At 45.1% G+C, this 121896-nt stretch overlaps 3 protein-coding genes across 3 annotated transcripts; all 3 read right to left on the bottom strand.

Annotated features, from left to right (window-relative positions):
• Window positions 1-541: 541 nt before the first annotated feature.
• Window positions 542-1758, bottom strand: LOC115409707 (zymogen granule membrane protein 16-like). Its single transcript, XM_030120982.1, has 2 exons — window positions 1044-1758; window positions 542-883 (listed from the first exon to the last, which is right to left on the bottom strand). The coding sequence occupies exons 1-2, from the start codon at window positions 1193-1195 to the stop codon at window positions 613-615; spliced, it is 423 nt and encodes a 140-aa protein (XP_029976842.1). The 5' UTR covers window positions 1196-1758; the 3' UTR covers window positions 542-612.
• A 3086-nt stretch (window positions 1759-4844) lies between these two features.
• Window positions 4845-8319, bottom strand: abrab (actin binding Rho activating protein b). The gene is made up of 2 exons (XM_030121014.1): window positions 7521-8319; window positions 4845-5597 (listed from the first exon to the last, which is right to left on the bottom strand). Exons 1-2 carry the CDS (start codon window positions 8219-8221, stop codon window positions 5114-5116), a joined length of 1185 nt encoding a protein of 394 aa, XP_029976874.1. The 5' UTR covers window positions 8222-8319; the 3' UTR covers window positions 4845-5113.
• Window positions 8320-16541: 8222 nt separating this feature from the next.
• angpt1 (angiopoietin 1) lies at window positions 16542-76910 on the bottom strand. Its single transcript, XM_030121200.1, has 9 exons — window positions 75938-76910; window positions 49703-49858; window positions 48975-49096; window positions 47731-47963; window positions 40270-40397; window positions 38459-38560; window positions 34402-34568; window positions 21729-21859; window positions 16542-18409 (listed from the first exon to the last, which is right to left on the bottom strand). Exons 1-9 carry the CDS (start codon window positions 76352-76354, stop codon window positions 18246-18248), a joined length of 1620 nt encoding a protein of 539 aa, XP_029977060.1. The 5' UTR covers window positions 76355-76910; the 3' UTR covers window positions 16542-18245.
• Window positions 76911-121896: the final 44986 nt, after the last annotated feature.

Below are 121896 nucleotides of genomic sequence, written 5' to 3'. Positions count from 1 at the left end.
TGAATATAAAGTAAATGTAATCTAAGACTATTAGTTATATTTACTTAATTTTTTTGAGGCAATCGGTTTCCACAATTTTTTTAAGTAATGCCAACTTGTTAGAGTTTAGAGTGTGTTTATAACTACTTATAGTTTGTCATACCGGGTGCTTCAAGTAAAGTGTTACCGAAACAAGTATCTAACGAAATTCATTAAGAAAGAAATACAAATAATTGAATATTGGTACATTATTTATAGCTAATTATAAAGAGCTGTTCATTGTAAAATGACACTAATGTAGAAAAAAGCAGACCTGGTAATGTTAGACTGTGATGGTACAAGTAGGCAGAGTTCAGTTAATGTGAGTAAATAGAAGTTGTTTGAATTCTTACTGCTGTTCGTCCATGTGTAATTTAGATTTGTGTCATTTTGGTCGTTGTTTTATTCATTTAAATGTGTGTGTGTTTTTTAATGCATCTTCAAACAAACCTCAACAGAAACACAAAACAAGACTTCAGCGTTTTGATTTATTCCGTTTAGTTTTGACGTCACTGATCAACCAACCATCATAACGTTAAAACCAGGAGGAGAAACGGTGATTCCAGCAGTGTAATTCATGTCGGCTTCCTCCCTTCACGCCAACACGTTCCAGAGCGTCCCGGGCGGCGCCGTGCCATTTCCGGTCACGGCCCAGTGCGTCCCGATGGCGGTGGGCGCCGAGCTGACCCGCCCGGCCAGCAGCGAGCGCCGCATGTTGGTGGCGAACACCAGCGACTGCAGGTAGTAGGAGTATTTCCCCGACAGCTGCGTGATGGCCTCGCCGTCGAACAGCGCCATCTCCAGGGCGGCGCCGTACGGCTGACCGGCCACCGCCGACCGCACCGAGCCGTAGCGGAACTGGACGCTGAGGATCGGAGAGTCATGAGCAGGGGTAACATCTTGCATTTCCAGTCAGAGAACTTTCTGTTTGGCTCTGAAGCTTCTTCCCACAGTTCAGAAAACATGACGTTTAAGGCCTGAGGTGCAAATCAAGCAAAACGCAGGAAACAGAAGCAAGTCTTCACCCTGAGATGTAGTTTGAGTATCTCTCCCAAACCCGTACGGCCGTAATCCTCCCTTCCCCGGTGATGCTGTACGCCGAGCCCCTGTGCGCCCCCACCGGAGGGATGAAGGAGTAGCGCTGATTCTCAACGGCTGGAAGAAACACGCAGAGCATCAAAACAGCAGTGCATGAAAGGGAGAAGGCCGCAGAAGAAAGAGCGGCTCACGATAAGCTGCCGAAGCCGCGAGGAGAGCGAAGGCCGCGACCAGAAGCATCCTGGGAAAAGGGAGATGCTGCAGCACGGTTTACCTTATGGAAGAGAAGAGCTGAAGACCTGCTCGGACATGTACGACGGACGGACGGACGGACGGACGGACCGCGTCCTCCACGGCGCCTCAGACAGGAGGAATCGCTCTGGTCCCGCCCGGTGCCAGTTTGAAGCACGTCTGCGTTGTGGGGGGACCTTTTCGGAACGGCACACCAGGATGTTTTCTGCTGTTTGGTTCTCGTCTCCATATCAGGAATGTCAGTTACCACAGAAGAGCAGCCGGCGGTCAGGAAGAGTGAAGAAGACAGGAAGAATGTTGTTTCATGTATTTTTTACAGAACACTGGACCAATAACCTGAACAGGCCGGTCAGGCGGACTGGCTGTGCTGTGTGGAGTTTGCATGTTCTCCCTGTGCAAAGATCAGGACTCGTCTCGCCCTGATCCAGGAGACGGACTGAAGACCCTGATCTTCCTGCAGCAGGAGTTTCAAACACTTTACATTCAGCCGGAGAGAAGCGTTAAAGTTTCACGACACAGTAAATTACATTTTACTGCAGGTTAAGTTTAAAGCTCCAGAAGAAACTTCACCAGTCAAAATCCAGAACAAATCTACATAAAAGAGAAAGCAAAAATAACTCGGAAAGAATAGAATTCTCTATAAAAACCTAAAAAGAGGACTAAATTAACGGAACAGTGCATTTCAGGAACAGTGCAGTTAAGGAACAATCAAAACAATCAAATTCACACTACATTTTAAAAAGTAACTGACTGTTGCAGATATTAAACTCTGCAACTTATTTAACTTTATTCTTCCTTCTGATCCATTTCAATCATAATTTTATTAACCTCTGTTTTGTTTAGTGTTGAATTGTTGAATTTTTTTTCTTTTCTTTTGTCAGTAATAATTAGATAAATGCATGCAGGGGTCACATACAGCTCAATATTCTCTTTAGTAGGCCCAGTAGGTAAAATAGCACCATAATAACCTTTAACTTTAAAGTTTGAAGTTTGTTTAGTTGTTGTTGTTATTTGTGTGAAGAACATGTGATAAAAAAAAGTTGCTTCATTCCCAAATCTGAACAATTAACACCAAAAACGATTGTGATCGCAAAACAAAGCCTATTTGATGTGAAGCGCACCAGGCAGGTCTGCTCTGAGGGGAATCGTCTCCATTTCTTTACTTCCTGAGCTCTGACTTCCTGGAGGAGCTTCTTCAGCCAGGAGTTCCTGAAAACAACTTTAACCAGTAGTGACAGTTTGGTAAAACACAGAAAAGACAAACAATAAGAAACAGGTTGATGGAATTACTTATAATGTTCAAAAGACAATGGAAGGAAACAAAAGGTAAATAAATTTCAGTTTATCAGCAAATCCAGACAGTATCTTATTACATTTCTTTAAAATCAACATTTTTTTTGTGACAAACCACAAACAAAACACTTCCTAAATAACAGTGTCAACACTGTTGAAGTTATATTTCCTCTGAACTGGAATAATTCTTGTTGTTTTGGGCTCATGCCGGAATGATTGAATGAACTCTCAAAAGAGAAGACCGATGCTCGCTTTTCTCCTCGTGCTTTCATTGCTTCCCACACTTGCAGATTTGTGGATCTCCCGTTGGAAGATCCTGATCCTGGTGAAACATGGTGCTTTTCTCAGATTTGGTTCAGGAACCCTTAATAAATTAAACAAATAAAATAAAATAAATCTTTTTAATCACTTAAATCCCAAAAGCACACACAATAAAAAAGTGGGAATAATGAACAATATCAGTGTATCATTACAGAAGCCATGTGGATGTGTGTTCTGTGATGAAGCAGAACATAAGTTTGTTACTGTACTGTATTTAAATTAAAAAACAAACAAACAGAAAAACAACAAATTAAAATATGACAGCAGATTGGTTCTTGGCTCTTTCACAGTGATTAGACAGAGTTTAATGAGTAGAATTCACTCAGGTGAGAAGCCGTATTCTGGAGGAACATGCGGGACCAGATTGACTCGTCTCGGTTCGTTGCGGCGCCTCCTGAAAAATCCCAGATGAACTCATGAAAGACTCTTTAGCAGAGTTCATTCAGTCATTCGACCACAAGCCGAAAATAACACGACTTGTTCCAGTTCAGAGGAAACGTAGTTTCAGTAGTGTCCAGACTGTTCTTTAGGAAGTTTTTTAAATTGTGATTCGTCACAAAAAAAAATAAATTTTAAAGAAATGCAAATGTTATAAACCTAATGGTTTTGTTATTCAGTGTTTCTTTTTTATTCAACATGACTGAGCTTTAATTTAACTCCTCACCGTTTTTATGTTTCATAGAAAAACAATACTTTTCTCTTTCCATGCAACACATGAGAACTTTTCTGGGACTTAGTGTGTGCGGAGCATATCTTCAAACTGATTACATTCATCACAATGTGTCCTCCATTCCTCAAAACAGAAGATTTATTTGAAGTAATGGACTGAAACATCCTCTCAAGATGTTCGGTGTTCATCCAAACACCTTCATCAGCTGTAAAACTGAGAGAGGAGAAGGTTCCAGTGAATGCTGCTCATCAGGAGGTCACTAAACGTAACGTCGCGTGACACGTTACATTTCATCCATTCCTCAAATCAACTTATTCTGACAGCAAATTGGTCAAAATCAGCATTAAGATAGTTTCATCCCTGCTGGAGAACACTGATGCCAAGTGCTCAATGTGCCGTCAGCAGGGAAATCAATATAACAATAACTCCAGTTTACCACTAAACACAAATCAGTTCAACATGAAAGTGTGTCCAGTATTAGATACTGTTTAGCTATCTTGCTAATAGATTATTACCAAATTTAAATTAATTTACCTTTTGTTTCCTTCCATTGTCTTTTGAACATTAAATAATTCCATCAACCTGTTTCTTATTGTTTGTCTTTTCCGTGTTTTACCAAACTGTCACAGCTTAAAGGGGTTTTCAGGAATTTCTGGCTGAAGAATCTCCTCCAGGAAGTCAGTGCTCAGGAAATAAAGGCTGAGCGACAGTAAAGCGCCAACCATTGACTTGAAACGGTCCTGCTGCAGAGACACGCCTAAATAGTTTTGCGTGGATGGACTCTCACGTTTTTTTTTTTTTTATTTTACAGCTGTGAAATCAACATTCTTTAACTCTAGAAAGATCAGAATCCCTCGTCTTCCGTCTGGCTGCCTTGTGCGTAGAGCCTGCTGTGACCTGACTGAACTACTCAGGTGTCTACGCAGTTCGACAGCATTGTTTCAATCATTCCGTAAAGACACACACATTGGAGAAAGACCGAGGTCTCGACCTCGGTGTCCTCGGCGGCAGCTACACCTCGTTTCTTTCCACTGTGCCTTGAGCTCAGTAATGAATGCTGAGCAGAGAATATTCAGGCAGTGAAATCCAATCCTCCCTCGAATCTCTGCGCGCCGGCGTACTGCAAAGCTGCTGGTTCTGTGGTACATTAACACATACTTAAGTGTCTCATTAACATAATCCATAAAGAAAGTGTGGAAGCCACTCTGAATGGAAACTTAGGCGGCAGAAAGCTTTGACTTTTATCTCCCTCTTGATCCTCAACCTCCAGCGTTTGCTATCAAAACAGCGTGCGCGACGGATACAACTCAAACACCCCCGGCGCCGACTGGAGGAGTCACAACAGCAGCCAGAACATTCCTCGTCTAATCCACACTGAGTCATCCGTCCAGGGTTGTCATTCGTCTCCAAATCCCTCTGAAGCTGCTCTGCAGGTGTCCTCCCAGCAGCCCCGGGTCAAACTGCTTCAAACCCTCCTCTTCTGAGGATTTCTCCGGCTCCCCTGTCGGCGGATTGTTGATTCTACACCAGAAGCGTGATGATCACGCCGTCGTCCTGGCCCTGCCACAGCATCTCTCCTTCGAACGCCACCTTCCCGTGCTTCCTGGCTCTCATCAGAATGCCCACCACCTTGTCGGAGATCCGAACGTAGCGGTCGAACAGCTGTCCGAACGTGACCCTGGTCCTCCCGTCGGGGTCCCGGTCGGCCATCGTCCTGATCACGTAGCACATGTCGTCGATCTCGCGGTGGATGTGCTGCTCGGCGCGCTTGGCCCTCTCCGCCGTCTTGGTACCCTCCTTGGGGCGTCCGTAGCCCTCCTGGCCCTTCTGCAGGCGCAGCGACATGGAGTAGTCGTAGTCAAAGTACTCGCTGAAGGGGTTCAGCCTCTGGTTGACCGTGTGCTCCGAGGCCCAGTCCTGCCAGCGACTCTTGAGGTTTCCCACCGCGCTGTATTTCTTGGACAGGGCGTTGATCTTATTGGCGTCTTCAGCTCCCTTTTTGTAGCTGAAAGAGACGTCAGATTACAAAGAATCAATCAAAATGCAGACATACCTCTGAAGGCTGAACATGGCCCTGAGGCTAATGCTAGTCTGCTAGCTTTCGTGGTAGCATCACTCATATCTTAGTCTCAGTGTGAGGTTGTGTCTGCTACTCTTAAGAAATTCATAAAAAAGTAAAAAATTACAAGCCCCGGACATGACATGGTAAAAAAAAAAAATTAAATTGTGGCCATGAATGACTAATTCGTTCCCACGAATTAGTTATATCATTCATATACTGAACATTCCAGTAAAGTTGGCAACATATTGACAGATACGGACCTTCGGTCTCAATACAAAACATCAGTAACATACAAAGGGCGCCTGCATCCCGTCGTTGTGAGGTGGACGATATGCTACAAGCTCATTTTTATTAAAGGTATCAGTCTATCAAGCAGCAGAAACAATATTGATTTCAATCAGCACCTGGTAGTGCTGCAGGGTTAAGGGACCGTCTACAATTTACAAGATGCAGCAACGACAAATAGCTAAAAAAACAACAGCAACAAAAAAACGTAATACCACCACTGGGATTTACTACAGTGTCACCATAATCGCTACAACCTTCATTTGTCTCCTATCAAATTTATTGGATATGGTGTTTGTCTTCACTGTTGCAGCGTCTTGTAAATTGCAGACGGTCCCTGAACCCTGCAGCACTTCCTGCTGCTTGATAGACAGATACTTTTAATAACAATGAGCTTGTAGCATATCGTCCACCTCACAACGATGGGATGCAGGCGCCCTTTGTATGTTACTGACATTTTGTTAAAGAGTTTTTGAGACTGAAAGTCCGTGTCTGTCAATATGCTGCCAACTTTACTGAACTGTTCAGTATATGACTAATTCGTGGGAACGAATTAGTAATTCGTGGCCACAGTTTATTTTATTTTTTTTACCATGTCATGTCCGGGGCTCCGTAAAAAACAAAACAGAAAGCGAACTATTTTCTTTGAAATGTTAACTACTTGTTTGGTGGTTTGGTGGAATGGAGCCTTTTGTATGGTTTTGGCACACGGCTCTGATGTTTTGACACCCTTGATTTAGAAGACAAGACAACACCGTGTGATAACATCCACATTTTTTTAGCGTGTTGCCAAACCGATGCAGTTCCAGTAAGGGAGTTGGCGGGGGAAAGGCCTCTGATGCCCTGGCTTTCTGCCCGAACCTGAGAGTCACCTGGGTTTTGTTTCTGTCCTCACGCTGGTAACCAGGAAAGCTTTGCCTACATAGAGCCCATCAGTTCAAGAGAGTCTGGCTGCAGACCTCACCTCTCAGGCCCCTCCATGCAGACCACTCTCCTCAGGCCCCTCCACCGCTCTCAGGCCCCTTTCTTCTTCTATTTCAGCGACTGGCCACCATCTTGGGCCATTACCGCCATTACCGCCACCTACTGGGCTGTAGTATCATTGAAGACTGATCCACCTATATGTATGCTGCGCACCTAAATACGATAGTACAAGTCAGATTCTCGTAAAAATCTAAATAAAGCACTCTGTGTTTCTCTAGAAAAATCGGCCAGCAGCGTCTCTATTGTATCAGTCTTTTTCTGTTTTGCTATTTTAACACTAAGTATCGGTCGTTGCTCTGCATATTGCTCACATCTACCTTCAGATAATTAAATAACCACAGAGGGTTAGGGTTAGGGTTAGGGTTTTCGCTCGGCTCCGGTCCAAATGTACAGGAAGTTACGTCATTTCCGGGCTGGACTGACGCCACAGGGGCTTGAGAAATGCGGTAGAGGTCTGCAGGACAGGGGCTTGAGAAGTGCGGTGGAGGGGCCTGAGAGGTGCGGTCTGCAGCCAGACCCTTCTCCATCAGTTAGCTTTAAACACTTGCGAGATGTTTCTTAATATTTTGTCGTCCTTCATGATAACATGATACTCACACTGGAACCGGCGGTCTTCTGATCCTCACCGTCGCCTCTGAGTCGTCTTCACGTTTGCTCTGAAGTGTTTCCTCGGTGAAGCTCTGTGTTGGATTGTCCTCCACTCCCAGACTCTCCTGGTCTTTTTCTGGCTGCCGGCTCTCCTCTGTGTTCCCGGAGCTTCCTCCTCCACCTCCCTTCACGTGCTCGTTCTCCACCTGCTTCCAGCTCTTCGTCAGGGACGACACCATGTTGGAGCACTTCCTGCGCCGCGTCGGCGAGCTCCTCTTCCTCAGGAGCTTGTCTATCTCCTCTCCTGCCGGCAGAGACTCCCTCTGGATCTTCTCAGACAGAAACCCGATGCCGGCTCCTTTCTCCTGAGCGCTGCTGGTCACCGTCTTCACCACCTGCACCGTCTTGATGCGGGACGCCTCCGGCGGTTCTTCTGGAGCTTCGACCTCGCGTTGAGACGTCTGAGCCAGGCTGTGGGTTTCGGAAGCTCCCGGTGGCTCTGGAAGCTTTTTAGGGACCCAGGTCTTCCTCGGTTGTTCCTCTGGTCCTCCGAGTGAAGACGGGCACCACCCGGTGGGTTCGCTGGCCAGCTTCCTCTCGTTGTCGGCCACCCACCGCTGCCAGCTGCTCGTCAGGCTGCACACCATGCTGACGGTCCGCAGCTTCTTGATGTTCCTGTTGGTGGACGGTTTCCTTTGCTTGTCCGACATGCTGCTCTTTTACAGTCCGCTCTCACGTTTGCTTCGATCTCCTTCTCTTTTCTGCTGCTTTTCCCCTCCGCCTGCTGCCTCACTCCAACAGCCCCGGATCTGAAACGGGGAGAGCAGACCCGAACATGACGGTGGAAAGTATTCGAGCCATCCCGGGCTGCGGACCCGATCGTCTTTCCCTGACACCGGTCACCCCAACGCGCTCGTGTTTCATCACAGATCGCAGAGCCTGTAACTGGAGGTGAGCGGGGCGAGAGACCAGGAGCTGCGCAGTCAAAACATCAGCGAGGACGGAGCGGCCGAGGTGTATTTACAGCTCTTTATCAACGCTCCCAAACAGTTTATTCCTCAGATATATATATTACAACAGGACTACGGCTGATTGATGTCACTGGTGATAATAGTGGAGGCGTTGAAAGGTTTGGCTTCTGTGACTCATAATGCAAACAAATTAGCACAGCGAGCTTATTTCAGATGACAAATACACCAAATGAAGAGGTTTGTTTACTCTGTAATAATCAAGTCTAATATCAGTCTCTTATGAAACCTGTTTCAAATGGACATGTCTGAAATAACTTCCATGCTTTAGCCACTGTGTCCTGCTGTTTTTAAGCTATTAGGGTTGGAACTTTAAAACTATCTACACTGAAAAAGACAGTTTCCCATTTTCAGAACATCTCATGTAGCAAACATTAAAAATTATGTTCAACTTGACGGAAATGCAGAGTTTAACAGAGGCATGAAGAACCAGAGAGACACCTGATCGAAGCGGTGAGCACAGAGAACGTGACACCTGCTGGAAATCAGGCCGCCCCGCTTACGCACCAGCCGGTTTAGTCTTGCACGGCGGCTGGCTGTGAGACCTCCTGAAGCGAGCTCCACGTCACGGCTTAATGTGAGCAAAGCCGCTCGCCAACAGGAGGCCCGGCTCGCCGTTCAGGGCCCTGCTTCACGTAAAGGCCTGAGATGAGACTGTGTTTATTTCATAAGTCTGCAGAGGGGAGCGGTCTAAAAATAGACACACACACACACACACACACACACACACACATATGAAGCTGCAGCTGTTGGCAGTGCTGAGGTGAGTCACGGAGAATCATCGAGATCAGACTGAAGGCTGCTGCTCCTCCACCCGGCCGGCCGGCCTCATTACGCCGCGGCGGTGAAGCCGAGTCTCAGTCCTGCTGCTCCGTCTGAAGATGTTATCGAAGCTGCAGAAACATTTCCTCGTTTCAGAGATAAAAACGCTTCGTTCTGTCTCCATTAACAGCAACAAATCTCCACGGTGGGAAAATCCTGAGCAGAATGATGAGTGGTCATCGCACTTGACTTATGTTTGTTTTACACACAAACTGCTCTCAATTGTGGAGATTTTACTATTTTATAATTTAAAATGTGAATTTTCTGTGCCATGCTAAATTCTGTTCTTTTCTTAAAATAGAAAACATCAAAAACAGCTGAGCTGTTGCAGCTGAGAGACAGTTTAACAGGATTCTCACATCCTTCGGCTCTAACGCTGCATCCAGACGACAGTCCATAATTCAGGCAGGTCGGAGTTTCAGCGAAGGTCAGGAGGCTGCTGAGAAACTCGACGTCTTCACGAGACAGAAACTGGACATAATTCCTCTCTCCAGACTCCTTTCATTCCCCGGATGTTACAGCTCATCTAAGGTCATGACTTTTTGACCTGTGTCAAAAAAAAAAAATCACATGAAAAAAATCTCGTCTTTGAATTTTAGATTTCCAATTATTTCAATATTTCAGTTCAATTTTTTTACTTGTAGTCTATGTGCAATGAAGGTTGTGAGATTTTACGTTGGGAAGTAAAACAGACCTCCTGTTCTGATCATTGGTTTCAGTGACTGTGAGGTGGAGTATTGACCACTAGAGGTCGCTGTCAGTTCACTGCTGCAGCTGCAATGCAGGTGAAACACAGATGGACCGAATTCTTCATGTTTTGATCTCAAGATAAACCAGAAACACTTCCAGAAATCTGTGAACACAGTTTTTCTGTATCATCAGGCACCAAAAAGAAAAGAATCTCCCGAATCTCTGCTGGAAGCTCACACGTCTGGAGAGGCTCCGTCAATACTAAAAGTACACTGAAGTGTCGAGCAACAGAAGAATATATGAGCTAAAGCTCATCCTGCTCTCAGAGCAGCCCGCACCAGACAAAAACCTGAACCTTTCCTCATTTCCAGGCCCTTAAATCGGACATATTACACAGAATTCCTCAGTTTCATCATCTAATATGCTGTACGTGTTCTGTTAGGAATGAAACAGGAGGTTATGGGATCTTCAAATCACTTCACATTTAACTCAGTGCATCGCGAAACGAAAAGAAATTTCATGTTTCTTTATTAAAAGACAATAACCGAGCACAGAGTAGCAGAAAGTGGTCATGAAGGAGCAATAATCCAGGATTTATGTGACGACCGTGTCATTAAAATGCAGTTTTCCATCTGTGAAAGTCGTTAGAAGCAGCAGCGAAGCCGCCGGTTTCCCCGCCGTCCCGTCCCGCCGCCGGCGGGATGAAGACGACACCTGCGCCTCCTGCCGTCTTTTTCTTCTCAAGAACAAGAACAAAATCACAGAACAAGAGAGAAGCAGAGGCTGCTGCTTCGACTCAACGGCCTGGAAACGCGGTTCCTTCTGAAAGGTTTGAAGATTTTATTACGTTGTAAACTGGTTCACTGAGGAGACATCTGTCAAAACTCCGGAGAGCTCTGCAGTTCCATCATTTATCTTTTTTAGTTCCATAAATCCTTCAGATCCACATCCATCTTTATACTTTAAACAGGGATTTAGTTCTGCTTCCTCTGACTATCGACATGCGCTGACAGCAGTTTGGAGACCCGAGGAGCCGTGCTGGGTTTAAACGTTGAAGAAATCAGATAGAAAAGTTGAATTTTAAGGATTTCAGTGCAGTTTTTTTCCCTGTAAACGAATTCAGAAAAAGGGATTTGAGTCTCTTCAGACTCTCACAGCAAGTGGATGTGTTGTTGACTCCCTTCAAGTGTTTGTTCTGTCCTCTGATGACCTGAATCTCCATAAATTCCTACACTAAACAGAGCAGACGGATGTTAGAATCCATCCTGTCAGCCGCCAAGAAGCAGTTTACTCGATATTACAAGAGGAAAATCAGCATTTTCGAGTTTTAGTTCCAGAAAAGTTTCAGGATTTTTTAAAAAGCTGCGTCCTGGGTGACTCCAAGCGGATCCCAAACCGTCGGTGGAAGGGAAGGCTTGGCGTTGCGTTTCCGTCCACCTGGCCCCCCGCGGAGGGGCCGACAGGATGACGGAGCGCTGCGCTGGAGCCAGACTCACTGACAGGAGGCCGAGGCGGGGTCGGAGGTCGCCGCTGAGGATTTATGTGGCAGCTCCGACGGCGCGGCGGAGACGTGATAAAGGGACCGGACCGGGAGCGCTCGGTCAGTGTTTACAGTCGCTGATAAACGCTAATGGCTCCGAGTCGCATGACGAGTGTCAGGGAGCCACAGGAAGTCCTCACATCGGCCTGGTTAGTGTTCGGTTCTGCTCGGCGACCGTCGTCTCCAACGCCACTCCGTCTGTGAGTCGCGGCAGACGGTCACGCTATGAAGGAGAGTTAAAATGAACGACCTGGGAGTCCGCACGCGAAAACAGGAAAACTCTGTCCTGAGCATTGTCAAATTTTCAGTGGCTCTCAGCACCGTTGTCACGGAAACCGGCCCAAACTGGACCTGTGAGAGCTTCTATTACTTGAGACAGACCGAAGGCTTAAATCCACAGGAGGAGGCCGGACTGACCAGACGCGCCAGACGACCATCAGACAATCAGAGGAGGAGGAAACACAACTCCGTGAGGCGTTCACATGAAAACGCAAAACTTTCATACTGCATTAAGGGTCCGTTTACATGACGACGACGCTCGGAGGGTTTTGAAACCGATTCACAAGGTGGAATAAATAAAGATCATAAACAATGATCTACAAACAAACTATATATTCTGTTTGTGTGCAGAGAGTTTGACTTTCTGCTCATGCTGCGGTTTAATAAAGCAGATTATAAAGATGAGAACGGATCTCCAGAGTTCCTGTGAGCGTTCCAGGGTATTCTTCCGACGTACGGCCTGTTTGTGCTGTGAACGCTCTCGTTAGCACAACGTCTCATAAAAGCCTGTTTCTTTTGGCCGTCAGCATCAGTCGACTCTCACACTTCATTACTTGTGTCAGGACGCACTTCCACTCGCTGCAGCTAGCAAACAATAGCACTTTTACACTCTTTTATGCAACTTATCTGAGTTATTGAAGCCAGAATTTCATATAAATGAGATTTCTTTACTGAGTTTACAGTATAAGTTTCGGACTTCAGCATTTATTGGGCTCAATATTGACATTTTTTGTGGTGAATGTTGTAGTTGGAAAAACCTCCCACTGTGTTTTTCCACTTTGTTTCTCCCACTGAGTGAACCTGATCGATGGATTGATCTGAAAAAATAAGAACTGCTTAAAAACAAACACTGCAAATGATTTAATTCAGAAAATAACATCTTGGACTGTCTATCAGTAATATTCAGTCACCTTTAAAAGCCAATTCAGGCCATTTTTCAAACGGAAATGCTGAAATATACACTATTTTGTAATTATTTTAATCAGGCATGTGACCAGATGTGATATAAAGTGAGAATTAAAAAAAACAAAACAAAACGTTTTTTCATTTTGTTCTCCCAAATTTTCTGTTCCAAAAACTTAAAATACACTCGAGTCCAGTTACATAATGTTTCAAGTGAAAACACTTAATTTTCCCATTTTCATTTCAAGTCCATTCTCTCAGAAATGTTTTTTTTTTTTCAAAGATTGAATCGAATCATCTGCATATTTAGTAATAACTATTTTTTGAAACACAATAAATATTCAAACAGTTTTTGATCAGAACTGGAGTTAAAAACATGAATAAACATGTATACAGTATGTTCTAATTTCAGACCAGCTTTTATCTGCTCTTAGAAAACAAACAAACATATTTTTAGTAACAAATTTGCACCAGAAGTGTGGCTGTTTGGTGTTGAATCCTCGTGAGCCGCGCTGCCGTTATTTCCGGTGTGGTCGGTGGTTTTGGGGCGTCTGCGGCGCTCCTTCCTTCGCTTGACGCCCGGTGTGTGTTCGCTCCCCGTCAGCCTCGCTCTCGCAGACCATCAATCACAGCCGAGTCTTTCTGAGGGAGTGTCGACCTCCAAACATCTCGCCGCGTTTGTTTGCTTAAAGCTCAGGAGTTTCCACTCAAAAGCAGCACAACACAAGCCAGAGCGCTTCGTAATTACTGGGAAAATAATCCTTTCTCGTGTGTGTGCGTGTGTGCGCGTGTGTGTTCATTTGATGAGCCAGAAAAAGTCACGCTGACTTCAGATGTTCACTTTGAGAAAAGCGGGATCAGATAACTCGCTGTAAATGTCGGCTGTTGTCTCATTTTGGTGAAATATTTGCTGGTGGAGACGAACAGAGGGGCTGATTTGTCCTGAATTATCTCCACATTGCTGGTTTAACACGTTTCTCAGCTCATGACGCTTCAGAGGGTCGTCTGGATCATTAAACACGTTCAAGGTCAGATGGTTATTTCCCTTTAAACCTGCTTTCAGCGCCAAAAACCGAGTTTAGGATGCAGAGTTGAGGATGTTAGGATGCAGTTTTCCCAAGACGGGAATGAAGGTTCATTTACAACATTATTAGATTTATCTTTCTAATCAACTTGCACACATTTGATGTATTTTCTTGAAATAAATTCAGTAATTTCAGAGACATTTTAATTGATATTTGGTTATATGTGACAACTTTTCAGTCAAAACGTATCGTTTCTGTGTTTCCGTTTCAGGAAAGTTTCTCTTTTACACAGTAACGTTTTGAAAACGACATCCATGATGAAAACACGAGGTGTGTTTGTTCTTGAAGAGAACAGGGTCTGCGTTCTGATTCATGGTGGAATTTAACACTTCTCTCTTTTATTTTGAACTTTTTTACAAGTTTTTTTAATCATAAAATGAACAAAAGGGGAATTTATGAGGCTTAAATAATAATAATAAAGATTAGTTTTTTATGATGGGTGCTGAGGGAGAAGAAACGCCACCGACTCGGATCCCAGACTCTCCCTCCGTCCCGCTCGGCTCCTCTTCTCTCATGCTAGTCCTAAAATGGACGGGATCGTTTGTCTCTGATTGATTTCTTATTTCTCCTAAGTGGGGATTTAGTGGAGAGGGGTCAGAATCCAGTCATCTCCAAATAAGAAGATGATTTATTTCCGATGAGACGAGGAGGAGAAAACTGTCGTGAGGAGCCAAATCTCCCGGTCGCGGCGAGGTCAGGGACGCTGGATCTCACCCCAACTCAAACCGGAACGCTCCCACAGGACTGGACGTCCAGGTGGGACTCGAACCCGGGGTCCCCTGGCGGAGCGGGTTTCCCCGGCGAGCCGCCCGGCGTTGAGATGAAGGCGTTTCTGCTTTGACGTCCCGGCCTCGTGTTTCACAAGAGCTTCAGAGATAAACAGCTGCTTTAGATCAGTCAGTTAGAAACAATCAGAAGCTTCTGGAAACATCAGAGAGGAGCGGAGCGGAGCAGCACGAGCCTCTTCACTCATTAAACAGTTCTGTTAGCCAACGCTAACGTCCTCATTTCTCTTGTTTAGAGGAGAAAAGCCTCGTAACTCTCCCACTTGCGTAGAAAACGGCAAAATATTTAAACTTCTGACTGAATATTTGTCCATTCGTGGTTTGATTCTTATCTAAATAATATCAACATTTACATTTTAGTACACATTTGTGTTTTTTTTCTTAAAATCATGTTTTTTTTTTAGGTTCTATTTCCTGCTTTTCTGTGTTGGGGTGCAGAATATGCATGATTAAAATGTTGATATTTGGACAAAAACCAAGCAGTTAGTAACGAAAATTTTAACATAAAGCCAATTTTAGTGAAAGTTTCTGATGCAAAATGCAGCAAATTTCCTATAATTTCTCATCAAGCGGTGTTTTCTTTTAAAGCTGTACCTGCTCGGAGCCTCTTGCAGGTCGGTTTTGGCTCACGGACCTTTGTTAATGTTCTGGAAACAAAAAAAACGATGCGTCTTCCTGTGAGACGAGGCCTCAGTGGTGACAGAAACTCTTTAACAGACTCCAAAACATCTTTATCATCAAATCTGAAAAAGCTGTTGTTTTTCCTTAAGCTTCCTGCGTCTTCATGTCGTTTCACTCCAGTGTGTGTGTGTGTGTGTGTGTGTGTGTGAGCAGGTGGTCTCCTCGGGGGGGTCGGACTGTTCATACTGCAGGTTCTGTAGTCCGTCCGATCTGATCTGGTTCGGCTCCAGAAGCGTCCGTCTCCCTCCTCAGAGGACAGGAAGGATCCATTTCAGAGAGCGAGCGACCTGGCCGGGGATGTGAGGCTCCGTGTGTGTGTGTGTGTGTGTGTGTGTGTGTGCGTGTGTGTGTGTGACGGCCCGCTCCGGTGCGGGGTGTTTGCCAGCGTGTGCCGACCCTCTCCACATTCCGGCCGGGTGTCGGGGTCAGAGCAGGCGCTGAAGGACGCCTCCGCCGCCGCTCTCGCCGCTCTAACCTCTGATTAGACGCAGGAATGTCAGCTATGAGGAGACGCTGCAGGTCCTGACGGCGCGGATCGACACGCCGCCGATCTGTCACTGCCATGAGCCGCCGCCGGCGTGTGCAGGCCGGGGACGTAATCTCTGCAGGATCTGGTTCTTAAACACAGCAGGCCTGTTTTCCTCTGCGATTTCTGCGCTAACTCTGCGTCACAGCAGTCGTTTGTGAAGATGTTATCGGCCGGTCGGAGGCAGAGCGTGTCGGCGTGGAGAAAGATGTGAAGAAAGGTCTGATTCTTTACGTTCTTTGCTTTGAATCAGGGTTTTCAAAGTCATTTTAGTTCAGCGACCTCATGGTGAAATAGTACAATGACAACCTTTAGCATGTAAACTCCTGTAAAATGTCAATATTTATCCAAATTTGAGCGATTAGTACCAAAAACGACCACAATCTTCAATTTAAACTGTTGCATTATGCAGCCTTTTGCGTGCACGTTTTTCCAAACTCCCCCCTGACTGCACGGCTCTGAGGCTAGCCTGATAGCATCCAGCTAGCTAGCTGTCATATCAGCATCACTGACGTCTCAGCTCAACTCTGTGATGCGTCTTTAAAAAAAAATTAAAAAGTACCATTTGTTGGGTGATTTGGCCACATTGGAGCCTTGTGCGGTCCGGTTTTGGCCCACGGGCCTTATGTTATGACACTCCTGCTTTCAGTCCTCGTCTATCATCGGGAAAGAAACTCCGCTTCCACTCCGATTGAAAACATTAGTGCATCACATGCTTCTTTATTTAATCTAGCAACACAACATCGACCACATGTTACAAAAGAGGTTTAAATAAATCTGCAAATCTACAATTGAATGAGGTAAAAAGCAGAGTTATCAAAGGCACATTTTTCCAGGGTTATTAGTTTAACTTCTAGATTTCATGCTTGACTTCAGAACATGGAACAAAAAAAAAAAAACAAAACAAAAAAAAAAAAACGGGCAGCTTTCCTCATACACACTCATTCAATTATACAATTTAAGTGTGCTAATAAACATGTCAGCCGTGGTTTTACACGTTCCAGATACGCTCCGTCTTCCTCCAAGTCGTACCTTTCAGGAAAAGGCCCGTTATGAAACGTGTCTTCGCATGGACCCGATTCAGGAACCGTTCATTTCACGCTCCGCGTCCGATCCAGGCCGCTTTTCTTCCCGCGTAGCTGCGCTGATGGGAAACAGAAACTGGCAGCGCTCCGCGGCTGTCGCGCTGATGTGTGTGTGAGAAAAACACTCCGGATCACAATTTACTCAAAAACGATCAAAAAAGAGTTGGGACGGGGTCGAACTGAAGGAGCGAAACCAGCTTAATATAAGCCTTTACATGGCGGGACGCACTGCGTGTGTGTGAGTGTGTGTGTGTGTGTGTGTACTGGCAGCTTCCGCTTGTTTCTCAGCCAGCTTTTCAAGGCGAACTGCTCCAGAGTTTAATCCAATAATAACCTCCCCATGATGAACTCTAAAAATAATTAGTGGGTCAAAAGGTGGAGCGCCGCCGCCAGCGAATACCTGCGAGCGACCTTCGTCATTATCGCCGCCTTGTTTCCGACAGGCGCGGCGATAATGACTGTATTTCTACCCGGGGTGGCGTCGGTGGCGGGGTGGATCCAATCAAAACGCAGGAAAAACAGATAACAGAGAGAGAAAAAAAAAAAAACCTGTTAATTTGTGTGAAACACCGTGAGAGAAATAAATCAAGTGGAACGAGAAGAAACGCCTTCCATCAAGGTCCCGTTTACACGGCGACGTTTTCCGGCGACGCCACAAAACTTCGAGCTTCGTTTAGTGTTTTCAGCTGAGACGTCGCCGTGGAAACGGGGTCGGAGTTCACTCGTCTCCGCACGACGAGGCGATTCAAATCCTCCAGTCACACAGAATAACCGTGGATGGTCCCCCGGGCCGAACCCCGGTTCGATTCCCAGCATTCTGACTGGCTGTGGCCACGACTTTGAATCCAGCTCCTCATTCTGTCTTTGGCTGCTGTGTAAAAATAGGAACAACAACAACGACAACGACAACAACAACAAGAGATAGTAAAAACACAATATATAACACAGTCACAATATCTATGTGTTCTGTTAATAAAAAAGGCCACGTCTCGGGTCCGTCCTCCGTTCAGGCGAGTTCTGTCCTGCAGGTTCAGTCATTAGAAACAGTTCCATCCCTCCTCGTCGATCCAGGAAGACTGACGTCGTGCTTGAGGGATTCAAACCAGGTGACCTCGGGCCGTGCGCCGACGTGTCCCGGGCCGTAAAGAAGGGTCAGGCCTGTGAAGTCTGCGGCGCGGCGCCGCGTCTCGTTTCCAAGTCCGACGAGGCGGGTCGGCCGTCCGCTCGCTCGCTCCGTGACTCCCGGCGACAAATGAGATGAGACGAGAGGAAGAGGAGGAGGAGAGGAAGGAAGGCGGCGAGGAGGAGGCCTAGGAGAAGTCCAGCGGCCGGATCATCATGGCGGTGGCTCGCAGCGAGTAGCTGGGGCCTTTGAAGTAGTGCCACTTGATGCCGTTCAGCTTCCCGATGTGCTGCCCCTGCGTGAAGTACATGCCGTTCAGGTTGGACGGGCCGCAGGCGTCGAACCACCAACCTGGAGGGAGAAGAAGGACCGTCAACCCTTCAGAAAAAGTTCAGCTCGTTCTCCCTGTTCTCAGTTTGAGCCACTCTTCCCTTCGTCCTGCAGGTGTTGGTTAAAGTCACCTTGACTGTGACTCCTGCCCTTTAGGAAAGGCTGAGACTTTCCCATGCCCCCCCCCCCCCCCCCCCCCCCCCCCCCCCCCCCCCCCCCCCCGAGCCTTGGCATCGGCTCAGACCGCCTCTATCTGCTGGATGTGTCGCTGCCAGCGGGATCGCCGGCGAGCCGCTACCTGCCGCTCTGCCTCTTTCTATTTAAAGCTGGGAGCGTGGACGGCGAGCAGCGACGGAATGTGAAGCTTTTATTCCCCCGACGGCGACAAACGGCACGATTCCCCCTCGGCTCAGGCGAGCCGGCTCCACATTGTTTCAGTTTTTAACGTCAAATTAGTTCATTGTTGTGTCGCTAATTCAGAAAGGGTTGAATTAGACTGATTTGCTACAAATGTGTTTGAATACTGGTAAACAAAGTGGAATGCCCTGACTCCGTCTCCATGGAAACACAGACTCTGTGGGAACAGCGAAAGACGCAACTTTCCTGAAATGCTGCGGCTGTGTTTGTGCTTCCATCTGTTCGTTGTGCTAAATGGTGTCGACTGTAGTTAAGCGCCATTACAGGAGCATCCATCAACAACCAGCAAAATCCAGAGTTGTGAGTTCGATTTCTGCCTGGACCGTGCTCCAGTCAGATATAGACTCTATGCCAGGCATGGCATGTGTCAGTCACACACACACACACACACACACTGATTGGACAGACCTGAATACCACATGCTGGACTAAAGGACGGCATCTCACCTGTCCCTGTTGCTTCACACACACACACACACACACACACACACACACACACACACACACACACACACACACACACACACACACACACACACACACACACACACACACACACACAGTATTTAGCCAGTAGCTCACACATTGACCCCCCTGCAGGTCATTTCACCTGCAGGGGGGTTTCAAAGTGACACCTCACATTAAATTTTAGATGTAAATAACCCTCCTCAGTGTTTTTGTGTGTCGTCCTGCAGGATTTACGATCAGGATCCCTTCTCTTTCAATCCCACAGATCTTTACTGACTTATAAACTCGTCTTCCTTTTAGAATCGCTCCAGGACGGCGGTTGACCCTCTGGATAAAAGCGTGACTGCGACTTCCTGCTGTCAGCGCTTCATCTCCACTGTTTCCCAGAGCAAACGCACAACCTGTGTTTGTCCACACTGGACCCTCGTCCAGCCCGCTCGTCCCGCCTGCTGCGGCTGACCTTGTAAAAGCAGATGGGAGGGTTTTTCCCTCTGGTGGATTCCAGACTCTTACGTCACTTCACGTCAGCCCTGCCTTCAGGAACACGGGGAATAAATCAGATGATATACAGCCCTCCGCTCGTCTCGGTTACACTCGCTGTCATGCTCCCCTCCTGCGGCCGGGCGCCGGCGGCCCGTCAATCACTCCCAATCGGGGTGTTGATCGGCGATCGGATGCCAGTTCCACCATAATCGGCTGTGTTCGCCGTGACCTCAGAGCTGAAGCTGATCTGAAAGGTGGATTTAAAGACGCCTGATTAGCGGCGGGTCGGGACTCCGCGGTGACGGCGAGGGTCGGCCCGCTCCACTCGCACAGAGTCACTCTAAATCTCTCTGACACTTGGTGCCGCGCCCAGGGGTTTCGAGAAGGTTTCCAAACGCAGAGCGCCGGAGCGGCGGGCGGGACGGCAGAAAACAGCCTCATAGGTGCAGAGAGACGGCGGAGTGACCAGCGAACGCTGCGGCGGAGGCGCCGCCGCCGCAGGCTGTCGGTGAGCCTCACCGAGACCTGGCGTCTCCATGGCGACAGGGATAAACACATGATCTCAGTGAAAAACCATGCGGGCTTTTTGAATTCTGTGGTGAAATTCAGCGATTTGCTAAGAAGAATGACGGCAGGGAAAAAAAGTCTCACATGAGACTTCATCAGCCAGTCTGTTTCTCTGCTGTTACAAACTAACATTCAGCCACTGAGGCAAGCTGAGAGGAAATCTTTAAAAGACGCCGGTCCCAAGTCCCTCCCAGCAATCCCTACCCCCCCTACCAGAACCAGGGTTTGAGTCCTTCCGGTCAGGTGACATTCATTTGAAATTTGGAAGACCAAATGCATTGTGTTTGTTTTTGTTCCAGGAAAATTTTGCATTTCCGTGTTTTGAACTCGCGCCTGTTCACACAGAAACAGCAGAAACACGGAAAACGAAGCAGTTTTCATTTCGGTTTTCATGCTGTGTTTCGGTCGTTGGCTGTTTTTCTCATGAAACCACAAACACATGCATGGGAAAAACAGTGCACTAAATCACAGGATGCACAGACACATAAGGACAGAGTCGGAGTGTTGGTGAAAAGTTGCGTTTTCCTCTGTTTCCATGGCGACGGAGTCAGAGCGTTTTGAAAGAGTTAGGTTTTCCTCCATTTCCAGGGAGATAGAGCCACTGAAGACGTGAAAACAGGACCTCAGATCGACTCTGCGATTCAGCTGAACTGGCCGCGTGAAGCTGAGATCAGCTGTGGAGCTTTTAGCTCTCCGCCTCGAGCATCTTTGTCATTTTATCTGCTTGGATCGTGTCTGTGGTTTTGTGACTCACTGTAATCCAAATTTGCCTCGGGGAACAATAAATGTAACCCAAACTAATCCTCCCTAATTACATGAAAGAAATCTCTTATTTTTGTTCGGGAGCTCAGAGGTGGTGAAAGCAGGGTTTACTGCTATCCCAAATCTGCGTTTTATCCAGCGCCCAGATGATCACTGAATTACTTGATCATTGAGAGAACAGATGAGGAAACGTTCAGTACGGCTGACGTCAGGAAGGAAGAAAATGATTGGAGAAGCAGACCAGTATTTCCCAGCATGGCTTCTTAAATGTCACTTTTTCGTGAATAAATCAGGGTAAACGGTTGCTGAGTGGCTCAACCTGAACCTGCCTTTGACCATGATAAACCGGAATCCCCTGCAGCACCACGTAACTCTGAACAGGAAGAAGAATTAAAGATGGAGGTGGACGCTGCTTCTGAACCTTGATCTGCTCTAAGAAAAATATTTAAAGCTAAAGATCAGAAGAAAATAAAACACACAGCTTGATTTACCGTGATTACAGTCATGAATATGTAATTTCAGACACGTGTTCCAGAGAATAAACTATCTGATCAATGTTTAATGTGATTCCTTGAATGTGAATAGACTAAAGTAAAGCAAGTAATCCTCAATACTCCAGGGCGAATGCCTGAACGTCCACTTACCGCCGGTGAGCATGAGGGCGCACTTGCACATGCAGTTGTCGTTGTCCATGTCCTTGGTGCTGAAGTCTGCTCCGTGGATCACCAGGCTGCTCTGCCTGCCCGCCGTCCCGCTGTGGCTCTTCAGGAACAGCCTGGAAGACACCGGGGGGAGGGAGACGGGGGGTGAGGCCGTGAACGGACAGACGCGCAGCGCGGGGCGTTGATGTGAGTGGTGGAGGCAATAAAGACAGCGAGAAGACACGCCGTCTCCGGGGGGGATGTTTGGGTTTTGTTGTGATTGACTGCACGTCCTGGAACAGCAGTAACAGCACGGTTAGAGCCCAGCGTCAAACAAAGAGTGGTACGAAGTGTGTATTAAAGAATTACAGACAGGAGGAGTGTGAGGAATGTCTGGGCAGAGCGGTAATTTACGGCACAACAACAGACTGAATCCTGAAATCCAGACCTGCAGCAGCTACGCAGCAGGAAGTCCAATAAACAACCTGTTTAACCCATCATCCATCCACAGCTGGACAGATGTGGCAAACTCTCTGTGGGTCTTTGTTGTCCAAGTATGCAATATTTCTTCTTGTCTTGGCTTATTGGGTTTAACTGCACAGGCTCCTACTGTTCTTCCTCTCTTCACGATCCTCTGTTTTCTTTCTGTCATGAAACCAAATCCAGCTTTAAAAAAAAAAAACCAAAAAAAAAAACCAGGAGTATTTCACAGCAGGCCCCAGTCTGGACGACATTACACGTAAAAAACACGGGAGGCTGTTAAAACAGTGCAGAATCTGATGAGTGCATGCTGTGGAAGCGCCGTGACTCGGTCTGAATCATGTTCCGTCTAACATCGACTCAGAGCGTCTGAAACGGCGTCAGCGCGAAAGGAAATGTAGGAAACAAAGATCAAACGTCAGGCAGGTGAAGGGACGAGAAATCATTCTTGAAACCAGAGGTGTCAAACATAAGGCCTGTGGGCCACAAAAGGTCTGATGGTGGGCCTTATGTAGGACCAGAGCACCACAATAAACGCCCCTCCCCCGGTACAGGAGACCCACATTCCTGCATGTCTTCAACGTCTTCCTCACCCGAGAGGAGTCCTGTCTCTCCTGAAGCTCTCCAGAAAGCCTGATAACACGTCGCTCATTAAAATCAGGTGTTGCGAAGCCATGAGGGACTGCGGCCCTCCAGGAGTGACCACGCTCATCCACCGGACTCAGCTAAAACCGGGCTGTCATCCCTCATCTGAGCTGCTCCTCCTGTCACTGAACAGCAGACGCTTCAACATGGAAACGTCATGCGGCGGAGCAGCAGATTCCTCCGGGGCGTGTCTCTGCTTCCCGTTTGTTCCCTCTCCAAGTCTTTGTTTCTCACGCTCTCTTTCCCGTTTAAATGCATATTTTTGCATTTTTGTTTCAGAAAGAGTTTTGCGTTTCCACAGCGACGTTCTGAAAACTCTCTGATATTTGGTGCCGTCCACTTTCAGAGCAGCGTCCTGTGCTCTGAGGAAGCTTTGAGCGTCCAGTCTGGGTTTTCCAGTGAGAGTGGGTCGAGACGGCGTTTAGCTGCGAGGGATCAGGTTGAACATCTCAGCGACAGGAAAGAAAGTCGTTCAGCGTGAAGGACTTCTGTATTTGGACAGCTGTGCAAATGGCTGATTTGTAAAGCGGAGTACAAAGTGTGACTGCGGGCCGCAGTGGGGAATTCACCCGGCCACTAAACCAGAACGCGTAATCCGACAGCGTAGGAGTGAGTCATGTGTCTAATCAGTGGCACCGAACGACCACGAAACATGGAGGCTTTGGACGGGCGCCCCGGGAGTCCACTGAAAGACTACGTGTCCATGTTCAAATTCCTGGATGTGTGCACACTGTGCTATCTGCCCTCGACAAAGGCAGCAGATGTCCGAGGAGATGCTTCCCAGCTCAGTGTGAACTGGAATCCGAAAAAACACCGCCTCACTTATGGGTAGCGCGACGTCTATCGGGCTAATTCCTGCCTGAGAGGAAGAAAGCATGAAGTGTCAGGGACGAGGTCTGCTACCGCTCTGATAAAGACCAGACTCCACTGCGCATTTACTGCGTTCTCTGAAGCTCTTACCAGCCCTTGTTGCGCTGACGTATCGCCAGGGCCCATCGCGAAGAGGGATTTCCAGCCTGACACTTTGACAGGCGGCTTTAAAGAGTGTGCGGCTGTGTTTACCGGTTGTGCGGAATATTTACCAGACCAACAACCCCCCGACCCGGCTGACATCCGCGGTTTTCTCCCGTCAGGCTCCATTATGCACTCGAATGATAAGTGAGGTAATCAAAAGATGGGCCAAGCAATGAGCTCAAGAGGAAGAGATGCCTGTTTAGAAAGGGAAAGGGGAGAAGACTGATGGAGGGATGACATCTTTCGACTTCTGTTAGAGAAACGGATCGGGCGGCGGATCGCTGGCCAGCTGGACGGAGACGCAAACAAGAGGTGAATACTAATCTGATCCTTTGTGGCGAAGAAACTTAGCAATGCAGCTGGTCAGGGCTCATTAGCAACCAAAATATGGAGCTGCAGGGGGAATTCCTCGCTTTTGCTTGGCGAGGTCTCGGGGGAGGGAGTCTGGTGTCAGGCCACCTCAGTCCTCTGATAATCACTGGACACAGAGGGCTGTTTCTGATCTTCTGACTTATTTAGAAAGTCAAAAGAGCGACCGAGAATGTCACCGAAAAAGGAGCAGCTCACCCAAATTACGAAAGCCCCCACATTTTACCCATTTATCTGACAGAAAACATGATGTAGTATCAATATACTTGGCTTTGTTTGGATATAATGAGCTCAGTAGCCAGTTATTGTCTCCAGATGTGGTCTTTAAAGCGTGGGTTGTTTCTGACCATTAAAATAGTGCCATAACAACCTTTAAGTTGAAACTTTAAACTTTTTCTTTGTAGTGGTGCGGAGTATACGTGAGGAAAATGTCTGCATTTTCACAAAACCAAACAATTGCTACAGAAAATGACCACAACATCAATATAAAGCCAATTTGAATGAAACCTTTTGGTGCAAAAAACTTCACTTCCAGCTGTTGCATTCTGCATGTTTTAATAAACTCACCCTGACAGCTTGGCTTTTAGGCTCAGTGTTGTGCTGTGTCCACTACTGGTTGTTTGGTGGCCGAATTGAAGCCTCTTGAGGGGCCGGTTTTGTTCCACGGGTCTTATGTTTGACCCCCCTGGTTCATCGGCCCACAGGTCAGATAATGTCAGATAACTTCAGCTCTCGTAAACCACTGCATTCAGATTTTAAAGTTTAGACTCTGACCACAGACGGATGGCGGGTTTGATCATGTTCTCTGATTTCCTCCCAGAATAATAATAAAAAAAAAACCCCTAAAAATAAACATGCATGTGAAGTTGATCGACGCTGCCAATGTGAGTGTGCTTGGTTTTGTGTGATGGCCGGTGTTAATTCACGTAAAAAAAGTGAAAACGGTTGCGTCTGCTGACGAGGCCTCTACATGGTAGCTGGACAGGACACAATGTGCCAACGCGTCTTTAGCACCGTCCAACTATATTTACTCTTGATTCCTGCATGAGGCCTGGCTGGAATACCTCTGAGACAAACACATTAGCGTCTGAGCAAACAAAAGCAAAACATTTTGGATGACTAAATACCCAAAAGAGAAATGGGAATTGTGTGTGTGTGTGTGTGTGTGTGTGTGTGTGATTTTAGAGAAGCGATGCATTAAAGCCTCGGAGCAGCCTGAGCTGGGCCCATAATGAGGGTCAGCTCCGGAGCATCGCAGCTGCTAACTGTGTACACATGAAATGAGTTGCAGGTGAACTATCTGATTACAGCAACATGTTTATCCCACCCGCTTCCAAAAGCAACTGGGCTCCGTTAATTGACGGTTTGTCAGACTGTAACATGAAACACGGTTACAAAACACAATGTTTACTGTTGCTCCAAGTTCAGCAGAGCCTCCAACGTTCAGCGCCGACACGGTGGTGCAGTGGTTAGCACTGTCATCTCGCTGTAACCAGAGCCCTCGTCAGTCCTGAGCTTGTTGTGTTTGAGTCTCAGATGTTGCAGCTCCTTCTGATGCTAAGATGAATGGATGAATGGATGGAAGCTGAACGGATGTTTTGGTCTCCAGGTGTAAAGAAGAACCAGGAGTCCTGGAAGCCGTGCTGTGACCCCCCCCCCCACAGAGCTCTGGCCTGAACATAAGCAAGTCAGTCTGGATGTCCATGAGCGGACACAAGGCTCTGATTAGAGCCACATCCACACCCGCGCTGTGATTAGTCTTACGAGATGTTTGAAAACATCTGTGCACATTCATTCACAAACTGAGTGCAAGTGTGGACAGAAGATGGAATAGATTACAACAAATCCCATTTCCTCTCACACTAATCCACTTTGCAGTCTTTATTAAATCTACAAAAGCTTCAACATTTCTTCCAAACCAACGAAAGTGGTTGACAAATTGCTACTTTTAAGGTTCAGGTTAACATTTTTCTATTGAATTAAGCTCACAGTTAGGGCTGGTTTTCACTCTGGACCATTTTCTAATGAAGCTGCTGTACGTTTAGACCACTGGGGCATCGACACTGAGATTGAGATGCATTTTATCTTTGGCAGTAAATGATAAAAAAGTTTAGATTTTTGGCAGTGTTTGTTCCTTTTAGCAGATGTGATTGCACAGAAATGCAAATAGCTTCTGAGTATTTCGACAGAAAAAGAAATCTTGTAGTTTCAACACCCTTGCTCCACACCACACTGAAGTGCTGCAGACTTCATTGAGTTCCAGTCGCTGTCTCTACAAGCCGTATTTCACATTTTCTCTTTGTAATAAGCCACTGAAATAAAGGTGTTTTTTTCAGGAAGAGACTTTTTAAGATTACAGCAGAGCAAACTGGTGAAGGCTCCTAAATCTGCTAACATGTTTCCAGTTAGCAGTCTCTCTTTCAGCTGACACGTTTCATTTCACAGCCCAGTGTGTTACTCTGAGCAGAGGATATTGCTGTCATACTGTAACTTTATAGAAACAGCCCTTTGGGAAGGTGCGGGGCCACTCCTAAAACAATGTGTCTGATGAAATGCACGTTACATTGTTTTAAAGCTCCAACTCCTATTTGAAGAAGATGCCAGAAAGTTAAGAAATGATGTGATCTGCCACTATAAAATGTGCATGAAAACATTAGATTAAATGAAAGTGGAAATGGTTCCACTCCCCCCCCACAAAAAAAGACACTTTTCATCTCTGGGCGGACACGCTGCTCTGAGCATGCTTTCTTTCATCTCCCTGCATGTCGGCGGCAGCCCGGTCAGCTGAGAGTGTGCTGGCTGTCGTGCACCTGGTAGTCATTAGCCCCCCGAACTGCAGTCTGATTGGCCCATTGCAGAGGTTAATCACCCCGACCAATGGCTGGCTTCCTCCCACATGGCAGCGGAGGTGTCTGGCTGGCTGCTCTCTTGACTTTGACCATCATAAAGCTCCAGTTCAAAACACATATCCTGACACATAAGCACACTCTGAGACAAAGATACTCATAGCCACTGAAAATGTGACTTTTTCAAAACAAAAATGGCGGCCTCCAGACTTGATTGACTCCCAGTCCATGTTCTCCTGGTCTAGGTCCTGATCCCAGTGCATACTGTCCGAGGATGTTGGTGGTTTTAGACCTGACAGCCACTGTAATGAGAGTCCAAGTTGGTTTTCTGTCCCTGTTCTCCCACTGTTCATGTTTAGAGTGTATTCTTGTTCTCTGTAGTATCGTAATCAGTTTTCAGTGAAACCGGTGGGTGTGGTTCTCTCTCTCTGTGAGGAGATTTCACACAGACCCATCCATGTCTGCAGACACAGTGCACTTAGTTACAGTCATCCGTTCCCACACACATACACATCTATATTCCTCCCACATAATTGGAAGCAACTTGGGTTTAAGTGTCTTTCACTTTGATAAGAGGGGTGGGGATCGAACCACCTAACTTCGGGAAGGAGCCAGAGCCGCCTCACCCTGTTAGTGTTCGGGCTGAAATGGCCTTTTGCTCATTGTCAGCTGGGATCAGCTTCAGGTTCCTTCGACGGCGACTTGGACGGGGTTGCAGGTTGACTTGATCTACATTAAAAAGTCCATGGTAGGAATTTTCAATGTAGGAATTCCCACAGATCTCTCCAAGTATACGCTGAGCTTAAAACTGTGGTTGAATTTACTTACTAGCCTCTTTCCACTGCATCTTTATCAGCAGCTGGCAGCGGCTCACCAGCAGGAAAATGACCACTGCTATGAGCACTGTGAGAATTACACTGATCCCAGAAATCTGTGGTGATTCAAAGCTATCCAGTTATATTTGTGTTTTGTATCTGACCACAGAACACGGTCTTTATTTCACTTTAAGATTAGGAACCGTTAAGGACTGGAAACCTTTGAACCCGGAGCTCAAAAGGATGAGGTTCAAGTAGACAGAACTTGACGTATCTGAGATTATCTCAGTGTGAGTCTTGGAAAGGAGAGAGGTCACCATGTTTTGAAACCTGAATCCTGCCAATTTCTTTTTAAAATCCTTACAAGAAAAACATCTAAATGAGATCTGTCTTATTCTTGAGGGAGCTCAGGTCATTACCATATGGAGAAATGACTGGATCTAAAAACTTGGCTGTCCACACAAGGAAAGATATTGAATAAAGATGTAATGGCCCGTTACAAGATCAACATATAACTCTTTTCTTCCATTTGAGAGGCTTTGAACATGCATACTTAACATTACTTTCCTTGTAAACCTCAACTTGTGTCCATGCATATATTAAACTACTGTCAGTGTTTCTGTCATCGGGGATTTCGGGGAAAGGTTCTCACGGGTGCCAGAGGTTCTCCCCTTATTTTAATAAGTATGCATTGAGAAGGAACAGGTGATGCTAAGTTTGATCCAGAGGGATATTATGCTTAATATGACCCACACCCCCCCCCACCAAAAAATATTCCAACAAGTCAACAGAGCAATAAGTCTAGTTCTTAACTGATTTTGAACGTCTAAAAAAATAATCTCCTGCCAGAACTTGCAGTTGTAAAATAGTGGCGAGATTTCTGCCATTAAAACATGATCGTGCAGATTTGGTAAAACTTCAGACCGACGTTGGAGGGGTTGTGGTGGTGTGGGGGGCCATACTCATATTTTGGGATTGTCCCAAATTAACAAACTATTGGAAAGACATCCAGGGTGAAATTATAAACTGCTTGGGTGTCAAAATTCCATTAGAACCAAATTTTATAATTCTGGGAATTTTCCCAATTAAATTTTATACCACACTGTAACAGAATTCAATTAAAAATATTACTTTTTATTGCAAAAAAAAAAAAAAAAAAAAAGATTGCTGCCTCCTGGCTTAAACCTCAACCCCCCAGCATTACACAATGGAAGAACAAACTAAACGAAGTGTATCACATGGAGCAGATAACTGCAAGACTGCAAATGAAAACTGACATATTTAAAGATAAATGGTTCACAATTCACAATTATATTTGTAATTGAATTCTTATTTATTAAGAAAAGAGGAAAAAAAATCATTTTTGTTGATGTTTCATTGTAATATGGGAAAAATAGTGTTTGATGGCAACAAGGAGTACTATTGAACCACATTGTATCTGTTAAATTTTGTATTACACAGCTGTATGGTGGAATTTGATTTGCGGATTTTGAATAAAGAATTTGTTAAAAAAAAAAAAAAATCATGCAGAATAATTTTTTAATTGATGATTCGCCTTGTACCAGAGCTTGCCTATAGTAATGCAGCAGATTCCTACTATTAAGCATTTCTGGTTACCATCAGCATTGTGTGCCATTTTGAAACATTTCCACCAGATGTACCAATATGCAGACGACACTGTGTTATACTTGCTGTTTCTGCTCAGACAAAAATAAATCAGATCTTTCCTTCAAAACTTCATACACTGAATCCTTCAATCTTAGCTTCTTAGATTCAGTTCATTGCATCGTACCAGGTTTCTTGTAGGAGGTTCAGGTTGCACGGTGGTGTAGCGGCAAACAAAACATCCCACCTGCTGCTCTGAGCTGAAAACACAGCGGAGAACAGAATAGATGCTACAGGTTCAGCTCTTTTCACTGCATCGAGTGTGTAAAGCCAGCCACTACAAAGATGGGAATAAACTCAACTATTTTCTTCATCAGCTTCAAAACGCCGTTGTGTCATTGTGTCAAAATGAGTCGAGCTTTTCTTATTACATAACTCTCCTGCCCAAACGAAACATTCACATCTCGTTCTGTACTGTTATTGTCTGTCTGACACTGTTTGTTCACTCTCGCTGTATTTTGTGGGATTGTCCTCTGAGCTTTGTTTTGTACTGTTTTCTGTCACACAGAACAGTCGTTTAGTTCTCTTCCATTACAACTGACAAATCAGACAAGGCCATATTTTCACATCAAAGAAGCTTTTGACAAGTGAGAACGAGTCGCCTGAATGTGTTGGTCTGAGGGCTTTCATTGGGAAAATATTTGCAGGTCATGAAATTATGTTTGAGTTTATCGTTTTCTCTTCTGCAGCTCGTGTTGTGTCGAAGCAGCCACATTGTGAATAATGCTAATTTTCTTTTTCTTCACGCGCTGTTTATAAAGTCTGTGACCTCCACAATTTTGGTCTCTGCAGTAACAATGAGTGAAAAAAACAGAAACAGCATATTTCACAACATCATAAGCTGGAGGTTCAGAGGGAAGTTTGGTCAGCTCAGATTACTTGTACTCTGCAGATGAAGCAAACTACAAAAAATGTAATTATCTGTAGAAAGTCTTGGTCACAGAAAAGAAGTAGCAGTAAATTCTGATATGTAAGTTGTCGTTTAATAAAATACGATGATTGGGTTTTACAACTGAAAAAACATGTGACTGGTAGTCTGGAAAATACAGTGCTGACCACACAAATCTGATTTGAGCTGTTCCTCAGTGGAAACTTAACAATTCTTTGTAGGAGCAAAGTTTCTTAACTGAACTTGAAAAGATTTTCACTTGAAAACATATTTTAGGCCTTACATTATATCACACACACCAGCATGTACACACACCCTTACCTGCAACAACAGCTTTGCAGATCTCTGAAATATGAGCAGCTGAAGTGAAATAGTAAGGTTTTCGATGTGCGTCCGTCCGTCCTGCTCCTTGGCAGCTCAGTTCACTCAGCAGCCAAATGAAACTTGGACTGTCAGTGAATTGCAGCCTTGTAATTCATAATATTGATATCATCTGATGGCTGTTAATGGACTGCTTTAAGAGTTTTATTGTGATGGGCAAAGCCAACGGGAATTACATGAGTGAGTGGAGGATAACATCAGCTCCAGCGTTTCAGAGGGCCGGTAATAAATGAGAGTTTGGTCCTGTGTACAAGATTTCATCTCTGAAGGATTAGGAGTCCATATTTCACCGAGGGATAATTGCACACCTCCCTCCTTCTCAGTCCGTTGAGTTATTTCTGTTTCACAGCAGATGAAACCGAGGAGCTGGCAGCGAGACAAACATTTCCTGGCTGGTAACGCTCACTTATTGTTTATGAAAAATGGGGAGCTGTGTGCATTATTGGGCTTACATGGTTTCGGTGGCCGTCTGTTTGTCTTGCTGTTTGATTTTTCATTCTGTGTGTGTGTTTTCTAGCAGAGAGTACGAGGGACAAATGTTTGTGTCGCAGTGACGCAGACTGTTTTCCAGCAAACCGACGCAGATGACAGGAGATCATACAAAGCCAACACTCCCAGCTATCTCTTCAAAACTATGACTGCAATGTGGACAATTTGTCACAATCTGTTTGACATTTTAAAACAGGTTCGGTGCCAAAACGGCACCAACCAAACACTGGAGCACTCTGGTTTGTGTGAGCGTCTGGATATCTGGTGTGTTTTGGCCAATATCTCAGAGGAGCAAACCACAACTATTTTTCAAAAAACAAATGTATTTTTAGAAGTCAGTATCTGAAAAGGGCTTGGACACAATCACAATGAAACTGCAGGCCAAGTTTAGGACGTTAGGCCTTTAAAAACAAGGAGGTAAATGAAAAATAACACAAAACAATACGGGGATCACGCTAAAGTAGCCTGATGTAACACAGCAAATTAATTCTCACGCTACAAATTCAACAAACAAGGAAAAGCTGGTACAAATCTCATTGCAGAGTCATTCTTGAGAAGCGATTTCATGCATGATCCAACAAATATGAAACAAATGAAAGAAGGGAATTCACAGATTCTAAGAATATAAAGTCATTTAATGTTCCAGGAGGGGACTGATTTCACAGGCTTTAGAGGAAAAAGAGTTCAAAACGTAAGAACTGATGCCAAAATGTGAAAGGGGAAAAAGAGGTGAAGAATTTGTGGTTGCTGTAGTTTAGAAAAGCTCAAGTTGTGAACATCTTGAGAAACTGCCTTCATTGAGATGTCTGACCAAACCTGCAGTGCATGCGGTGTTGACGAGCGCCGAGCTCGCGCACTTCAGCTGGAATCAGAAGGAAAAGCATGGCGGTAAGACGAGCTCTGGCGCTGTGGTCACACTAAACCTCCACTCTGCGTTCAGCTCAAAACAAAGAAACAACTGGATGCCTTCCGCACGGCTGAAATCCATTCTCCGGGCCCTTGGAGAACGCCGCAGAGACCTCCAGGTACCGGCTCTTCAGGACGGAAAGCTCGTAAAGCGAAACGCCTGTCATCACGAGACAGCTTTGAAAGTTAGATATGGCAAAAAGCCTGCGGGACTGCTGCGGACGAACACACCAAACCTTTGTTTCTGGAGGAGCTGAGGTAACGGCTCTCCGGCCACAGATCTGAACGCAAGATGTTTCGCAACGGAGGGGACCTCTTATCAGAGCAGGGCGGCAGTGAAAGGACTGGAGACGCCGGACCGTTTTGGCCTCTGAAGCCGGCGATTGCTTAGAAGTCCGGGGAATTCTGCCGTCGTTTATCCACATCTGAGGGGTCGGAGCATCTGACAACGCTTGAAGCCTGTTATCATTAACCCCCAAGAAAGAAAGCAGACACCTCTGCCCAGCAACACACACCCGGACAAAGCCGGAGGGCCTTCAGCGAGGAGACGGTGACTCGCAGTACGTCGGCCTCGGAAGGAATTCTCTCTGAGACAAACTTCAACCACACTTACGTAACAGACAGACATGACAGGAGTGTCTGGAAAGCTCACGGTGACTACAAACATTCACAATCCTCACACTTTCAGACACTTTGTCTTTCCATTGAAGCACCATTCCTTCCCCTACTTTCTGAAACATCTTTCACAGTTGAAATCCATGCATTTTTAAATGCTCCTGATATGCAACGATCCGGCAGAAAGTCTTGGCGGCAGACCACACATTTGTCTTCACAATGTTGTTTTAGCCACATTTCCAGTCCTTTATTTCATGGCTATCTAATGGAACATATAGAAATCAGCTTTCAGACCACAAGGACTGACATACATAAACCGGGTGTGACTGTGTTTTCATGCTTTAAATCAGTTTTCTTCCACTTGACGCACAGAATTGCAGAGATTGTGTGTCCAGGTCTGAACTTTGCCAAAACTTGACTTCAGGCTTCCACAGACTTGGATACAAGCTTCTCTGCACCGTGTTGAACCGGAGTGACGTCCAGGATCCATTGCGTTTGGTTGCTGTCAGTGTGGCGCAGCAGTAACTGGAGAAGTTTCTATACTCTCGACTTTTGCCATCCTTGAAAGCAGCCCAGAAATAAATCATGTGGTGGCTCCAGCGTGACATCGACTGTCCACGACTCACTGCGCTCCACCAGACCACAAATTATAATCATCACGAGGACGGAACATCTTCTCGCCGTCTTTACTCTCACTGCTGTGTTTGGATTGAAGATTCTGCTGCTTTCAGTATTTGGACAACTTTTGGATAAATTGCCGCATTTTTATCAAGATATCAAATATGAATCCACTGAATGAATTCTCAGGTGGAAAACATGGAATCCATGTAGACTGATGACTGAAGAGTGTGTTCTGGTCATGAATTACCTGATTGGCCCAAAAAGTAGGACAACTCTGACAATGAGACCGAACTCTGAATATAAGATGATCCCACTTTTCCAGAACTATTTCACTGAAAATATTCAGACCAAGAAGCTGTGAGGTAGGAAATCTCGGGGTATTTTTTTCATTCCTGAAAATGATCAACACTACCCAATCCTCATTATGAGTGAGATCTAAAACTAAATCACGGACCACAGTTTGGCCACGGATTATAATCTGGACACCCTCATTACATTACCTCGCATTACTGCCTGAAAGATTATCTTCAAATAGGAGCCAAGGCTGTTTCCCTGTGAAATGTCCATGAAGCACATGTAAAACTGATTTTGTGACCCTTCAAGGACTCGATCTCTGGTCCTCTCACTGTGAGGCCAAAGTCAAAACCACCTCTTAACCATGCCACTCTGACAGTCCGCAGGATTTTATTTTGATGATATTGAGTTTTGTGATAACTACAAACACTTACGCCGACGACGTTATAGTTTCTATATCTGAGATTTGTTTTGTGTTTCTACCTTCTGTTCTGTGGCCACCAGAGTTTTCCTCCTCTCCACCCAGAGTTGTGCTGCTTTAACAAGCAATATCAGTATGAAAAGCTCTATTGTACAGACATTTTTCCCCGGGGGTTCTGTTTCCGGGTCTGAGAAAACAATCAGCAGCTGGAGCAGAGCCCACTCACCTGTAGTTCTGCTTCTCGCTGCCGATTTGGAAGCGGTCGTAGAGCGAGAAGGCCTGGTGTCCGTCCCAGTCGGTCAGCTCCACTCGGAGGGCGTACTGCCGCTGGCTGGTCAGCTGGTAAACATACTCGTTTCCCAGCCAGTGCTCGGCGGAAACACTCCCGAAACCCTGCAGAAGAGGAGGCCGAAAGCCACAATCAGGAACCTCTAGACTGGAGAAACAATACGTTTCCTCTTTGTTCCGTCTATTAGAAAAAAATGTAACTATATTGAAAATACTGATAATTAGTTTTTAACATTTGTACCTTATGCCAAATAAGGCTATATGACTTAAAATCCATTTCATAGTGCGAAATTGACCAAAAGTCACTGAAATCATGCATTTTAACATGTTTTTCAAATAGCATCACAGCAGACATATTTAATCCTTTTTATCATGTCTTAAATCAAGTCAGATGCACCGCAGTCAAAGCAAAAAGGACAAAATAAACCTGTAGTGGTCTGATTAAGTGAAATAATAATTAAGTACATTTTCCCCCTTCTTTCAAGTGAAAAAGAATCATTTTTGGATTTTCGTTTCACAGGAGTCTCGTGTTTACTCGGCACCATTTTGAAAATGATGCCTTTTCCCACTGAAATGGACAAAACGCTGAAAATGAGGAAGTTTTCATGTTGTGGTTCTACTGGTTAGTTTCTGCACTGAGAACAATATGCTATAAACATTAATGATTAATGCCGTGCGGTGACTTTGGAAGACGTGAAGAAGTTATGAAATCAAGCTGTTGATAAAAGCGAGAGTTACCTGCTTCAACAGAAGTTCTGTCACTGAAGTCACTCATGTTTAAGTGATTGTTTCTTAAAGGTTTCTGTCTAGTGCACGAACAGACGCTCCGTTAAACCACTTGAGCAGTTTGTATTTGATCGCAGGAAAACTGACAGCGGACGGCAGAGAGCCACGAGGTTGGATGACTTTACAGCTTTGACAGGACAGAATGGAAACCGGGGGGAGGGGGAGTGGATGGGTGGGGTGAGGATGGAGTGGGGGGGGGAAAGTAAATATGGGGCATTCCTCGGACTTGAGCAACGTCCTGCTGAGTGGGTGGAAGAGAAAAGAGATTTGGTCCTTTTTAAGCTTTCTGCTGAAGCTCGCCCGCCTGCCGGGAACGCCGGCGAAACGCTCCGGGTCCAGCTCTCCTGACAGGTTCCCACTTCACAGTCCAGTTCATTTTGTTCTCTCAGTTTGATGTTTGTCTGTTGGAGCTGCCAAACTCTTCCACTCTATTTGACCGCTGTCAGCAGTTATATCTGGTCTTTGTCAACCTTTAACCTTTTATAAATCATTTAACTGTAGATTTAATCTCAAGTCCTTTAAATGTATTCCTTACATACAACTAATGATTTTTTTTTTCAGTTGCTGTTAGATGATTATTTTCTCTGTTATTATACTTATTAATTTGGGTATTTAAAGAAAAAATAGTTATATAATTATTCTTTTTTTGGAAACTCAAATAGTTTTGTGAGTCAGTCATTTTTTGTACTTTACAGCAGACCACAGTTTATTGATCCAGCTTTCCATTTTTGATTGATTTTGTTTTCTATTGCTCTTTAACATCTATTCCAACTGATTATACTTGATTTTATTCCTAAAATGTTTCACAATTTATTTCTGTCAGCTAACCACTTGAGATGTTTATTACATTTAGTTAACAATTGCAACATTTTTCATCGCACACAGCGGTCATGACGCATTTCAAAATCATAATTAAAATGACTTTAAACTATCTCATCATCTCTGTTCTGTTCCCGCTAACATGAGCTCTTTATTTACGTAAAGTGATGCTAACGCGCTAAAAGTGGCCGAGCGATTATTGTGAGAAAAAGTGTGTGGCCGCTCCATAAAGTTTTTCCAAAAATGGTTTCAGGATCACAGTTTAATATGCTTACATGACTGTTGTCAGCATTTCCTACGCGGTCCCATGAAGAAACCGGTTTCGTCTGAAAGATTTACGTTTTCCCTAAAGTCAGCTCAGCTTGTGAGTCCGAGACCCGGAGGAACGGCAACCAGAAATTTAACAACACAATAAAATTCTATCAATCATTCCGCGCTTTTCAAGGAGACTATTAATAACGCTAGGCTGTGTGTGTGTGTGTGTGTGTGTGTGTGTGTGTGTGTGTGTGTGTGTGTGTAAAAACCTGCTTCCACATCTGCCTCACTGTTGCATCTGTTCACTTCACCTTTCTTTACCTCAAAACTTACACATTTCACTTTGACCACAGGAATGTTTAACTGCTCCTAAAAGCTGGTTTCCATGTTTATATTGAGTTTTCTCCAAAGTATCTGCTTGAATCTTTCTGTAAAATCTGATATAAAGCGTCCTCATTAATGTACACACGTAACAAATGAAGCTTTTTTAGTTTCAAGTATGTGACAAAGAGCGCTGTGGGAGTTCTTTGGCCTCCGATGCCTTTGAATTCCTTTTCCATCCACTGATATATCGAGATACGGAGACGAAGTGAGAGCCGAGATTCAACCCGAGTGGATTTCTGGAGGGAGCGGACTGAGCGGACGGCGAGCGGAAGGTATACGCAGCCGCCTTTCACAGCAAACGCCACAGACGCAGCTGCCAGAAATAATAAATCCAATTTACAATGTAAACACAGGCCCGCTTGGAAACGTTAACACCCTCGATGCAAATGCACCTCGATTTCTCCTTGATGACAAACATATGAAACACCTGGCATGAGACTGCGGAGACTAAACAACGGGCCTGTTTCTCGGTTTAGGTAGTCATTTCCTGTTGGAGAAGAGCAAGAATAACACGGAGTCACTGAAGTCTCGGCTAAAGAGCGGCGAAGGCCTCGAGAGGAACAATACGAGGAGGGATGACATCTGGCCAAAGTGCTCCAAATGCTTTTGGATGCTTCCTCTTTGTTTTCAACACGTGGAGCTGAAGCCAGAATGTGCTCAGGATTTGTCATAATCCCGCTGTGAAAGTGTATTTTTTGCAACAGGATGTTTTGTTCATGGCAGAGTTTCGTAATTGATGCTTAATGGATGGGGAGGAGTGTGTTTTCACTCAATGTCACGCTGGAGAACTTAAATCACCGTCTTTTCTTCCATGGATGTAAACTCTGCATCAGAGTTTTAAAAAATGGTTTGGCTGGAATATTTTTTTGTTGACGATAAATCTGATGGGATTCGAAAGTCTGTTTCTTTCCCTCTTAAACAACATTTCGTGGGTGATCTCCAGAGCTGATAACGTCCGCTGCGAAGGTGAAACGTTACAGGAAAGAGTCCCTGTGGAACTCCTCTATGCTGATGACTCCTTGGTTTTTTGAATTGAATGACAGACATCTGAAGAAACAACTTAATAATTGATTGTTTTGACACACAGAAGCCAGAGCATCCTTGTATTTGTTTTAGGTTTTTTCCTCCCCAAAAATCCAAGAGAATGTGTGTCTTATTGCAGGACTTTTGGTCTCCAAGTAGCAAAATAGTTGAGTGGTTTTCATAGCTTCGTTAGCGATCCAGTCACTTTGTATGATCCAGTTTGTTGTCCGGTGAGTGTGGAGCATGGGAATGACCTGATGTGATGAACCTGTCATTTATGTCAGCCTCTTGGTATTCTCTGTGAAGTTCAGCTCGGCTTTCAGAGGAGCTCTCCAGTGGCATTCGTTTTGGTGAAATTTAGCCTGTTCATGGGAAAATATCCCAGCTTCGTCCGGGTCTGGCAGTGGGGCGTGGGCGTGACACTTCTAAACTAACAGAGCCTGACGAGTAACGAAAAATAAAATTCCTGTCATTTCAGATGACCTGGGTCCCATACTGGTCCATGAACCGGTTGGAAACCCAGCAGTGCTGTTAACTCTTTAACCAAATACGACTGATGGAAAAATGCATTGTCTTGGTGTTTGATTGGAGCCTCTTGCGGACTGGTTTCGGCCCACAGGCCTGATGTTTGACACCCCTTTTTCGAAACTATTTAATGTCATTTCTCACTCTCCAAAAGATTTTGTGAAATGTAAACATCTGGCGTGTGTCTGTCTGCCATGTCTCACCATCTTGTACTCCTTCCACGTCCTCTGGAAATCCACGCTGCCGTCTTCCCTGCGCTGGATGACGGTCCATCCCCCGCCGGCCGTTTCCATGTTGCAGTACACCTACGCATCAGAACCAAATAATGAAGACGGAGCGTGGGAAAAAAGACATATGTCCAAAGGTAATGAAACACTGATAGCACCCTGAGGTCTTTACATATTCAGAGAATGTAATTTAACTGGCGAGCTGATGAATTCGACATTCAGCGTGACTCTCAGCGGCATTAGAAAACAATGAAGGGTCATTATTTGCTTTCAGACACTCCTTTTCCCGGCTTTCATGATGAATCATCTCTGGGAATGCGACGTATCTGCGTTCTCCTCCAACTTAATCAGGGTCTCCTTATCCCTCGGCCAGTCCCCGGAGATGTTCCCGGTTCCTGCAGGATCAAAGCGGAGGTCCGGCCCGGACACATACCAGCAGACACCTGGGTGTAATGTGGCCCTTAACCTTGGACCTCACTGTGTGTAAGCTGATAATGCAGCCGCGGCGCTCTCTCGGCGCTCTGTTTAGAGGAGGAGACCCCGGGGCGGGGCCGAGAGGGTCCCTCACCCCGGCCGGCCCACGCAGCTGAACACACACCACCGCGGCCTGGGTATGATTAAAGAAGCAGCCCTGACAGGACCCTCATCCCCGAGACCGCCTCATCACTCATACCGTACATGAACAGAGAGGGCCTGCACACACACACACACACACACACACACACACACACACACACACACACACACACACACACACACACACACAGCGCTGACCTGCACGCCACACTTTCAGCCTCAGCCGAGCAGAAAGAGACTTCAGCCAGATTTCCACTCAGATCTTTTGCTGATGGTGCAACAAAGAGGCTGCTGCGTGCTTCAAGGACCTTTCTCAGATGTCAGAAACGGCTCCTTTAAAAAAAAAAATGGCTGCACACAGAAACTCACCGCTGTTGGAAAATGTGTAAAAATCTTGTTTTGGAAAAAAGGGAAAACAATGTGAAAGGAGACAATGTGCAGTCTCATTACAATAATGAATAAGTTCATGTGAAATCTGTCTGATTTAACTCAGAATAGGATTCTGTAAACACTTCAGATTCAAGTGTTTTGCTATAAAATCAGAGTTATTTAGCAATCTTAGGCCCCATTTATGTGCTTTCAGTTGATGCACTGTCATGTAAATGGGACCTAACAGTTGCTAACAAACATCCAAAATGTGCAAAGTGCAAAGCGTTTTGGGATTTGTCCTTGTCGTGAGTCAGATTATATTCCTGTTGCATGTTTGACTGTTTGACTTTAATATCTGACTGATTATTTGAGCAGTGATGTCCTTCAGTGGGGAGAGGAGAAGCCCACACACACACACACACACACACACACATAAACCTTCTTCCGACTTCCTAACTTGACAAATCATCGCTCCCATCAATCAATAGGCTGCGGTGGAGACGTGAACGCAGCCGCCCGCCCGCTCCACTGTCACCATGCCGATCAGCCCTGCGCTGTTTCACACTTCACCTCCCGGCTAAACCCCCCCCACCCCCCTCCCTCCTCCAAGCTGCCAAACGTATTTTTGGCCTTTAATATTCCTGCAGCGGCGAGGACTCATCACTGGCACTCATCGGCGGCGGCTCCGCTCAGGGTGCGTCGCTCCTGCGGCGAGAGCCGAGCTCCGCTCCAGCTCAAAGAAACTCGGCGAAACGTGCAAATCCGCTGTGTAAGCACTTCTGAGAAGCGATGAAAACCGAGCTGTTTTGGTATTACGGCCGAGCGGCGTTGGGATTTCCCACCTTTTTGGTCTCCTGCGGGCTGATCTGGATGGTGTAGACGCCGTTCTTGTGGAAGCCGGCCTGGAACAGGTCGGCACAGTCGCGGAACCTGGCCTCACCCTCCGCGACCTTCGTGCTGTTTGGAACAACTGTGGATACACAAAACATGGAGGCGGTTACTGTATCACAGCGCTGAATGAGGAGCACACAGACGACGCTGGAACGTTTTTATCTGCCGCAGCTGCGCCTGTCAGGGAAACACTGTTGCTCACACCTCTGCCTGATACGGAGACGCTTCGCGGTGGAGCAGCTCAGGACAGGCTGACGTTCGTGTGGTTAAACGTTAAAGGAGGAAGATACAGGTGTAAAGTGTCTCTATCTGGCTCAGCCTCAGTGCCAGTGTTTCCTATGTGGAGGGTGGGGGGATGACCCCCCCCTCTGCTCTGCATGTCCCTCCTCCTGTCCCACACGGGGAATACATTTATCTCCCCAGCATAGTGTTACAAGCTCCTTCAGCAGCAAACCAATCAAAACATGATAAATAAATCCATCCGTTCGGAGCTCTCACCTCAAATTTACACCACAAACTCTACACTCTGTGTTTGCTGCAAACCATCGTCAAGCAGGAAATCGTCCGTTAACTGACTCACATTGTAAGTGAATCCTCTCATTGTCCTCTGCTGGTCTGTAAAGTCATACAATCTCAAAGCAGCAGCAACTACAGATAAAGAGCTGCATGCTTGCAGTTTATTCAATTAGAAATTATTATCAGTGGTTTGAACATCTGTCCCAGTCAATAGAAACCCCATCGCAATAAAGGATTTCTATTCTTTTCTGAACATATGGATTAAAAGATGTGAAGTTCTTTGAGTTGCCTGACTTCAGATGGCAGGTACCGGTATCTTCATGAAATATTGAATAGTAAAACAAACTGGGTCGAAAACCAAATCAGAGACAAAACTTCCTTTCATCTTTGGTCCAAGAAATCTGCTCAGCTGAACTCGCAGTTCTTTTTCTCTTTCTGCATTATCCAAGAAATAGCACGGTAGCTAAAAAAAACCTTCTGAAAGTTCTACTTTTGTGATCTGCCATCATCCGAGCCTCCGGCCTGAGGACCTTGACCAGAGTTCACTTTACTACGACAGGCGGAGGAAAATATGTTTCTGACCGGGCGCAGAATGGGTCACATGAATAAATGGGAAGCTTTTCTCAATACACGTTTATGTGTCTTTTTTTGACACAAGAATCAAACCAGAGATTGATATCTGACCCATTTAGCTGAACACAGCTTGACGTCTTTGGGACTTTCTCAGTATTACCGTTAAGCTGCGATTAATCACTCAAGAGGCCTTTGATTGTTCTTTTTCCTGGAAGAAGACAAATTTACCTAACTCTTCTCTAAAAATTCCTTGTATCCTTCTAAAATTACTCAACAATCTCTCCAGTGTTAGTGAAGCCTTGTGTTCCCAGAGTTTGGGGTGGAGGGTTTAACTCTGTCGCGTTCACAAAGGTTCCAGAACCTTTTATTATACAAGAGGTCGGACTGTCAAAACACGAGCCGGAAAAGTGAGGATTCGCTCTGACAAGATGTCCAAACTCAGGTGGGGAGCGTTTCAGTCTGTCGTGAATCAGAAACAGGATCAGGGAAACACTTCTGTGATACGAGATATGTCCGATATGGAACACAGCGATCGGTCTCCTCCTGTCCGTGAACCACCAGAGTCCTCTGGGAGGACCAGGCTGCAAACGGCTCCTGCTGGTGTGTGGACAGATTCAGAGGACAGAGACAGAAAGCAACCAGTAAACAGACGTGAAATCCACTGTAACGTCCAACCATTTACACACACGATAAACGGCGGCCGCCGTGCGCGACGCTCAGCCTCCACCGGGAGAGATACGAGATTCAATGTCTTGCTCAAAGACGCTTTGATGCATGAGCAACGTGAGTGAATCCGTGACCTTGCATTTGGAAGACAGCTGAAGAATGAGCAGATCATGTAAAGTACATCGAGCTTCCTGAAGCAGTAAACATCCGTTTGATGAAGGCGCAATAAAGCGACAGACTCAAATTCATTCCCGGCTGAAGACATGTAGCTGCAGAGGATCTGAACGATCGGCCCGCTCTCGCTCCGCGCCAGATAAAAAATGAGCAGCGCTAAGTCATTTGCAAAGTGGTTTGTTGACTCGGGGATTTTGCACTCTGAGAGGAGGCCTCCGACTCTGACAGACCAGCTGCATCCATTTCCATCTGCACATAATTATGGCGGCACTATTTTGAAACCAAGCAAGGGGCTAAGGACAAAATACTACAAGCTATAAATTTCAAGTTCCTGTTATAACAAGTGGTTTGTATTTACCTTCCGAGCCCTTGTTATACTCATGGAAATTCCTTCCGATTTGCTTTTTTTTCTTTTTTTCCACCCGCTCGTCTCTGTCACCGTGTCTCCTCTCGGTTTTCTCTCCTTTGTTTTTGTTATTGGGATTGTTGAGTCAAAGAAGATGTCGAGAAAAGTGAAAAGCGGCGGCCGCTGTGCCCCCCCTCCCCTCCTCCTCCTCCTCCTCCTCCTCACTTTTCTGGGTGGACTCTCCCGGCATTTTGACAAAGTATTGAGTGTCAGTGACAAGAATCTCCCGCTGTGACGGGCTGACAGAGCCGACCTTGGCTGTCCGGACCCGAACGCTACAAAGGGCGGCGCCGTCAGACGGCAATTTACCCCAAGCTGGCAGCCAGCGGGGGCATTTCAGAGGAGGGGAGGATCGCTGTCAGAGGGGAACGGTCTGGTGTTCAATCTTTAACAGAGTGGATAATTACTCCACAATTGCCTTTGAGGGCTCCCTTGGTGGAAGAAGGGCTTTCTTTTTTCTTTCCCTTTTTTGTTTCGCTGATGGACTTTATGCTACGAGCGGCTCGCTTGAACAGCTTGCTGCCCAGTTCTGCAAATATTATTTATGTCCCAATATTTATTTACAGAAAAGTATTTAGTGGACCATCGGGGAGTAGTATTCAGCAGGGGGTTCATGTGAAAAGACCAGCAGGGCCTGGGTGTTTCCGTAAATCAGCGCTGTGGCCAAACGAGCCCGAAGTACAAGAACCAAGCGGAGAGAATAAATGGACTTCCACAGACATCACTGCTCCCGAGCGGCCATAATCAGCCCGCTGAGCGCCACTGACAGTTAAAGTGATTGCATGTGAGATTTAATATGGAAATTCTTAGAAATTATACAATTTTATCCTCAAACTAAGATCAACGTGCTCAACTGGAGAGTTTAATTGAAGCTCAGCGCATTTTAAAAGCTTCGCAGATCATGAAGCTGTCTCAATAACTTCAACCAAACTTGGTTGGTTAAGGTTATTAAATACTAATCCAGGGGTCTGGAAAAGAAAACATCTCCATGAGAGAGACGGACAGGCAGTCAAATACAATCAAAACCACTTTGTGATTACAGCCAAGCAGATCGTTTGACATTAAAGAAATCTTTTTTTTTTTTTTTCATGCATAGAGCTTTTTGTGTTGACGAGAAAAGTTTCACGCTTTTTGAAGCTGCTGTCTGTTTGCACAGAAATGGAAGAAACGCCCAGTTCTGCTTTGTAAAAGTTGCGTTTTCAGTTGCTCCCCTTGGCGTTGACTGAAAATGAAACAGCATCATAAAGTACTGCAGTGCATTTTTACCTCAGGAACATATTAAATGAAAAATGAGTTCTGGAATAAGTGAGGCGGTAACGCTGTTTTTTTAGGAGGGGCATGAAGGTGGTTTGTACCTAAACCAAACTCATTTTTAAAGCCACTGAAGCATAAAAATAATCACTTTGACGAAGGTGCTGGGATGGCCTAATGGAGTGGTTTAACCTCATGTTGGGGCAGCGCAGACAGCAAACGCCATTTGTTTTCAGGCTTTGCGTGGACCCTTAAAGTAATTACAGGCCGTCGGCCTCTGAGTGAGCCGCAGTAAAAATGATGAATATCTTTCATTTAGTTGGATAATAGAACAACTGTAAAACCCAAATCATTGCTAGCAGCCAGGATTCTTTAAAATTCGCTCCAGAGCCGAGGTCAATTACTGTTCGTAAGAGTGTGTGTGGCTCATTACACACTGATGAGGTTTGTTTAATGGCTGCAAGCTAAACACGAGGTAAACAGCAGCGTCAGAATATCGTTCTGCACGCCGGGATATCGAATTTTAGATAAAGCCGTTTATCAAAGCCGAGGGGAAAGTACATTTATGGAGTGTTAAAACTTCTTGAAATACTCACCACCTTCCCCAGAGCAAAGTCAAAGGTGATTCCAGTGCGTGCTTCGGAGGAAATGCTCAGGCTCAGCTTTCAAAACAGAGCTCATTGCAAGCGGACGCCACTTGATGGCACAGAGAGCGAGCCCCTCCCCTCGAATCAAAACACTGATCCGTTACTCAAACAAGCAAAAGCCCTCCCCTGAACGCTGAGAGCGTCTCTGCTTCTTCGTTATAGATGCAGGGGAGAAGCGGGAGCGGCGGGAGCGGCGGGAGCGGCGGGAGCGTCACATGGCCGGCCGGAGCTGCCTCCTCCTCCTCCACCTCCTCGGACAGGCCTTCCCTCAGGAGCTATAACAGCTTGACTTATACGGTCCGGGGTGAGGAAAGGGGGGGGGCGACCTTTGACCTGCAAGCCTGCCTCAACCTTCAACACCACCGTGCAGGAGGAAAGGACCAACCACAGAGCGGCGGCGGCGGCCACGTTCCTGCTCCGTCTCCTCCTGTTAGCGCGGCCGCCGATCACGGGCCGGGGGGGGGGGGCGGTGGGGGGGGGGGGGGGGGGGGGGCGGCGGCGGCGGCGGAACGGTGGAAGCCGGGTCCGCTCACCTTACCGGCACTAAAAACGTCAACCGTGGTGCCAAAATATGGACGACAAGAGAAGCCTTTACTCAGAGATGAATCACCAGAAATGTTAAGATGGGAATAAATCCCAGACAGAGCGGTCGCTCTCAGAAGACTCCTGCTAATCGCACAAATCAAACGTAAACAAACGTGCGAGGAGAGGCCGGCCGTGACCTTCATGGCACGCTACATTAATGCCACAAAAGGCCGCAGCGTGATAAACACAAGGCGTGTGTTAATCATGCGCGGCAGTTATCCACTCATGACTCTGACATCCCGTCGCGCCCCCGCCGCTTCCTGTCTGCTGGGAAACGCTGTGGGGTCTCCGGGCGTCTCCGCAGGAAACCCACAAATGGTAATGAGGTTGCAACGAATCCCCCCGACACACAAATCCAGGTCAAATCTCCTGTGACCAACGCGATTGGGAGTGAAATGTGAGGATCAGGCGGGGGGTGGGGGGGGGGGGGGGGGGGGGGGGGGGTCGGTGTTCAAACGTCCGAGAGAGGGGTGAACGAGTTCACCGCGTTTGACCGGACAGGAAGGCTGGATCACCATCGGGTCAACCTTTGGGGCAAAAAGGGAAATCCCCAGCCTCATATGAGCAGGAGGGCACCCGGAGGAATGGAATAAGCCTCTTACTTCATCAGCAGAATCGTGTCGACATCTTCAGTGAAGCTGTGCACAGAGACTTTATGAAATTAAAGCGTGAAACGCGATTGCTGCGCACCATGCTGCTTTACGAGAGGCGCCGCGGCCCTTCCAGAGGAACACGTCGGGTTACAATAAGAACCGTGTTGCTTTATTCACGCTGCTCTCAGTCATGCAGGCTTCGCTGGCCGGTGCGTCCCTGTGTCTCCCAGCATGGGGCAGGATGAGTGGTTTCCACGTGAGCGCGCAACGACTGTAAAATCCAAACTGCTGTAGCCGTGACATCTGACCAGAGGAAGGAAGTGATCCAAAACAACCCGCCGCCTCCCGGTTCAAACCCAGCCGGAGCCGGGGTTTGCTTTGCATCTTGTGGTCTGGCAAAAAAAGTTGATGTGGATCTTCTTGAGTTAGTGTCACGGCGAGTCGGGGGGTACGCGATGTTTAGATCAGCCAACAGGTGATTGACAAGTATTTTCCATGGAGGCATAAACATAACCTTCCCTCTCCCGGACGACCTGGAGCTCGCTGGATGGCCGTGATTTGTGTTTGGGGTGCAAAGTTGAAAACGCTGCAGGAGCACGGTCACGCCTTTGACTTTCGGTGGATGTATTTCGACACGGCAGACACCAGTGTTTGCTGAAAACTGAAGAAAAGATATTGCAAAATGAAGAGGGAAGAAATGAGAAAAAAAAAAGATTCTTGACGATACCTGCTCTGATGCACTGAGTTTGAAACACCGGCCCATAAAATCTTGCTCCCAAGCCACGGATCCTACTCCTCTGGCTAAACTGCAGTAATTAACCATCAATCCACTGATCCATAAACTATACTTCTTCAACCAGTTGAAGGTAGCAGGGGGCTGGAGCCAATCCCAGCGAACCACGGGTGAAATCAGGCTACACCCCAGATCACTAGTACATGAGAGAACAAACACTGACAGACAGAGGGGCTCACACAAACACACACACACACACGCGCGCACACACACACACTACAGTAACCAATTAACTTCAAACGCATTAAAAGTGACGACCAATGAGAATCCTGAAACAAGACATTTTACAACTTCTTTTTGCTTCTGTGTCAAACTCTTGGCTTCGCAGCAGGTTCTCTATCAGCTTCAGCTAAAAACACTTCACTCCTGTTTCTCCATCAGTCACTCGTCCAGAGTTCGTTGGCCCCGTTAGCAGCTAAACACATGGAGAAACGTGTAGCGAATCACAGCAGTTCAACATCTGGGAGTCGTAAATATGTTCAGATAAAAAGCGAGCCACTGATACAGGGGAAGGTAACAGAGTTGTGGTGTTGGAGCTAATTCCATCGCCATTCGTCCAGCACTTTGCTGAGCCTCGAGACAGATCAGCCGACTGTGCACACAGTCAACCTTTCAAGCAAATGCTATTTTTGAAACATCACATTGCAGCCAACCTATCCGGTGTAACCAGAAACTGAAATGAGGTGAGAAAAAGGCCACGCATTATTCTTCATGAGCAGGTTGTCTTTCATGTCCTGGCTCCCAGTCCGAGTTCAGAGCTCGGACGTCTTTTAATCTGGTATCATCGGAAGCAATGGGGAATCAAACCTGGAACCTTACGATGAAGGGACGGCTTTTCTTTGGATTATTGATAAGATTAGAAAGAAATAAGTCGATGTATTTATCTAAGTATGTAGAAAACATGACAGAGACACATTTGAAACAGAATAAATAACATAAATTCCTTATAAAATAAAAACGGAGTGTCGTCAGCGTAAAGATCAACCACACTGTAAATGAAAGGCCTTTAACCAGCTTCAGTAAAGTTCTGCATTTTACCGCCTATAAAAATCCAAACACCTGTAGACGATTATATTTTATAATGTGAGGGACATAAAGGAATCTGGCGTTCAACCATAAAAAAACCACTTGGTGTGAGACGAGGTGTTGGAGTGCTGGAGGGCACGGCGAGCCGGCGCTCGGCGTGCGTTCGGCGCTCGCTCGCTCACCTCCGTCCTTGGAGCAGAGGTTGAGCAGGTTGTGCACGGTGTCCATCATCTCCTGCTGCTGCCTCTGCAGCGCCGTGCTGTTGCCGGTGGCGCGGCTCAGCTGCGCCTCCAGCTCCCGGATGACGCCGCTCTGCCGCCCCACCAGCGTCTGCAGGCTGCCCTTCTCCTGCCTCAGCGTCTCCAGCTCCTCCTGGTGCCGCTGCTCCATGTCCAGCATCTTCTGCTCCAGCAGGCTGAGGACAGAGGCGCAGAGGTCGAGGGGAGTTCGTTATGCAAGAAGCACAACACGGTAATTGCTCTTCTCCTGCAGGGCAAATCCTCTGGAATGACGTTTGTTTTTCTTTGACTTTAAAAGATTGGAAATTGTTTTATATTTTTTCTTAGCATATTATGAGTGATTTAGTTATTATGAAATGCTTATTGCTTTCATTCCTTTTCCCTTATGAATAAGAAGAATTCATAAAATTCTTTACAAGCCGCTTTTTAGTGACAGACACGCTGAATAACTACAATTTAAATAGGGGGAAAAATTGTCTTTTTGTGGTGAGTGACTTAAAAAGATGAACTCTGGAACTTTCCACGTGGACGGAGACGAACTCATGATGTCTGTGAACTTAGTTGCCATGCATTTCTAGAAAAGAACAAACACAAATGTCCTCATGCACTGTGCAGCCTGGAGGCAGAGGAATAAGCCCTGCGAGCGTCTGAGCTGCGCCGTTATACAGTCTAATACCTGAAAGATGATATAAGCTGCTCATTAACTCTCCATGTGTTTTCTCTCTCTGTTCGACGACGGAAAAAGACAAGACGACACATCCAGGACGGAATAATATCATAATTGCTGAAACTCAGGGAAATGGCCCTCAGAAATCTTTACTGAGAACAGAGTCAGCCGGGATTTTCCTTTTTAACGCTATTCCCTGTTTTCCTGCTAAATGATTAGGAAGCTGTCATGAGCGATGTGGGCCAAACCCTTTTAAGCGGCCCATCATCTGAGACGATCCCAGCAGACTCATCACTGCGAAGAGGAAGATCCCGGACGGGAAAACGGATCCCGAGTGACACAGTGTGAAACGGCTGTTTCAGCAGGACCCGAGTCTGGGGCTTTGGGAGAATTAACGCTGTTTATGGAAGTCGGTGAGGCAGCCAGAGAGCTGGGAGCGAAGCGTTTCATTGGGTTTGTTGGTCTCTGTAATGACTGAGCGGCTTTCAGAGGCCGGCGTGACTGAAAAGCAGTGACGTACCTGTTCTTGTCGTGCAGCTTGCTGATCTCATTGGTCTGAACCAGCAGCTGTTTCTCCAACTTGTTGGTGGAAAGAGAGTTTTCCAGCAGCTGGATCTCCAGTCTGGACGTTTGATTCAGAACCTGCCGCGACAACAAGCTCAAACTCAACAACTTCACAATGCTAATAATGATCGTTTAAAAAGTAAACCCACTGTGACTCATCCACGTTCTTTATGTTGGCCGTACTTCTAGTTTTTGCACATCTAAACCCCAAAGAGCCAAAAATGTTGTATTTGAGGCTTTTTACACACAGCAGGAAAAAATAAATAGAATGAAAGCACCCTGCACATTTGAGCCACATATAAACCATCAGCTTTGTTTTCATTTGTCAAGTGTTCACCCAACACATGGTAATACTTAGGAGATATTCATCTCTGGTATGATTATCTTTTCTTTTTTTCCTTTTTTTAACTTTGCAAACAGTTAACATCTTTAGTGCTTTTTGCAAAAAAATTACCCAGCACTAACTTTACAACTTTCCATCACCTCCTACTCAACCGCCTCCGTCTCACCCTAAAGCCAAATAAATCAATGCAGAGATAAGCCTTTATATGGCATCAGTGTTGTCTTTGGCCGCTTCTCTCTCAGTGTTTTCATGACGTTCTATGTGTAGCAGTTTGGTTAAAAGGAAAAACAGGCAGGAGATTTGAAAGAACGAGCACGCTCGGCGCTTCCTGACCCCCTTACCTGTGTCTCCACGTCGGTCAGTTTCCGCGTTTGCTCGGCCGTTTGGGAGAGGAGGTTGGTTCCCATTTCCAACATGGCGGCGGTGTGGTTGTGGACGGCGCTCTGCTGCAGCTGAGCCATCTCGGTCTTCATGCTCTCTTTGATGTAGTTCTCAATCTGGAAAGAAACAGATGAAACCTTTACTAGAAGTCTTTATCAGAGCTGAGTGACGAGTGACACATCCAGATGTGGGTGGTTAGCCTGGGATGGAGGAGATGGAGATCTACAGATCTGGAGCTCATCAGGAACGACTTCTTTCACCCTTCTCTCCACTGGTGTCTTCAGACTGTCCCTACATGTAGAAGTGAGTGTGTCTCGCTGTGAAAACCCCATGAGAGACGCCCTCACCTGCAGCTCCAGCACCCCGTGACTCTATAATCTGGATAAAGTGGTGCAGAAGACGAATGAACGGATCGTAAAACTGATGTTCAAGGCGTCGACTTGTTAATCTGGCTGCAAGCACATTCAACAGTCAGACACCGGGGACATTTTCAGCCACTTGATCTGTGAAAGACGTCTTCTAAGTACTTCCCTGGCTTATCAGCGGGCTGTAACAGCCATCTTTTGGGAACACGTCAGCCAAGACAAATCAGCGTCACATGTGTCGTTAGTGAGACTTTTCACATTGCAGCCGTTCGGTTTCACATCTGAGCTCCGCTGCGCTCAGTCCGCGTCGTTTCTCCGCACTCCAACGTCATCGTTTTTCTTCCAAGTACCAGCATGCTGAATAATTCCTGCTAATTCTTTCTCAGTAGGGGAGAAACTGCACTCGGAACTGATGAAAAACCAAACTCACTTCCTGTCACAATGTCTTTGATAGAACAACGAGCAAAGCACTGTGTAATTTAATGAATGTGATGACGAAGTCAGAGTTATTTCATACATGTTCTCACAGTGGACAAAATTAGAGCTGAATGCATCTTTTTTGGTGAAAAATCGGCAAAACGCAGGATTGAAACTTGAAGCTGAAGTGGACCCGGACAACTAAACACCCTGAGATGGAGTGTGAACCCAGAGAGTTTAGGAAGTCATTCCTAAAGAATATAACAAAGAACCTAGTTCACAAAAAGTTTGTGCAGAGGATCATTACACTTTTTTTTGTGACTGTATAGGTTTACCAATAATAACATTTCAGTTGCTCAAACAGAAAAATGTGCTGGGAATCAGAGTTTGACACAATGACAGCTTGGACCTTCTTCAACCTCCTGTGACCTCTGGGATCAGCCACGTCCAAAGGATTAAGATGGATGTAACAATCAGCACATATCGTTTAACGGGATCTAGAACTGGGCAGACGTAAGGCATCAACTCTCAGCATAATATCCACTCTTCATCTGTCCAGGGATCTCTGAGAGGGCCTCGTTCATCATTTATCATCTCTCTCTCATTCCCAGATGGATATCTACTGTCTTTATGTGTATCTAATCATATGATGGGGAAAAAAAATAAAAAAAAATCTATTCAGGCCGTCCACACCAGAAGTTAAAGTCTTCAGTGTCAGAATCAGATTGGATGGATCAGTGTTTCTACTTCTGGACCCCTGCTCTGATGTTCTGATCTCAGATTGTTTCTTTACAGTGAAGCCAAACAACAGGAGACACAGAAAGCTGGTGTCTTTAAAAGCAGTGGGTATTTTTCCAGATCTGTTTTCTGATCATTTCAATCAGAAACATCTGACTCGTCTCTTTGTTTGGTCTATCATTCCTCTCTTGTTGCAATGCTTCCTAGTTTGAAACCTTTACCCTTGAAAAGCCTGATTAGTTATTTTAATTGGTGCCTCATTCGTGGGATGAGCAGCAGAGTTTAAAAAACAAAAACACCATCTTCTGACTCTTATTTTAATGGATTAGGTGATTTAAGTATGAAGAATCGAGACATCCTCGTGAAAACACACACCAAATGCATACAGACTATACGTGGGAGACCATATAAAGTCCTTGGCAGAAGGAATGTGAAGAAAGCACTTACTATTCATTAACCTCTGATGGTTGCCTTCATTTCAAATGAATTTATATTCTAAACGGTCCGATCGGACCATTACCCCTTTCAGCACTCTCCACCTCAGCCTCCTGCTGACAGCTGCATACTGGAGTCCACTCAACTCGCATTTTGATCTAATCATTATCACAGTAAACGACTTTACCCCACAAGACAAAGAAAGCTGAATTACAGTTCAATGGCATGTTGGTTTATGGGTGTGTTTTGGCCGGCGGCTTCGGGGTTTGTTCGAATTAACACAAACATCAATCCGTACGTATGTGTTGGCACAATGAAACCTTGACGATGTTTATCTTGTTGAGGTTTGCAGCTAACCATATTCCCAGCTTCCACAAAGAATAACTGAATCATAACAATCCAATTGAGATTTCAATCAATCCCAGACTGACAGGAGCAGAGGTGGATCCCTCTGCTCATCAGCGAGAACGGCCCGGTTTCAGCACGTCGCACATGTCTGCCAAGTCCAATTAACTTTTCAATGTAATATCCTTTTCTTGGCTGCAATATTAAAGTGAAATATAACATTTTTTTGGGCCGGATTTCAGACATAATACAGCTTCCCCCGGCTGTGAACTACATGAGGCCGATATAAGTGTCACTTTGCATGTAACCTCCAAAGGTCTAGCCTCAGGAATTGGAAAGAAAACAGGGAGTCTGGAATTCTCATAGATCAAGTAATGATGGATCACTCAGACTGATAATGAGCCACGGCGTTGGGCTGTGTGTGGAAAGCTTGCTCTCATTACCTCCAGATATCTCTTAGCTCAGTGGAAGGTGGAGGTTATTTTTACACTCATGTAGGTCAGGGTTTAAAACCTCGCTGTGCGGAGCTGCGGAGCCAGACAGCGCTCTGTCCGAGGGCAGCGAGCGGGTTCCAGCAGCTGGAGTCACCTTGAGAGTAAAGGTGTGGGAGGGACAGGCGGCCGACAGAAACTTAAGCCCTGCAATCACTTCACGGTCCATCTCATTGGGAATGCGGCTGACTCAGAGCTGGGTCGTAAAAGGAAAGGGCCAAGGAGAGGCGAGATTACACAAACACGCCCAATCATCTAGTATCACCGCCTGGGAAGTGGTAAAATAGGCTTATATAGCTGAAGGCTTATTTGGATGGTCTTTAACCTCGACTCCGGTTAAGTACTTTGCTTTTCCAGCTATTGACGACCAACAAAAACTTTTGTTAACTCGATTCCAAAACCAGAGCTGAAACGCAAGTCAGCATCGACTGTGTAATGAGAACGGTAATGTTGTGGAGAGTCATTTCATGGAATCTCACCCGTCTGCGAACCAAATCCTCTTCAAATTCACTCAGCTGTTTTAAAATCACGAGGTGAGACCCGAGGCTGTAATCAGCTCCACTGCCTCTCATTACTGAGGCTCCATTTCCAAAACGATGTTTTCAAGTGAAAACAGGCAACTTTGGTTGTGTTAATTTGAGCGTTACGACAGTGGTGCTCAGAGGAAAACAGAAGGTTTGGGAAAGACGTACTCTACAAATGCCAATTAGACAACTGAGAACAAGCAGCTGCAGATGTAGTTGTGTGGTGGAGCAGGTCATGAAAACATCACTTCAGATCTAATCCTAAAATGTGAAGTTGTACCTGTTGATACCATCCTGTTGAGCAGTTTAACTTAACTGCATCTTTTGCAGAATCCATCTTTGGGAATATTATCAGTAAGACTTAAATAATCTCCTGAACACTCACTAAAAGTCACATTATTATTATTCACTCGGTTGAAACTTAAGCCGATCGGCTCTTTTGGCAACAGTAACACACACACACAAAAAAAGAAAACTCACCTGACTCAGTAATGCCTGCTCTACGCTGTTTATCCACTTCATCCACACACATTAGCCACTATAAGCTACTGATCATACCACACCAAATAAGGATACGGCTGCAAAACCCCTGAGTGTATTAAAGTAAGCAAGCGTGTGTTTTACTGTTCCTCATTTCAGCTCGCATAGCTCAAATTTTCAAGATAACCTAAATTCTGCTCGCACAAGCCGGCAGGAAGTCAGAAAGGGAATAGATGCAGCTTGCTGTGTGAGTTTTCACTCCAGATGGTGTGATAGTACTCTCGTTCTATTTCAGAAACTGCTAAATCCACCCTCTGGTTTCCACAAAAACACTGTCTGCTAAGTGGGAGTTTATGTTCCCCGAACTGCCACTTTACACACAGACGCCGAGCTTTAAGATGCTGTGTTTGGCGAGATGCGGCATTCGGCGAGTGCAGACGGGCCCGTTAGGACGCTTTATGAGGCGCTACTGCCTGCTGATCGCGAGGACTTCAGGCTGTCCGGAGCATGGATGTAGCAGGATGGAGACTGCAGGAAAAGGTCTGAGTTACTGAAGGAACTACACTCTGCAAACAACCCCAAACAGATCAGCTGTGTTTTGTTGCGTTTTGGGTGATTGGTAACGGTGCTCGGAGGTGATGAGAAGGCAACTTTTTGAAAACGTCCTAGAGTTGACGGTCACCGTCATAACAATCCGACTCGGTCTTTCTGACACTAAAACCCAAAACCAATGAGTTTTCACTGCAAACGTCACGTAAGCACAGTGTGAGATCTCCACGTACTCTGATTTATCACGGTGAATCTGCTGAGCTGCCGAGGCCTGAGGGCAAATAACAGGACCCATCCTGAAGACAACAGCCTCAGCTGTCACTGGTTACATGGACCATGACTGACCAGATGAAAGGATGTGGTTAGAAACACTGACACCGGATCAGATTGACCCGATCTGACTGAAACTATTGGCTCAAAGACTGTTCTGTAACCTTGTCCGTGTTCCGGCGCTGGTGTGTGTTTTATCACCAAATGACACTTCAGAGAGGCTGCAAAGCACAAGATTTTCCTCTGGGTCTCCGCAAGAAATTTAATTAGTCTGGTTGCAAAATCAATACGCTCGTCCCAAACGGCTAAAATTAAAGTGCAAAGCATTTTGGGATGGATCCACTGACTGAATCGGATGATATTTGTTGCGGATATGAACCCACACGTCAGTCGGGACACTTTATTTAGCGTCTGTGGAAAACAGGAGAACCTGATCACTCCACTGGAAAGAATTCAATCACCTCGTACACACTTAAAGTCACGTCCGCTCTGAGCTCACTATGGACGTGGTTTGTCTGCACAGAAGCAGCGTTTCAGAAAAATGTTGTTTTCCACCCATTCCCGAAACGTTTTCAAAATGTTTCAATGAAAAAACAAAACGAGGCAAGACCAGAAACTTCTGGTTCTGTAAAGCGTCTTCTGTTCTTCAGCTGAAATCATGCTGATGTTCTGAGGAACGGTAATAGAATTTACATTCTCATAATCTTTGGAGTCTCGGCTTTCATTTCTTGTAAAGTTTGTGAGTTTTGGTGAAGCGTCAGCATCAAAATGTGACGAGTGAGTTTACGATAAATGGTGCTGGGCATTTGGTTTTTCATTCGGTTGGTCTTGGACTTGGTACATTAAGAAAATGTTCTATAAATCCTTGTAGCCGTGTAAATCCCCCATTCCTCCCTCACTGGAAACATCCCTCCTTCTGCTTCTATCTCAGATCGCACTCTGCTGCTGCAGATTACTGCACATGTTTACTGCTTCGCTGACATTTCCCATTTAGCCCAAACTTCCACTCCACAAAAGAGGGTTTGATCCTTCTCTAAACAGCGGCAGAGAGACGCAGTGGACGTCCGAGCGCCGCGGGTCTGGACTGTATAAAACACTTCGCCGCGGAGCTCTGTCACATCCCCGCTTATCTGGGACTCGGCGTGTGAGAGCGGGGAGGTGACGGTGATGGTGTGAGCGGGGCGGCCGATCCCTCCGGATCCATTACAGACCACATCCATGAACAAGAACACTGTGGTGGTGGTGGTGGTGGTGGTGGGGGGGGGGGGGGGGGGGGGGGGGGGGGGGGCGCTGTTAGCAGCCATCGCCCAGGGTCCAAATCAGCACGTCCCGATCACGAGTCGTGCCGGGAGCCATGCCAGAAAATACTTGTGAGCCTCCTTATCGCCCAACCGACAGTGAAAGGTGAATTTGACACCCCCTTTCCGAAACCTGGCTTTATAATTCACTCTAGTGGGGCTTTAGGAGGTGTTACCCTGAGACTTACTGCGCTGCCACTTTCCAGCCCCGCTGCGGAGATAATGGAGGGAAGCCGGGCGCATATCTCTGAAAGCTGTCTCACTCAGTCACCTCATTGTTTGTTTTTAAATCCACCTTGAAACTGTTTTGAGCCCTCCGTCTTAAAGTCTGTCAAGATTATGTGAGTAACAACTCGGCGTGAACTCGCGGCGGACCCTCTCTGACGGCATCCAGGCGTCCGCCGCCACGTTTCTTTCCTCCTGCAGAAAAGTCGTCGAGAAAAGCAAAGACAAGCTCGAGTGTTTGGTCAAACAAGTTACAGCTTCCTCCAGAGTGCAAACAAATTCAGCAGGTCAATCAAGGATCGGTCAAACACTGAAACTCTTAATTAGAGTCAATTATAGATACAAGTAAACTCATTTGGAAGGTGGTGATTTAATTAACCCTTTCCAAATTCAATAAGAAGCGTTATTAAATTAATTAGGCTTCAGTGTCTTGCTAATTAGCTTATTCCACATGCTAACGTTGGTATTTTCACTACAGTGATCACATGCAGGCCAGTATCTCCTCCAGCTGACTCTGTTTTAGCTTTTCCAAATGTAACCCTTGAACTGAAAGGGACTAAAACAGATGTGGAATTCGCGTGCATTAAATGTCTTGCCAACTACATTGTTTTAAAATCCAATAAAGAGCAGCTGACCACGCTAACTGCCTTAAGCAGCATTTTAGAAGAAGCCAAAATCCTGATATAGAGGCTAGAACGGCTTTTCTAACTCAGACTTTTAATATGTGCAAATTTGAAGTGTAATTGTTATTAATGGACTTAGCAGAGTTTGATTATTGGTATTACTTTGAATGTCTTAAAAATCTGTTTATTCCATCAAGTAACCAAGGAAAACAAATGAATTTGCGCAGATAAATTTGTTGTATGAGTGGAAGTAGGATGATGTAGGAGTCATTCTCAGGTGTTTTTGGACTGGTATTATAATTTATTAGCACAAATAACGTGATTTATATATGCTCCCATTTATTGTGTTCCATAACTAGTTCATTCCATGAAACTACCTGGTGCTACCAGAGCCAGGAGTCTCCTGGTAAAAAATATTATGATTATTGAAAACGTCACTGCGAAACACTAACAACAACTAGTTTGATTAGACAAACTCATGGTGGAAATAAAAGACTGTTCTGCTGGCTTCAGTCCAGTCACATTCAAACTCATACATCATAAAAGATTGCGATTCAAACTCTCTTTGTAGCTGTGAATGTCGTTTTTATGACATTAATCTCGAACATCTCTGAGAGTTGTTGATCGTCTGCATACAACGCATAAACTGAACAATGTCGCAACAGCAAGTGCAAAGAGGAGAGAGGGTGGGTGGTCCACCTTCCGTCACTATTTTGTCTGAAGTCCTGCTTTTGATCACTCGACTTCCCTCGAGCAAAGACTGACTGCCATCTGCAGACGGATCCAGCAGGAGATAGATGCCTCTCTGCGGCGCTTCAGGCGTTTTTCTCTCGTCTCCGCACTTTGTCGTCCGTCCAGACCCTTTTGTGTTGATGTCACTGGGGTTTGGTTCTGCATGCCCGAAGACACAATAACGTTCTGTATGCACAAACCAAAACCCAACCAAGCGTTGATCTGCTGAAACCATGAGGTAAATCGTGGTGTGCAGTTTGAGGTGCCCAGAACTGTTTGGCAGGTTCACGGCGCTCTGTTCCACTGTTCCTCCGCCTTGAAAAGGCTTTCTGTCAGAGCGCTTTGTCAACAGGGCACGCCATAAAAGAAAGTGAGAACATTCTGCTGGTAAAGTCTTCAAAGTTGGGCGAGGGTTTTTTTTTGTTGTTGTTTTTTTCCCCCAGAGAAAAACAAATCAGAGGTCCAAACCTGTGGGCAAAGCGTTTCGGCCAAACTGGTTTTCATCTTTTCCACATGGTTTTCAGATCATTTTTCATGGTTACCGATTCAAATAAATAACAAAACTTGAAAACCCGAGACAAAGTGTGATAATGGAGTTTGATGTGTGGAGTAAGTTGAACTGCTAATTAGCTTTATGTATGGGCAGTTCCTCTCAAGTTACAGCAGAAAACCACAGTTTGATGACAAAAACTACGATTTCAAAAACAAGCTGTCGGAAAAATGACTGATGTCAAACCTGCAAAAAATATTAAAACTGTGAAGCAAAAAGAAAAGATTGCATGGGCTCCGGCCGCTTTCTGGTCATCACTGCGACTCTGTTCCTCTGATGCTGATTTCCCATGATGCACGTTTAACCTTCTTCACATTGAGACTGGCCATCAGGCGCAGAAAAGTGTTGCAGAAATGGTGGAGCTCGGACGGACTTTCTAAATCAAAACCAGTGACAGTGTTATGTCTACGAGACATACCTCCCATGATTTAGAGCACCCCGGAGCGAGATGAATCAGACGCTTCTTTTCATGTCCGTCTGTAAACCGGCAGATAAAAGCCAATTTATCTCCACAGCCAAATGAGACACAAATTACACCCATGACGTTGTGTTATGAAAAGCTTTGACTTTCGCTTGACATTAAATAAAGGAGACGGACTAAATGTTTTGAGGTCTGCGGCACTCTGAGACGTGTGTGAGAACATAGAAAAGACGTGTGGTGCTGGTACGGTTGAGTGGACACTGTTCGATTTTATCATCAGCACTCGTTTGGGAAGAGACTGCAGATCCACACAGTTCATTCTCTTATCCTGAACTTTACCCTTTGCCTGTTTTAAACGTAGATATTTTATACATCAATCCAAACGCCTGGCACTGACAGTGTGAATGCAGTTTGTAAGTAAGTCATATTTTAAGAGTCTCTTGAGTAGTTCACTTTGTGCTCAACTTTTATATAAATATACTGTTTCCCAACAGCATGTGTGACTGAGTACAACATAAGCAATGCATCAGTGGACATTTATGTGGCTTTTCTCACCTCTGACCATGTGTGTTACATGTTTCTTATTCTCATTTGGGGCTGGTTGGATGGGTGGCTGGTTTGTTTGTTAGGAGAATGACAGACTGATTGGCTTGTTGGTTGGTTGCTTTATTTGTTAGTTGACTGACTGACTGACCAATTGCTTTGTTGGTTTGTTAGGTGTGTGGTTTATTTGTTAGTTGACTGAGTGATTGGTTGGTTGGTTGGTTGGTTTGTTAGTTGACTGAGTGGTTGGTTGGTTGGTTGATTTGTTGGTTGGTTGATTGGGTGACTTGTTTGTTCGTTGACTGCCTGACTGATTGTTTGGTTGGTTAGTTAGTTGGTTGGTTGGTAGACAAATTGATGGACTGACTAAGGGAAAGATTGTTTGTCTGGCTGAACGACTGGTTGATTGATGCTTTAAATCAAACTCCTCGTGTGCAGCACTTTGTTTCAACCACAGCTGAATGAAAGCACTTCATCAGTCAAAATGGTATGGTACTGATTGATTGACTGATCAATTGACTGACTAACTGGTTGGCTGACTGAATGGTTGACTGATTGATTGGTTGACACTCCATGCCAAAGAGATTTTATCTATCAAGGTGAATTTCCAAGAAAGGGTTAAACACTTTAAAAAAAAGGCTTGGCCTCATTCTGACACAATATTTAGCCATTTTCCTCTTTTGCAACTTTAACACTTTTATCCCCTGTGAAGAATACTAATGGACCTTTTAGTCGATTCATTTATTGCTTTGACTCATACCTCGAGTACAATCAGTCATGTTTCCTATCAGAGCGCTTTACGAGGTTTCTGTCAATGAGAAAAGAAAACAAATAAAGTGCCGTATGGCCTACACATGATTGTTTGAATGTATATTTTCACTAATCCTCCACTTACAGCCAGGGTCAGAACGGCCCAAAAATTACTCAATTAATTGGGCTTATCTGGCTGTATGGGAGAGGAAGTGCCTGCATTCACCCAAGACAGGGGAATGCAAAACAAAAGCCAAACAACCAAACAAACCGGGACCTGCTCATTCATCCAGAGGTCTGGTGCAGTGAGAGGGACAGGCTGAAGGCATTGTGACTCACTTGTCCAATAGGAGATTCTTTCTTCGAGGACACATCTGGACAGGAATGAGCCAGACGATGGCTTTTCTTGCAACACTGCTGTGGGCCGTGTCAGTCTGCCCCCTTTTCCCCGAGACAGACGGCGATACCACAAACCCACCGTCCCGCGGAGGAGGTCTCTGCATCCAAATATTTGAGATAGCGCTCCAGAGTGCCCTCTGAACATCGCCGCGGGGGACTGCTGAGCCAAAACGGTTGTAGAAATAGATGTGAAAGGACATGTTTTGTTTTGAATTCTGCGTTGACGGAGTCTTTATGATGCACAGGCCTGCATGTCAAACTTCCAAATCAGGAAAAACAAAAAAAAAAAGACCCCAGTGTTCCAGTCTGTGTGCCAACAGCACTATCTATCATGCTGAATGTCTCTTTTAATCAGAATGAAGGGGCGTTTAATGACAAGAGCAGTTTCCTTCAATGTCACACTGTGTTTATCTTTCATCTGAACATCCCATTAAGTGAGGATTCCAGGCTGTATGAACCCTTCCTGCGTGTGTCCAGGGTAACCATCCCCGCGGTACGAGCCAGCCGGGGGCTCATAACTTCTCTCACTTTCTCCGGCTGCCTCCTTTTATTTCTGTCAGTCTTCATCTCTTCGCTCTCACGCCCTCTTTCTCTGCTGCCCTCGCTTCTCCGTCCAAAGACGAGCTGACGCTATCGTATCAGCTTCGTATCACGTTACTTATGAGTCATTTTGTTCTCGTCCACTGTTGCTTTTATGAGAGAAACTTCGCCCGAGCCGTATCTCACGTCACTTATCACGCCGAGTCGAAGCCGTCTGAACTAGTGGAACGATTTTACCAACAATGCATTTGGAGGCAACGATCATTTACAAATTTGCATGTTGAAACGTTACTTTGAACAGGAAGAAGGACATAAAATACTCGGTGCAGGGACGGCCACAAACTTCTCTCCAGGAAAAGCTCTGCCACAGCTAAATCTTTACAAACATGTTGCTTTGTTCAAGTGTCAAATAATGCGGGTAGATCCTGTCCAATTAAAGAAACCGAGTCTATGATCTGATTAACGTAAACATCTGCAAGTTTATGTTTCTGTTTCTTTAAAAAAAAAAAAAAAAAATTCAATTAAGGCGTCGGTGAGAAATTTCATAACCCGTTTGTTTGTTTGGAGTGCTGACGTGGAACAGTTGTGTGACGCCACATGGAATTAGCTCTGCTGGTTTCCGTGGTAACCGCTGATCAGCGTCTGTGGTTGCAGCTGGTTTCAGCAGATGTTTAGAAAAAAAAAAAAGCAGAAACAAGGTACAGTAGTTCTTCTAGATTCCACCGGGTTTAGCTCATGACCTTATCAAGATATGAATCCCTCCCTGCAATCCCGACTCCCTACCTGGACCAGGGTCTGGATCCCTGCCTGTCCTGTTCTCTCCTCCTCTGAGTCTGGTTTTGCAGGAAGTCTCTTCCTTACAGTCTTTCAGTCTGGTTTTGCCGGTTTCTTCCTGTTAAAATGAAGATTTTCTTGTTCATTCGTGTGAAATTGTTTCATTTTTCTCTGTAAAGTGTCTTGAACTCACTCTGCTGTTTGGCATGCCAGAAGTAAAGCTGAAATGAATATGAACAGCAAGTAATTCATCTGTAGAGTCTGTCTGAGCGATCGTGTATTAAAGAAGTTGTTCTGTGGTAATTGAGAAGTGAGGAATAAGCTACATGCAGGATATTTATTTGGATCTGGTCCTGATAAGAGGAGGTTTCAAAGAGAAAAATATGCGGAGACTTCCAGTTTCTGAAGTTCCTACCAGCCGTTATTATGCTCAGGGGACCATAATCCCAGTTTAATCTGCAGTGACAGCCCCCACTCTAAACATCTGAACCCCCCCTCCAAACCCTCCTGAAGCTCTGCTCCTGACTTTGAGGCAGTAGATGGTCAGTGTGTTCTGGATGTGTGCAGGGATCAGGTCCCGGCTGAACCTCCAGCTCTCTGCAGCTGGTCGACAGATTCCAGCACTGATGATAAAGTTCAGCTCATCCTGGCTTTTCATCACGGCCATAGTGCAACCTCTGAATCATCTTCTGCTGGTAAATCTTAGATTTTATTCCAGTTTGTGCATCTATTGACTGTATAACTGGTTTTTTTTTTATTTTTTTTTAAGACGCTATTACTGGAAAAACCGCAGCTCAGACACATTCATGAGTCTCACTTCTAAAATTACCTGCTGGTAGGATTTGTAAAACATTTCTTTTCGTGATGAATTATGGCTTGCATCTGTTGGGAATTGATGCTGAACAAGACAAAAGAGGAGGATTTGAGAGTCCGAGGACACAGAGAAGTGTGTGTATAATCTTTGGCCTTACATTCGTCCAGGGGTTTGTTTGGAAGGAAAAATCTATGTTTAAAATGTAGACAACAGTCAAAGCCAAGATAGGATCGAGTGAGAAATGCTGCAATGAAACTGAGGCTTTCATATTCGCCAATTAAGGCTTTTTCTCAAAGAAATCTCAATCAATAAAGAGATAAAGGTCAGAAAAGGTTGATGGAACACTATTCTTCTGTAACAAGTTTAAAGTAAAGTCAATGAAAACGTTCGCAATTCCTACAAAAAGACAAGTTAAATTTTCATCCAGACAAAAAAAAAGAAAAAATGACGGCCATTTATCACAAAGCGCCGCTCTCATCCGTTTGAGAGAGGAGACATCACAGACACCATGCATCACCGAGATGTATACATATAAGTATATAATGGGAGTGCTGTTTGACAGCCACTGGAAAAACGTCGCGGTCTCTTTTCTTTTCACCTAATGACTGTACGGAAACCCGGGAGGCTGCGTGTCGCCTGATTTCCAACAGGCCACCGGTTAAGCTGAAGGTCAACTCATCCAAACACAGACTCATGTGCAGATCAAACAATGTCACGCTCAAATGCACGCAGACGTGGACATGAGTGTGACACACGAGTCTGCACGCACACACACACACACACACACACGCAGGCAGGCAGCCGGCCTCTGGAGGATTATCCTCTCCATCTCATAACGACGGAAAACATGTCAGTTTAAATAAACATCAGGAGCCATTTGTAACCATTCGTATTTTCTGTAAACTGCATCCATCTCCCCCGGTCAGTGACAGATTTATAAGCCGCTTCCTTTTAGGTCAAAGTACAGAGAAAGTCTGCCTGCTACCACGATACACTGTTACTGCTGGGAAGAGCCGCCGCGAGGAGAGCACATGATTTCTCTTCTTTCTGGGAACGGCGGGGATGACATGAAGCTGGAGACCAACTGCTTTCACCGAGTCCTGCTTTTCAAGGCAAGTACCAAACATCCACACACACACACACACACACACACACACCCAGACGGGGGTCGTGGGTTCCAGAGTCCATCCAGCCACACACAGGTCCAACCAGACGGAACGATGGTCCAACATGTTTTAACCCCTGCAGGGAAATTCAGATCCGTCCATCAGTCCAGACAAGACCTACTTACTTATTATTTTAACTAATTGTGGCTTGGTTGGAAGGGTGTGTGTCCTCTCAATCAGAAGGCTGCAGGTTTGATTCCACATGTCAAAGTGCCCTTGAGCAAGACATGGAACCCCCTAACTGCCCCTGGTGGATGGACTCAGCTCCTTGCATGGTGAATGTGACTGATACTGGATTTTAAAGTGTTTTTGGAAAAGTTCTACAGAAGTGAAAATAATTTACTGTTCAAAAAATCCCAAAGTTCTTCATTTTCATCAATTATCGAAGTATTCATATCTGTATTTCTGACATTTTAAATTATTTTGAGTTCTCAAGCATTTTTTAGTCTTTATTTATTGATATTTGTTGAACAGTAAAAACATTTTGCTCTTGTTTCAATCATTTCTGCCCGTTCCATTTCAGTTTTTCTGTCCTCACTTCTTGCATCTCTTTGTTTAGTTCGTTTGGTCTTTTGTACGTTCAACATTTAGATGAAAAATGAAGTGTTGCACAAATAAGTTTATTGTGTTTGTGCTGAAAGATGGACCATTATCACCGGTATAAATAAATCTGTGATCGACCATCAATACCAGCGCGCGGGTATGAACAATACGAGCGTGTCGAACCGATGCAGCCCTCTCTGCGTCTCTTTCAGCTCATTGTTTTTGTGTTTCGCTGCTCCACAGTTTTGTGTCACTCTCATTGTTTTCAGTTCTCAGTTTAATCCTTGAAACTAGATGCTGGCTAAACAATTAAAAAAAGATTTAACTTCCAAATTTTTCCCAGACTTCTGACTGGAAAACGGACACAGCTTTCTGAACCTGAGGAGTGACGAGTTTCTGCCTCGTATCGCCGCGCTTTATTAATATTTTGAGCAGTTACACTCATTATATGTTGAAAAATAACTGAATCTGATATTGTTTGATAGCTGGAAACTCAACATTCCATAAACAGCCACCTGAACCCACTCATGGCCCAACATGCTGACGAGACTCGCTTCAGCGTTGCCATGGAAACGATATTGTTATCATGCAAATGCAAATCTTTTTTGAAACGATGCGTTAAACAGGACTGGCAGGGTTACTTTAAAAATGTAATCCGGTACAATTACAAATTACTTGTTAAGATGTAAACAGTAACTTACTCTAATTACTTCAATAAAAAAGTAACGTGCCAGATTACGATTAGTTACTTTGAGATTGCTTCATCTACAAAGATAAAAACAAAGACAGATACAGTGTGTCATCCTGTCAGTGTATTGAGAACTCTACACACAGCAAACACTAAATGCTGTTAGTACTGAGTGCTGCTGAACTCTGTGTTCAGCCCACATAAACACCAACAACATGACATCTTCTAAACCTGCGGAGAATCTGACTTCCTGTCTTTCTGACTCAGGATCAGCACCATCATTCACACTGTGGTTTCTAGTCGTTCTACACTCCAGCAGCAGCACCAGGAGCTGCATTGACAGTGTTAACACACATCTATATTTTATACTCGGTCTGCTGTGTGGCTGCACTGCTGTAGTGAGGAGCAGGGCTTTGTGTTGAGGTGTGCCATGCTGTGGTTCTCAACGGGCAGGTGACTGACAGGCTAGCAGGCTAATACCACTTTAGCTTCACTGTGAGTTCAGGTGTGTTTCATACCTGTAGAAGTTTCTTCAGGTTTGATGATGAGTCCCTGGATGTTGAGAGAAGTTTCACAGCTAATTTACAAAGTACAGAGAAGTTATGGGCTCGTCTGAATTAAATACAAGATGATGTTTAAGTTTGCAGCCAAAGAAAGAGACGTTCTCTCTCTGGGAGCAGCCATGACTCCAGCAGCAGGTGGTAAAATCCATGGAAACGTGGGTTGTGTCAGTCACAGTATCACAGTAGAGCTGCTCCAAGATAGCAGTAGATGCAGCGTCTGTTGTTTATATATCTACGGTGTCTGTTGTTTATAGATCTATGGTGTGGCAGCTTGTGCCATAAAGTGCCATGAAGTGCTGTAAAGTGTCACCATGCCCGTATATGGTGCGTATGTCTGTTGTTATTCTGTTATATTCCATCTGATTTTCAAAAGTAATCCTGCTCAGTAATCCATGTTTTCATCAGATATACCTGTAACAAGATTACATATATTTGTAATGTACTGTAACAGATTGCAGTTATATTTTTTGTATCCTAATTACATAACGCTGTTACCTGTAATCCGTTACTCCCCAACCCTGGCGTTAGACATGTTTAAACTGGCTCTCATGGCGGCACCACATGGAAAAGCAATTGTGAAGACCAAACACTGCGGTTCTGTGAGAACGTGCGACTTGCTCTGTTCTTTGGAGAACATCAGGGACGATCAGACGTCTGGGGTTCGACCCTCTTCGCTGCGTCTCCCCGGTACGAGCGCGGCGAGCGTGCCAGCTCGGCCCTGGTATTATATGGAATGTGAGAAGTCTGGCTTCGGTCCCAGGAAAGGCAAACACATGTCAGAGCAGGGTTACGAGTGTGTTTTCAAAATATGTATGCAGATTGGAAGCCGCAGATGTGCGTCTGCGGAGGCGTGCGTGTTCACGAGCGAGCCCAACGAGGTGTCACACTAAATCACAACAGTTAAATCAATAAACCGAGACGCTCAGAGTCCAAAACCACACAGAGAAAACAGAGAGGGTCTGCGCTCCGCGCCTCTCCAGACCATTCTCAGCCGATGCATCACACACTCTCACGGCGACGTACCGAGGGAACGAGCCAGCGGATGTGGCACCGCGGTCTCCAGAACGAGCGCTTCACGTCAGACAGCCTGAAAACAACAACGGCGCCAATCATCACTCCGGCGTCCATTTGAATCCCAGTCACACAAGAAGTCGGCGCGGTGTGTGAAATGTGGCCATTCACAGTGCTGAAGACTGAAAATCGGATTCGGTATAACTGACGCGAAGACACTGTTACATCTGTTTCCTGTGACTGAGGCCTTCTGGACGCTCAAACACTGGAGAATGGACTCGACCGCTGAACCTCAGAGAGGAGAACCAGGAGGGAAAAGTCATTTTCCCGTCACTGAGACTTCATTGTTTTTCCTCCCTGTGCAGTCCAGGTGAATTATGAGGATTAGATTCTTAATTTGAAGCCTGAAAATGTTACAGACATCCTCCTGTTGTGGCGTCTCTGTTCTGGACTGTTCAACACCGAGAGAGAAACTGGGACTGGCCTTCCCTTGAGCAGCTCAACTTTAAAACGCTGGCCGGTTCAAATTCCACATTTGTGAGTTTTCTGATGTGAAACTGCTCCACTTCAGGAAAAACATTCAGATAAAACCATTTCTGTGCATTAAACTGCTGATTTTGTGTGTTGATTACAAATTCGCGAGTGATTTAATTAATTGATTAACTGTCTGAAGTGGATATCTCTGTACAGAACGCTGCTTCTGCTTGTATTCGTTCAGTTATGACAGACTGTACCAGTCCGTTTGGTTCACTGTGAGGGAGGATGGATGATTTTCACCTTCAGTCTTGCGAATCGTTTCCGTCTTCTTTCCCTCATCCCTTCTGTCAGCAGCTTCTCCTCCTCTCGAATCCAGCCATCGGATTGTGATTCTTTCTGTTTCTCCAGTAGAAACATTTCATCTTTGAGGCTGAGCGGGGGGGGGGCTGCTGGGAAGCTCCAAAGCTCCCCGGCCTCAAAGACAAAGACGTCCACTCAGAGAGCAACATCTGTCGAGGGGTCGTGACCCCAGAGGTAGCACCGGGGGGGAGGGGCTCAGGAATGTGCCCCCCCACCCCCACCACTGCATTGAATTAACTTCCATATCAATAATTATCATACGGATCGCAACACGACTTGGAGCGGCCCGAAGCGAGGCGTACGCCGTCCACGCCACGCCAGAATCAGCAACCCAAGACGAGCCTGTTTTCCCCAAGTTATCTTTTCCTGGAAGCGAGGCCGCGGCGAGAGAAAGTGACTGAAACGTTTTTGTAAGTTCACACTGTGTAAGACATCCCGCGGTATCCCCTACAAGCGGCTCGGATTTCCAAACACAGCAGTGGCGTTTCGGTTCCCTTGACCTTCATCAGGCCTTGATTTACAGCGCCGGGCCCAGACCCGGACCGCGTGTCTGCAGGAAAACAAATAGCAGCAGATACGGGTGAGTAATATTATCATCTGCCGTGTTTATCAGGAGTCATTAGAAAACCAAAATACGACAAAGATAACGGAGGAAGTTAGTGCAAACGGCTCGCTGCAGCCGAGCGGAACGGCTCAGGTTTCTCAGCTGTTTTTATCTCATATTTAGCTCATAATGATTTAACCTTCGCAGACAAAGTTCCTGAAACGTAGTGTTGAGAAATCTTCTGGAAGAAACATGAATCCACAGCAATAGGACAAAAAAAAAAAAAAAAAAAAAAAATCAAAATGGTAGTTAATTAACAGTAAGGGATTTGTGTGCTTTTGCTTGAATGTTAATTGGATGTAGATACTGAGAAAAGATTATCTTAAAATTCAATTTTGACAAGCATTTTCTTCATTTTAATATATTTATTTACCGGTATGCAGCCTGAAACATTTTACTAATATAAAGTGAACCAATTATTGAAAATTTGATATTAAAAAAAAACATTGTGAAATGGCAAAAAACGAACAAACATTCAGTGAATCTGTGTGAAATAGGACATTTCTAAAAGATCGAGAAGAGATCCAAAGAAAATCTTTACAAGTATAATAACAATTTTAAGAATATAATGAATTGGCAAACAAATAAGTAAAAATGGAATTAAAAAAATCTATTATATTAACTCCCAAAAAATACGTCCAATGTTCAAAACTGTCGTCATGAAACATCAGACACATTATTCTTATTCTAATGTTTAAATATTGTGCTTAAAAACAATTTTTAGATGGTGGAAAGAAGCCAAGTTCCTCCTTTGTTCATAACTGTTGTAAACGGCTGACGTCGTTTTAGTAAAACAACAGGATCTGTCAAATGATGGACGGAGGCAAAGAAAATATTTCTTCTGTCATCACTTCCAGAAAGTCTTCACTGCATGTAAAACATGCAGGTTTCCTCAGTGAATCACATACAAACAAGATGAAGCCGTTTTTCGTCTCTTTCATATCAATTAAGGCCTGAAAACATTAATATTCCTAATGCATGATGGATTCTTCTTCTGCTGTTCCATTTCCATAAAGTTTTCTTTTTCACTGTTCTACTTTTCAATGCATTTCCTATTTTACATCTTATTTGCTTTTTAATGCATTTCTCAAATCCTTATTGCTTCGTTATCTCTTATTTTCCTCGTGCATGAATCGTGTTGAACACATGAAACCCCAACTTGGGTGGTGAATGTGAAACTTCCTGCTGAAACATATTTTTTTAAAGCGTTGTCTCAATGGAGCCGATAGTTTTGGGTGTGTGTTTACCTCTCCTTTAGTTGGGATTCATTTTAACTGGGATAAAGTTACAGGAAATGAAGGGATTCTTTCATTGGTCGGCGTCGGGTTTTGTGGCAGCGGGAAGGAGAAGAGCTTCGGACGCGTCGTTCTCACACCTGAGGAGCGAAAACGACCGAGCGAACCGCCGGGCGCCTGGAAACACAACAATATCAGAGGAAATTCTCATTTGATTCCCTCACTGCAGCGGCGGGAGCCAAACGACAGGCCAGCAACAATGTTCTCAGAGGGAACGCCGTAAATCCTTCACTCGCTTGGCCAAACGTGTGAGCTTCTAATTAAAACAAAATAAATCCTCGAGTACCCACCGGAGAGCGATTCACGGGGAGAGAGGATGAAGAAGAAACCAAAACCAGCGAGAGCCCCGAAAAAAAACGATCGGCCTGACTCTTTAGAGAGAGTCGGCGTGGTCGGCCATATTGAGCAGGTCAAACCCAACAAAGGTCCTCTTTTCTAATTTTCATGTTTTTTTTTTAAAAAGACATGGTTTTCCTTGATTCTCATGACACGCTGAGCAGAAAGCTGAATTCACTTTCACTCTTTACACACACACACACACACACACACACACACACACACACACACACAGACGATAAAGACAACACTCCTGCGGAAGCTGTTATTCTACTGTCCTTCCGCAATTTCTTCAGTTTCCTTTTTACAAGTTGCGGGGTCAGGGCGGAAGAGCTTTGTGTTCCTGGGAGCATTTCTTCGCCTTTATGTATCATCCGACTGTTTTCTTTGGCCCACACCACCAGGAGAAAATAAACTGCCGTGGAGGAAGTGACCGGCAGAATGGATCGGCTTGTGCTGCGATCCCCAGGCCCGCTGTGTGGCCTTCTGATAGCATTAAGTAGAGAAACATATTCACCCGCTTCTCCTATGAACTCCCAGTATGGAAGGGAAACAAGCTGCTGCCCACATGGCGATAGATCCCTTTAAACCGGTGTTTACGCAGCGCGGCCATGTTGGTCGAGAGGCAGAAAGATGGGAATTTCACAGGGATCAGACTCGGCGGACAGCTTCCCCCTCCCCTTGTTCAACAGCTTAGTTTGGCACAGGTCGTCTTTCTCAAGAAACTGGGCTCTGGACCACTTTCTACTGTCTCCGCGAGGAGGGAAACGGGAAGATCTATTACTCTCACTCCCAAGAGCAGATTCAAAGTTTGGCTGGATGAACTTCTGCCGCTGCCAAATTTTTCAATGTCGCTAAAATATTGGAGAAAGTGAAGGGATATTCTTAGAAGTGCACTGTGAGATACATACTTTGGAAACCTAAATGTCTGCTTATAACTCAGACTGTGTTTTCTTTGAGGGGAGACCACTCATTCAGATCAAAGGCAGCTGCCACGTCTCACTTAACGTCGAATGTAAAGACTTTCAAATGGGAGAAAAAAAAAAAAAACATTAGCGCGTGGGTTCAAAGACGGAAAGCTTCACGGGTCTCTGAATGGCTCCACATCTCAGGGCCCATTTATACCACAATGTTTTATATGAAAATGCATCGTTTCTGCATTTTATTTTCATTTATTTGTGGAGTTTGCATGTTTTTACGGTGTCGATTGTGGGTACTTGATAATAAGTTGACGTGCATGTGAGTCTGTGTGAATGTGGTCATGACGGATTGGGGACCAGTCCAGGTTCACTCAGTCTGCTGGACTCACCTCCAGAGGTCTGTGACCCCCAACTGGATAAGGACAACTGATGGATGGATGGATTTTCATGTGGATCTTGAATGAATAACTCCAGTGAGCGTCCGCTCGCATGTAACTCTGGACATAGTTTGACCCACAATTCACATTTAGGCAACGCTCCAGCTGCATTCATGCAGCATAAAAAACCCACAGATTCTACATGATCCTAGATGAAAATGAGGTTTGCATTTGGAAGTCTTCACTCTGTGACTTGTCGTCATATTTTAATATCCCCAAGGACTCTAGAGCCATTTTACACGGGTTGCGTTACGGATCTGGAACGAATGGGCAGCGGAAAACTACGTCACGCAAACAAATCTTCAAGCATAGATATATGGCCATAGATATGGCTTCCAGCATTAGCCCCATTGAAATAAACAGCTTGTGGCTTGATGTGCTGCAGTTGTAACAGAGTCGCAAATGATGAGACAGCAGCTCTATTTCCTCCGCGCACGGCAGCCAACACGCCAGGGATTGGACGAACGATGACGAACCCGTAAAGCCACAGACAACCAAATACCATGCACCGCCAGATGTTGGTCCTCCAAAATGAAAATTCTCTTATTCCCTCTGCAGTGAACATTTTTCTGGTGGGGATGGTAATCCTCTGGTGCAGAGCTCTGGATCCTCTGGGATCTGGTGGAAATACAGCCGTTAATTACGCTCGCTGGTAGTATATACATATCTATGGCCATATATCTACGCTTGTAGCTTCTGCTACAGATCCATAACGCAGCCAGTGTGAAATAGCTCTTGTTTGTCAAAGAAAATGCTTTGAGTCTGTCTCCGTGTGAAAACGCTGCTTCACCACAGTGCATCGTCAGAGCTTACTGTTCGTGTGTATGTTTTCATTGTGAACACATCCAACAGCGCCATTTCATGGTCTGGCGCGGAAACTACATCATTTTCAGCATTTCTGCTGTTTCCATGGAAACGAAAATCGTTTGTTCTCAAAAGTGAAACTTTCTCACTTGAAACGTTGTCGCGTAAACGAGGCTTCCGATGCTTCAGAGAAGACAAAACGACAAATTCTTCCACATGCAGCTTGTTTAAAGCTGTCTTTTTTCAGCGGAGTACGGACGAATGACGATGCCCGTTAAGAGATTAATCACGTTGCTGTTTTTTGTGGCTCAAACGGCTCAAACCAACAAGTGCAGCGAGCAGAAAATGTTCTCCATTCCGTCTTCTGCAGTGTTTTGATTCGACATACCAAATCAGTTCAGTGAACTCGCGGTGGCTCGGAGTTTTTACGGACGTCTCTGCGCAGCAACGACAAGAATAAACATCTGTTTTAAGGTAAAGCAGCGCACCTGTCAGTGCATGCTTAAGGACGTCTAACGATTATTGATGACGTCTGCCAGACGTCGGGTGTGCCTGACAAGCATTTAGGGTTTGTTGTGTGACTTGGCAACAGCTGATAAAAGACTGATGGTTCTAGTTGGAAAATGCATGACCTCTTTATTCTTACATTTCTAAAAGAAAAAAGATGAAGCAGGTGCTTTAGAGTTTCTCTTTATTTTTCAGCTTGTATGATTATATCTCCATCCATCCCATTCAGGGTCCTGCAATATTCTGAAATCCCACGCAGGAATTTCTGTAAACTTGGCTCGGCTTTCTGCTGCCAATGAAAAGTGAACTGATTAGATTTTGAGAGCCAGAGTTCAAAGATTGAGGTTACTTTGACCTCGCAAATTCTCATGAAGTCAAAACCTCCAGAACACATTAAGGAAGTTTTCAAACTTTGGCACACACACATTCACTGCCTCGTAAAGACAGATTGCTGCTCGTTAGCAGTTTGCAGTATTAAGTAATTCATTTATTTCTTGATGTATTCATGTAAAAGGTACCAATAATTTAAAAAGATTTATACTGTAAACGTGTCAAAGTCAGCAGAGACGCTGTTTTTCAGTCATAGTTACTGTAGAAAATGTGAAAACTACGTCGTTTTGACTGTTTCCGTGTAAATGGACATCGTTTTCAAAACTTTTCTGTGTTGACCTTTTTGAAACTAAAATGCCAAAACGATGAAAACTTTGTATGAACTTGGTCTAAGATTGTCTTTAACTATGAAAATGAAATAATTGAATTAGAAAATGGATGTTATGTGAAAAAGTCCCCTAAAACATGATACAGGTTCATTTGCTCATTTCCGTTTGTTTGATTTCGAGATGGTGTTGTTAAGAGTCAAAGCAGACTAAAAGTATGAACTCATGCTATAGTATGATGTGAAACAGATTGCCGAGATGCAGCATTAATCATGTTGTATACTGTATGTATACCATGTCCTTAAATTCTCCTATAGCCTGTTTCCAGTTCCTGAAACTGTCAGAGAAAAATACTGCTTGATTTATTCCTCAAGTTTACTTGAACCATCCTTCAGGATCACACTGACTCAACGTCAAGCTGTTTTATTGGGTTTTCTGTCCACCTCTTCTCTATATGCTGCTTCCTTTTCTTCTTCTCGTCCTTCATTTTTGCGCAGCATGCGTTCTGTGGAGAGAGCTGGTCTCCGCGGCCGACCAGGCCGGAGGAGTAATCCCTGGACAAACACTCGCCACCTTTGACTGGTCAGGAATGTTATCAGGGTCCATATACTCCCGACCTGCGCTGACAAAGGAAAGGATCTCGGACTTAAAATGCTTCCCTAACAGCTGTTTGCTGCATCACTCCTGAGGGCCGACCCCCCACGCCGGGCCCGGCGCTATCTGGAGCCGCTCTTTCATCAGAGCCGCTCGCAGCGACATCAGGCCAAACTTTCTTCTCCACCGGCAGTAAAGAGGCTGCGGTGATTAAGACAGATAGGCTGGACCCGGACACTTAATCTTTTGTCCAATGAAAAATGTTAACTGCATCCTGATGTGTGTGTGTGTGTGTGTGTGTGTGTGTGTGTGTGTGTGTTCATGCATAATTAGTCTGAATTACCACTGTGTGTTTTGGAGAAATCCCTTCCTTGTGCCGTTTGTTCCCTTCATTCTTAATATTATTACCCCGAAGAGTAAATTTGGTGGCATCGGCTGACATTTTCACATGCTCCCATTCTTACGTCTGAGCGGGGAGTTATTTCGGAGGTCTCATTAGTCAAGGCTCCAGCCGACCGATGCCGCGGTCGTGTTTTTTTAGTATCACTTGTACTATCACAGGCGGACGAGGTCCACTGAGCAAAGATAAAGCCGGCATTATTCCACCGCCGCGCGCTCTTCACACATAAATCTCTTTTAGGAGGCGCACAGAAACACGTGCGCGGCCTGTGGACTCGGAGTGAGACTGCCATCGATTAACGCCATCGGAGCAGGGCGTTTGTTGTTCTTCGTGCCGTATGAAGGCCGTTCTTTGTCGACGTCCGGCGCACTGAGGGGATTCCTGATGCAGCCAGCGATACGCCGCCCAGCGATAAGCTGATGCTGCGCAGATTCTGCTCCGTAATCTCCAAATCCCTCTTGCGCCATTCGCATACATTTCTGCGAGGCCTGCGGCACGGTGAATCCGCGGGAGGGCGGAGTCGACTCCCACGCCGCCGCTCTAATTGCAAACTCAATCAACATCTCGCCGCGGCATAATTGATGAAAAATGACTGTTTCCTCCGGCGCGAGGAGTGAAAAGTTTACTTTCTGGGCAGAAATGAAAAGCAGGCACGCCGCAGACAGTTGCTAATAAACAGACTCAGAGTATTGATGAAGTTCAGGTTCATTAATTCCCATCTGTCTCTGTAATCCATCAAATCTATTAGGTGTTGTTTGTGCGTCACGCTTCAGTGTTTTGTGGACAAAAATAAACCCGAAGCTTTTCCCAATTAATCACGGATCGGAGCCGCTAATCTTGTTAGAGAACGACAATATTGTGGAAAGCCGAGGAGCAGGAAGGGAAGCGTGTTATGGCGAATCTGAAGCGTTTGTTTGTTTGATTCGTTCCGCAGAGAAAGTCTTGCTTTCTTTTGGAGACACAAAGTCTCAAAGCCTGAAACAGCAGAGCGGCTGCCAAAGCATATCAGCTCCGGCCTCGCGGTGCAGCTCATTAACAATCAGGGTGCGAGCGGCGAAGAAAGAAGTGGAGGTGATGGGGACGAGATAACAGCCCGAGGAAATCAGATAAAGCAAGAAGTGGAGGGAGAAGCGCTGAATTCATTTAAAACTGTCAGATCACAGCGTACACAGATGACTTACTATTGTTTTTGTCTCAGTAAGTGTCATTTATTAGATGGGAGATACATTCTTCTTTTCCTTTCCACACAACTGCAGCATGTCAAGAGTTCACACTCAAACATTTTAACCCTTTATTGGCAAATTTATCTTCCAGCTTTTTAAAATGAATCGGGTTAGCGTTAGGGTTGAAAGAATTACAGCAGACGTCAGTTTTCTTCTTAAAAAATATTTTTGATCAGGAAATCCGCTCAGATTTACGGGATAAGTAAAGATTGAAAACTAAATACAATCAAATAAAATGCTTCTGATCAGCAAATCTAAGAATGGTCACTTTCCATGTTCACAGTTCTGAAAACCTGTTGAAGAAAGTCACTGTTCAGAAAAGTTCAATATTTCTTTGCCCCTATTATTTCTGTGCTTTGGAGTTAAACTCACACGTCTTCCACTTAAATAAATATAAGAAGCCCTCTCCTCTCCTCTCCTCTCCTCTCCTCTCCTCTGCTCTCTCTCCTCTGGTCTCGGTCTTTTCCTTCACCCTCTGTCTCCTGGGACTCCCTCTGACTTCCTGCCATTAAAGAGACAGCTCAGAGAACAGGGGGGTGACTGACACATAACTACCTCTGCTCTATGACCGACGATCTGCGCAGCTCAACTGGACATGTGTGGAATTTTTGTAGTTTTGTCTGGGAAAAATAAACATGTCGAAAAGTGGGGAAAAGAAATAGATAAGCCTGGTGGGCAAGAGAGAAAGCAGTGCAGCGTGTCAGCGGAGAATCAAGCAGCTGTGTGACATCCAGAACAAAAAGTTCAGCTCAAAGAACACAGTTACATAATGGAACGTCTCGCTTTTATGTTCTATTCACGGCCTGATAGGTTTTATTCAATGTTTCTTCAAACGGTCGACGTATCAGAAGCAAAACGATACAAGTTCAAAGGCAGAAACCGCCAACTTGAGTCAACAGCGCACATGTTTCTGTCCCTGTGTGGCTCTAAATCTGGCAATTTATTCCTAAATGGGCCACACACTGAAAAAAAAGAGCTAAACTCAGCAAACATACAAACTCTCCTACTGACAAACACTTTGACAAACAGTGTGTCAAGAATGTGAAAACAGCCAACAGTCCCCCGAACGGTCAGTCGGGCTGAGAACCTCGTCCCGAAACCAAAACAAGTTATCCAGTAGAGCCACAAACAGACGCTCTGCGGAGACCACACACCCTCGGAAACACAAATATCCCAACAAACACACATGGAGCGTGACCACTTCAAACAGAGCCCCTCCGCTCTGAGAACCCTCCCAACGCGGGGAGAATCAACGGGAGGAAATTTCCTCTTCGTTACGAAGGAAAACACACGAGAGAGAATGGACTGATTGCGATTGACCCTTTTACCTTCTGCAGCCACTGGGTGTAATTCTCCATGATGTGCTCGAGCTGCTGGATCTTCTGGCTGGGGAAGTCCGGCTCAGGTGGAGGGGCGTCCCTCTGGAGCGAGTTGGCGTTGTGCTGCGTGCCGCCGGCTTTGGAGTCCCTGCAGGAGCCTCCGGCGCCGTCGCCCTCGGGCAGGATGAACGTGTAGCTGCACTGGCCATGCTGGACTTTATGGAAGCGCCTGTTGCTGTAATTATTGCTGCTGCTGCTGCTGCTTCCACTTCCTCCACTGCTGCTGCTGCTGCTGCCACCTGTGCTGCTGCTGCTGCTGCTGCTGCTTTCCGTCCCTCGCCGCTGCTCCCCTCCTCCACAGCTCACGATCGCCAGAAGTGCCGCCAGCGAGAGCAGTTGACGACCAGCGTGGCACCACAGCATCATATTAGCCTGGGAAACGGGTCGCAGGTGAACTGGGGTCTTCTATCTTTAGCCGCTTTGCTGTGTTTATTTGTGACCGAAAGTTCCCTTTGGAGCCGGATCAGAGCGTGGTCGCGAACGCCGTCGGTCCGGAACACGTGTCCTCCATCCTTCAGTTGGACCTCCAGCGGTGAAAGCTGCCTCCGACTCTTGCCATGGACGGCGCACGTGCAGCGTTTTCCCAAACCTGCTTCAAGTTTGTCTCCTGGCAGGAAAAGTTGCTCACATCCCTCGCGGAGTGACAGCCCGGGTCATGAGGCGTCGGCGCTCCTCCAGTAAATCAAAGCCAGGCGCGAGCTCCGTGCCTGCATTTATCGCTCCGTGCATTTGAAGTGGGTGCCGGGTGAGCCGGGCTGCTGTCGTCAGACCTCCCCGGGTCCCTCTGCCTTCCCGTCCTCCTCCGCTCTCTCACTTAACGACTGGGGAGAGTGAGAGAGGCGCTCAGCTCCGAGCCTCCAGCACACACTCTGCGCCTGCCCCTCGCAGAGCCTGCGGAGGAATGTGACTCTGTGTGTGTGTGTGTGTGTGTGTGTGTGTGTGTGTGTGTGTGTGTGTGATCCTGGCAGAGGGAGACCCCTGCACAGTGGATGTGCTCGGACTGTGCGGATCGGTTTACAGACAGGCTCATGCGGTTGACCTGCCTTCTCGCCTTCTCGCCGACACAAAACGCCGGTTTGAACGTGTGCATTTAATTTATCTGCTCCTGAAGCGCTGCCCTCTGCGCGCCGCGCGGCGGCGGCGGCAGGTGCCGTGTCACAAGGAGGCGACGCAGTTTACGGTCTGCTCTTCACCTGCTTCACTCTCTCTCTCCTGACAGCAGGGGCCGGCCCGTCACAGCCTCCCCCTCACATCAAGTAGAGCTTTTAAAACTTCTGCGTGCCTGACATGTGTTGTGCCGCACCGGTCAGGGCCTGGCATTCGCTGAAGGGTGAAGTGAATATCATCGATTATCTCGTTACAGTCACATCTGACTGGATGTCAGGGGATATATTTGGCCGCAAGCGAACAGCGGGCTCTTAAAGTTGATTTGTTCGAATGTGGGAAAACTGGATTGACGTAAAGTCTTAAAGCTCCTGCAGGTGGTGTGATTTTAGCTTTAGTGCCGGATACACTTTGCAGATTTCATGAACTTTGGAATGTCAGTAAGTCTGACTGCTGCTTTGATAACCGGGACCGAGTACTTCAGGAAAAATGTCAGTGTTGCCGTCAAGACCACCGAGCCTGAGACTTAAAGGGGCCGAGACCGAGTCAAGACAAGACCTAGAGTCACAAACTGCTCTCCAGTACCCAACGCTGAGTAATGTTATTCTGCAGCTCATCTTTTTATGCCGCCAGTGCAACCAGGAAGTCAGTGAAGGGAACCAGAAGTGAAGTTCTTGGTGCAGCAACAGATAAACTGTGGTCGTTCGATTGTCATGCCGTTCCCTGCTGTATCAGCTGGAGCAAGTAGCAGTGGTAAGATTTAACTCACTTCATATCTTTGCAGTTGCTCATCATTTATCTATTACGACCAGAATTTCCTGTGGTGTATGACCCTTAAACTGAGGCGACCCCACAGTTCTCCTTCTCTGCCTTTTCTCAGTGTTGTTGTAATGTTTGATTGACAATTGTCTGGAGAAAATCACAATGTATAATGCAACTCTTTACCAAATGTGTTAACTTCTCTGCAAAACCACCTGCTGTTTGGGATGACGCAAATCCCCGTTTACACACAATGAAAAGTTCATGTTTGCAAGGGCAACAGTTTGAAAACAGTGCTTGTTTACTTGTAAAGAAGTCTGTAAAGATTTGCATTTCCACGTTGTCGTGTAAACGGGACCGTAATGGATTCCAGCTGAATCTAAAGATGAATTTACTGGAGAAAAAAGGACTTTTGTTGAACTTGTTTCAAGTTTGTCAGAATCCAGCAGAACATCTTTGAGGAGAGCATTCTGGCTGTCATCAGATGACCCCAGAAAGTTCAGGCGAAGACACCATGACTCATGGAAACCGAAGCCTGGAGACAAAGAGGAAGGCTGAGCGTCAGAGTTTTAACTGAGTGTCATCAAAACCTATTTTCCATCCTCATGGACCAGAAATAGCAAATCTCATTTAAGTGTGAGAATCTTGGAAATCATCTTCCGCCGTTGATCCGTTCGCCGTATCTCCATTACGCGCCGTGTTCCCCATCTTCCCGCGTTTCACGTACAGCAACACACACAGCCCTGGGCTCGCATGTTTTCAACAAAACAACAGTGAACTCCAAGAATGAGCAGGCAAAGAAGGAATTTCTCTTTATCATGTTGCCAGAAGATGGAGCAGAGTGAGGAAACGCAGTGCTGAAAGGCTCGGGGTCGGAGGTCAGGTCCTAGTTATGGACAGTCTGTTAAAACCCATCGATTGTTGTCTGATTACTGGCTGCAAATCAACAAATCTTCTTTATTCCAAAACTTTCAAAAACTCCCTGCATGTGCATGTACCGCAATGTGAAAAAAGTGTTTATCTTCAATAATGCACACGCTTATGGTACATGTTATATAGATGGCTGTTTAATCGAGTGTGTTTGGCCTATCCAGTGTGTATCCAGTGATATGAGGGGCTACAAAAAGTAGGAGCCTGTGTGTGGGAGCCAAGAGGCGGCGCGAACGAATGCATGAAGGAGACCCAAGATAACAAACCCTCTGAATAACCCAGACTGGCCAAGACACAAAGCATGTTTGCTCTTGGAATGCTTGTCTTAGGCTGACGTACTTTGCTGGTGTCCTAAAATTGAGGCGCCGGTTGCTGTGTCCAAGGGAAACTAAGTGGGAGATAATCGCCAAATACTGGGCAACCTGGAGCGTGCAAAATTAAAACTACACATCCCTTCGAGCATGAAAAAACAGAAATTCACATTAAAAAAAGCAAACATGAATAACAAGATATGTAGGGCCCCAAGGTTTGCAAATGGAGCCATTTTTATAGCTTGTATCAGGTACTAGAAAAGCAAAACATTAGTGAACACTCCTGATTTATCAGCTTCATGTATCAAACTGTGGAGTACGAGATTTCAGGTGTAACGTATGTTTAGCAGCTTTCCTTGGCCATCAATCGTTTAAGTATTTCAAGGCAAATTAAGATGTTTTACAATATATAGTATATTTGGTCTACTGATGTCTGTCACCTTTGAGAGTCCAGGAGTTAAAGCTCGCTACCTTTCAGTTCAAGAAACACAGTAGGTTGACGGCTGGGAAATTCTGCAACCGAAGAGAATATTTTCCAAGAGAATCACTGCTTATAGAAAAATGTCTTCATTTCTATGGTGGATTGATGGATTTTTTTTTTTGCTGAGAAACTTTTAACTCATTTATTTTGTGCTTGGTCCCTGGTCCGAATCCAATTCCAGCTGCCTTAAAGGGGAAATCCAGCGAGGGGTGAGTAATAAACCCACTCACATTGATCAAAATACAAGTATTTCCTTTAAGATATCATAGAAATCTGAAGTGATTAACAAAACCCATCACACACGCTGAAGTCTTGGCCTAGAATCAAACTCGGGTACCTCCTCTGTGAGCTGACAGTGCTAACCACTGACACAGCATACCACCCGGAGAGTCAGCGTGCGATACCAAGCCATACATGCTTTGGATCAAAACATCATTTAAAAAGCAGAGCAGTCATCACCGTTGGCATCTCTCCGGTATTACATCCATATACCGGCTGGTCCTGAACTCGGGGAACCACAGAAAGCTGTTTATATTCATGAGTTTGTAACCGAGTGTTGTAATCTTAGATCAGAATTCTTACTGGAATGTAAACTCGTTGAGAAAACAAACCAGATTTTCAAAGCTGTAACAATAAAAAGCATTTGCTCACCCTCGGGCTGCTCGCCCTGCCTGTCCCACACAATCGCTCCGACGCACAGCTGCTATAGTAAAAGGCAGTAATCGCTTGGCCGGTGACAGTCAAGAACCGAGTGGCTCATGTCAGTCGTGAGAGGCCTGGAGGCAGCTGCTGTTCATGGGAATCTGGCTTGTGTTGCACTTGTGAAAAGTTTGGGAGGACATTTTGTATAACTGCACATCAATCTGAGTGACACCGCCTTCCGCATCTGATGCAGAAGTGAATATATGTGGAGGGAACATGAGATCGGACGCTTTCTCAGACTTTTCTCGGTGCCCAGCTCGCTTTGATCAGTTCCCGTTGAGACTATTTACCACAGAAGCTCTCAGATAATAAAAGTATACACTTCTGAATGAAGCCTTCATTCACCGCCATGTGTTTACAGCAGAAAGCTTTAAAATCACAAAGTGCCTTGAAATTTGATTTTAAGAGAAAGTATTGTGCAGGACCTACTGCAGATTTCTTAAAATAAATATTTGTGTGAGTCACTGGAGCGCTGTACCTCCTGCCTGAAGTGATGCTGCTCATGAGGCTCTTCGGGTATCGTGGATCTGCTCTACGGTTCACGGACAGTTCAGGTTTGGTGTTCGGTGCTGAGGGTTCTTTACCTAAAACAGATCCGGTGTTCATCGAACGGCGTACAAGTGTCAGAACGCCGTCGACTGAGTTTCATCTGCAGGTGGAGGCACTGCTGTGCTTTTATACAAACAGGTGCTAATGTGATGCTGCGAGCAGCGATGCAAACCGTGAACGGCAAAATAACACAGAACATCCACTTATCACCTCCGAAGTCATAATTTTCAATCAGACATTTGTTTCAGAATAATGTACAGCGTGCAATGTGATTCATTACCTCTGAAAACGCCAGCCTTCTGTGATTACCACCTGTAAAGTGAAGACGCTGAGAGTCATTTTCTCAGCTGGCTCACCGTGACTTTTGTTTGTGAACTTCACCATTGGATGTTTTCTGTATTTTGCCTTAAACTTTAACAATAATCATCAGGAATCCAATTTTTTGTGACAAATTCACATTTATTTGTTGTAAAATGCAGATATTGCTAAATTTCAGGACCCTGTGGGTCCCGACCCCTTCCTGGGTCTCCCATCCTCTCTTGTGTCCATGTCTTTCCCTGTGTCCGTCTGCCTCACATCATGTTTTATTTTTTCAATTATCTCATCAACCTATCATGCATTGTCCCCGCCCCCCTACCAAAGCCTATTTAGTGCTAGTTTGTCTTTGTTTCCTCTTGTGTTCCCGGTCATTCATGCTTCTTGTTTTAACTCTTGTTTGGACTTGTTTGGACCCCTGGACTTATAACGAATCCATCAACTCAACCCTTGCGTTCATCTGCATTTGGGTCCTCTCCTCCGATCGTGACAATAAGCTTCTCGACAACAAGCACCTGATTAAACCACTCAGTGGTGGACCCCAACCAATGAAGCGCTACTGGTTCCAGCAGATATTCATGAAGACCATCTCTGATACATTCAAAACCCTCATTATAATGCTTTTGTTTGCACGTGATGCTTCTCATGGAGTTATTCCTCATATATACCCTCCAAACTGCAATCCAAGTTGAAAGTACATATCTTTTTTCCAATGAACAAACTTAATGGATGGTCTTAGTAAAGCAGGAGCCACCTTACTGGGAGAAAGACAGGCAGAAATCAAAGTTTTGTTGGTTGAACCATTTCCAATACTGACAAGGTTTTTAAGAGATAATGAAAATTTCAATAGATCCATTCATCCTGTGCACCTTTTCATCAAACTCAGCACTGGAGCTGGTCCTACGGGCATTTTCAGGGGCACCAATCAGCATCAAACTGACGTTTTTTGGACTGTGGTTGAGAATGAGCAAACGCTGCAAAGAAATATCTCTTCATATTTTATATGTTGATCATTTGTACAGGTAGGAGGCTTTTCAAATCAGATTAAAATCAAATCATGTGAACTGGACTTGCTTACACGTCTTGGAACATATAACCAAGTCAGTTTGACCCGATTCAATTTGCTGTGAGATCTGCACAGTAGGATCCAAAAACCTGGACTCAACCCGTGAATATTCTAACCATGAGGCAAGAGTGTCGATCACCACAACACGATGTGGCTCATAATGAAGTTTTATTTATCTAATGTGGGGGAAAAGTGCAATTGGATGTTTTTCCCGTAAGATGAACCAATTCCCAAGTCAGGAACAGCTGCAGGTCTGGAAGGCCAAACCAAGCAGCCTTGGGCTGCACAGATAAAAAAAAAACAAAACAAAAAAAAAAAACCAAAAAGCAAAAAAACTGACTTGGCAAAATCTGGAATCAAATTATCTGTTTTGCCAGGAAATCCAGAGTCCTGGAAAACTCATACAGAAATTGACATGTTTGAATCTCTGTTGACAATTAAGTCATTGGGCCGTTTGATCCTTTGAGCAGGTCCAGAAAACAGAAGGCCGCGGCGGGTGATGAATGGAGTTGTCACTGGGTGGAAGGTAAAAGGCGGAAAGCGTTCTGTTTGACTCCAAGAGCAAACCTCAGCAACTCATTCAGACACGCCTGAAAGGCCTCGGCTCGCTCTCTGTTTACCGCTCTCCCTTACAGCTAAGAAAACCTGAATGTGATGAATTGGCGCCGAGGCCGCCGTTTCTCCGGCCCCTGGGTTTGTCCGCTCGTCATGGTGATGGTCGCCGAAGTTTACACGCTCAAACACAAAGCCACGGCGATGCTGAACTGCTGCCAGCGCCCGCGCTATTGACTCGTCGCAGAGGAAAACCTATTTGCGAGTGCTAATGCGGGCCATTGGGGCGCATTATTCTCCTGTTTTGAGCGCAGGTCAGACGTGTCATATTCTGAGAGCCGACTCAAAGATCCGCAGCCTCCGACGCGGGGGCCCTCGAGGAAGCGGTAATCTCACACACAATAGCCTCGTTAGCATTTCACCCGGCGGCGACTTCACTCGTCACGCTCGGCGGCTGAGAGGTGAGCGCTGAAGAATGAGGACTGTGTGCGCGAGCTCGGAGGGGTTTGTGGTCTGAAGAGGCTCGTCTGAATGGACGGGCTGAAGTGAGCCGAGAGCGACACTGATGACTTTACTCTCTGAAGCCACTTCAGCTACTCTCCACTAAGCTGGAGGAGTAATAAGCTCAAGTTTACAGAAATCCTCTGGGAAAATGAACTTGAAACTTAAACTCAAACCCAGAAAGAACGAGGATTTGCCAAGAAATAACAACTAAAGTATATCAGCAAACTTCCAGAAAAAGTGTAGGTTCTTATTTCCTTACAGTTTAATCCACCAACAGGAAGTTGAATTTCAGTTTAACTCAGTTAAACAGTTTGTTCTGTTAAATTCAGATCTACTGGTATTTGTTCTTGCATTAGCAGCAGCTGTGTAATTGGCTTCATTTCTTTCCAGAATCGTGTTTTTCTGTGATGTAGTGTAGGTCTGTAAGGACAGCAAAATCAATTATCATGGAGTGTTCTTATGAAATTGGGGATGCGAAACTGCTCGGCGTTCTGCTACTCTTTAAAGATCCCCGATTCAAGCCGGCTGTAAAGGTCAGTACTCGAACTTGCACTTTGTTGTTTAGAAAAAATGGTGAAAGATTGATGAATCCCTGGAAATTGGAGCATGATTGCTTCCCTCAGGACATTAAACAATTAACAGCTGTCATCGTTTTCAATCCCACCTGCATTCATATGAATTTGGTGACGTTTTACTAATGATTGGCACATTTGAACACATAAAATCAAATAAAGCAGCATATCGAGGGTTAGTCGTGATCCATATTTTCACTCGAGCCAATTCAGAATGCGTACTTTAAGATATTTGAACTTCCAGGCCTGCATTCGTCCTCTGAAAGCGGTTTCTAAAACAGCCTGAGTTCAGTGATGTTATCTGCAGAAGATGCTGACAGTGCAGACACAAACATGCAGCGCTCTAATCTCACTGCTATGTCTCATATTCAGTCCTGCTGCAGTGGCGGCGGCGGCGGCGGCGGCGGAGGACTTGATGGATTTTCCAAACACGCGGTTTTGACTCGTGCCTGCCCGGACCGATGATGTCATCAGGGTGAGACCACTGGACGAGTGACACGGCGGGGCCATTAGCGCAAGGTGGCCGTCACTCCGCGTTCTCCCCACGGGCTCCCGGAGCCGCGCTCGCCGCCGCGCTCGCCGCCCGCACGGCCTCCGTCCGCCGTCAGAACAGCCGTGCCCGGTCCCCCTCCGAGCCCGCCCATCCTGCACGCGGGAGACCGGGTTCAGCCGGAGGTGAGAGGAAAAAGTGAGACGGTTTCTGTCTGTCAGTACGACGTTAAATCTTTTGTTTCTGCTCCTGGAGGAATGGTGCTTTCCTTTCAGATTCATTTGGGTCTTTCAACAGAAACTCACAACAAAAACAGAAAGCCGGTGGAACTGAAGGTAACCACGGTCCTGTGGGGCCGCGGCAGGGGGCCCGGGACCGTGGCAGCACGATGAAACAAATAGATATACATCAAACAAACAATGGAAATTCATAAAAAGACATAAAAGAATCAGATCGATTGGTGCTTTGGGCCCATTTGCAAAACTTTTGTGGTTTGCTTTTGTTTTTGCCTCCGTGCTTCATCGACTCACCATTAAAACCAAATGCAGGCTCGTATGTATATGTTACTTAAAATGTTTAGCCTCTTATTGCATCGACTCCCATGTGACGCCCCATTCCGCCCTCCCACCCTCATCCCTGTCACACACTGACCAGGCCACTAATTGCATGTTTTACTTCGGTTTGTGTCCGTTGTGTATGATACAATTTTCTACAAATCACCAAGATCGAATTTGTCCCAATCAGGCGAACATGATGTCACTCTGCTTTTGATTTGCAATCACAAGGTTGACCAATCCCATGTGAAAACAATTGCACGTACAAAATATGACATTTCTTGCAACGCTCGGTTGTTGCAAAAGGTCAGGGGGATTTTTGGCTCTGCTCTGCTCTGCTCTGCGACTCTGTGTTCTGCCTGTGCCGTGGAGAGCAGAGCAACACTGGAGGTAGGTCTGTTGAACATATAAGCAGTTGCTTGTTGATGATGGCGCTTTCTAAATCTTGTCATCGGAGTTTTCTCAAAGCTGTCATCCTCGTACTGAGCGCAGTCCAGTTCGCTGTTCACATGGAAAGACGTCATGTCACTGACTTTAAAAAGTCGATGCAAACTGCCTTTCAGCATCGCTTCCACTCACCACTGAACATAATAAGAAGGTTCCAGAGATGGAGAGACATGCCTGCAGAGAACAGTAAGTCATTAACAATGGGAGACATTTATATGGACAGACAATGAAGTTGGTCCAATTAAAATTGCTTTTGTGAGTGACTGTCAAGTCCAGGAGAATCTGGACTGGGAGTCATAACACTGCTGTTATCGACTATTTACCACCATATACAGCATTTACCATCATACAGTATAATTAAGATTCATCTAGCTGTAATGACAAACTCTTCTGCTCAGATGTTGGCTCCATTCCAGATCTGGGACTTTGTGTGGAGTTTGCAAGATCTCCCTGAGCTCAGGTTCAGCTTCTCTCAGGTGACTCTGGTTTCATCACACAGTGCAAACGTACCCGTATTGAGATGATGGCCTTTAATTTCTTTGTCTCTTGGTGACTTCTCAGGGTTACGCTGCCTTTCAGCAGCAGTCCACTGGGAAAGCCTCCAGCTTCTTGTGATTGGAACTTTGATAATGTGGTTGAGGCAGAGGACTGGTTCAGCCAGGCCCATCTTTAACTTTGGCTGTTTATTCCATCTTATTTCCATATGTGTACGCCACCTGAAGATTTGGGGTCACCTGCTGGAACCCCCATGCTCCTGCCCTCATTTGCTGATGATCAAAGTTTTAAAAATTAATTTTTGTTGTGTGACTCGCGACTTCTTTCAAAGTTCATGTAGTAATAATGTGTTTCCAGCTGAAGTCGGTAAAACTCTTGGACGCTCGGCCGTTCACATTCCACAGCCTTTAGCTAATATTCTTTAGGTACGTTTCCCATCCTCTTCTGCCACATCAGATAAAGAAAAATTAACCGCAGTGGACAACCGCAAGATGACACCCGATACAAGCCGATGACTACTGATATCAGCTGCATGCGCGGGTTTACGCAACCGTAAATAGAAACATGCCTCCGCGCCGGTGCACAACAACCGGAGAGCGCTTGAACCGACGCTCCCTTTGGTGTTTGTCAGCACTCCATAATCAAACAGCGGAATCTGATCTGAGGCAGAAATGCTGATTTTAATGAACAATAACTAATCTAACCTGGCTACTTGGACCACCGTTTGACGTCCGTGAGAGTGACGCTGACGGAGGAGCTTTCTCGCTGGCCTGCGATCGGCTACGCTGTCCAGTGCCATACATCACAGGAGACACAGTAAGTCCAGCTATATCTTCTTACTTACTCTGCTAATTTCCCTGCTGGCAGGCGCTGCGCGCTCTCTTCATGTTAATGTGCAGCCGAGCCCGCTGCCATTTGTCATGTGGTATTTTCCTGGGCGGTAATGGGGCCGATCGGTCCTCCTAACATGAGAAGAAAGCATGACCTCAGCGCACGGCTATTTTCTTGACTTAACCTGCCGGTGAAATCAACAACACATATTGAATCAGTGTGTTAGGTGTGTGTGTGTGTGTGTGTGTGTGTGTGTGTGTGTGTGTGTGTGTTGTATGAGATCATACATGTGAGAGCAATAAATACATCCACCTATAAGACTCCCTGCCGTCGGACTTGTACAGCAAAGCAGTGTTAAAATGAAATGTCGCACACTGTTTCCTCTCTTTCACAGCCCTGTCATTATTAATATTTCTTTTTGCATTTCGGGGTGAAACGGGGTAATTACGGTGGTGGAAATGGGTTGCTTCTCCTTAAAGCACACTCCCTGAGCTGACCCCAAACATTTAGCATGAGGGATGAAGGCTGAGGAGGAATCTGATAAGAGGAGCTGTGAACAAGGGATGATTTGTATGTTCCTCCACCCTCCACACCTACGCACACTCACTGCACTCTCTGTTAATATCACGGGGAACGATCCTGCCACAGAGGCTGCAGGGTTTTGTCCGCTCTGTCACATACGTAATCTTTTAATGGACAGAAGGTCGGATGAGAGCTTCCAGGAAGTCTTTGCTCCGTCTGCGTTCGTTTCATACAAACTCGTGAGAGAAGAAGGGTCTGTTCACGAAGCAGCATCCATCTGTCCAAAATCCAGCCTTATCTCCAAGCGATGAAGCAGTAAAAAACTTAAAGTTAACTTACGTCAGATTAGTGGCTTGATTTATTGGATTCAATAATTTAAATAAAAAAAGGGTGTACAGTCGTTACACTGTGTGAAAGGCAGAATTTCACTGTGTGAAAGGGATGATTTTCTAAAATGTGGGAGGAAGAACCAAAAGTCGCCTCTCACAACAAGAGGTCATTTATGGCTGATCTTTCTGGACTGTTTTCCAGTTAAGCTGCTCTAAGTTTAGAAGATTGAAACTAGGATCCATCTTTATTAGTCCTGTGTCAATCAATAAGGCACAATTACACAATGTTTGATAATATGTGGAAGTATGTTTTCTTTTTCATCCCTAGTTTGTTTTTAATATATATCAATAACCATGTTCCAAAAACCTAATGATTGTAGTGTTTTATTTTGCTCAAGGCTCAAGAACATTTGCTCACATGAAAAAAGCCACTGCACATGTTCCTTTTGCCAATAACGAAGCCCCATGAGAAATCAGAGTGGTCTGCATCCATGCTTTTGGACACAAACAGAAGCATCTGTATCTGTTTGACTTCATCTGTTTCCAGTGAAGCTTTGTTTTGGTAAGGTAACCTCTGTTGCTCTGGTTCAATTCAACTCTGGGTTCAAATCTGGGATCAGTGACATTTGGTTTCCCCGTTTATCATTCAAGCAAAGGTTTGGAATTCCTGTTCATTGTTATGCAGATGATACTCTGCTTTCCACTTAAGTATAATACATGTGCTTTTCTAATCTATTTGAATGTCTGTTAAATCGAAACCTGGAAGCAATAACTTTAACTGAAGATGACGCTACACTGGCAGTTTTCACAGAGATGCGAGTTGAGTCGACATGTTTTAGCGTCTGGTCCAAGTTTTTTTAATCACATTTTTATTGTTGCTTTACATGGACACATTTTAAACGTTTCACTGTGTGAGCCACCGGGAAAATGTTCAAATGTCCAAATCCCACCATGATGGCCAACCTGAACATACAGAAGAGGATGTTTGCCCAAATAATGGACAGTTATAGGAGACATGACCCCCTACGATGAGAACTATTCGCTGATTTTGTAGGTTGTTTTTACTCTGATATGTGACACCAGTGTTGGTTTTCGTCCCTCTTCCTGTCACTCCTGTCATCCCGTTCCTCGTGTGTTCTTTGTTCCTCTCATGTTAATCGGCTCTGCCCCTGATTGTGCCAGCTGTGTCTTGTTTTCCCTCCTCTGCATGTGTGTCCTTGTCAGTTTGCCTGTTTATTACTCTCAGTTTAGAGATCTGGTTCCAACCAATTGTTTCCTCAATGTTTCCCTTTTCTTGGTTGAGTGTCCTGGAATAGAATTTTTGTTTGTTTGGATCTTTGTTAAAGGTCTTGTTAAAGCTTCTTGAATGCTTGTCTGCTCCTTGGATACTTCCCTGCTCCATCCATTTGTTCTCATGTAGCCCGAGTATTAAAACTTCATTTTTCAACATATAAACCAAAACTCATTGTACTCTGACGGACACCAGGCAATAAAGCAGGAAAATGAAATTATACAAGGCAGAGGCTGAATTTCTGGACAGTGTCAACAGTGCTGAAAGTCAACAGTTACATATTTCTCCTTTCTTTGATGGCGTTTCAGAGATTTTCTTTATACAGTCCACTTCACCCGAAGCACTTTTTAATGGTCGTTTTGAAAGCTGCTGGACAAATAACAGCTCGTCTGAGTGGGACTCAGTCAGTAGCTCCTCGGGCTTCAAAAGAAATATCCCATAAGCTGGATCCCCGACGGTTTCTTTCGCCACCGGATGCCCAGAAAACGTTCTGTTTTGATTTTAACCGTTATAGACCTGATGACAACACCGTGTGGTTTTCATAGGTTCAGAATCTGTAGTTTTGACATTAACCAGCCGGTACGTGATGATACCTCTCAGTGTTGGGTTGTCCATCTAATTAGTCATCTGATAAATCAATCACATTTTCCTGAAAGCTCAGTAATGTATCGAGATTCATTATGGTCTGTGCTTCCATCAAATATGTGTTATGCTGTACTTTTTGTAATGCTGACAATGTTTTTATCCACATTTCATGCTATATTAATGGAATTTTTCTTGCAGCCTTTAACCGTTAATTTCGCTTTAGAATTATCACTTGTATCTGTCATAATTGACATTTTCCTGTATGGCAGGACTTTTAGTTCAAACCAGCTCAGGTAATTTACTCAGTTAAGTTACTGTGGGTTAGAGTGCTTAAAGAACTAAGCTTTTGGTATTTCCTCACTCTCCGTGCGGTCATGTGTCCCCCTTGCATGTCAACAACACAATCGGCCTGATCGACTAAAAGTCTGGATGGATGAAAAAGGGAGACGAATTAAAATTGTGGTCAAATTGATCTACGAGGGGGGACCCAAAAGTTACCGGACTGTGGTTATAAAAAAAACAAAAAAAACAAGAATGATTTCAGACTTTTGGCCATTATATGTCGCTGTAGCATAGCCTTAAGCATAACTGTGAAAAATGTCACCTCCCAAAGACACACAGGCAGCTCACACGCAGTGTTTGTTATTACAGGTCCCCCCCCTTCTTCGAAAAATGCGAAAACGGTCCGGAACCTCTTAACCACGGAGCAGAACCAGGCTGGGTGGACATGTGCCAGGAGCTGAACGGGCAGCTGGAGGACGATGGAGGCTGTTTGGGAAGATCCTCACTGCTGCGGCGCCTCCGGGAGGCGGTCAGGCTGAAGCTGCCGGCGCTGTGGGAGAGCGGGGACTGTTTTACCCACAGGGCTCTGCGGTAAAACAGTTCCTGCTGAAAAACGGCGTGGCCGTGCTGCCCCATCCGCCGTATTCCCTCGATTTAGCCCCGTGCGAGTTTTTTCTCTTCCCAAGAATGAACAAGGAACTGAAGGGGCGGAGATTTGATGATGTGGAAGAGGTGCAAAAAAAAATTGAAGAACGCTCTTAAAGGGACCATTACGCAGCAGCATGCTGGCTGTATTCAGCAATGGAAATCCCGGCTGCAGCGCTGTATTCAAGCCGAAGGAGAGGACTTTGAAGGTGACAGTTTTGATTAAATGTGAAAATAAAAAAATAAAAAGTTATAACCACAGTCTGGTTTCTTTTGGGTCCCCCCTCGTACTAATGTGCAATAGATGCACATGCAGATTGTGTTTTTACACATCAGTGTATTGCGTAAGATAAGAGATTAGAGTATATTGTGCATCTGCTGAAAAATAGGTGAAAATTGACGAGGATTTTGTCAGAAAGTTTGATGTTACATGTTAAGAGGCATTTTCTCAGCTGGCCCTCCTTGACTTTTACTTGCAGACTTTGTTATCTGAGCATAATTCAGATTCATTTGTGTGTAACTGACACATCCAACTCAGTGCTGTTACATTTTGTTTTGTAAACCATTAATTCAATTCAGTCACTCAAATCAATACCAAACAACGCCGCTGATTTGAATACCAGTGAAAGGTTATTTTTAGTAAATCACCTGCAGGACACACATGAACTGAAAGTGAAATCTTTGCATGAGTGTGTAACTGAATCTCAGGCCCCATTTATAAGGCAATGTTAAAAATATGAGCCTCTGTTAGGTTTTGGTTTTCACTTGAAATATTGTCTAAACGGAGTTTAAGTCTGTGCTGTCTCTCTCACTCGTCTCCCAACTCGACCAGTGCAGCAGAAAGACAAATGCCTTTTCTAACTGTTCTTCCAAAGTGTGTTTATCCACCCTCTCGTGCTCATTGCTGTGGTTTTTGTTTGCATTTCTTTGGGTGTAAAACACACTATATCAATAGAGCTGAATCAAAAAGAAAAATGGTTGGATTCAGTTTTCAGAAGGCTCACTGAGCAGGTGAGTGCTGCGAAATGTGCTGTCGTCGTCCCAAATTCAATATTTCAGCTCAGCTTTCGCTGCACTTGACGAGTGCGACGCAATACAAAAATATTTTCCCATGTTTCCCTTTTCCTCATCGTGTTTCTGTGTTTGTATTGGTTCACCTAACGAAGCCGTGTCACCACCACCAAGGAAAGAAAAACTCAACCAGGCTGGAAATCACTGCGTTGTCAGCTGTTTTGACCTTTTCCTCATTTTCACATCGAGCCGGAGACTCCTGCTGGAATTAAAGGAATTAACTTGTTTTTTTTTTTTTTTCTTTGGATAACCCTCGGCGTAAGTTTACTTTTGACTTCACTGGCTGTTCTGTGACAATGACATAAGAGACCTGAGCAGAAACTGGAAGGGGGAAACAAAGAGATTCACAACTTCTGGCACATCGTGTCTCAACCTGGATCGTTTTATTAAAAACTTCAAAATGTTATTATGTCTGGTGTCAAAACCGTTGCAGTTTGAGAAGCGGAGACCACATGGAGATCTCTAAAAACTGATTAAAACTCACTCCTCAAAACATTAAACTGTGAAGTTATTGCTTTTTCTTCATCCTGTCTTCTTCTTGTCTGGATGACCACACATCCGACCTGCGATAACGCCGCCGTGACTGGTGCCAAACCTGCTACTGTGCCAAGATTTGATTTATAACACTCTGAAAGGATGTATTTTGACCTTATAAGATCATATTTTTTATGACAACCATATGGAAAACAGCACCCAGAAGATATGACCGCACTCGTAAAGCGAAGGCGGCCGAGCCAGCGCCGCTGCTTCGATCTGACGCAGGATCTGCGTGGGATCGCGTCTCCACTCATTATGGGAGGAGGGAGTAAATAACACATCATCGCTGTTGATGGCTCGGCCGCTTTGCCTGATGTGACCCGCTAATATCTGCAGGCGTTGTGGACCCGAACGATTAAGTCATACAAGCATCAGCCATTACATTATTACCACTGACTGGTGAAGCGAATAACACTGATTATCTGTTCATCATGGGACCTGTTGTGGAAGAGACTTAGATTTGCTGCTAATTTACACCAGCTGTGTTTACTCTGCCTTTTTCACCTTTTTTGTGGAATAATCACACTTTTCTTTAATTTTTTAAAATTCTGTCATTTGCAATTTTGACTGATTTTTGGTCTGTTTTTTCTGCATAGGCCTGAACCCCCTCAGCCAGATCACTAAATGGACACGGGTCCCGATTCTGCAGTGGAACACTCGTCAGTCACCTCCTCTACATGGTGACGTCAAGCTGTGTGCCAGGAGTGAGCGGGACATCCACTCCCTGGTAGAATATCCCGGCCACTGGACGATATCAAGACAAGGAAACTCCTCACAGTGCAGAGGAAGGAGTGAGGGAGGCCGAGGACTGGAGAGTGTCAAAGCCACCATCCAGGAGGAAACATCATCCCTCCAAGAATACATCCAGAAAATGGCCCCAATGACAACCTGCTCAGTGAACGCCTCAGACAAGTGGAACCCGTGAGAAAGAGGCGCCAGAGGAGGGATCATGGAAAGACAAGCCCCTACACGGCATGAACCACCGACAAACTGAAGAAAATCGGGCAATGCTTAAAAGAATGTTCCTCTGGGATGAATAAATTCTTTCTTTTTCTGAAATGTGAACAATGTCTGACAAAACACTGGTGTAATGCAATGAAACCGTCCTAACTTATATTTGACCCATCATGAATGCAACTTAAAACCCAACTTCTGGAGGTGTTTCAAAACTTTATGAAACTTCAGAAGCTGCGTCAGCCTCATTTCAAAGCTTAAATATTTGATTTAATGGAAAATCACAGCAATCTCTCTTGTGGTCGTAAAGCTTGCAGGTAGATTTGGAACACATGTCTGATATTGTTCATTAAGACTTTCTGAGAATATAACCTGAGATTTTCTTGTCAGTTGGACAGACTGCTGTTTGCTAATATCGATGTTAATGACTATTTAAATTAGTGTCCAGACTAGTGCAGTTCATGTCAGGATTATTAGGAAAAGACAGACCTCCATGATGTTAATGAGGAGGTTTAGATGTTATGGGTCATGTTTATGTATATCAGAAAAATTAAAATGAGTATTTCTACTCCTCCACAGTTTCTCTGAACATAGAAACGGTCTCAGCAACAATAACACGTAAAATTCAGGCCAAGCTTCCCTCAGCATTAGATACACAGTGAGGTCAGGGGACTGAGGGACTCGGTGTAACACAGACCTCCATACCTCCCAGGAAGCCGCCGCATTAATCCTGCCACTGCAGAAGAGCGTGTCGAACACGCCGCGCCGCCAGCGGACAGTTATTCACCTGGTGATACGGGCGGGCGTGTTTCACTAACCTGTCAGAAACACTGGCTGTGCTACAAACCAGACGCCGGCGGACCCCCACCCCCCCCCCCCCCCCCCCCCCCCCCCCACCCCACCCACTGCAGACGCACTTGAGACGCCTGTTGGAGGTGAATTCCTCGGCCGCTGATCAGAAACAAACGTCTCATTAAGCTGTCACGCTTGATGAATTGATTCCGTGAAGTTTCCCTGGAATCAAAGTGATTTGTGACGCATGCGAGTGATAATGTGAGCTCGTCCGCTTCACGTGAGGAGATGGGGAAACGGCGCGGGCGCCCCGTCCACGCCGAGGTGTGTGTTTACCGTTAATCTGTCACATCAAATAAAGCCAGAAGCGCAGCCGCGGTTTACCCCACGTCAGGTTGTTGTACGGGTCAGAGGGCCAACACTAAACACAATCAGCGCCTTCGCTCCAGGACACGCTGCTGAGGGTACTTACGCCTTATTTGAGTATTTGTCTATGAACTTGTCATGCACTAAAGCCACTATTACCCAGTAAAAATAAATGGAGGCTAATTTAGCGGCTGGGGAGGGAAGGCACCGCCACATGGTCCCTGACCTCCGTGACACCGGTCTGACCAAGTCGCCGGTCTCTCTGGTTCTGTTTGTTGCTCCTCGTGTTTCGACGGTGACAGAACTGGTTTCTCGGAGGTGAGCGGCGTTTCCCGCTTTTCCACAGACGGACCCCACATCTGTGATTCAACGGCATACTGACTACAACCAACCGAAAGCCTTTTAAAAGTACGAGTGGAGTTGTAAAGACAGCCGACAGGCCCCAAACCACCGATCTAGTGGCAAATCATTTTTAAAGTCTCTCTCAGTAAAGTCGTGATAAATCTGTGGCTGGAGTTTGTCTCCCCACGGGGAACTCTGTAGGAACCGCCATTGTTGTGCAACCGACTGAAAATAAGACGCTGATTACAGTTAAAAGTATTTCTTACTAAAGGAGTGGAGTCATCTTACTGGATGCAGCAGCAACAAACCAACCCAAACTCCTGGAAACATAATCTTCTCTTTCTCTTGAGCGTCTGATTCAATCTCCATCAGCGCTGCGACACATTGTCTGAGCTGTCAACGTCAGGCTCATTCGGTATTTCAGAATTTTATCCATTAATGGAAGAAATGTCATCTTAAATCAGGATACTTTTGGTTCTTGAAGCAATTGTTTGATAAACGTCTGAAAAAAACTTCTTAAAGGCCCCGTTTATATAGTGTGTGTCGGTTTCAGTATAAAAACAAACAGCACCAACTAGTGGCCTCGCATAAAAACGACATCATTTTCATCATAAACGGAGAAGTTATATGAAACAAAACTGCAAAAACGACCCATTTTCACCTGGAACTTTGTGTAAACCTGGTCTTAGACTGCAGCAGACGAGTCTTACCAAGGGGTTGGTTACAGCTAGAAATCCTCTGACAGGAAACAGGAGTTCAGTGAAATAGTAACTCAGCCGCTTCACCTGGGAAACGACTAAACTGAACTAAATGTCAGCGGCGGTCTGTTTCAATGAAGCAGAATCCACTACAGTTCTCACTGCGTCACGTTTTTGTTGAGCTCCAGGTCAGCTCAGGAAAACTGATAAATTTCACTTTGTGAAATTGGTGAATTTGTGATTAATAGCGCGGTGCGGTTATATCTTATCGCTGAATTCAGATTGTTCCTATGAACTCATTTTCAAAGCCCTCGGCGGACCGACAGAGCCTGATGTAAACCTTTTTCCCTGCAGAAACGAAGGTCGAGCTAACCGACAATTTATATGTCTCTGTCAGGCTGCGGCTTTCTAAATGATTTTCTCTGGGAGGCTGACCCAACACACCCCTGGGCCGTCGGTGTGTCTGGGGAAAGCGCTCGCTGATGCAACGTTTCAAGTGAATTTCAACGCAGTCATTTACAACACCACTTCCAAAAATCTTGGGACAATGTGTAAAATGAAAACAGAAGGCCAAGAGTTCTCACGTCCTTATACTTTATTCCCAATTGAATAAAAAAAAGTAATCTTACTGTATCTGTTTTCTAGCTATATAGATTTTGCAGCACTGCTCTTATTCAGTAAATACGTAGAAAGCAACCAAAAGCATCACTTTTCTGCAGCGTTTTCTGATCATTTTGGTTTGAAATTCTAATTTTTTTTTCAGTCTATCCAATTTCTACATTGTTTTATTTGATTCAAGGTTGCAGGTGGCCTTATGGGAGACTCTTCTGGATGATTATGAGGAAAGGAAGAGATCAGAAGAAACAGGTCGCCATAACAAACTCAATATTAAACACAGTGTGTGAAGTGTGAATGACGTTCACTCCAAAGATTCACAAGACCAAATTAATTCAGGCCCTGTTTACAGGCTTTCAAGTGAAAACACAAAACTTTAATAGCATTTTGGGTTCTATTTACACAGCAAAGGTGCTCAGAGCCACTGAAAGCAAGGTTTTGAAAACAAATATCCGTGTTCTCATACTGATAATCTTTGTGGCAGATTGTTCTGTCTGTGTGGTTTCATTAAAAAATGAACAACAGACCGAACTTGCTAACTTCATCATTTTCAGCATTGCTGCCGTTACCATGCAAACAAATTTAAAATTTGTCATGAAACGCAAAATGTTGTGAAAACATGCATCGCAAAATGCATCGTTGTTGGATGTGAAAATCCAACAACGATGCATTTTCACTATCTGAAAGAAAGAAGGTGCGCTGCAAACACAGGAATGATCCAAAACCAAAAACTCACAAACACATAAAACTCATGCAAGAAAAAAATGCTGCAAGAGAAAAATGCTGCAATCACAGAAACGATGCAGAAGAAGACTTGCAAAATCACAAAAAAAAAATGCAAACAAAAAATGCTGCAAATATATAAAAACACACACAAAACCCTAAAACTGCAAGAGAAAAACTCTGCAAATTCAGTCCACAATGGAAGAGCACCAGACACGAAGAAGAAGAAGAAGAAAAAGAAGGCGCGCGATTTCATAGACATCATATATAATCATCGTCTGTGCGCGATTTCCTTCTTCTTCTTCATCATCATCACGTCCATCTTTTATTATTGCTGGAAGTGAGTTTGCAACCCTCAAAATGCTCTCATCTGTCAAAACTCACCAAATAACTCCAAGCAAATGTTTCTGGATTGTGAAGAACATGTAAACTCTACATTAAAAAAACAAAACAAAAAAAAAACAAAAAAACAAGCTGACCATCTGCCATGAGTGCAGACCGCTGTCCGCTCATCAGGCTGGAGGTTTTTCATTCAGGTTCTGACTCTGTGCCTCGTCTCACCGCAGCCAGAGCCTGAGAAAACCTCTTCTTCTGTTCAAATTTTATATTAATGTAGTTTTTTGGGGGGGTTTTTTTCTACCTGGATTCACTCATGACCGTGATAACGCCATAGTTTGATAACAGAAAGACATTTGGCCATGCGACGTTGGCCATAAGTCTTCTTAATGATGCCAGATTCCACTGTTTCTGTGGTCCTGGAGTCCGAATGCTTCCCCCCCCAGATAATCGACAGGGACTGCAGGCGGCCAGTTGCTGCATATCACCGTAGCTTGTCGATCACATGACGCGGCAGGAGACGGTGGGAAGCAGAACTTTCTGCACCGCGCCTCTCTTTCTCCACATTCCAGTTCCGGTCATGCTAACAGACCCTCACACGTGATGTTCTGTGTTCGTATCGGCCTGACCTCAAATTTCTCTCGTCTGAGTCACTTCTCAGGTCTGATAGAAACGTTCCTGCCCGGATGTCACAGGAGGGTGGGGGGGGGGTGGGGGGTGGGGATTTCTGAAAATGATTTGGAAAGACTCAGCGGACGATGTCTCAGCAGTTTGGAATAGAAACAACTCATTAAAATCATAAATCAGAGGTTGCTTCCTAACTTTGAACCAGCTTCCTCTGCTTTGATCTGAGAACAGCTGAGTAAATCCTGAGGTGAGCAACATGAACTTCACTACAAAAGAAACTCTCAGCGGTATCTAATACTGACTGACTGATTTGACATTTCACTGTGGATCTTCGGCCGTTTTTTAACCAGTCTGGAGAGAAAAAGGCGAGCGATAGGGTCACGAACAGAGCCGCTGACCTTCGGAGAATTATGTGGTCATCACTGTGATTGAACAAGAGCAAAACCCTGAAGGAGAGGAGAGTCAGGAAGACAAAGCCTGACAAATCCTCGGCTCTCTCCGTCTTGGCTTCCTGAGCTCAGAATGCAGCTTCTCACTCAAAAGGTTTAAGTCAGTTTGTGGGAAATTGGCCCGCCTTGCTCAGAATTGTGCAAGCTGCAAAAACTTCTACAATTACTAAAGACTAAACATTCTTTTCACAGAATGAGGTGAAAAGCTAAAGGACATTGTGCAAACCTCCGTCTTCCAGTGTGTTCCATGGAAAGTCGGCAGAGAGACGGCTTTTTAAAATGAATCACTCCTTTTTATTATTCTGAGGTTGTTATATTTCTTCTAATTGTTATTGTTACCACAGCCAATGAATGCCCGCCGTTTCCTGTGACGTCTGCTTCTGCAGCCCTTATTGATCACAGTCACATCCTTCATTCTCAGTTAAATGACGTCGTTTGTTCGACAGTCATATTTCTGTGGCTCGCTGCACGTTGGCTTTTCAGAGAATTTGACTCATTAGATAGAAATTACCTCAGTTTTTTTTCCCCGACTGGAAAGTTATGACAAATATACGCTGTGAAGCAAAATGCACATGAGTGTGTGTGCTCCGATCCATTTAATGCAGCGCTGTAACTTCAGCACAAATGCCTGCAGTCCCGCTGTTATACTGTATGTGAAGCTGGGCTCATTTATGGGGCTTTGCTTCAACTACTCCATCTAAAACACACAAACTTATGCAGTTAAAGTTATGGTTTGTATGAGAAACACATATTGTGATCAACAGAAAACGTTCGGTAATCCAGCCGATGATGCCACATCTGGCTCCAGAGTTTTATGTACTTGTGTTACTACAGTACGGGTATTGTGGAAATATGGACTTGATATGGAAGAAAGTTGCTATCTCAGCTGAAATCATTTTTTAAACAGTCTTCATCACAAATCCAAGGTAAAACCTGACAAATAGTGGGTTCAGGGAAGCTCAGGTTGTAGGAGTGGTAGATTATTTCATTTTACTCAAATGTAAGCTTTTCATGCTGTCGGTCATAAATGAGTCCGATAACAGTTTGATTTATTATTCAAACCATTTAAATCTGTTTGACAACAGCCAGGAAGTTCCTTCTATGAGGGAGGAAGTGTTTAAGCCCTTGTGTGTTGATGCTTTTTTTCCCTCTTCAATATAATTGAGGAAGACATTACATCACATGTGGCAATAATCAAAAGAGTTATTGTATTAACCGAACTCAGAGTGTCAAAGTGTGTCAGCTGGACTGAAATCAAACACACCAAATGTGATCTTAAGTGGATTTACTGTGTCATGTATACAGCTAATCAGACTGTAACAGGACTACATGCTCCACAGTCCTGTTTCAAACCTCGTTTATACAGGAAGGTTTCCGTTCCTATAACAGAATAAGTTTTGTGTTCCGACTGCAGCATTTTGGAAACAATCGCAGAACGCATGGGAAATGCAGTTCTCACATCAGGCCACTAGTTGGGGCTGTTTTTATGCAATTGTCACATAACCACAGAGTGTAAACGTCTCTCGTCATGAAGGCCCAAATAATCAGGAAAAGGTTAAAGAATCAGGAAAAAACCGCCCAAAAAGCATGATTGTGGAAAAGTCTGGGCTTCTTAACAAGATCTCAGAGATGGAAGAATGAAGAGGAGAAACCACAAAGATCAATGCTTCTCAGAAATAAACAGAAAAAACACTGAGGATCTGTTAGTGACCGACTCCTGAACCATCAGGGGAGGGGTGCCGGGGCCCTTCGGAGGTTTTTTTAGAATCAGAAAGAGGCTGACCAGCTAATGGGAATTACACGGAGACGCAACACAAACTCAGACAAAAGGGACATTCAAACACTGATAAGCAGCATTGAACACAAGTTAAAAACAAAACAGGTAGTCACAAGGAGAACATGCAAACTCTGCTCATAAGTACAGATTCATAAGTTCAAACCAGGGGATTTCTCACTGTGACGTGAATACAGCCCTCACTTCCCATTTCCAACCCACAGAACACGACTAGAATAAAGGTCAAATTGAACAAAATAGACTCAGCACACCAGAAAAGACCCGAAACAGGAAAACCAGTAACCAGAACACACAGAAGACGTCCAGTATAAACCTCAGGAAGCAGGTGAAGACGATCACACACTCAGGAGCAGGTGGAACACATCAGGGAGCAGCGATCGGCCCGGAGGAGGGGAAGTCAAACAGTCTGAAACCAGACACAGAAACGAAACAGACGTACTCCGTGACAATCACCAGAAAGACAGAAAATATAGGAACTTCATATGAGGATGCATATCAGTTTCAAGTTCTCTCAATATTCTTAACACAGATTAGTTTTATTGACCATAAAAATCCTTGTTGAGCAGCTGTAGGGCAAAAACATGGCTGAAGTATAGTGAGTATCAAACGAATGTTATTTTCTTTAGTCCTTTTCAGGCATGTTGAACTTCATGTATATATTATATGTATGTAGGTCAAAGTAGATAATGCAGTTTTTTTAATAACTTTTGTTTGAATGATTGGATTTGCCGATAGCCTGGAATCGCTCTATCGTCATCAATTTCTTTACAATATGGAAAAAAGTGTGACTATACATGGTATGCTTTTCGATCTGAGGCTTGTTAACAGTTAAACGAGCGTCGGGCCGCCCCCGGCTGAAGCGACGCCGGATCCACATTACCTCAGCTTGTTTTGTCGCCCTGACGAGGGTCGCCTGAAGTCCACTTCATAACGACTCCCAACAACCCCGGAACCACCACCGCCGGCGAGCGTCGGCCTGAAAAAGCAGACAGGAGGCGAGGCGCTCGTGAGGACTCACTTCCACTTACAGTCACACACACACACACACAAACGCCGGCTTTCCACCAAGTTCAGGACCGTTTCTCTGAAAACTACAAAGATGTAACGGCTCAGATGAAGATAACATCAAGCTCCAGCTCGGCCCGCAGAGCCTGCAAGCAAAGATTTACAGACGAGAGACGCAGTTCCCCAAAAACCTGTGATTTATATTATATAATGACCACATATTATTATTCAGATTTGAACCATACTGTCTGCGCCACATATGAAAGAGCGACTCAGGTAGAAAAATATCAGTTGTTGAGGAGACGCTGGCAGGGAGCTGCTTCCAGATGTTCAGCTGGCACGCTTCCTGCAGAGGTTCAAAGACTAATGGCGGCTAATGCAGGCTGGTTATGAAGCAGCAGCAGATTTCTATCGGGGGGCCGAGTGGGATTTCTATCTCACCCAGTGGCTCGGGTTTCATCAGAAAATAATTAAAAGAACCGGTCATTATTAAAAGCAACAGTGGAGCAATTCATCATGTGCCGGACAGTTTAACTGTTGGTCCAAATCAGGTCGACTGAAGTTCTGTTTACAGCTATAATGTTGAATCATAGAGATGAATGAGACACAAACTACATCTCATCAATGTAGTATCAATAAATAAGACAACACATCCCACAGGATTCCTGATTATCAGAAAGAAAAAAACATTAGAAAATGTCCAAGTAATCATTGAAACCATGTATGAATACTGAATACAGGAAACCGAGCAGAAACAGAACGAGAAAAGCTATTAAACTAAACATTGATTAGCAAGCCAAGTCATGACCAAAAATCTTGCTGTGATGTGCACAAAACTAAAAATAATGCTAAGAATAGCAACAGAACTTTCTTAAATGTTATCAGAGATGATTCCAGTGACATTTATACAACAATAGCAGCTAGCATAATGGCTTTTTACCCAGATGTTTTAGCAATCGCTAAATCATTAGCATGAATTCAGCTACAAGGCAAAGCTAACAGTGTGTTTCACAAAACCACAGAAAAATGTTAATGTTGTTGTAGCTTCATGAAAACAGCAACTGTTTCCACACCAACGCAACAACAGGCATATTTATGCGAGCGTAAGTATTTATAATAAAGTAACCACTGAGTTTCAAAGGGAGAAGCAGAAGCTGTAATCGAGGTTTACCTTTCAGTAACTTGAACAACGCAGGTCACAACCATTTATTATGATTCCTTCCACTTGATTTCTCCTTTTCTGTCGCTTCTAACACCACATGTCCAGAGAAGGAGAAAGAGAAGAGAAGAGAAAAAAATAAAAGAAAAAAGATAAATGAATATAAAGATATATTTATAGATTATAAAGATAAGAGAAAGATATTTCCTTGGAATAAACTTCACACATGCAAAGTATATTATGTTAAAAATAAATATTCAACAAACTATAAATGTGTGTGAGCAATTAAGCTGCTTGATTCATTTTATATTGGTTTTATTCATAAATGCAGAACAATTTTACATTTCCTGTATGAAAAAACTACTTTCCAAAAAAGTTTCCCTGACAGCAGGGGGGCCAGAGTAACTTGCCAACACACCAGAGCAAGATGCCATAGCAACACGCCATTACAACTCACCATAGCAACACGCCTGAGTAGCGATGCACCATCGCAACACACCATTACTGGTCACCATAGCAACACGCCATAGCAACACAACATAGCAACATGCTAGAGCAAACCATAGCAACAAGTCACAGCAACACCCCATAACAACAAGCCATAGCAATCATCATAGCAACATGCCATCGGAACACACACGGAACATGCGATCACAACAGGCCATAGCCACAAGTCATAGCAACACGCCATGACAACACCATCATCACATACCAATAGCAGCACTAAAGATTTGTAAAGAAGCAAATAGACATAAACATAAAGTTTGGACCGAATTAGTAATGTTATTATATCACTTGCACTCCTGGCTACAGCTAAAACATAGAGGGAAAGTAACATCTTCAACCTCAAAACAAAAAGTAAACAGTGTGCACAAACAAAAAAAATCAAGTGAAACAACTGCAAAAACATAAACAGAAAGTAAACGATAGGCTAACGGTGTAAAAACGTAAACAAGGAGTAAACAGTGTCAAAATATAAACACAAAGTAAAGAGTGCGAAGCCCAGATCCGCAAGTAAACACAGTAAAAAAATGTAAACAGAATGGGAAGAGTGCAAAAACGTGAAGAAAAGTAAACAGTGGAGAAAAAATGGAATCCAAAGACAGTTCAGTCTGACAAGGGAGAAAATGGAGAGGAGGGTTTTTTCTTTGACACTTCAAGCTTTCGCTCGTGTTTCACAGTGAATGATCTGACACTGATTTAATCCTTCCTTCGTTCAGACAGAACTAATATAACGGCATCGTTTTCTTTTTTGTGAGTGGAGATACTTGTTTTAAAAGGATGTAGATAAATTTACAAATTCAGATTGTTACGTGAGAGAAAGTACAGATATTTCTCTTTAGATGTAGGAAGGAAAATGAAAAATTCAGAGGAAAAATAAATCCTGAAAAATCTTCCTAAAGTACCATTAAAAAAAAAAAACAAACGGTGCAGATCCTTCATTCGCCACTCCCGTCGCCATCAGTTTGAATTGCCCCTCAGGGTCCTTACTCACAATATAAGTAAATAAAAGAACCGACTCCCAGCCATCATGTTTCATTAGAGAAGCTTCGTTTGTGTTTCCTGGATAAAACACTTCGCAGGATCATTTCCCCTGATCGGTGGAGGGAGTCCCGCCGCGGTGACGGGCCGCCGTTCGCTCAGCTGCTCTGGGGTCCAGAATGAGAGGCGTCTCCGTTTGGACGTGACTAAACAGTCCCGTCCACAGCTGCTTGGTATTATGCTCAATTTGCCGCCGCCGCCGCCTCGTGCCACGCTCCTCGCTCCACCTCTGCGATGATGTATTTGATTTGGCGTCGGGATGCACACGGCTGTCCGCCTGACGCCGCTAATGTGACAGGATTCAGCCCAGCGCCCGCCCGGCGTCCGAAAAGAGGGTCAGCGCCGCGTTTTCGCTCTAATTGCTCAATGATCTCATGACCGCTCCGGCATGGTGTGTGTCTGCGCACGTAACCGTGAGTCAATGTGATTAATCTGCAGACCGCCGCGCTCCCTCGAGCGGCCCTTAATAAACCTGAGCTCAGTTTAGCGGTTTAGGCCAGAGACCTGCTTCATTTCACTTCGCCGCTGGTTTAATTCCCTGAGCTCTGCACCACACATACCTGAGAGCGGCCGAGAGTCGCGCTCGCCGGAGTCCGGCCGAACGGACGCCATTCTGCGAGCGGGTGGCTCAAACGCTGGTTCTGCGGCGCGACTCCGTCCTTATCGGAAAATTGACAGAAACGAGTTCCAGACTTGTGGAGAAGGTTTCAAAGGAAGAAAGGAAGGGGGAAAGCGTGCTATCTCAGATCTCCGCGGCGATTCGTCGTCCACTCCGAAGGCAGTTTTTCAGTTCTGGCATCGTGTTTAGAAAATACAGTCATTCTGCTTCGCGCTCGTCGCGCTGAGCAGCTTTTTAAAGTGGTTCAGGTTGAAAGTCCACCGGTAGAGGTGGAAGTAATGCTTTCTGTTGGTGGAGGAGGTCAAGCCCAGAGGCCCTGGAGTAAACCTTATATCTCACTTTCCTATTTTTACTTCTACATTCCTGCTGCACTCACAGTCTAAACCGGTTTAATCCCTTTTTTGGCAGCTAAAGTGAAACAACAGCGATTTCACCTCGTTCTGCACCTCTGGGTTTGTTCTCCAGGGCCTCACAGCGGTGCAGCGGTTAGAACTCTGATCCCAGGATGAAAAAAAAACGTCCAGTGTAATTCTCTGGCCTGGGTTTGCATGTTCTCCCTGTGCATGCACGGCTTTTCTCCAGGTAGTCTGAATTTGTCCCGAGTGTTTCCGTCCACGGATCGTCTGCAGAGCGTCACATTTGTAGAATCAAATCAAACTTTCTGTAAATTGGATGGATGCACTTGTTCCTATGAGGTTGTTTTTGCCATCGAAGTGGCTTCACGTTTGGTTTCCTCTCTTCATCAGGTGTTTTTTTTTTTTATCTCGTTTATATGTTTTTTTTTCTATCTCTCCTGTGAATTATCCTTGATTGGTGTCTGGTGTGTTTTGGACTCTGTCTCTCAGGACGTATTTAAGCCTTCAGTTTGTCCTTCTCTCCTCATTTGTCTGTTTCTGTCACTCTGCCTTCACCTTGAGTTTTGGTTTCCTGAGTTTTCCTGCACTTCCTTTGTCTACTACTGTAATTTCAATCTGGCTGTTTAGGTTTTCTCATGAAAGTTAATTGCGATGGTGTTCTGTTCTTTTTCTTTAAACAATTGTTTTTAAATCTATAAAAACTGAATTTCACCTCATTTAAAATAACTGAAGTCATTCAAGATCATTCTGAAGTGGAAAAAAAAGTCGAACTGAAATTGCATTTCAAAAAACTTGCTCGTGCGATTAAAACAAAAATCTGAATTTTCTAAATAGTGTCCTGCAATGACAAACACACTGAACTGTGTGTGAACAGCTGTTTGCTTTATGTGGAATGGCCGAGAGCGTCGAACCAGACTGGATCAATCTGATTCTGATGAACGACGACTCCTGGTCGGTCACGTCGATGCTCTGAATGCATCACAAGACGGTCAGAAAACCATCCGTTTTATTGGATTATTGGATTCTTAGAGGATCTTAATGTTTGTTTTATCATTAGTTTTCTGATCTCCATCTGCCAACAAAAGCGTGGATCTGATTTTCTGGGAATAGAAACTCACAACATCTTCCCTGCCAAGAATTCAGAAGAGGTGGTTTAACGTCGCCGATTGTCTTCGGGTCTTTCCCACTTTAATATTAACACTCCCATTGTTCCGTTTCCCACTGAGATATTTGAAATATTTGATAAATCCTAAAGTGTCAGCGTCCACAGCTGGTTCACACCGAGCCGTTTCTCCTTGATTACATTAGAGATATAAATACAGCCTCCTTCAGCGCTGTTGTGGATGTGGCCGCTACATTCCTCCAAATCCGGCTGTTATTTAGCAGACAGAACACAGAAGAAGAGAAGGTATCCCTCATTCTGGGCTCCCCCAGCGGCTGCTCGGCCTCGGGAGTCCTGCGGTTTGTCTCCACCGCCTTCTGTTTGGTGAGAGGATTTCACGGAGCGCCAACATGGCGTCCGCTCCCAGCATCTTCAGCAACCTGCTGCAGAATCTCAGAGCCTTTCTGTCACTGATCTCTGAGCTCAATATTAAGCAGGTTCGCAGGATTGGATTTCCATGCTGCCATGCAGACACTTTTAAGCTACAGCAGCTGCCAACAGTAATTTGAAGAGTAAATCACAACAATGTTGAGAAGAAAAAAAAAGCAGTGGAAAGTACAGGTCAGTGGATTGAGCTTCTCATCCACAGCTTCACGTTTCCTTATCCTCTCTGGATGCTTTGTATCTTGGTGCCGTTTAACCTTTTTTCCTGGGAGTTTTCGTTTAGGTCGTCCTAGATAAAGCTCTCCATCAGATTATCATCCATCCAAATCAGGGCAGCGAGACTCTGGAGCCGATCCAGACTAAAATATACAGTTTCAGGATTTACAGCACAGAATGAAAACAGATGCATTTCTTCCTGGATCTCGGTGAAGAGCGAATCCTGAAGTCCAGCTGATTGTGGTGCTGGAATGGAATCGGCTGCATTTACACATATCAAATGGAAATGCTTCATTTTTGTGTGTTTTCTTCATAAAACTTTTGAAAATGACGCCCTGAGCAATCTTGGCCACTAGTTGGTGCTATTTGCTGTTTTTGTAATGAAACCACACACACACACACACACACACACGCATGGGGAGAACATAACATTAAAAACATTAATGATGGGAGAACACAGAGATTTGTATGGACAGAAGAGTCTTCACAGTGAATGGCAACGGCAACTTTACTTATAACGCACTTTAAAAACAACTGGGTTCACCAAAGTGCTACAATAATAAAAACAAATGTTTACATAAAATCAGCATAAAACATTCTTGAAGCATTTTCCAAAAGTGGCTCTGAGCACAGTTTTTTGTGTAAATGGCCCAAAAAATACAACAAAAGTTTTCTATTTCCACTTATAGATGTTGTAAACAGGGCTTAGGAAGACATTGTCATCAGCATCACAGAAAACATAATTAAAATATTTACATAAATGAATTTAATCAAACCAAAAAAGGCAAAACTCTCTTAATTCTGTAATTATGAAAAGTTGAAACAAACATTTTGATACATAAATACTTAAATATTTTTCAAGTTTATTGAGTTCCGATGTATGATCCCTTGACTGAAAAGGGTTAACGAGAAGTACAATGGTTGGACAAAAACAATCGTTTGCAGTGTTTGTTTTTCTTTTCTCCTAATGGACACATTTTCGGGGAAACATTGGAAACGTTACGTTTGACTCACAGCTCAGCCGACGATGATTTGCTCGGTGCGGCGTGAAGACGTGTGAGGCTGTGGCTCGTGTTCATGACTCTCGCTGTGATAGCAAGGGCCGATTTTTCAATGACGGCTATTTCAAGTGCTGTTTGTGAAATCGAAGCGCCGACGAGGACTCGAGGCAGCTTTTCAAACCCAGCAGCCTCATTAAAGTCAACTGTGAACGAACAGAAACACTGGCAGGCCGGACGTTTTTAACACTCGCCTCAAGCACTGACAGTTCAGTTTTGTGTCGGCGTGTGTGCGTGTGTGCGTGTGTGTGTGTGGGACAGAGCGAGGTGAGCCACGGGACCTCATGCTCATTCAATCACTGACTCCATATCTGTCATCGCTGATGGAAACATAGCGGCTATAAAAGACGGCTTCCAAAAATACCAGTGAACCGCTCTAACCCGCAGCTCTGGAGATCTAATGTACGCGTTGAATATACAGAGCTGATAAATCCATTACAAAGGGATGGAAAACACAAAGTTTTAGTCTTCTCATGGTAAAACTACTGAATTTGTGCAAATTTTATACGAGCCTACATTCACTTCCTCACTTCCACATTATGCTAAAATACCACTGCATCATCTGCAAACAGGAAGTGAATAACCTCCAGTTAAGACGACCGCTCTGAACACGTCGATGAGGCGGTGTGTTAAAGTGTGTTTTTCTTTCACCTTTGCCCAGAGTCGCCCTCGGCTGATGGCTTTTCCATGAGAGCAGATCTGTTACTATTTGTGAATATTAGTGAGTGTTCATGCTCTCAGACGTCCGGTGGATTAGCGAGCGGCCCGTGTGTACTTTGGAAGACCGTCCATCCGTCTTGACTCGATTCTCCCCAATAGAGGTTAGAATAACTCTGGCCGCGGCGCTGACCGGGCCCAGAGGCCCCGACTCTTCAGTCTGAGGTATCAATAATTGAATTCAGGCTCATAGAAGCTCTTCCAAAATAGCTGCGGTGTCCGTTAAAAGTGTTTTCACACCCGTTCCTCAGCCAAAATGTAAATTCGATCCATTTTAGTGAGGAAATGGTAAAATAAGTCAACTTTTTTAACACATTTTCACCACATAAGAACTCTGAAAGCCCTTCTCACCGGTCGTCTCTTTCAGCGACCGTGCGAGGCGCTCGGCCGACACTGGCTGTTCATATCTTGCTCAAAGTCACTTTGACATTTGCACAGTATAACATCAGGGATTGTATCACCACTCCTCCAATAGGAAGATGACCCTCATCAATAAATGCTGCTGTCACACCTACTTTTGTTCCTCGGGTTCAAATGTCACACCGACTGACGGCAGTGTCGCGTTCTAACAGCGACTGACCGGCAAAAGGGAAACCTGAAGGAGACACACAAACTCCTGCTGCCATGAAACAAAGGAGAGAAGCTGACACAGGTACAGAGAGGAGGAGTTAATCGGCTGCATGTTCTTCTTCACTGTTTTTAAAATCATTTTAAATGATAAATTCTTCATTAGACGGAGAAACTGACAAACGCTCATGATGTTGTTTAGACTGCAGACATATCAGACTTTAGAGTCTCTTCTGCTAAATCAAACGGATTCTATTCAGGCAGTTTGCAGTTCACACACTACAGTAGAGTATTCCTAAAAGTGTCAGAACATTTGCAAAACTTGCACTTTTTAAAAAAAATTCTGTTAATGGGGCTTTAGATTTGAGGACTCTGCAAAAACAATAATCCCTCCTGAGTCAGTCTGATGGATTCCCCGATGGGGACTCGTCCAAAACATCCTGCTAAGCCAGTAGAAATGTATTTATTCCCATTTCAAATTCACAATAAGTGCGCTGAGATGTTCAACATCTACAGTGGTGACTTTTTATTCTCTTGTTTCTTCAGTCACACAGTGAAAACAGTATTTCTTTTGCAGTTGCTTGATAGCTGTTTTCTTATTGATTTCATGTCGATAATGTGTTTGTACTGTTAGCAAGTAAAATTTATTTATAAGCGCTTTTCACAGACCATCTGTCACAAAGTGCTTCACAGTGTAAAAATGACAAAGAAATCAAAGACTTTGCACAGTACATAAAAACAAGGAGATAAGATTTAGTTGGAGGCTGTTGTCACTGAACCACTGCTTGATTAGTGATAAGCAGTTTATTAAGGAGCTCAGTTTGTGGGTTTCAGAGGGCTTGAAGGAGCAGAACAGCTGAAGGTCATCGGCAAACAGGTGGTAGGAAGCATCACTGAACTGCTGGATTATCTGACCTTGAGGAAGCACATACAGTAAGAGCAGGAGGGGTCCCAGAACTGAGCTCTGAGGCACGCCACACTGCAGGCTGGCTGGCTCAGACATGATGTTGTTGGCTGACACACTGAAGCTCCTACCAATCAGATATGAGGAGAACCACTGGAGCACTGGACCTGACAAGCCAATCAGGTCTTGCAGCCTGTTCATCAGGATCTGGTGGTCGACTGTGTCAAAGGCTGAAGACGGGTCCTCCAAGACCAGCACTGTGCATCTCCCCGAATCGGCTGACATCAGTGATGCGGTCTCTGTAGAGTGGTGTTTACGAACTGACTGAAACGTGTCGTAGATGTCATTCGCTTGTAAAAAAGATGTTTCGCCACCAGCTTTTCTAACATTTTGGACAAAAAGGGGAGTTCAGATATTGGCCTGTAGTTTTTAGGTTCATGTTGGACCAAGTTGGGTTTCTTAAATTTTGGTTCTACGACTGCATGCTTGAAGGTGGAAGGAAACACACCAGAAGAGAGCGACAGGTTGAACATTTTGGTCACCCATGGTGTGATTGTGTCAAAAACACTCGCAAAGAGCTTAGATGGAAACACATCTACAGCACTGGAGGAGGGTTTTTTTTTTCACCATCAGTGCTGAGACGTCTTCAAGGCATTCAGGGGTAAAGGAGGACCAGACATGTAAAGGCGGTTCGACACGACCTGGACCGCACAGGGAAGGTGCTGGGATTTTGTCTTTTATGGCTCTGATTTTATCAACAAAGAAGGTGGAAAAATCATTGCTGTCAGCCTTACAGTGCACAGGAGCAGCCAGCGAAGCAGGGGACACGATGGAGCTTATGGTGTCAAATAGCACTCTGGGATTTTTCTTGCTTGATGCTGTCAATGCAGCAAACTATTTGGATCTTGTTTCCTTAATGGTTTTATTTAAGGAGCACATTAAATCCCTGAGATGTAGTCTATGAACCTAAAGCTTTGTGGATTTCCAGAGGCGCTCAGTAACCTGTTGTCTTTTGTTTGTTTACTGATGACCTGCAAAGGGTAATTTTTCAGTTTTCTGTATAAAGAGTCAGATACGATCTATTTGCACTTTTTGATATGTAACCGCAGCAGCTGGAGCCTCAGCAGAAGGAAAGTCTGTAAACATACGCAGACTCAGCCTGTGAATAAATCCACACATCGTCCTCCACGGCTCAGACAACATTTGTTCTGATGTGGAAGGATTGGATTCGGTTAAATTGGTCCAGTTTGTTCACGCATTAGCACGTTGCAGCCAGAGGTTTTCAATGGGAACCAGACGTCATGACTGGTGGAGGACCGTCGATCCACCGCAGCGGCAGGTCCACTGCAGTGGCTCAGCGCTCCACGTGGCACCAATCGGAGTCTGATTGGAAACACTCCCTCCGCAGATGACTGATTGCAGAATTAGAGAAGCAGAGAGATTGGATTCTCAGTTTCAGGTGACGTAATGGCTGTGGGGCCAAAGTACCGCGATTTGTCTCTGGGTAATCCGTGTCGGTGTGTGTGTGTGTGTGTGTGTGTGTGTGTGTGTGTGTGTGTGTGTGTGTGTGTGTGTGTGTGTGTGTGTGTGTGTGTGTGTGTGTGTGTGTGTGTGTGTGTGTGTGTGTGTGTGTGTGTGTGTGTGTGTGTGTGTGTGTGTGTGTGTGTGTGTGTGTGTGTGGCTGGCGGTACGCTTTAGTGCCGATCAGTGAAAACACCAGAACCAGAGGTAACTGAAACCTGCAGCATCCAGAACCGGAGATTTATCAGTGTGCAGGCGCACGGCGGAGCCGGGGTCAGAGGGTCGTGTGTGTGTGTGTGTGTGTGTGTGTGTGTGTGTGTGTGTGTTAATGTTTTTCTCTTTGGCGTTCTCAAAAGCACCTTTCTTGTGGACCTTCTCTGAACTGCTCCACCATTTCTGCTGTATTTTGGGCTGAATTCTGGTTTTAGAGCTGAACTTGGACGGAGTTATGATGAAAGTTAAGATCAGGACTCATTTACTGATTTACTACGATCCTGCATAAAACAGGCCGAATGCTAAACAGTCCGGCCCCCACTGTCGACTGAAGTCGTGTTTTATGGTAAAGCGGCGGTCCGGGTCCGCCGGACGTGATCACATATCAACGCGACGTCGCTGGAAGGCATAAAAGCCCCACATGACCCCCGTGACCCACCTCGTGGGAACCATCCTGCTGCGCCAAACAACATGCATAACTTTACATAATTTTAAGTTTCAGGTCGAGTTTTATGATCAGGTTAAATTTGGGGTTCGTCTCTGAGAAGTCCTCCCTCCTCTACGAGTGAGGAAGACCAATATAAGAGTCCCAGGAGTGCTGTCGAGTGTCGGATGTGACGTTTTGAGAAGTAGAGGAGACAAATGAAATCTCCTACACCTGTGTCATGAAGCACAGAACACTGATCCACTGAAACACTGTGAGATATTTTCACGCATGGAAAGAAAGATTCTGATTCGCATGTCTTGTTTCCAAAATCTGCTCATGAAGCTGAGTGTAAACGGAGAATCCTGAAGTCTGTCTCGGTCCAGAATGAGCTACCCCGTGATTCCTTTTCCCTTAGCGTTTTCCCCTCCGCTTGTCTTGTTAATCCTATCCACTCCAGACTGTAACACCCCAGCTGATACACAAACCAGAGAGCTGTAAAGAAAGCATGTAAACGTGTCTCACGGCGTGAAGAAGTGTTTCTCTAGGAGATACCGACTGGAGGCCCGAGGCGGAGGGAGCCGTTGATAGCAGGACCCTGAGGCCCAGAACCGCCGGAGTCGGGCCGATCTCCCGGCAGGGTCAGCTGGAGTTACATCAGATAGCTGGAAATGAAAAGGTGGTGCGGACACGTTATTTTGGTCTGTCGTTCTGGAAATGGGATATGGAGGACGACACGCTCCGCCGCACGCTCCAGCGACGGCCTGCTGAGGAAACACCAGCACAAAGGAGGCTGCGGCGGTCGGCCAGGGCAGATAAAGTGAAGAACTTGGAGTCTGATTTTAGTGTTACACCCACTGGTGGTGTAGTGGTTAGCAGTCTGACCTCCCAGTGAGAGATCTGTGTTTGAGTCCAAGCCTGGAGGCCTTTTTCTGGGAAGTCTTCATGTGCATGTCTGGGTTTTCTACAGGTACTCGTGTGTTTTTAAAGATAATCGGTCTCTCCAATTTGTCAGTGTGTGTGAGTGTGTCTGCGTTTGTCTGTGTGTATTCCAGTGTTTGTACACCAGACCCAGAACCAGTACCAGATCAGATTAACTATCTAATATCTTTTCCAGTGCAAACGCCATCTGAACGATCAGCTCAGATATATGTGACCGCCTCACTGACACGGAACGCTCTCTGTTTAACTCTCCTTCTTTCCCTCGTCATTTTCTCTGAACTAAGTTGGCCGTATTGCACAGCCAGCTGTGGCTCACCCATATTTACTTCCATTAGCAGTGCGCTGTGTGACATTATGCCGCCGTATCACGTTCACACTGCCGTCTGAAGGAGGCCGTGTTTAAAATGTAGAGTGAAAGAACTCAAACAGATCAGATCTCAGCAAGAAATCCAGAACTGAGCACCGAGACCTGCAGCAAGAACGTCGTATTAAAGTACCAAGTCCAGGAGACTCTGGACTTGGGAGTCTTGACACTCTGGATTCAAACATCGTTCTCACTGTTTGTCCACTGAGCAGGACGACTGTTCACTACGACAGTGGCGAGCCTGGACAGCCGCAGAGATTCCCAAAAGTTCTTTTCCCTCATTCCCAGGGAAACTGCGTGGGGGCATTTTCAACAAGTTCTACCTTGGGAGCCGTTCTCTAAAAGTTGCGTTTTCAGTGACTCCGAGCACCGTCGTCATGGAAACGGGGCCAAAATCACAGTTAGCACGAACTCAGGTGTGTCTGTTTCCTCCTGTACAGGTTTCGTCTCACCTCCCTCTGAGCCGGTTAGTAACTCTGAAAGCTTTCAGAGAGGAAATAACCATGGCACACACACACACACACACACACACACACACACACACACACACACACACACACACACACACACACACACAAAACCCTAATTACAGCCGTTGTTGAGCTGTGGCTCTAAATGATGCCTGAATGAGCTTTTATGCAGTTTAAGAGATGGTGCAGTCTCTGAGCAGGCAGATTACGACCCCCCCCCCCCCCCCCCCCCCCCCCCCCCCCTCCCAGCCTGCTCTAAAGGAGGCATTATGCAAATGGTGGGGAATCTAATCTGAAGTGAGCAGCGTCTGAGTGCTCGGCAGCAGACATCAAAGCGCAGAGTGTTCTCCAGCCGTGGTCCCTCGGACCCCCGGGGCAGATGGGTCATGAAGGCCCCCCGATAGCCGCCGGCCCCGGGGTGCCGCGGGGACAAGACAGACACGGCTGTGGAAAGTATTTATTAGGCCTAAATGATCGACACAAAGAGAGTCCTGCTGACGGAGGGAGCAGAGGGAAGAGGGGAGAGTCAGCAGAAAGGAAGCCGGACTGGATCGTTATTCTTCGGTCGGCCCACCAATGCAGCACCGGGCCGTAAAAGCAGTGGAGCCCATAAATCACCCGTCTGCATGCCTTATCTCTCCTCTTTTTCTATCTTCTGTTTGGAAATCCTCTATCTACTGAAAGGAGCCGGGACTCCGGAGTAAATTGCTGCAGAGGGAATAGCGCGAGTAAAAAGGCAACACTGAGAGACGAGGCTGTGATTTATTGATTTATCAGAGCTGAGGAAGAGATTAGGAATCAGACAGAGTGTTGCAGGGGAGCGTCTGACATCCGTCACTGAAACATTCATTTGTCTGGACGTCCTTCATTTGCCTAACGAGGCCAAGCAGACGATGAGTCTGCAGCCAGACGGAGCTTCTGTCTATCAACAGCTGAGCCGCATCGCAGAATCCTACAAACTTTTAAATATCTCTTCATTGTTGTTTTATCTTGTTTCAGAAATTCCAATTTGACTGTTTTATTCACATGACAAACAGCTGTAAATGTAGGTCAGCTGTGGAGGGGAGTGTGAAGGGGACGGTGAAGCGTGGCCTCCACCTGTTGGACAGCGGCGGTAACAGCAGGACAGAGGGGCTGTTGAGCCACACTGAAGCTCTGGATGGACCACCAGTCCGCAGGATGGAGTAACAGAGCCTTTGTCCTGTTTTTGGATATTTTAGCTGGAAACATTTAAGAATGATCTGTTGACACTGGATCTCAAGACTTCCTGTTTTAAAGAAGTCAGTGTTATCAATAAAATCCAAGTTACGACCCGTTTTAGAATGCAGTTTAAGACTCAGGCCTCCTTTAGACCACAGCATTTCCAGAGAAAATCGATTGTTATTGAGTTTTTCTTTCAGAAAAGGTTTGCGTTTACATGGAAATGTTTTGAAAATGATGTAGATTTCATGTTGGGCCACTAGTTGGCGCTGCACATGCATGCAGAGAACAATGTACTGTAAACATTAACAGTGGGAGAAGATGTAGCTACATTCATATGGACAGACCACCAAGGTGGATGTGCCTGCACAGCGGCAGCATTTCAGAAAACAAGTGTTTTTCCCCGTTTCCATGGAGACGGAGTCAGTGTGTTCTAAAAGGTGTTTTCAGAAGCTTCTGAGTCGGCTACTGATGTTGTGTATGGAGACACTCAAAACACAACACTTTTCCATTTTCGCACTAACCATGTAAACGGAGCCTGAAATTAAGAATCGTTTTAATGTTATTTTATTATCGGTGTGTTTTATTTGTACAATATGTTATTCATGTGTTTGACCAACACTTAAACAAAACGATTAGGATGCTTCGTGCATCAATTAAGCTAAAAAGTCATTTTACTTTGATACAGCGCTGCTATTTTTTCATTAACTTTCACTACAAGTAAAATCTCTCCTTTTATTTGAAAGTCCAAAGCAAAGTAAAGAATGTGTGAACTTTATCTAAATCATGCTAATGATTGTGATCATGATCATGACTGTGGAAGGAAACCAGATTCCCTGCGGAAATCCCGCACTCACGGGAATAACATGCAAACTCCACACAGAAAGGCCTTAAAAAATCATCCGTTCAGTTTTCTGCTTCAACAAACACCGATGTCTCTGATCTCTACGTCATTATTCTACCTGGCAGAACTCAATCAAATAAGTGAAAAATGGAAGAAACGCTCCGACTGAGTGTGTTGGTGTGATGAGGTGGTTTACGATCGGTGGACACACACAGCTGTGAACTGTGTGCAGCTCAGGGAGTTCAGTCCCAGACATGCTGTCTGGAGCAGGGCTCATCACTCAGCAGCCCGGGGGTCTCTGCCGCCAGCGCCCTGTTGTAAATACGAGGCTTTTAGGAGCCGTCGCCCCGAGTGTTAGGAAAAATAATCCCTTCTGCTTCTATATGTTGACTCCTCTGTGAAGCCGCTGCTTTGAGAACAGATCCAGGCAGCGCTGTTCTTTATGTGCACAGCGATGCATTATGCATTCTGCATTTTGCACGAGCCTCTTATCCCGTCTGAAGACGCTGAGATATACATACATGAATCTTATTAGCGTCTCCTCCGGGCAGGAACTATCTCCTGTAACTTTATCTCCTTGTTAGGAGAGTTTGCTGCATTATCGCGGCTCGGATTCAGGAGGACGGTTTGTTTGTGGAGTAAAGATTGAATCAATTTGAGATAAACTCTGCGAGCAGGGTTGCCAGGTTTGCGCTCTAACATTAGAATATGCTGCAAGTGGAATAACATGAACATTAATGATGCTAATTCTGCAGAGACTTCAAGCAATTTGCACAAAATTAGACTGGAAAAACTACAACTGTTAATTTTTAATCAATCTAAAAACAGTTTGGGGTTTTTTTTGTGTTTTTTTTTTGTAAAACATAAATTCCACTTGTGCGTCTGCTCATCCGCTAAATGTTTTTGTTTCTTCATCTGTACTCAGGCAAGGGGGGAGTTTTTTTATATTGCAAAAAGCAGAACCAAAGCACACTGGAATCATGGCCACTTTGAGTGTTTCTGCTGAATGACTTCAACGTCTTGAAGAATATTGGTTCTTCACTGTAATTTAATACTGATTAAACTAATGTAACTCCTTCATATCCACCTTGACGTTGCATTGACTGATTCATTGCTGGATCATAGTTGATGAAAGCAGAAAAACAGCTATAAAATGGTTTATTTGAAATAAACAGTTTTCACCTGTGGGAAGTGAGAAATTGTCAATTAGCCTTTTTCGACACCATTTAATGTTTGCACAAGGTTTCAAGTCAATATGCATTTTTTTTTTTTTTTTGTTTTTTTTTGTTTCAGATTGGTTTAAAAACCCATAAAAGAGAGCGTACAAACTCAACATGGAAAGATCTCTGACTGGATTTGAACCAAGGTGTGCAACTTTAACTAGCATAAAAAAAAAAAAAACACCTAATAATGAAAACTTGTCTGTGGAATTGATCCGATCCATCCAGCGAGGCACATGAGACCAAATGTTTCTCATTTCGAAGTGGAGGACATTGTGTTTCATGGCTCCCAAGTGTGTGTGTTTGTGTGTAGGTGAGTGTGTGAGTTACGGAATAAATCCAAGGTCAGCACTAACAGACTATTAAAGGCAGCGTCTGTATTTCCAAAGAGATTCTGCTGGTCCAGGGTCAGCGTGGAGACGGAGGATTAGGTTGTCACTGTTCAGGCCAATAATGATTTATTTTCTGGCTTTCAGCAGAGCGAACCCAAACACACACACACACACACACACACACACACACACACACACACACACACACACACACACACACACACACACACACACACAGGACCAATTTCCCCTTCGCCTCCCGGGGGAATTAGAGGAAACTGTTTTTCACTCCACCTCCAGGGACAGGCTGCACCTCTGAGAGGAGGAGGAGGTGTTTAGCTCTTCGGTGTCCTGTCTAACCTTCGTTTAGAGGAGAACTCGGACCCAAAGTACCTCAAAGTACCTCAAAGTGCCCCTCAGTGGGCAGTTGGACACAAACCAGGCTGCATCAGTGGGAATAAGCAGGCAGGGCTGAGTTGTTTTCCTGCGTTATGTCTCCAGACCACCAGATGGCACTGTGGTATTTACATAAAAACAGGTCAGGCCTGCATGTGCACAGCAGGAAAAGACATGAGAAGCTGAAGCAGAAGGGTCGAACTGCTTGATCCCAGTAAAATGAGACCATGAAACAGAGAAATCTTTGTTTTAAACGAAACGGTGTGAATGTCGAGAAGCATTTCAAACATGAGGAGGTTTATGCAAACAACCTGAAATTCTTCTTCAGACTCAAATGTGTATTCGGCTGCTTGTCTTTCCAGGAAATGCTGCAGTGGGTTTCTATTTTTATCCTGACTTGGATTGGATCCCGTGTCCCTGACGCCAAAGGTCAAACCTCACCCCGACGTGCCGCCGGTGATCCCTTCAGACTCATTTGTGCATTTGTGTGTAGATCACTGAACTGCTCCCCGGGCGCGGCGCACAGGCGTCCTTCGGTTGGAGTTAAACCAGAGAACAGCTTCAGTTCATGTGTCGGATGTGTGACAATAACAGAATTCTTCCCCTTTAGTTTTTACATCACTGCAGCTGAATCCTGAGAAGAAAATCCACCAAATCATTCAAATCTGTCTCTGAGAGGACTGACGCTGAGCTCTCTATAAAACTTGTGATTTAAGCACAGATATACATCGATGAATACTACTTTCTCTTTCTGTTTTGTTGGAAGAAATTGATTTGTCAAAAATCCCTACATATTGTCAAACTAAAAAAACTTCAATTTGAAAACCATTAACTTCATGCATTGGGATTCATTTTTAATTTAAGCTTGATTGATTGCCATTTTCTTCAGCTTTGGTTTGATAATTACCAGCTCCAACTGTCATTATGATTTGAATCTGGTTTTAAGGGGCGGCTGAGGCTGGTGGAGTGGTCTTCTCTCAACTGGAAGGTTGCACATCTTCCCCTGTCGAAGTGTTCTTGAGCAGGATGCTGAACTCCAACCTGCACCCAGTGGATGGATTGTTGCCTCCGCTGGTGTGTGGGTCCATGCGTCAACGGGTGAACGCGATTGACGGTGTAAAGCCGATTTGTGGATCACTCACTCAGTCAGAAAGTGAAATCCTTTCACCGTGAAGTTTCTCATGCCTTTGAGCAAAGTTTCTCTGATCATCTGGATCAAACCTGCTTTCCAGAAAAAGTCTGCTTGTTCACGACACAGACGACACTTTTCCTCTGCACTTAACCCATCACTAACTGTTAGCATCCAGCGGGCAGAGAAAATGCTCATTAACCTCCAGAACTCACCTGTCGGGATTCAAACCCATGAACTCCCAAACACAAACTGGCTTCTCTTCACTCTTGGCCGCTTTCTATCCTCAGTCAGGAACAGGGATTCCCCGACAGGAGCGGCCTGGTGATACAGAGTACCGATATTTAATGCCATGAAGCCTAATTTACACTGCAGATGCAGTTGATGTGTGACGGCTGTGTGCAGCGAACCAGCTCCACAGACTCCGAGGTGAGATGTGGTTAAAGTTTAATAAAAAAAAAAATATATATATATATTTAGTGTGGATCCTAAAGCATCCGGCAGTGAGCACCTACTTAAAATCGAAGAGAGGCAGACGGGCTAAAAATATATTCACAATATTGATAAAACAAGTAGTAAAGTTAATCAGAGCTCTTCGGAGGAGTCCCTGCTCGGCAGACCTCTGCACCCTGCTGGTGTTTCAGCAAGGCGCCCCTCTCTGTCGGCGACCTCCATTGGTGTCCTCTGGTTTGGCATCGTCCACGTGGGAATTGAACCCCCGTGCACACCTTCCTCTTCCACGCCTGTAGCTGCTCCCCGAGGCAGGAGGCTGGCCACTCACCTCTTGAGTCGAGGCTTTCTCCTCCCCCGTTTGCAGCACTTCTTCAGCTGGACGCCACAGGCCGCCGTCCTCCTCGCCTTCCGTCCATCAGGTCCCTCCTCTGCCCGTCACCACACCCTTTCTGCCCCCGAGAGCCGGCCAGTGGCATCGGCAGTACAGGCAGATGCTAAGGGAGCCGTCCATTAGGGGGCGCCAGCGCCACTGCGCCGGCAGCACAAATGGGAAAGAAGCAAAGGTGTAACTTTCACTATTTTTCTAATTAGTTGTACTATGTAAGCAAAGACGATTAAATAATTACAGCTGTCTACAATATCATTTACTGAGTCGTCTGGGTAGCTAACGTTGGCCCTGCTCATAATAGTCACTTTTCCACCCATATTTATAGCTGTGATCCTAGTTGTTAAGGCTCATCATTAATGTTAATTAAGCAGCATCACACGAGAGGGATGCTGCCGTAAATATCAGCACTGCTGGAGTTCAGTCAGATATGTGTTATATCATCAGCACTGCAGTTTACTGCTGCTTTACATTGTGCTGTTCAGCATTCCACAATAAACTGAACATCTAATTTGGAAATCAGAAACAAGTGCACTTTACTGTATATTATACGCACTGTACAGTGAACATCATACATGTATCTCTTTGGGTTTTTTATTAATATCATTTCATTGTATTCTTTGAGTCATGTGTTTTTATCATTAGGTGTCACTCTTTTCAGATGTGCTGCTGAAGTTTCTAAACCCCTCCCCGGTCCATCAACCGTCTGCCACTGCTGCCTCCACCTCAGAAACACAATCCACCCGTGATGCAGCAGAATCAAGCGCTCCTCCTGGTGCCTCCACCTCAGAATCAAGCGCTCCTCCTGGCGCCTCCACCTCAGAATCAAGCGCTCCTCCTGGCGCCTCCACCTCAGAATCAAGCGCTCCTCCTGGCGCCTCCACCTCAGAATCAAGCGCTCCTCCTGGCGCCTCCACCTCAGCTACACCGTCATGAGAAGAAGCTGGCAGAACTTTCCTCCAGCACGTCGGCTGCACTGAGGATCTCTGCCACTCCTCCTGTTTCAGTGGCTGCTGCTGGAAGAAGCTTGATGTTTGATTTATACTTCATGTCAGGCATTCATATTGTATTTCATAAATTCATTTCATTTTGCATTTAGTTATCTATAATTTATTATCTCGTTGACTATGCTGGTTGGGAATTATTTTCTTTAATAAAAAAAAATTGTCAAAGACAAAGCTATCAAGTTTCTTGTTAGTATACAGTATATACTGACAATGCAAGAGGGCACTACCTAAAATCTTGCCTACGGCGCCAAATTGGTTAAGGCCGGTCCTGCTGCCCCCCCCAGGCCCCCTCTGGGCCCCGCTGCCGGCTCCTCAGTCCTCTGCTGTCCTGCAGTCTTCTGCCTGTGTCTCCTGGGTTTGTGTGTCTTTCTCTTCTGTTCTGGAGCCTGTAAAGTGGGAAGCACAACACTAGAAGTCCCCACTTCAAGATAAAAACATGATATAAAGATAATAAAACCAAACAATAAAACGAGATAGAACATATTGATAAAATCACGCATAGAAACAATGAAACTGTCGCTACGTCCAACAGCCTTGAAGGCTTCAAAATCCAAAAACTACATCCACAGTACGAATAAGCTCCTCTTGATGTTTCGCCAGAACATTTTTGATTGATAATCTTTCATATTTGTGTCATTCGGATCATTATTAAAGACTCTAAACCGCGGCCTCTGTCCTCTGTTGTCCACCTGCTGCTGACGTTGCTGACGGACGGCGTTCTGTAATTCTCACTGGGTTGTGCTGGGGATCCTTTATGAATATGAATACTTCGTGCAGTATCAGTACCGGTGCGTTCCTGAGAAAATATTTCATTTTCATGCACCAAATTCGAAACACTTGTGATTTGCCTCTTTTTCTAAAGCCTCATTCCCTGAACTCGCCCCCACAGTGTGGCTGCTAATGCTAGTTCAGGAGCTGAAACCTGCCACCTTCAAGAAGAAATCTAGTTCTGAATCTCACTGAAACATCATTTACTTCTAATTTACTGATTCGTGTCCTGATTGGACCCTTTACCAGACCGGCCTCATGTTATCCCTGCATCCAGACAGTCTGCTGTTTAATAAGTCTTACATAAAACGCTGATGGCTTCCAAACACAAACATGTCTCAAAAAGCAGAGAGAGAAAAGAATCAGCACATCAAAAGCCTCCTTTGTGTTTGACGTTACCGGGGCCAGGAGGTGAGTGGGTGAAACCGCAGCCATACCTGCAGGAGAGATGCATTTTTATTTACCTGTTTCTGTGGCACAATGGGCCAGAGAATAAATCCATACCTGCCCTGCGGCGACGTGACTGCGAATAAAAGCAGCTATTTTACTGTTTTCGCAGGAGAAGGAACACAATAGTCTCGTGTTGCACCCTTGTAACTCTGCCGTTCGGAGGACTTGCCCTCCTCTGTTATGGCTTTCATAAATGCCAGCCCTAAAAACTTGACACCTGAATAGGTGAGTGAAAGTCTGAAGGAACTTCTGCACACACACACACACACACACATACGCATACCCACACACACGCACACACCCGTGGGGCCTGATAATTTAGAACGGGACATAAAGCATTCACAGCAGAGCCACAAGTAGAGAATCTGATACCTTGAAGGTGCCGTTGCAGCTTGGTGAAAAAGAGTTACAGCTCCATTTTCCATTCTTTACGACGGTTTTTGTTCCAGTCGTCTCTCTGATAAGTCTTGGAGGCAAAAT

Source organism: Salarias fasciatus, chromosome 22 (genome assembly GCF_902148845.1).
Source record: "Salarias fasciatus chromosome 22, fSalaFa1.1, whole genome shotgun sequence".
Classification (NCBI taxonomy): Eukaryota; Metazoa; Chordata; class Actinopteri; order Blenniiformes; family Blenniidae; genus Salarias; species Salarias fasciatus.
The sequence above is the reverse complement of the archived record's forward strand: the minus strand, read 5'-3'. Positions and strand labels throughout refer to the sequence as shown.

What these genes read in the sequence shown, in the direction of transcription:
- LOC115409707 (XM_030120982.1), bottom strand. Translation starts at nt 1,195, where the DNA reads ATGCTCTGCGTGTTTCTTCCAGCCGTTGAGAATCAGCGCTACTCCTTC. An exon ending in TACTCAAACTACATCTCAGG is followed by an intron (nt 884 to 1,043) that starts GTGAAGACTTGC and finishes TCCGATCCTCAG; the next exon opens with CGTCCAGTTCCGCTACGGCT.
- abrab (XM_030121014.1), bottom strand. Translation starts at nt 8,221, where the DNA reads ATGTCGGACAAGCAAAGGAAACCGTCCACCAACAGGAACATCAAGAAG. An exon ending in AGAAGACCGCCGGTTCCAGT is followed by an intron (nt 5,598 to 7,520) that starts GTGAGTATCATG and finishes CGTCTCTTTCAG; the next exon opens with CTACAAAAAGGGAGCTGAAG.
- angpt1 (XM_030121200.1), bottom strand. Translation starts at nt 76,354, where the DNA reads ATGATGCTGTGGTGCCACGCTGGTCGTCAACTGCTCTCGCTGGCGGCA. An exon ending in CCTCTGCTCCAAGGACGGAG is followed by an intron (nt 40,398 to 47,730) that starts GTGAGCGAGCGA and finishes GTGTATCCACAG; the next exon opens with TTGTTCCAAACAGCACGAAG. An exon ending in GCCCGCAGGAGACCAAAAAG is followed by an intron (nt 38,561 to 40,269) that starts GTGGGAAATCCC and finishes TCTGATGCGTAG; the next exon opens with GTGTACTGCAACATGGAAAC.